Here is a 124,769-nt window from a genome sequence, read left to right as displayed (position 1 = left end):
GACTGCCTGATAGTCACCTATGCCCGCTCTGCCTGTATGCTGCTAACCTGTGGTGTAATGCCTCCTTAAACATGCTATCTACATAGCTCTCTGTCTTGCGGATGTGCCACAGTGACCCCAGCCACTGCACGAGCTCAGTAACCCGGAGCTCAAGCTTCTGCAATTGGTGACACTTCCTGCAGGTGTGTTTGCCTAGAACATATGGCGCATCCATGACTTCCCACATACCGTAAGATGCACATTCCATTCAGCTGAGCTGTCTTGATTTTCTGTAACTTTAAAAACTATTTATTACAATTAGAATAAGTTGAATAACTTACTATTTACTTAACAATCAGCTTCTTACCCTGTAGCAAAGTAAGAGTCGGCTACTGGAGGCTTAAAGTAGAAAAAGAAAGGAACAGCTCCTTCCCTCTTCACTGAACTCCCCTGCTCACCAAACTCCAACTTAATTATTCTAATGCACCCAAAGCAGCACAGTACTGCACCACTCCAACATCATTCAACTGCCCCATTCAGAGCATAATGATCACTTTGTTTTTAAAACCAAAGGGACAAGGATGTGTTCAAAAATTGGACTTTGGTGCGCACCCAACAGCAGTATTCTCCACAGAACACCAATATCACTGAAATGTATAAAACGTTTTAGCAGGCTTGACAGGGTAGAGACTTAGAGGTTGTTTCCACCGGCCAGGGAACCTAAAAGACAGAGGCACAGTCCCAGGATGAGGGGCAAGTCATTTTGGGCTGAAAAAAGAACATTATTCATTCAAAGGTTGGTGAATCTTTGGAATTCTCCACCCCAGGGGGTTGTGACGCTCTATCCGTTAAATACATGTCCGGCTGGGATTGGTAGAGGTTTGATCTTTCAGGGAATTAAACGATACGGGGGGTGGAGTTGAAGCCAGAGATGAGTCATGATCATAATGAATGGTGGAGCAGGGTTGGAATGGGCCGAATGGCTTGCTCCTGCTCTGGGGTTTACCTCAGTCAGGGTGATGCTCCTGTAGTTGAGGTTGGTCACACACTTGTCGAAGCAGCTTTCAGTCATTTTGTTATAAACCAGCAGAAAATCCCGCAGCTAAAACACAGAAGAAGGGAGATTAGTGGAGGAGAAACCCCCAGACAGACCCAGACCCGCCCCTCCTCCTCCTCTCGCAGCCCCCCCCACTCCACCCCCCCCCACCCCATTCCTCCCGCCACCCTTCTCCTCCCGCCCCCATCCTTGTTCCCCCCACCTCGCCCATCCCCCTACTCGCCCCCTCCCTCCTCCTTTTGCCCCCCTCGCCCCTCTCACTCCACCCCTCAACCCCCCTCCTCCTCCCACCCCCCCACCACCTCTCACCCACCACCCCACCTCCTCTCACCCACCCCACTCTATACCCACCCCCCCCTCACCCCCACCCCCCCCTCTCACCCCCACTCTCACCCCCACTCCCACCCCCCCCTCTCACCCCCACTCCCACCCCCCCCTCTCACCCCCACTCCCACCCCCCCCCTCACCCCCACTCCCACCACCCCCCCCCTCACCCCCACTCCCACCACCCCCCTCTCACCCCCACTCCCACCACCCCCCTCTCACCCCCACTCCCACCCCCCCCCTCACCCCCACTCCCACCCCCCCCCTCACCCCCACTCCCACCCCCCCCCTCACCCCCACTCCCACCCCCCCCCTCACCCCCACTCCCACCCCCCCCCTCACCCCCACTCCCACCCCCCCCCTCACCCCCACTCCCACCCCCCCCCTCACCCCCACTCCCACCCCCCCCTCACCCCCACTCCCACCGCCCCCCCTCACCCCCACCCCCCACTCCCACCGCCCCCCCTCACCCCCACCCCCCCCCCCTTACCCCCACCCCCACCCCCCCTCACCCCCACCCCCCCCTCACCCCCACCCCCCCCTCACCCCCACCCTCACCCCCACCCCCCCTCACCCCCACCCCCCCTCTACCCCCACCCCCCCCCCCCACCCCCACCCCCCCTCACCCCCACTCCCACCCCCCCTCACCCCCACCCCACCCCCCCTCACCCCCACCCCCCCCTCACCCCCACCCCCCCCCTCACCCCCACCCCCACCCCCCTCTCACCCTCACCCCCCTCTCACCCCCACCCCCCTCTCACCCCCACCCCCCTCTCACCCCCACCCCCCCCCTCACCCCCACCCCCACCCCCCCCCTCACCCCCACCCCCACCCCCCCCTCACCCCCACCCCCACCCCACCCCCCTCTCACCCCCACCCCACCCCCCTCTCACCCCCACCCCCCTCACCCCCACCCCCCCCTCACCCCCACCCCCCCCTCACCCCCACCCCCACCTCACCCCCACCCCCACCCCCCTCTCACCCCCACCCCCCTCTCACCCCCACCCCCCTCTCACCCCCCTCTCACCCCCACCCCCCCTCACCCCCACCCCCACCTCACCCCCACCCCCACCCCCACCTCACCCCCACCCCCACCTCACCCCCACCCCCACCCCCCTCTCACCCCCACCCCCACCCCCCTCTCACCCCCACCCCCACCCCCCTCTCACCCCCACCCCCACCCCCCTCTCACCCCCACCCCCACCCCCCTCTCACCCCCACCCCCACCCCCCTCTCACCCCCACCCCCACCCCCCTCTCACCCCCACCCCCACCCCCCTCTCACCCCCACCCCCACCCCCCTCTCACCCCCACCCCCACCCCCCTCTCACCCCCACCCCCACCCCCCTCTCACCCCCACCCCCACCCCCCTCTCACCCCCACCCCCACCCCCCTCTCACCCCCACCCCCACCCCCCTCTCACCCCCACCCCCACCCCCCTCTCACCCCCACCCCCACCCCCCTCTCACCCCCACCCCCCTCTCACCCCCACCCCCACCCCCCTCTCACCCCCACCCCCCTCTCACCCCCACCCCCACCCCCCTCTCACCCCCACCCCCCTCTCACCCCCACCCCCCTCTCACCCCCACCCCCACCCCCCTCTCACCCCCACCCCCACCCCCCTCTCACCCCCACCCCCCTCTCACCCCCACCCCCACCCCCCTCTCACCCCCACCCCCACCCCCCTCTCACCCCCACCCCCACCCCCCTCTCACCCCCACCCCCACCCCCCTCTCACCCCCACCCCCACCCCCCTCTCACCCCCACCCCCACCCCCCTCTCACCCCCACCCCCACCCCCCTCTCACCCCCACCCCCACCCCCCTCTCACCCCCACCCCCACCCCCCTCTCACCCCCACCCCCACCCCCCTCTCACCCCCACCCCCACCCCCCTTCTCCCGGGTTTGAATATTTTTCTTTTTCTCTCACGTTCCGAATTTCTCTCGGTTCCGCCATCTTTTCCCGGTGACCTTTGCCCCCAGGTTTCCGGTGACCCGGTCAATGTTGTCGTCATTTCCTGGCGGCGGCCGGTTCGGCTCCGGGACCGAGAAAGAAAACCGGAAACAGTGACCGCCACTGACCGCCCCGGACAGCGGGACTGACCACCCCGGACCGCGGGAGTGACCGCTCCGGACAGCGGCCGGTGAGAGAAAGAGGAGAGGAGAAGGGGAATGTATGGGGGAGGGGGATATGGGGATTGGAATATACAGGGGCAGGGGGCATTTGGCAGGGAGCATATCGGGGGAGGAAGGGGGGGAGGATGAGTGGAGGAAGGGGGGGAGGATGAGTGGAGGAAGGGGGGGGAGGATGAGTGGAGGAAGGTGGGGGAGGATGAGTGGAGGAAGGGGGGGGAGGATGAGTGGAGGAAGGGGGTGGAGGATGAGTGGAGGAGGGGGGGGAGGATGAGTGGAGGAGGGGGGGGAGGATGAGTGGAGGAAGGGGGGGAGGATGAGTGGAGGAAGGGGGGGAGGATGAGTGGAGGAAGGGGGGGAGGATGAGTGGAGGAAGGTGGGGAGGATGAGTGGAGGAAGGGGGGGGAGGATGAGTGGAGGAAGGGGGGGAGGATGAGTGGAGGAAGGGGGGGAGGATGAGTGGAGGAAGGGGGGGGAGGATGAGTGGAGGAAGGGGGGGGGAGGATGAGTGGAGGAAGGGGGGGGGAGGATGAGTGGAGGAAGGGGGGGGAGGATGAGTGGAGGAAGGGGGGGAGGATGAGTGGAGGAAGGGGGGGGGAGGATGAGTGGAGGAAGGGGGGGGAGGATGAGTGGAGGAAGGGGGGGGAGGATGAGTGGAGGAAGGGGGGGGAGGATGAGTGGAGGAAGGGGGGGGAGGATGAGTGGAGGAAGGGGGGGGGAAGGATGAGTGGAGGAAGGGGGGGGGAAGGATGAGTGGAGGAAGGGGGGGGAGGAGGATGAATCAGGCTAAATATAGGAGGACCACAGGGGAAGTGAAGAAACTATTACAAAAAGCAAGGAGCAAGCATGAAAAGAGGCTGGCAGTGAACTTAAAAGGGAATCCCAAGATCTTCTATAAGCATATAAATAATAAAAGTGTGGTAAAAGAAAGAAGGGCCAATTAAGGACAAAAAAAGGGACTTGCATGTGGAGGCTGGAGAAATAGCGGAGGTGTTGAAACGAATACTTTGTATCTGTCTTTACAAAGGAAGAACTTTCTGCCCAGGCTGAATTGAGAGAGGAGGTAACTGGTACACCAGAAGAACTTACAATCGAGAGGAAGGAGGTGTTGGAAAGGCTATCTTTATTTAAAATAGATAAAGTTCCAGGACTGGATGAGATGCATCCAAGGTTACTGAGGGAAGTGAGAGTGGAAACTGCAGAGGCACTAGTGATAATCTTCCAGTCTTCCTTAGACACAGGGGAGGTGCCAGAGGACTGGAGAATTGCAAATGTTACACCCTTGTTCAAAAAGGGGTGCAAGGATAAAGCTGGCAACTACAGACCAGTCAGTTTGACCTCAGTGGTAGGGAAACTTCTGTAAACTATAGTATGGGATAAAATCAATCACTTAGACAAATGCAGGGTATTTAAGGAAAAGAAGCATAGATTCATTAAGGGAAAATCATGTTTAACTAACTTGCTGGAGTTTTTTGAGGAGGTAACAGAGAAGGTTGATCAGGGCAATGTTGTTGATGTGGTGTATATGGTTTTTCAAAAGGTATTTGATATGTTGCCACACAACAGATGTGAGCAAAATTCTAGCTCATGGAATAAAAGGGTAAGGAGGCACTTAGATAAGAAATTGGCTGAGTGACAGGAAACAGAGAGTAGTGATAAATGGTTGTTTTTCAGATCGAAGGAAGGTTTTTAGTGGAGCTCCCCAGGGGTCAGTGTTGGGACCCTTGCTCTTTCTGATATATATTAATGACCTAGACTGTGGTGTGCAGGACATGATTTCAAAACTTGCAGATGATACGAAGATTGGAAATGTTGTCAGCTGTGATGAAGATAGTCTTGAACTTCAAAAGGACATAGACATGTTGGTGGATTAGGCAGACAAATGGCAGATGAAGTTCAATGCAGAGAAGTGTGAGGTGATTCATTTTGGCAGGAAAGATATGGTGATACTGTATAAAATAAAGGGAGAGACTCTAAAGGAGGTGCAGGAACAGAGGGACCTCGGTGTATATGTACGTAAGTCATTGAAGATGGCAGGGCATGTTGAGAGAGCAATTAATAAAGCATATAGTATCTTAGGCTTTATTAATAGGGGCATTGAGTACAAGAGTAAGGAGGTCATGTTGAACTTGTATAAGGCACTAGTTAGTCCTCATCTGGAGAACTGTGTCCACTTCTGGATGCCATAATTGAAGGATGTGACTGCGTTGGAGAGAGTACAGAGGAGGTTCATAAGAATGATTCACAAGATGAAGAACTGTATCTATGAGGATAGATTGGAGAGATTGGGACTGGTTTCTTTGGAGAAAAGAAGGCTGAGAGGAGACTTGATCAAGGTATTCTAGATCCTGAGGGGTATGGATGGGGTAAATAGAGAGAAATTGTTCCCACTCAAGAGAACATCAAGAACTAGAGGGCACAGATTCAAAATAATTGGCAAAAGGAGTAAATGTGATGTGAGGAAAAATGTTTTCACCCAGAGGGTGGTTGGAGCCTGGAACAAACTTCCTGAAAGGGTGGTGGAGGCAGGTTCAATCGAGGTAGTCAAAAGGGAATTGGATTGCTACCTGAAAAGAGAGAATGTGCAAGGTTGCAGGGATAAGGCAGGGGAGTGGGAATAGGTGGAATGTTCTTTCAGAGAGCCAGTGCAGACTCGATTGGCCGAATAGTATCCTTCTGTACTGTTTAGATACATGGAGAATGGCTACTGAGCAGAGTCACAGAAGTCAGCTGATGAACTTTTAACAAAAGAATAAAACATTTATTCTGCAAGAAAAGATGAACTATATTACAATACTCCTTCACCCACAACTATACCTTTATAGATATATACAGATTTGTAAGGATGACAGGTTACAAAAGCTATCTTATACTCTAATGCTAGGTGAGACGGTGGTATTGTCATTGGGCTACTATTCTAGAGACCCAGGGTAATGCTCTGGAGACCTGGGTTCCAATCCCGCCACAGCAGATGGTGAAATTTGAATTCAACAAAAATCTGGAATTAGAAGTCTGATGATGACCATGAATCCATTGTCGATTGTTGTAAAAACCCATCTGGTTCACTAATGTCCTTTAGGGAAGGAAATCTGCTGTCCTTACCTGGTCTGGCCTACATGTGACTCCAGACCCACAGCAATGTAATTGACTCTTAAATGCCCTCTGAACAGGGCAATTAGGGATAGGCAATAAATGCTGGCCTAGACAACGATGCCCACACCCCATGAACAAATTAAAAAAAACAATAAGTACACAGTCCATGAAAACCAATAGGTGACCTGTGGTCAGACACACCACACTCTGAAACCAAGTGACAGATGCCATCCCAGACAGATGCTATGGATCTTTCACAAGCCGTTCTCACTTTAAATCTGCTTCCTGTAGCTTTCTCTCTTCAAGCTTGGAGTCTTTCTCTGCACCTCACTCTTAACTTCGCTTAACAGGACCTTTTCCAGGTTACTACACTTCCTTTGACTAGAAGGTCTTCTTGGGATTTTCTCCTGTTTCTGTCTCTCTTCTTGACTTTGAGACCTTTCTTTAGCTTGGGGCTTGTTACCTGTCCCTACCCAGGTGTTTCTTCCAACTGCTGTTTTTTGTGTGTGGGTGTGTGTGTATGGCGGGGGACGGGGGTCTCCCTCTCTGGACCCCTATTGCTAGGCAACAGCACAATTTAATATTCTACTCTTGTGTTTGCTTTAACTTCTCTTTAGGAGTTGTAAATCTCAGTCGAAATGCAGGCACTCAAACTGCTTTTCGACTTGCTGCCTTCTCTCAAAGATGAAACTAGGTCCCAGGTTTCACCTTTTAGCCCACAAATAGAACAAAATACTAAACTTAAAGATATAGCTTATTCCTAACGCCCAAATACACATATAATTTACTTAAACTATCTCTATTTCCTAACATATGTTAAACATTCCATACAGATCACAAGGCCAATCAAGAGGTGCTTGAAATTGCAAGGACAAAAAGAACTCTTAAGTAGTGACATCCAGAAAATGTCTGTATTTCTGCCATTTTATCAGAGCTGGAACGCTACAGAGATCTCTGCTAGTGGGCAGCAGAAAGAGGGGTCAATCTCATCGTAGCTGGATGATGGAAGTCACAGAGCGGTTGCAGACGAGCAAATGTGGATGTGTGAGGATGGTGTAAGAGTGTGACATACCGTGACAGCAGATGTCCTGGTAGGAGTAGCAGCAGCAGTGAGGATGATGGTGGGACTGTTTCTTGAATTGCTGGTGTGATGAAGGGGTTTCCACTATGGTGGTAGGCTGCTTATTGGCCAGCCCACACTCTGTTTATTTCTCTAGGTCCTTTGCTCTGTAGGTTTCATTAATGAAGCTGCTGAACAAATCCTGTAATTGGTGACTAATTCTGCCCCTGACCATGGCAAGGTCAACCTTGCTCACTGTCTTACCTGAATAAATTGTCTCAAATTGCACATACCTCCAACAGCAATTAGACACACAACAAGCTGAGTGCCTCTTGGATCATGCTGTGTAACAGAAAGCTCCCTCTGTGACATACAAACATCTTGCTACCTGTATTGCATGCTGCCTCACCCCTCCCTGTTTCTGTAACCTCCTCCAGTCATACTCTGCAGTCCCCTAATGCATGCCTCATCCTTCCCTCTTTCACCCACCATTAGTGGCTGTTCCTTTAGCCTCTTGGGCCCCACACGTTGGTATTCCTGCTTGTAACAGTCGTCTGTAGGATTGCGTGTGAAGAACAGGAATGCAGTTTGCCAGTATCAGGCTTTCTCACTGTCTATTCAGGGTAAGGGTCACTCACTGTGTAACTGTACAGACTAGGACCAGGAAACTCTAAAATACTGTATTAAATTTATGGTTTAATTTGCTAAACCATAAAATTTTAATCATTAAGTGAATTAGTATTAAGAATAATAACAGAGCAGTTTGAGAGGCATTGATTAAAATTAATAGTTTAAACAAGATAGTCACTAGATTATGTAAAAGGGAACAGAGATTTTTTTCTTATGTTATGAATGAGCACCTGAGACCTGTTGCTTGTAATTCCTGTGCATGTGGGAACTCCAGGACGCTTCATGTGTGCTGGGGGTCCATGGTATGTAGGAAATGTCTTCAGCTGCTTGAGCTGGGGCTCAGGATTTCTGAGCTTGAGGGGCAGCTGGAATCACTGCAGAGCATCAGGGAGGATGGGAGTTTCCTGGATCGTATGTTCCAGGAGGCGGTCACCCCAAAGGCATTAAAAGGTCAGGATAGTAAGTGGGTAATCGTAGGTGGATGAGTAGGAAGAGACAGGAAGAACAGGGATCTTCAGGGTGTGTGCCACTCTCCAACAGATCCTCAGCTTTTGGAGACTGCCGGGAGTGACAACACCCTGAAGGAGTACAGTTCAGACCAAGGCACCAATGGACATGGGACTGCAGAGGAGGGAACAGCTAAGTGTAGAAATGCAGTCGTTATAGGAAATTCCATAGTTATGGGAATGGACAGGCATTTTTGTAACTGTCATCGTGAGTCCCATATTATGTGTTAGCTCTGTTAGGAAATAGAGATAGTTTAAGTAAATTATATGGTATTTGTATTTTATATTTTTTTCTATTTGTGGGTTAAAAGGTGAAACCTGGGATCTAGTTTCATTTTTGGGGGAGACAGCAAGTTTAAAGTGGTTTGTGTACCTGCATTTCTAATGAGTTTTACGACTCCTGAAGAGAAGTTAAAGCAAACAAAAGAGTAGAAATAAACTGTGCTGTTGCCTAGCAACAAGGGTCGAGAGAGGGAGACCACACTCCCCCTCCACACACACACACACAAACACACAAACACACACACAAAACAGCAGTTTGGGTGCTGTTGGAAGAAGGTGCCAGGACAGGCAGGACATGAAAATGAACAGATAGCAGGTTCCAAACTAAAGAAATTCCCAAAATCCAGGAGAGTGGAACAGGAGAAAGTCCCAAGAAGACCTTCTAGTCAAAGGAAGGACAAGAACCTGAAATAGGTCCTGTTAAGTGAAGATAAGAGCCAGGGGCATGAGGAAGGCTCCAGGCTTCAAGCTTAAAGGAAGAAAAGCTACAGGGAGCAGATTTAAAATGAGGGGCCAAAAGATCCAAAGGGACGGCTGAAGGTCTGTAACTCTTTGCTATGAGGCATAAGAAGCAATGTTGTACTGGTGACGGCTGAGTCAGTGAGAGAGAGTGCGTGGAAGACAGCTTGAACATACATGATGACTTGGGCAAGGAACATCAGAAGGAGAGTTCGAAACCCTGGCGGGTGGACCCTTGCACAAGGCATCTCAGAGAAAAGTTTGGGAGAAGATTCCAAAGCGAGTTGTTGGAGAGTGGAGATTGGAAACCCTCATGTGAAAGATGGAGTTCAGTGAGACCAGTCGGCTCACAGGGTGACAAGTGTCAGGGGGGATTTGATGAGGGATCTATAGCAGCTGGTTGGGGTGGCATCTGTCACTTGGTTTCAGAGTGCGGTGTGTCTGACCACAGGTCACCTATTGGGTACTTACTGTGGACATTAGAGTATGAGTTGCCTTTGTACCTTGTGTTGTCCTTACAAATCTGTATATATCTGTAAAGGTATAGTTGTGGGTGAAGGTATATTGTAATATTATTCATCTTTGAGCTTAATAAATGTTTTATTCTTTTGTTAAAAGTTCAGCGGCTGACTCCTGTGCCTCTGCTCAGTAGCCACTCTCCATGTATCTAAACAAACAATAAAAGTTAGGATCTATCAAGCTGGGCTCCACCTTGGGATCTGACTTGTCCAGGGGTAACCTCAGCTGGGATTGTAACAACTCCCTGATTTCAAGGGTAAAGGACATCCTGGTGAGGGTGCAGAATATTCTGCAGGGGGAAGGGAATCAGCTAGAATGGTTGACTATGTGGGAGGTAGGATTAGTAAGTTTGCAGATGACACAAAGATTGGCCGGGTGGTTAACAGTGAGGTTGAGTGTCTTGGGCTACAGGAAGATATAGACGGGATGGTCAAATGGGCAGATAAGTGGCAGATGGAATTTAACCCTGAAAAGTGTGAGGTGATACACTTTAGAAGGAGTAATTTGACAAGGAAGTATTCCATGAACGGCATGACACTAGGAAGTTCTGAGGAACAAAGGGACCTTGGCGTGTGTGTCCATAGATCTCTGAAGGCAGAGGGGCATGTTAGTGGGGTGGTGAAAAAAGCATATGGGACACTTGCCTTTATCAATCGAGGCATAGATTGCAAAAGTAGGGAGGTCATGTTGGAGTTGTATAGAGCCTTGGTGAGGCCACAGCTGGAGTACTGTGTGCAGTTCTGGTCGCCACATTATAGGAAGGATGTGATTGCACTGGAGGGGGTGCAGAGGAGATTCACCAGGATGTTGCCTGGGATGAAACAGTTAAGTTATGAAGAGAGGTTGGATAGACTTGGGCTGTTTTTGCTGGAGCAGAGAAGACTGAGGGGCAACCTGATCGAGGTGTACAAGATTATGAGGGGCATGGACAGGGCGGATAGGGAGCAGCTGTTCCCCTTAGTTAAAGGGTCAGTCACAAGGAGACACAAGTTCAAGGTGAGGGGCAGGAGGTTTAGGGGGGATGTGAGGAAAAACGTTTTTACCCAGAGGGTGGTGACAGTCTGGAATGCGCTGCCTGGGAGGGTGGTGGAGGCGGGTTGCCTCACATCCTTTAAAAAGTACCTGGATGAGCACTTGGCACGTCGTAACATTTAAGGCTATGGGCCAAGTGCTGGTAAATGGGATTAGGTAGGTAGGTCAAGTGTTTCTCACGTGTCGGTGCAGACTCGATGGGCCGAAGGGCCTCTTCTGCACTGTGAGATTCTGTGATACAGCACCTATACATTCCGTCCTGGTGAAAAAACCCAAAAAGAAAGGTCAGTCAACTGTGACTGACAAAGGAAGTTAAGGATTGTCTAAGATTAAAAGAAAAGGCTTATAAAGTTGCCAGAAAAATTAGTAAATCTTAGGATTGGGAGGTTTTTAGAATACAGCAAAGGAAGATCAAGATACAAGTAAAGAAATGGAGAATAGAATATGAATGCAATCTAGCAAAAAACATAAAAAACGGACTGTGAAAGCTTCTGTAAGTATGTGAAAAGTTTAGCTAAGACAAATGTGGTCCATTATAGGCAGAATCAGGAGAATTCATAATGGGGAATAGAGAAATGATGGAGAAGCTAAATAATTACTTTGTGTCTGTTTTCACTGAGGAAGATACAGGAAATCTCCCAGATTTAGAGATCGAAGGGAGAATGAGGAGTGGAAGGAAATTAGTATAAGTAAGAAGGTTGTATAGGAGAAATTAGTGGGACTGAAAGTTGATAAGTCCCTGGGACCTGATATTCTGCATCCCAGAGTGTTGAAAGAGGTTGTTACAGAGATAGTGGATGCATTGGTGATCATTTTCCAAAATTCTATAGATTCTGGAATCGTTCCTGAAGATTGGAAAGTCGTAAATGTCACCCCACTGTTTAAGATCAGAGGAAGAGAGAAAACAGGGAAAATGCTAGAATCTATTATAAGGGATGTGATAAATGGATACTGGGATAATCATGATCTGAGTTGCGAATGGGAAATCACGTTTGACAAACTTGTTGGAGTTTTTAATGAGGATGTTACTAACAGAATTGATAAAGGAGAGTAGATGGACGTAGTATACTTGGATTTTCAGAAGCCTTTTGATAAAGTCCCCTACAGAAGGTTGATTAGCAAAATAAAAGCACATGGGATAGAAGGTAATATCTTGGCATGGATTAAGGAATGGCGAACCGGCAGAAAACAGTAGGAATAAACGGTCATTCTCGCGTTGACAGGCTGTGGCTCATGGGGTACCACAAAGATCAGTACTTGGGCCCCACCAGCTGTTCACAGTATATATCAATGATTTAGATGTGGGGACCAGATGTAATATTTCCAAGTTTGCGGATGAAGCAAAGCTAGACAGGAATGTGTGTTGTGAGGAAGATGTAAAGCTGCTACAGGAGGATTTGGACAGACTTAGTGAGTGGGCAAGAACACGGCAGATGGAATATAATGGACGTGAATGTACTATAACCAAGTTTGCAGATGACACAAAAATAGGTGGGAAGGCAAGTGGTGAGGATGACACAGAGTCTACAGAGGGACATAGAAAGGTTAAGTGAATGGGCAAAAACTTGGCAAATGGAACATAATGTGGGAAAATATGAGACTATGCACTTTGGTAGGAAGAACAGAGGAGCTGAATATTATTTAAATGGAGAAAGACTGCAGAAAGCTGCAGCACAGAGGGATTTGGGGGTCCTTGTGCATGAATCACAAAAAGCTGCATACAGGTTCAGCAGCTCTTGAATGATATCATTGGTTTGGTCGAGTGGGTAGAGAAGTGGCAAATGGAAATCAATCCAGAAAAGTGTGAGGTGTTGCATTTGGGGAGGGCAAACAAAGCAAGTTACTCAATAAATGGGAAGTTATTGAGAAGGGTTGAGGAAGTGAGAGACCTTGGAGTGCATGTTCACAGGTCCCTGAAGGTGGCAGGACAGAAACATAGGCATCGAACATTGGAGCAGGCGTAGGTCATTTGGCTGTTCGAGCCTGCTCCACATTCATTATGATCATGGCCGATCCTCTATCTCAACACCGTACTCCCGCACTCTCCCCATACCCCTTTAGAGTCCAGAAATCTATTTCCTCCTTAAATATATTCAGTGACTTGACCTCCACAGCCTCTGTGGTGGAGAATTCTATAAGTTCACCACCCTCTGAGTGAAGAAGTTTCTCCTCATCTCTGTCCTAAATGGCCCACCCTGTATCCTGAGACTGTGACCCCTTGTTCTAGACCCCCCCAGCCAGAGGAAACATCATCCCTGCATCCAGTCTGTCCAGCCCTGTCAGAATTTTATATGTTTCAATGAGATCTCCTCTCATTCTCCTAAACTCCAGTGAATACTGGCCTAGTCAGCCCAAACTCACCTCATACGACAATCCTGCCATCCCAGAATCAGCCTGGTGAACCTTCGCTGAACTCCCTCTATGGCAAGTATATTTTTCTTTCTTGGATAAGGAGACCAAAACTGCACACAATACTCCAGGTGTGGTCTCACCAAGGCCCTGTACAGCTGCAGTAAGACATCCTTGCTCCTGTACTCAAGTCCTCTTGCAATGAAGGCCAGCATACTGTTTGCCTTCTTAACTGCTTGCTGTACCTGCATGCTTGCTTTCAGTTAAAAACAAAATACTGCGGATGCTGGAAACCTGAAACAAAAAGAGAAAATGCTGGAAAAACTCAGCAGGTCTGACAGTGTTTGTGGAGAGAGAAACAGAGTTAACATTTCGAGTTCATATGACTCTGAAGAAGGGTCATAGGGACTTGAAACATTAACTCTGTTTCTCTCTTGACAGATGCTGTGAGACCTGCTGAGTTTTTCCAGCATTTTCTGTTTTTGCCTGCTTTCAGTAATTGGTGTACAAGGACACCCAGATCCCTTTGTACATCAACATTTCTCAATCTATCTGCTATTCTGTTTGTCTTACTGAAGTGGATAACTTCACGTTATACTGCATCTGCCATGTATTTGCTTACTCACTTAACCTGTCTTAATCGCCTTGAAGCCCCCTAACACCCTTCTCATTGCTCACATTCCCACAAAGTTTTGTGTCATCAGAAAACTTGGAAATATTACATTTGCTTCCCTCATCGAGATCGTTGATATATAGTGTGAATAGCCTGGGCCCAAACACCGATCCCTGTGGTACCCGACTGATCACCATTCTGAAAAAGACCCATTTGTTCCTACTCTCTGTTACCCAATCCTCGATTTTACACACTAACCTCTTATGTGGGACTTTACCAAAAGCTTTCTGAAAATCCAAATACACCATATCCACTGGTTCTCCCTTATCTATTCTGCTAGTTCCGTCCTCAAAAATCTCCAGTAGGTTTGTCAAACATGATTTTCTTTCCATAAATCCATGTTAACTTTATCTAATCGCTTGGATATTTTCTGAGTGTCCTGTTATCGCATACTTTAACATAGAAACTAGGAGCAGGAGGAGGCCATTCGGCCCCTCGAGCCTGCTCCCCCATTCATTATGATCATGGCTGATCATCCAACTCAATAGCCTGCTCCCGCTTTCTCCCCATATCCTTTGATCCCTTTCGCCCCAAGAGCTATATCTAACTCCTTCTTGAAAACATACAATGTTTTGGCCTCAACTACTTTCTCTGGTAGCGAATTCCACAGGCTCACCACTCTCTGGGTGAAGAAATTTCTCCTCATCTCAGTCCTAAATGGTCTACCCCATATCCTCAGACTGTGACCCCTGGTTCTGGACTCCCCCACCATTGGGAACATCCTTCCTGCATCTACCCTGTCTAGTCCTGTGAGAATTTTATAGATTTCTATGAGATCCCCCCTCATTCTTCTGAACACCAGTGAATATAATCCTAACTGACTCAATCTCCCCAAATATGTCAGTCCCACCATCCCAGGAATCAGACTGATAAACCTTCGCTGCATTCCCTCTATAGCAAGAACATCCTTCCTCAGATAAGGAGACCAAAACTGCACACAATATTCCAGGTGTGGTCTCACCAAGGCCCTGTACAACTGCAGCAAGACATCCCTGTTTCTGTACTCGAATCCTCTCGCTATGAAGGCCAACTTACCATTTGCCGCCTTTACCGCCTGCTGCACCTGCATGCTTACCTTCAGCGACTGGTGTACCAGGACACCCAGGTCTCATTGCACATTCCCCTCTCTCAATTTATAGCCATTCAGATAATAATCTGCCTTCCTGTTTTGCTACCAAAGTGGATAACCTCACATTTATCCACATTATACTGCATCTGCCATGCATTTGCCCACTCACTCAGCTTGTCCAAATCACACTGATGCATCTCTGCATCCTCCTCACGGCTCACCCTCCCACCCAGCTTTGTGTCACCTGCAAATTTGGAGATGTTACATTTAGTTCCCTCATCTAAATCATTAATATATATTGTGAATAGCTGGGGTTCCAGCACCAGTCCCTGCAGTACCCCACTAGTCACTGCCTGCCATTCGGTAAAAGACCCGTTTATTCCAACTCTTTGTTTCCTGTCTGCCAACCAGTTTTCTATCCGTCTTAATAAACTACCCCCAATCCCATGCGCTTTAATTTTACACACTAATCTATTATGTGGGACTTTGTCGAAAGCCTTCTGAAAGTCCAAATAAACCACATCCACTGGCTTCCCCTCATCAACTCTACTAGTTACATCCTCGAAAAATTCCAGTAGATTTGTCAAGCATGATTTTCCTTTCATAAATCCATGCTGACTCTGTCCGTTTCTGCCACTGTTTTCCAAGTGCTCAGCTATTAAATCTTTTATAATGGACTCTAGAATTTTCCCCACTACCGATGTCAGGCTGACTGGTCTATAATTCCCTGTTTTCTCTCTACCTCCCTTTTTAAATAGTGGGGTTACATTAGCTACCCTCCAATCTGTAGGAACTGTTCCAGAGTCTATAGAATCTTGGAAAATGACCTCCAATGCATCCAATATTATAGGGCCACTTCCTTAAGTACTCTGGGGTGTAGACTATCTGGCCCTGGGGATTTATCGGCCTTCAATCCCATCAATTTCTCCAACACCATTTCCTACAAATACTGATTTCTTTCAGTTCCTCCCTCTCACTAAACCCTGTGTTCCCCAACATTTCTGGTATGTTATTTGTGTCCTCCTTTGTGAAGACAACCAAAGTGTGTATTTAGTTGGTCAGCCATTTCTTTGTTCCCCATTATAAATTCCCCTGTTTCTGACTGTAAGGGACCTACATTTGTCTTCACCAATCTTTTTCTCTTCACATACCTATAGAAACTTTTACAGTCAGATTTTATGTTCCCTGCAAGCTTGTTTTTTCTGGCCAATTTGTATGCCTCTTCCTTGGATCTAATACTATCTCTAATTTCCCTTGTAAGCCATGGTTTGGCCACCTTTCCTGTTTTACTTTTGCGCTAGACAGGAATAAACAATTGTTGCAGTTCATCCATGCGCTCTTTGAATGTTTGCCATTGCCTATCCACTGTCATCCCTTTAAGTAATGTTTCCCAATCCATCATAGTCAACTCACGCCTCATACCATCGTAGTTTCCTTTATTAAGATTCCAGACCCTAGTCTCAGAATCAACTACGCCATTCTCCATCTTGATGAAGAATTCTATCATATTATGGTCACTCATCCCTAAGGGACCTTGCACAACTAGATTGCCAATTATTCCTTTCCTTTCTCATTACACAATACCCAGGCTAGGATGGCCTGTTCTCTAGTTGGTTCCTCAACGTATTGGTCCAGAAAACCATCCCGTATACACTCTAGGAATTCCTCCTCTATGGTATTGTTACTAATTTGATTTGCCCAATCTATATGCAGATTAAAGTCACCCATAATTACAGATGTTCCTTTATTGCATGTGTCTCTAATTTCCTGTTTAATGCCATTCTCAACATCACCATGACAGTTTGGGGGTCTAAATACAACCCCCGCTAACGTTTTTTGCCCCTCAAGTGTTTCTCAGCTTTACCCATACAGATTCCACATTGTCGGAGCTAATATCTTTCCTCACTATTGCGTTACTTTCCTCTTTAACCAGCAATGCAACTCCACCGCCTTTCCCTTTTTGTCTGTCCTTCCTAAATACTGAATACCCCTGGATGTTCAGTTCCCATCCCTGGTCACCCTGCAGCCATGTCTCTGTAATCCCGACTATATCATACCTGTTTACATCTATTTGTGCAGTTAATTCATCCACTTTATTGCAAATGCTTCTCGTGTTAAGGCACAAAGCCTTAAGGCTTGTCTCTTTAACATTACTTGTCCTTTTCCCACTATTTTTCACTGAGGCCCTGTTTGATTCTTGTCCTTGATTTCTCTGCCTATCACTTTTCTTATCCCCCTTTCTGTCTTTTGTTCTTGTCCTTGATTCTCCCTCCTCTGACTCCTTGCATAGGTTCCCATCCCCCTGTCATTTTAGTTTAAACCCTCCCCAACCACTCTAGCAAATATTCCCCCCAGAACATCAGTCCTGGTCCTGCCCAGGTGTAACCTGTCCAGTTTGTACTGCTCCCACCTCCCCCAGAACCAGTCCCAATGCCCCAGGAATCTGAAACCCACCCCTTCCCACCATCTCTTCAGCCATGTATTCATCCGATATATCCTGCTATTTCTACTCTGACTGCAAGTGGCACTGGTAGTAATCCTGAGATCACTACCTTTGAGGTCCTACTTTTTAAACTTATTTCCTAACTCCCTATATTCTGCTTTTAGGACCTCATCCCTTTTTTTACCTATGTCGTTTGTACCAATGTGCACCACGATCACTGGCTGTTCACCCTCCCCCTTCAGAATGTCCTGTAGCCGCTCTGAGACATCCTTGACCCTAGCACCAGGGAGGCAACATACCATCCTGGAGTCTCGTTTGCGGCCACAGAAATACCTATCTATTCCCCTCACAATTGAATCCCCGATAACTATTGCATTCCCACACTTTTTACTCCTCCCTGTGCAGCAGAGCCAACCGCGGTGCAACAAATTTGGCTGTTGCTGCTTTCCCCTGAGAGGCCATTCCCCTCAACAGTATCCAAAGCAGTATATCTGTTTTGCAGGGGAATAGCCACAGGATATTCCTGCACTGCCTGCCTAGTCCTCTTGCTCTTCCTGGTGGTCACCCATTCCCTTCCTGCCTGTGGACTCTTAGCCTGCAGTGTGACCACCTCTCTATACGTGCTATCCACGATACTCTCCGCCTTGTGGATGCTCCACAGTGTCCCCAGCCACCGCTCCAGCTCCGAAACCCCGGGCTTCCAGGAGCTGCAGCTACAGACACTTTCAGCACACATGCTGGTCCACTGGAAATGTTCCAGGCTTCCCACATAGAACAGGAGGAGCACAACACAGCTTTGAGCTCTCCTGCCATGACTTACCCCTTTAAATTAAATTAAACCTTTTGGAAGATACTCAATATTAAATAATATCAATTACTCTCAGGCCCTTCTTCCCTGCTCCTCGTTGTTACAGAATATAGCCCTTACAAACGATGAACCACAAAATAAGACCTTAAAAACTATAAGCGATAAAAGTAGTAAATACTTACCCGACCGTACTCATGGTACTCAAAGGATCACCTCGTTCCCTCCTCACCAAACTCCCTCAGTCACCAAACTCCAACTTAAGCACTCTACTGCAACCCAAAGCAGCACTCCAGTGCAGACAAAGTCAGCACTGTAAGATGGCCTGTTTTTATACTCTCTGAAAACCTGTTTAAGCCAGTTATCTAATTAACTAGTAGCTACAAGCAGAGCCTGTATAAACCCTGTTTTGAAACTAGCCTAAAACTCACCTTCTTCCAACCCAAATAGCAACTTTTAGCTAATTACTAAATTAAAGAAAGACTAGACTTTAGATAGAAATTAACCCTTAAATTCCCTCAGTCACCAAACTCCAACTTAAGCACTCTACTGCAGCCCAAAGCAGCACTCCAGTGCAGACTCTATAATAGACTCTTGCTTTTTCCTTACTGAAGTTAGGTTAACCTGTCTGTAATTCATTGTTTTCTCCATTCCTCCTTTTAAAAATAATGGGGTTACATTTGCCACCCTCCAATCTGCCGGGACTGTTCCAGAATCTACAGAATTTTGGAAGATGACAACCAACACATCCACTATTTCCATGGCCACCTCCTTTAATACCCTGGGGTGTAGATTATCAGGCCCTGGGGGTTTATCAGCTTTTGGTCCCATTAATTTCTCTAGCACTATTGTTTTCGTAATACCAATTTCCTTCAATTCCTCCTTCTCACTAGACCCTTGGTTCCCTCGTATTTCTGGGGAGTTATTTGTGTCTTCCTCAGTAAAGACAGAACTAAAGTAGTTGTTTAATTGCTCCATCATTTCCTTGTTTTCTATGATAAATTCTCCCGTTTCAGACTGTAAGGGACCTACATTTGTCTTCACTAATCTTTTTCAGTTTACATACTTATAGAAGCTTTTATAGTCCGCCTTTATACTCGTTGCAAGTTTACTCTGATACTCTGTTTCCCCTCTTAATCAATCTCTTGGTCCTCCTTTGCTGAATTCTAAACTGTTCCCAATCCTCAGGCTTGCTACTTTTTCGAGCAACTTTATACAACTCCTCTTTGGGTCTAATACTATCCTTAATATCTTTTGTTAGCCATGGTTGGGCTGCTTTTCCTGTTGTGTTTTTGCACCAGAAAGGAATGTATAACTGTTGCAATGCATACATTCATTCCTTAAATATTAGCCATTGTCTATCCAACGTCATGCCTTTTAATGAATTCCCCAATTTGTCTTAGCCAACTCACACCTCATTCTAAAGGATGAAGTAGTCCAATCTGAAACGAGGGTCCTAAATCTTAACAAAGGAAACAACAAAGGTTTTTTTTTTAATTCACTCATGGGATGTGGGCTTCGCTGACTGAGCCATTTATTGCCCTTCCCTTCTCAAGGGCAACCAGGGATGGGCAATAAATGCTGGCCCAGCCAGTGAAGCCCACATCCCATGAATGAATTAAAAAAACCTTCGTAGTTTCCTTTGTTAAGATTTAGGACCCTCGTTTCAAATCGGACTAAAACAGAAAATGCTGGAAAAACTCAGCAGGTCCAACAGCATCTTTGGAGAGAAAGACAGAGTTAACATTTCAAGTCTGTATGACTCTTCTTCAGTCATACAGATTCAAAACTTTAACTCTGTCTTTTTCTCCACAGATACTGTTAGACCTGCTGAGTTTTTCCAGCATTTTCTGTTTTTGTTTCAGATTTCCAGCATCCGCTGTATTTTGCTTTTATTTCAGATCTGACTACTTTTCACTTTCCATCCTAATGAAAAATTCTATCATGTTATGGTCACTATTCCCTAAAGGACCCTGCACAACAAGATTATTAATTAAACCCTTCTCATTGCACAAAACCAAATCTAGGATAGCCTGTTCCCCAGTTGTTTCCTCAATACACTGATCTAAATAACCATCTCATACACACTCCAGGAGTTCATCCGCCACAGTATTATTGCTAATTTGGTTTGCCCAGTCTCTATGTAGATTAACATCACCCATGATTACTGTAGCATCCTTGTTACAGGCATCTCTAATTTTCCTGTTTAATTCTGTCCCCTACCTTACCACTGGCATTTGGAGGCCTATAGACAACTCCCACTAAGCCCCTTGTTGCTTCTTAGCTCCACCCAGACTGATTCTACATCTAGATTTTCTGAGCCAATACCCTCTCTCACTATTGCACTGATTTCATTCTTAACTAACAACACAACGCTACCTCCTTTTCCTTTTTGCCTGTCCATCCTAATGAGTACCCTTGGATATTCAGTTCCCAGCCTCGGTCACTCTGCAGCCACGTCTCCTAAATCACAATCATATCTTACCCATTTACATCTATTTGCTCTATTAATTCATCTACCATATTGCGAATGCTCCATGCTTTCTGATGCAGTGTCTTTAGACATGTATTTTTAACATTTTTACACATTTTTTTGTACTATGGCCCTACTTGCTGCCAGCCCTTGTTTCCTCTGCTGTCCACTTTTACTTTCTACTTTTCTGTCTTTCATTCCTATCTCTGTTTCCTCTCTAGTGTCTCTCCTCTCAGGTTCCCATCCCCCTGCCAATCTAGTTTAACCCTCCCCCACAGTATTAGCAAATACCCCTGCGAGGATATTGGTCCAGGTCCTGCTGGGGTGCAACCCGTCCAGCTTGTACAGGTCCCATCTTCCCCAGAACCAGTCCCAATGCCTCAGGAATCTAAATCCCTCCTCGCTACACCATCTCTCCAGCCACACATTCATCTGGTCTATTCTTCTATTCCTGATCTCGCTAGCACGTGGCACTGGGAGTAATCCTGAGGTTACTACCTATGAGGTCCTGCTTTTTAATTTATAGTTTCCTATATTCTGCTTTCAGGACCTCATCCCTCTTTGTACCTATGTCATTGGTGCCGATAGGGACCACAGCCTCTGGCTGTTCACCCTCCTGCTTCAGAATGTCCTGCAGCCACTCCGTGACAATCTTTATCCTGGCACCAGGGAGACAACATACCATCCTGGTGTCACATCTGCAGCTGCAGAAACATCTGACTGTTCCCCTTGCGAGAGAATTCCCGATCGCTATTGTTCTCCCACTCTTTTCCCCCACTCTGTGTAGCTGAGCCACCCATGGTGCCATGGACTTAGTTTCTCAGAGGAATGCATTAAGAGCTAAGTGCCCCAACAGCATCCAAAATGAAACTGTTGGAGAGGGAGATGGACCCAGGGGACTCCTGAACTGCCTGCCTAGTGGTTTTACTCTGTCTGGCAGTCACCTATTCCCTTTCTGCCTGTGCACTCTTTTCCTGCAGTGTGACCACCTCACTATACGTGCTATCCACGAAGATCTCGTCCTTGTGGATGCTCCACAGTGACTCCAGGCTCAGCTCCAGCTCCGAAACATGGATTTCGAGCGGCTGCAGTTGGAGACATTTCCTGCGCACATGGTTGCCCTGGACACTGGAAGTGCCCCTTACTTCCCACATTGCACAGGAGGAGCATTCCACTTGGCTGAGCTGCCCTGCCATGACTTACCCTTAAATTACTCCCTTTACTTTTACTTCCTCTAATTTAGAGGATATTAAGGACAGAAGAAATACTCACCAGTTCCTACTTACCAAGGCTGCTACTCTTCTTACTGAGGAAAGGTCGAATATGAAAGGATCACTTCCCTCCCTCTTCATCAAAATCCCTCTCTGAACAAACCCCAAAGCAGCACTCCAGTGCAGACAGGTGGTCAAGAAAGCAGATGGAATGCTTTCCTTTATTGGACGGGGTATTGAATACAAAAGCAGGGATATAATGATGGAACTGTATAAAACGCTGGTTAGGCTACAACTGGAATTTTGTGTACAGTTCTGGTTCCCACATTACAGGAAGAACATAATTGCTCTGGAGAGAGTGCAGAGGAGGTTTACAAGAATGTTGCCAGGGCTTGAGAATTGCAGCTATGAGGAGAGATTGGATAGGCTGGGGTTGTTTTCCTTAGAACAGAGGAGGCTGAGGGGTGACCTAATTGATGTGTACAGAATTATTAGGGGCCTAGATAGGATAGACAGGAAAGTCTTGTTCCCCTAGCTGAGGGGTCAATTACCAGGGGGCATAGATTTAAGGTGATTGGTAGAAGGATTAGAGGGGACTTGTGGAAAAACTTTTTCACCCAAAGGGTGGTGGGTGTCTGGAATTCACTGCCTAAGTTGATGGTTCGGCTGAACCACTCAACTCATTTAAAAGGCACCTGGATCTGCATCTGAAGCGCTGGAACCTGGAAGGCTACAGACTGGGTGCTGGAAAGTGGGATTAAAATGAGCGGCTAGTTTATTTTTTCTCTTTTTGCCTGGCGCAGACACAATGGGCTGAATGGCCTCTTTCTGCACTGTAACTTTTCTGTGGTTCTACAAGTGACGGATGGAATTTGACACAGAAGTGTGAGGTGATGTATTTTGGCAGAAAGAGTAGAGAGAGGCAATATAAACTTAATGGGACAGATTATATAGGGATAGGGGAACCTGGGGGTTCATGTTTTTTTTTCTTTATTCTTTCATAGGATGTGGGCATCACTAGCAAGGCCAATATTTGTTGTCCATCCTTAATTGCCCTTGGACTGAGTGGCTTGCCACAACATTTCAGGGGGCAGTTAAGAGTCAACCACATTGCTGTGGGTCTGGAGTTACATGTAGGCCAGGCCAGATAAGGACGGCAGATTTCCTTCCCCAAAGGACATTAGTGAACCAGATAGACTTTTTATGACAACCGGCAATGGTTTCATGGTCACCATTACTGAAACTAGCTTTTGATTCCAGATTTTATTAATTGAATTTAAATTCCACCAGCTGCCATGGTGAGATTTGAACCCTTATCTCCAGAACATTAGCCTGGATGTCTGGATTACTAGCCCAGTGACATTACCATGGTGCCCCCAAATAGATCTTTGATGGTGGTAGCACATATCATGAGAGTGGTTCACGAAGCCAAGCATATTTGATCTTAGGCTTCATAAATAAAAACATTGAGTACAAAATAAGGAGAGTTTTGCTGAAGCTTTATAAAACTCTGGTGAGGTCACAGTTAAGATCATGTGAAATATCGAGTCCAGTTCTGATCACCACATGAGGGTCCTTGAGAGGGTGCAGAGGAGATTTACCAGGATGATTCCTGAGATGGGGGATTTTAGTTACAAAGTTAGGTTGGAGAAGCTGGGGTTGTTCTCCATGGAGCAAAGGAGATTGAGGGAAGATTTGATAGAGGTGTACAAGATTAAACTAAATAGTCAATGGCGGGGCAGGGGAGGAGGGGGAAAAAGAGTTCTCATGTAAGGGGAGATTTGGAAAGTTAAAGAGGAAGGACAAGGCAATAGTGCAGGGTAGCAATATGGATAATGATAACCAGAGTGTGACAGAAGGGACAGTATTCAAACAAAAGAGTGCACCAGCAAATATGGTCAACAGGGAAAAATGGCTTTAAACTAATGGGAGGGGGTTAGGTTCGGTAAAGGGAGATTTAGAAATCCAAAGAGAAAAGTTGAGGCAATAGAGAAGTACATTGATGTGGGTAAAGACAAGCTGAGTGGGACAGGTAGCAACAGGAGTTTAGTGCATCAGAGAGTAACGTCCATGCATGGAATAGTATTAAAAAATAAAATTGAAGTCACTTGATCTGAATGCGAGGAGCATCCGCAGTAAGATAGCTGAAGCAGTGGTACAAATAGAGGTAAATGATTTAGATCTAATCACCATAACAGTCACATTCACCAGCAGCTCTCTTCCATCCGAAGTCCCCAGACACGGTCACCACCGACAAGGCGCATGTCTATGAATCCTCTCTCACTTAGGCCATAACAGTCCTGATGGCATAGAATCCCCAGATACTCCTGTCTCCAATGCCTTTAAATAGTCTAGTGAACTCTTTCTGCCTTCAATGTTCTGTCCTTTCCAATTGTACAGCACAGTGGTTACAACATGACCAAAGTTGGAAAATAAATATTCCAGGGTACACAACATTTTTAAAAGACAGACATAATGGAAAAGGAGGAGGGGTAGCCCTGATAATGAAGGATGGCATAAGGACATGAGTGAAGAAAGATCTTGGCTCAGAAGATCATGAAGCAGAATCAGTTTGGTGGAGACTGGGAAAAGCAGGGTTCAGAAAATGCTAGTGGGAGTAGTTTATAGACACCCTAACAGTAGTTATAGCATTAGACAGAGCATTAAATAATCAATTATTGGAACTTGTAACAAAGGCAATGTAATAGTTATGGGGAACTTTAATCTTCATATAGACTGGACCAATCAAATTGCCAGAGGTGTTTTTGAAGATGAGTTTGTAGAATATTTCTGTGACAGTTTTCTGCGACAGAAAGGAAACTGATGGACAAGATTTCACTTTTTAAAACGTGTATTGTAACAAGCCAACTAAAATTGGCATAATTCAAACATTCATTAGCAGGTGAAGGAAATTTCAAATCAAAAAAGGTTAATTTCACTTTACCGCCTCACATACCTACAAGCACTCGCATCACTTCCTATACCAACCTGGGACCACGTGCAACCTCACAGTCTTTCCAATTTAGCCTCCATTTTGTAGGATTTCTCACATCTTCCTATCTAACCGTTTCAACCCTTGAGTCGCATTTACCAGCATCCGTATTCCATCTGAAGTCCATGGACACGGTCGCCACTGAGAAGGTGCATGTCTACGAATCTTCTCACTCGGGTCACAGCAGTCCTGATGGCACAGAATTCCCAGAGACTCCTGACTGCTAGCCCTTTAAATGGTCTGGTGAGCTCTGGCACCGCTTCCACAGCAACATTGGGTCTTGCCAATCTGCAATCCCTTGTTCTTTATGTCTTCTGTGTTCTGTCCTTTCCACATGGAGTAACACAGTCTCTGCTTTATTCTCAAATCTGTTTCAATACCAGGATCTGTTTGAAAACTACCAAACAGAAATTGTTTCATTGAGAGAGAGAACCTTGCTTTGTTCTCTCTTTGTACCAATTCCCAGGGTTCTGAATTGTCTGTCACAGACAGGTTGAAAAAAAAACACTGCAATTAGCTTTTTATGTACCCTTTGCTTCTTAGCTGTTCATTCCCATGGTAACCTCAGGTCACATGGGCATATATTGGCACCTAATGATGTCATAATCAGAAAACCAATTAACCCTTATTCAAAAAATCATCCCAGTCCACTTTGTTCTTAAAGGGATATCACACCAAAAGAAAATACACACTTTTGCCAGACATGGGGTCATCAGAAACAGTGAACTTCAACAAAGTCATAGGTATGAGGGGAGAGCTGGCTAAGGTTGATTGGATAAATAAACTAAAGGCTGATGGTAAATAATCGATGGGAAACATTTTAAAGAAGCTATTCAAAATGTTCAAAAAAAATGCGTTCCATTGAAGGTAGAAAAGATCCATCTGTGGCTCACTAATGAGGTTAAGGATAGTATTAGATTATGTTATGATCCCCCTAGAGATCAATAACCTTTTAAAAAGAAATGAATCCCCACAATGCCAATGGAAAGAAAACTGCTGGAGAAGACTTCACTTTTTAAGACCTTAACTGAACCAACTAAAATCAACATAATTCAAACATTAATTAACAGGTGAAGGATATTTCAAACAAAAAGGTACATTTCACTTTAAACAGTCAATAAAGATAAGCCTCACATTACTTCCTGCACAAATGTGACATCACCTGCCATCTCTCAGTCTTTCCAACTCGGCCTCCGCTATGTAGGGTCTCTCACTTCCCACTCAATCGTTTTGGTCCTTGAGTCGCGCTCACCAGTAGCCATATTCAATCTGAAGTCCCTGGACACAGTTATCACTGACAAGGCACACATCTATGTACCCTTCCTGACTCAGTTCACAACATTCCTGATGGCACAGAATCCCCAGAGACTCCCCCCTCCATTCCTTTTAAACAGCCTAGTGGGCTCTGGTAACACTGAGACAGTGGCACTGGGTCTTGGCTAACCCACAATCCCTTGCTCTTTCTGCCTTCCATGTTCTGACCTTTCCAGTTGTACAACACACAGTAACACAGTCTCTGCTCTATTTGTTGAGATCAGCTTCAATACCAGTATCTGTCAAAGACTACCAAACAGAAAACTGTTCCATCAGACAGAACCTTACTTATTTCCTGTTTGCACAAATTCTGTGTTCTGAACTGCCAAACAGAAAACAGAGGCTGATCCAAACCCACTGCAATTAGCTTTCTATTTACCAGTTGCTTCTTAGCTGTTCGTCCCCAGGACAACCCCAGGTTACGTGGATATTTCTTGATACCTAATGATGTCATAATCAGGAAACCAATTAACCCTCATTCAAAATACTCCCCAGTCCATTTTGTTCTTAAAGGGATCTCACACCCAAAAGAAAATAATCCTTTCCAAAGCACAGCAGCCAAAACAATTAAAAGAAGAGGCGTTTAATATTGCAAAAAATAGTAGCAAGTCAGAGGATTTTGAGTCTTTTAGAAACCAGCAGAGGCCCATCAGAAAGCTGATAAAAAGGGAAAAAATAGGATGAGAGTAAACTAGCCAGGAATAGAAAAACAGATTGTAAGAGCTCTTTCAAGTATACAAAAAGGAAGGGATTAGCTAAAGTAAATGCTGGTCCCTTAGAAACAGAGACACGAGAACTTATCATGGGAATAAGGAAATGGCAAAGATATTGAACAAATATTTTGTGCCTGTCTTCGCAATAGAAGGCACACTTTGCATCCCAGAAATAGAGGGTAACCAAGGGACTAATAAGAGTGAAGATATTACATAAATTAATATCAGCAGAGAAAAAGTACTGGAGAAACTCAAGGGACTAAAATCTGACAAATCCCCAGGACCTGATGGCTTATATCCGAGGGTTCTAAATGAGATAGCTGTAGAGATGGTGGATGCGCTGACTATGATTTTCAAAAATTCCCGGGATTCTGGAAAGGTGTCAGCAGATTGGAAGTTAATAAATGTAACACCGCTATTCAAGAAAGGAGGAAGGGAGAAAACAGGGAATTACAGGCCAGTTTGCCTAACTTTAGTCAGGAAAGTACTGGAATCTATTCTGAAGGAAGCCTTAACAATGCACTTGCAAAAGCAGAGAATAATTATGTGGGAAATAGGAGGTAATATCAGAGACGAATACCAAGGTGCACAGAATACTGGGAGAGACCGTAATAGATTAGAAAATAATAAATTATTAGGTGGGTTCAGAGTAAGGAAGAAAGTAATAAAGTCCAGATTGGGGTTGGTGTTTGTGTATGTGAATGCACGGACAGTGAAGTTTGGTGAATTACAGGCGCAGATTGCCACATGGAACCATGTTGTGATGATAACAGAGACCTGGTGCAAAGAAGGACAGGACTGGGTGTTAAATATTCCTGGATACAAGGTGTTCAGGAAAGATAGGAAGGGAAGGGAAGGGGGAGGGGTGGTGGTATTGGTTAAGGAGAGCAGTGCAGTGCTGGAGAAAGAGGATGTCCCAGAGGGCTCAAGGACAGAATCTATTTGGTTGGAGCTAAGGAATAAAAAAGGCGCAATTACATTTCGGTGTAGTCTATAGACCACCAACTACTGAGAAAGATGTAGAGAAACAAACTTGCAAGGAAATTACAGAGAGGTGAAAAACATTAGAGTAATTATAATGGGGGACTTAAATTATCCAAATATAGACTGGGATAGCATCAGTGTAAAAGACAGGGAGAGGGGAAAGAGTTCTAGATTATGTTCAGGAGAATATCCGACAGCGGTATGTTTCCAATCCAACAAGAAAGGAGGCGCTGCTAGACCTGGTTCTTGGGAAAGAAGTGGGCCCAAGTGGATCAAGTGTCAGTAGAAGAACATTTAGGGGACAGTGACTATTGTGTCACAAGGTTTAGTCTGACTATGGAAAAGAACAATGAACAATCCAGAGTAAGAATAATTAACTGGGGGGAAAGCCAACTTCAATGGGGTAAGTATGGATCTGGGCCGAATAAGTTGGAGTCAAAGGTCGGCAGGAAAAATGATAGTGCTGGAAAAGCTGAGCAGGTCTGGCAGCATTTAAGCAGCGAGAAGGAGAGTTAACGGTTGGAGCCGAATGGACGTGGGGAAGATGTTTCCATTAGTGGGATAGACTAGGACCCGAGGGCACAGCCTCAGAGTAAAGGGAAGACCTTTTAGAACAGAGATGGGGAGAAACTTCTTTAGCCAGAGAGTGGTGAGTCTATGGAATTCATTGCCACAGAAGGCTGTGGAGGCCAGGTCATTGAGTGTATTTAAGACCAAGATAGATAGGTTCTTGATTGGTAAGGGGATCAAAGGTTACGGGAAGAAGGCGGGAGAATGGGGTTGAGAAACTTATCAGCCATGATTGAATGGCGGAGCAGGCTCGATGGGCTGAATGGCCTAATTTCTGCTCCTATGTCTTATGGTCTTATGGAAATCTTCGGAACTGTAAGTTCGCATTGAGAGAAAGTCTTTAATTTTTTTTGATCAATTTTCCCTGCTCTGTCCTTGTTTGCTGTCATATGTTTGAATATGTCTGGCCCTCCCTGGCACAGTCTGGTTATTACCTGCATCACCACCTTGCACTATTGACTTATCCTTTCACTTAACTTTCCAAATCTCCCATTACGAGAATAATCCCCCCACCACTATTTAGCTTAAAGCCCTCTTTGCATTACGGTGCTCTCTAATTATTGACCCTCCGACAGTGCAATGCTTTCTCAGTGCATCTGCTCCGACAGGGCAGCACTCCCTCAGTACTGACTGCCCCCCCTCCCCCCTCCCAACAGGGCAGCACTCCCTTGCTACAGGCCCACCGACAGGACAGCACTCCCTCAGTGCTGACCTTCCAATAATGCAGTGCTCCCTCAGTACTGACCCTCTGACAGTGCAGCACTCCCTCAGTACTGACCCTCTGACAGTGCAGCACTCCCTCAGTACTGACCCTCTGACAGTGCAGCACTCCCTCAGTACTGACTCTCTGCCAATGCAGTTGTCTTTCAATATTGACCCTCTGACAATGCAGCACTCCTCAGTGCTGGCCCATTGACACTGCAGCACACCCTCAGTACTGACCTTCCAATAGTGCAGTGCTCCCTCAGTACTGGCCCTCTGACAGTGCGGCACTCCCTCAGTACTGACCCTCTGACAGTGCAGCACTCCCTCAGTATTGACCCTCTGACAGTGAAGCACTCCCCCAGTACTGACCCTCCGACCGTGCAGCACTCACTCAGTACTGACCCTCCGACAGTGCAGCACTCCCTCAGTACTGACCCTCTGACAGTGCAGCACTCCCTCAGTACTGACCCTCTGACAGTGCAGCACTCCCTCAGTACTGACCCTCTGACAGTGCAGCACTCCCTCGGTACTGACCCTCTGACAGTGCAGCACTCCCTCGGTACTGACCCTCTGACAGTGCAGCACTCCCTCAGTACTGACCCTCTGACAGTGCAGCAGTCCCTCGGTACTGACCCTCTGACAGTGCAGCACTCCCTCAGTACTGACCCTCTGACAGTGCAGCACTCCCTCGGTACTGACCCTCTGACAGTGCAGCACTCCCTCAGTACTGACCCTCTGACAGTGCAGCACTCCCTCAGTACTGACCTTCCAATAGTGCAGTGCTCCCTCAGTACTGACCCTCTGACAGTGCAGCACTCCCTCAGTACTGACCCTCTGACAGTGCAGCACTCCCTCAGTACTGACCCTCCGACCATGCAGGTGTCCCTCAGTAGTGACCCTCTGACAGTGCAGTGCTACCTTGTTACTACTGACCCTCCGACTCATGATAGACCTTATCCGTGACCCAGAACAAAGTATTTGAATATGACAGAATCGGCTTTTTCACTGGTATGTAGAAAGCATGCTGGTCAGTAAACAAGAATAGAAATTTTTTCCGTGCCTCAATTAATTGATGCTATTGTATTGAGTGAACGTGTGGAGCCTGCACCCCACACATTGGAAGCTGGTGTTGTGTCTGCTTGTGTGTCCCTGGCTTTGTTCAGCAAAATCATTTTCCTTTTCCTCCCTCTATACCCATTGATAGACACAGTAAAGCACTGCTACAATGGGCTGAATGGCCTCCATCTTTGCTGTCTCTTCTGATGAAGCCAGTGTGTTCATTGACCACTGAACAAATCCTTTCTAAAAGTATGCAGCTTGTATCTTGACCAATAAATAACACACAATATCCTGAGGAGGTGTTAATCATTAATGACTCAGCCGCAAACTTCCACTCTTGGAATCCACAGGACAGGTGCAGTCGGCAATGCTAGGCATTTTGTGCTGCTGTTCCTTTCATTATGATCTTGCCCTCTCCTGCCTGTGCACCAAGTCTAGTTCACCCCTAAGCCCACCACATTGGCTGGTCGATGTGTAATTTGGTTTGGAGGAGGCTTGCTCCCTGGCTGTTGGGATGTGAGTTTCAGTCATTGTGAGCTCGGGGACAGTGCTGTCTGCAGTGGAGATTTAACAATGTTAGCGTTTGGTTTGAATTCCAAAGTTCAGTGTGTATTGTCCACTCCCCTTAACACCTTTAAAACCACAAACCCTTTGTTCAGTAGTGGCTGTTGCTGCTTTGAGACTGTTAATGCTTAATCAGTACTTCAGGATCTTTCTCTGAGACCACTAACAGGGATCGGTGTGGAGGTGTGGAACCCTGGGATCTCACTGCAGGGATTGGTGTGGAGGGGTGGATCCCTGGGATCTCACTGCAGGGATCGGTGTGGAGGGGTGGAACCCTGGGATCTCACTGTGGAGGGATCAGTGTGGAGGGGTGGATCTCTGGGATCTCACTGTGCAGGGATCAGTGTGGAGGGGTGGATCTCTGGGATATCACTGTAGGGATCTCTGGAGGGTTGGATCTCTGGGATCTCACTGTGCAGGGATCAGTGTGGAGGGGTGGATCTCTGGGATCTCACTGTGCAGGGATCAGTGTGGAGGGTGGGTCTCTGGGATCTCTGCAGGGATCAGTGTGGAGGGGTGGATTTATGGGATCTCACTGCAGCGATTGTTGTGGAGGCTGCTCACTGTGAGTAGGTAAATAGCTTTCTGTGTGTATCACACACGAGAATGATAGTCTGCATTAGAAAGTGCTGACGTTTAACACCTTTATCGATATGACTGAACAGTGGTGTGTAAAACTGGTCTCTTTTATTGAGCAAGCTGTCAACAGCTCCTCCTCCTCCTGTAAGGCTGAGAGTCCTGGCTGGTGACGTGGCTGTGTGTGTGTTTGTGTGTGTGCGTTGGTGTGAGGCCAGGAAATGTGTGTGTGTGGAATGGAGACTGTGTGCGCTTAGGGAAAGAAAAGGCCTTGAATTGATGGGAGTCTGATGTAGCAAACAGTGCAGCTGCAGTAGGAGCTGTGCCTTACAGCAGAGAGAGGTAAGTCTGTATAATGTTTGGAGTGATGCGGGGGGGTGGTGGAGAGGCTTGGGGGTAGTTTTATTCTAAGTGATGCCTCCACAGTAGAATTATAGCTCTGGCCTGAAATTCACATTTTTTACTTTCAAATGATATTGCCACCCACACGCAACACCCTCACACTCAGCCCCCCTACTCACCTAGCACTCCCTTCCCCACTCACCCCCCACCGCACTCCACTCACGTGCCCACTCACCCCAATACCTTTGGCCACCTCACAAAGCAACCTGCTCTAACTCATCCAGCCTCAAATGAAAGAAAGGTCAACTTGCATTTATATAGTAGTGGTGACCTCTGGGTGCTTTGCTACCAATGAAGTAATTTAAGTATCGTCCTCATTGTAACGTAGGAAACACAGCAGCCAATTTCCCGCAGCAATATCCCACAGTATGGTCCAATGAGCGGATAATCTGTTTCTGTGATGTTGCCTGAAGAATAAATATTGGTCAGGACGTTGGGGAGAAATCCCCTGCTCTTTGAACGCGAAAGAAGATACCTCTATCAGTGCAGCACTCCCTCAGTACTGACCCCCTGACAGTGCGGCACTCGCTCAGTACTGACCCTCCGTCAGTGCAGCACTCCCTCAGTACTGACCCTCCAACGGTGCAGCACTCCCTAAGTACTGACCCTCTGACAGTGCAGCACGCCATCGATGCTGACTCTCTGACGATGCAGCACTCCCTCAGTACTGACCCTCTGACAGTGCAGCACTCCATCAATGCTGACCCTCTGACAGTGCAGCGCTCCCTCAGTGCTGACCCTCCGACGATGCAGCACTCCCTCAGAACTGACCCACCAACGGTGCAGCACTCCCTCAATACTGACCCTCTGACAGTGCAGCACTCCCTCAGTACTGACCCTCTGACAGTACAGCACTCCCTCAGTACTGACCCTCTGACAGTGCAGCACTCCCTCAGTACTGACCCTCTGACAGTGCAGCACTCCCTCAATACTGACCCTCTGACAGTGCAGTGCTCCCTCAATACTGACCCTCCAACAGTGCAGCACTCCATCAATGCTGACACACCAACAGTGCAGCACTCCCTCAGTACTGACCCTCTAACAGTGCAGCGCTCCCTCAGTGCTGACCCTTCGACGATGCAGCACTCCCTCAGTACTGACCCTCTGACAGTGCAGGACTCCCTCAGTACTGACCCTCTGACAGTGCAGCACTCCCTCAGTACTGACCCTCTGACAGTGCAGCGCTCCCTCAGTACTGACCCTCTGACAGTGCAGCGCTCCCTCAGTACTGACCCTCTGACAGTGCAGCGCTCCCTCAGTACTGACCCTCTGACAGCGCAGCACTCCCTCAGTACTGACCCTCTGACAGTGCAGCACTCCCTCGGTACTGACCCTCTGACAGTGCAGCGCTCCCTCAGTACTGACCCTCTGACAGTGCAGCACTCCCTCAGTACTGACCCTCTGACAGTGCAGCACTCCCTCAGTACTGACCCTCTGACAGTGCAGCGCTCCCTCAGTACTGACCCTCTGACAGCGCAGCATTCCCTCAAGTTTTGACCCCCTGACAATGCAATGCTTCTTCTGTACTCTCAATTCTGCAGAGTGAGTCTCAAACCCATGACCCCCTGACTCAGTGCTACTGAAGTTGCACATGCTGAGCCTGTCTGCAATCACTTTGACTGGGCTGTACAGTTGCTGAGGCCTGCACTGCATTGGGCCTGGATTAGGTAGATGCTGAGCAGGGATGTGGGAACTGTGAGTGTGACGAAGGATTTACTGATAAAGTAGATTAAAAGCTTTGTGTGAGCAGCAGCCTGATTATATGGCAGGAGCACGTTTTAACCTGTGTCACAAGATCAGGGAACAGTTGCAGTAATTGGAGAATTCCTTGTGCTTAGAGCTTCTCTTAATGGTGGATAATGAGTGTCAGGTTTCACAGGTACAGTCAGGTTTCTGTAGTGCAATTCCTGTTCGAACCAGGGCCTGGGGCCCAGGTATTACTGCAGCTGGTGTGTTAAAATCATTCTTGGGACAGGTTTCTCTTTCAATACTTTGTGGTCCGGAAGGTGAAGACCGAGTGTGGCAGGTAACAGAATATCTAACCCCATGCTGTACCTGTCCTGGGAATGTTTGATGGTGTCGGTGTAGAGGGAGCTTTACTCTGTATGTAACCCCGTGCTGTCCCTGCCCTGGGAGTGTTTGATGGGGACAGTGTAGATGGAGCTTTACTCTGTATCTAAACCCCATGCTGTACCTGTCCTGGGAGTGTTTGATGGGGACAGTGTAGAGGGAGCTTTACTCTGTATCTAAACCCCATGCTGTACCTGTTCTGGGAGTGTTTGATGGGGACAGTGTAGAGGGAGCTTTACTCTGTATCTAATCCCGTGCTGTACCTGTCCTGGGAGTGTTTGATGGGAACCGTGTAGAAGGATATTTACTCTGTATCCAACCCCATGCTAGACCTGTCCTGGGAGTGTTTGATGGGGACAGTGCAGAGGGAGCTTTACTCTGTATCTAACCCCATGCTAGACCTGTCCTGGGAATGTTTGATGGTGTCGGTGTAGAGGGAGCTTTACTCTGTATGTAACCCCGTGCTGTCCCTGCCCTGGGAGTGTTTGATGGGGACAGTGTAGAGGGAGCTTTACTCAGTATCTAACCCCGTGCTGTACCTGTCCTGGGAGTGTTTGATGGGAACCGTGTAGAGGGATATTTACTCTGTATCTAACCCCATGCTAGACCTGTCCTGGGAGTGTTTGATGGGGACAGTGCAGAGGGAGCTTTACTCTGTATCTAACCCCATGCTAGACCTGTCCTGGGAGTGTTTGATAGGGACAGTGTAGAGGGGGCTTTACTCTGTATCTAACCCCTGCTGTACCTGTCCTGGGAGTGTTTGATGGGGACCGTTTAGAGGGACATTTACTCTGTATCTAACCCCATGCTAGACCTGTCCTGGGAGTGTTTGATGGGGACGGTGTAGAGGGAGCTTTACTCTGTATCTAACCCTGTGCTGTACCTGTCGTGGGAGCGTTTGATGTGGACAGTGTAGAGGGAGCTTTACTCTGTATCTAACCCCGTGCTGTACTTATCCTGGGAGTGTTTGATGGGGACAGTGTAGAGGGAGCTTTACTCTGTATCTAGCCCCGTGCTGTACCTGTCCTGGGATTGTTTGATGGGGACAGTGTAGAGGGAGATTTACTCTGTATCTAACCCCGTGCTGTACTTATCCTGGGAGTGTTTGATGGGGACAGTGTAGAGGGAGCTTTACTCTGTATCTAGCCCCGTGCTGTACCTGTCCTGGGAGTGTTTGATGGGGACAGTGTAGAGGGAGCTTTACTCTGTATCTAACCTCGTGCTGCACCTGTCCTGGGAATGTTTGATGGTGTCGGTGTAGAGGGATATTTACTCTGTATCTAACCCCATGCTAGACCTGTCCTGGGAGTGTTTGATGGGGACGGTGTAGAGGAAGCTTTACTCTGTATCTAACCCCGTGCTGTACCTATCGTGGGAGCGTTTGATGGGGACAGTGTAGAGGGAGCTTTACTCTGTATCTAACCTCGTGCTGCACCTGTCCTGGGAATGTTTGATGGTGTCGGTGTAGAGGGAGCTTTACTCTGTATCTAACCCCGTGCTGTACCTATCGTGGGAGCGTTTGATGGGGACAGTGTAGAGGGATCTTTACTCTGTATCTAACCCCGTGCTGGACCTGTCCTGGGAGTGTTTGATGGGGACAGTGTAGAGGGAGCTTTACTCTGTATCTAACCCCGTGTTGTAACTGTCCTGGGAGTGTTTGATGGGAACCGTGTAGAGGGATATTTAGTCTGTATCTAACCCCATGCTAGATCTGTCCTGGGAGTGTTTGATGGGGACGGTGTAGAGGGAGTTTTACTCTGTATCTAACCCTGTGCTGCACCTGTCCTGGGAGTGTTTGATAGGGTCAGTGTAGAGGGAGATTTACTCTGTATCTAACCCCGTGCTGTACCGGTCCTGGGAGTGTTTGATAGGGACAGTGTAGAGGAAGCTTTACTCAGTATCTAACCCCTTGCTGTACCTATCGTGGGAGCGTTTGATGGGGACAGTGTAGAGGGGGCTTTACTCTGTATCTAACCCTGTGCTGTACCTGTCGTGGGAGCGTTTGATGGGGACAGTGTAGAGGGAGTTTTACTCTGTATCTAACCCCGTGCTGTACCTGTCCTGGGAGTGTTTGATGGGGACAGTGTAGAGGGAGCTTTACTCTGTATCTAACCTCGTGCTGCACCTGTCCTGGGAATGTTTGATGGTGTCGGTGTAGAGGGATATTTACTCTGTATCTAACCCCATGCTAGACCTGTCCTGGGAGTGTTTGATGGGGACGGTGTAGAGGAAGCTTTACTCTGTATCTAACCCCGTGCTGTACCTATCGTGGGAGCGTTTGATGGGGACAGTGTAGAGGGAGCTTTACTCTGTATCTAACCTCGTGCTGCACCTGTCCTGGGAATGTTTGATGGTGTCGGTGTAGAGGGAGCTTTACTCTGTATCTAACCCCGTGCTGTACCTATCGTGGGAGCGTTTGATGGGGACAGTGTAGAGGGATCTTTACTCTGTATCTAACCCCGTGCTGGACCTGTCCTGGGAGTGTTTGATGGGGACAGTGTAGAGGGAGCTTTACTCTGTATCTAACCCCGTGTTGTAACTGTCCTGGGAGTGTTTGATGGGAACCGTGTAGAGGGATATTTAGTCTGTATCTAACCCCATGCTAGATCTGTCCTGGGAGTGTTTGATGGGGACGGTGTAGAGGGAGTTTTACTCTGTATCTAACCCTGTGCTGCACCTGTCCTGGGAGTGTTTGATAGGGTCAGTGTAGAGGGAGATTTACTCTGTATCTAACCCCGTGCTGTACCGGTCCTGGGAGTGTTTGATAGGGACAGTGTAGAGGAAGCTTTACTCAGTATCTAACCCCTTGCTGTACCTATCGTGGGAGCGTTTGATGGGGACAGTGTAGAGGGGGCTTTACTCTGTATCTAACCCTGTGCTGTACCTGTCGTGGGAGCGTTTGATGGGGACAGTGTAGAGGGAGTTTTACTCTGTATCTAACCCCGTGCTGTACCTGTCCTGGGAGTGTTTGATGGGGACAGTGTAGAGGGAGCTTTACTCTGTATCTAACCTCGTGCTGCACCTGTCCTGGGAATGTTTGATGGTGTCGGTGTAGATGGAGCTTTACTCTGTATCTAACCCCGTGCTGTACCTGACTTGGGATTATGGTTGAAGAGTGTTCTCGGTCTGCCTTAGGATTGTGAACGAGGTGAGCTATTTTCAATCTTGGGTTATAAATCCCTTTGCTAAACAATGGGATTGGACGTGATGTTTGTTAAAGGAGAGTCCCGGCTGTTGGTAAGATACGTTAAGATACTGACTGACTCCGATGCTAAGTATTGGTGAATGATAAGATACTGTGCCTGGACCCAGCTCGGTTTCCTCCATTTTCTGCACTGGGTCCTTGTTTATTTTATAATGGCCGCCTAATGTATGAAGCAGGCTGCCATCTAATGACCAGATGGATAGCGTGTTGAGTCCCTGGGTAATACGGTTTCTAGTGGTTTCCTCTCTGGAAAGTTAATGAATGGCCCTGACTACTGGGGATGTTTTCAATTCCAGAGTATGAGCAAAGTACACCATTGACTGAGAAGCACCTTGTGATGTCCTGAGGTTGTGTACCCTGTGGATTGTTTAAATGCCACATCCTACAATCAGTAATTAATGACTGGGTAATATCCTTTTGCTGTTGCCAATTGCTTGCCTTTCAAGTAGTGATCGTTTGATCTCTCCACTGGGCCCCTGTAAACATTGTCACTCCCAGGAACCGATATACTCCTGCGGACATTCTTCCCCCCGCCCTCTGTAAATATTGACACACTCCCAGGGACCCCCTGTAGATACTGGCAAAAACCAGGGGACCCCCTGCAATTTCTTTTAAGTTTATTCGTTCAAAGGATGTGGGCTTCGCTGGCTGGGCCAACATTTATTGCCCATCCCTAGTTGCCCTTGAGAAGGTGGTGGTGAGCTGCCTTCTTGAACTGCTGCAGTCCATGTGGTGTAGGTACACCCACAGTGCTGTTAGGGAGGGAGTTCCAGGATTTTGACCAAGTGACACTGAAGGAACGGCGATATATTTCCAAATCAGGATGGTGAGTGGATTGGAGGGGAATTTCCAAGTGGCTGTGTTCCCATCTATCTGCTGCCCTGGTTGTTGGTTTGGAAGGTGCTGTTGAAGGAGCCTTGGTGAGTTGCTGCACTGAATCTTGAATGTGGCACACACTGCTGCCACTGTGCATCGGTGGTGGAGCAAGTGAATGTTTAAGGTGGTGAATGGGCTGCCAAACATGTGCTTTGCTTTGTCCAGGATTGTTTCGAGCTTCTTGAGTGTTGTGGGAGCTGCGCTCATCAAGGCAAGTTAGAGAATTCCATCACACTCCTGACTTGTAGATGGTGGACAGGCTTTGCGGAGTCAGGAGGTGAGTTACTCGTAGCAGGATTCCCAGCCTCTGATCTGCTTTTGTAGCCACAGTATTTATATGGCTAGTCCAGTTCAGTTTCTGGTCAATGGTAACCCCTAGGATGTTGATAGTGGGGGATTCAGTGATGGTAATGCCATTGAGCATCAAGGGGCGATGGTTAGATTGTCTCTTGTTGGAGATGGTCATTGCCTGACACTTGTGTGGCATGAATGTTACCTGCCACTTGTCAGCCCAAGCCTGGGTATTGTCCAGGTCTTGCTGCATTTGGACATGGACTGCTTCAGTGTTTGAGGAGTCATGAATGGTGCTGAACATTGTGCAACCATCAGCGAACATCCCCACTTCTGACCTTATGATGGAAGGAAGGTAATTGATGAAGCAGCTGAAGATGATTGTGCCGAGGACACTACCCTGAGGAACTCCTGCAGTGATGTCCTGGAGCTGAGATGATTGACCTCCAACAATCACAACCATCTTCCTTTGTGCTAGGCATGACCCCGGCCAGTGGAGAGTTTTCACCGATTCCCATTGACTCCAGTTCTGCTAGGGCTCCTTGATGCCACACTCGGTCAACTGCTGCCTTGATGTCAAGGACAGTCACTCTCACCTCACCTCAGGAGTTCAGCTCTTTTATCCATGTTTGGACCAAGGCTGAAATGAGGTCAGGAGCTGAGTGGCCCCGGCAGAACCCAAGCTGAGAGTCAGCGAGCAGGTTATTGCTAAGCAATTGCCACTTGATAGCACTCTTGATGACGCCTTCCATCACTTTGCTGATGATGGAGAGTAGACTGATGGGGCAGTAATTGGCCGTATTAGATTTGTCCTGCTTTTTGTGTACGGGACATACCTGGGCATTGCCGGGTAGATGCCAGTGTTGTAGCTGTACTGGAACAGCTTGGCTAGGGGCGCGGCAAGTTCTGAGGCACAAGTCTTCAGTACTATTGCCGCAATATTGTCAGGGCCCATAGCCTTTGCAGTATCCAGTGCCTTCAGCCATTTCTTGATATCACGTGGAGTGAATGAAATTGGCTGAAGATTTTTCCCTCTTGTTGGTTCCCTCACCACTTGTTGAAGAGGGTTCCTTACCTTGGAGTTATGTCCTTTAGAACTTGACTGGCTCAGTCATTGGTGGTGCCACCGAGCTACTCTCGGTGATGGACATTGAAGTACCCCACTTAGGGTACATTCTGCACACTTGCCACCCTCAGTGCTTCCTCCAAGTGGTGTTCAACGTGGAGGAGCACTGATTTATCCATGAGGGAGGGCGTTAAGTGGTAATCATTGTGAGGTATCCTTGCCCATGTTTGACCTGATTTTTAAAAAAATTATTCTTTCATGGGATGTGGGCATTGCTGGCAAGGCCAGCATTTGTTGCCCATCCCTTATTGCGCTTGAACTGAGTCACTTGCTCGGGTATTTCAGAGGGAAGTTAAGAGTCAACCACATTGCTGTGGGTCTGGAGTCACATGAAGGCCAGACTGGGTAAGGACAGCAGATTTCCTTCCCTAAAAGAAATTAATGAACTAGGTGGATTTTTACAACAAATGATGCTGTTTGCTTGGTCACCGTTACTGAGACTAGCTTTATATTCCAGATTTATTAATTGAATTTAAATTCCACCAGCTGCTGTTGTGGGACTGGAACCCATGTCCCAGAACATTAGCCTGGGCCTCTGAGTCACTAAAACAAAAACAAAAATACCTGGAAAACTCAGCAGGTCTGTCAGCATCTGCGGAGAGGAACACAGTTAACGTTTCGAGTCCATATGACTCTTCAACAGAACTAAGGAAAAATAGAAAAGAGGTGAAATGTAAGCTGGTTTAAAGGGGGGGTGGTGGGACAGGTAGAGCTGGATAGAGGGCCAGAGATAGGTGAAGATTGCCAAAAGATGTCATAGACAAAAGGACAAAGAGGTGTTGAAGGTGGTGATGTTACCTAAGGAATGTGCTAATTAAGGGTAGAAAGCAGGACGAGCAAGGTACAGATAGCCCTAGTGGGGGTGGGGTGGGGGGAAGGGATCGAAATAGGCTAAAAGGTAGAGATAAAACAATGGATGGAAATACATTTAAAAATAATGGAAATAGGTGGGAAAAGAAAAATCTATATAAATTATTGGAAAAAAGGGGGATCGGAAAGGGGGTGGGGATGGAGGATGATCTAAAATTGTTGAACTCAATATTCAGTCCGGAAGGCTGTAAAGTGCCTAGTCGGAAGATGAGGTGCTGTTCCTCCAGTTTGCGTTGAGCTTCACTGGAACATTGCAGCAGGCTAAGGATGGACATGTGGGCATGAGAGCAGGGTGGAGTGTTGAAATGGCAACCGACAGAGAGGTCTGGGTAATGCTTGCGGACAGACCGAAGTGCAAGTGAAATGCTGCTTCACTTGAAAGGAGTGTTTGGGCCCTTGGACAGTGAGGAGGGGGGAAGTAAAGGGGCAGGTGTTGCACCTTCTGCGGTTGCATGGGAAGGTGCCGTGGGAGGGGTTGAGGTGTAGGGGGTGATGGAGGAGTGGACCAGGGTGTCCCAGAGGGAACGATCCCTGTGGAATGCCGCCAGGGGTGGTGAAGGGAAGATGTGTTTGGTGGTGGCATCATGCTGGAGTTGGCGGAAATGGCGGAGGATGATCCTTTGAATGTGGAGGCTGGTGGGGTGATCAGTGAGGACAAGGGGGACCCTATCTTTGTTCTGGGAGGGAGAGGAAGGTGTGAGGGCGGATGTGCGGGAAATGGGCCGGACACGGTTGAGGGCCCTTTCAACCACTGTGGGTGGAAAACCTTGGTTAATGAAGAAGGAGGACATGTCAGAGGAACTATTTTTGAAAGTGGCATCATCAGAACAGATGCGACGGAGGCGAATGAACTGAGAGAATGGGATGGAGTCCTTACAGGAAGCAGGGTGTGAGGAGCTGTAGTCGAGGTAGCTGTGGGAGTCGGTAGGCTTGTAATGGATATTGGTGGACAGTCTATCACCAGAAATTGAGACTGAGAGGTCAAGGAAGGGAAGGGAAGTGTCAGAGATGGACCATGTGAAAATGATGGAGGGGTGGAGATTGGAAGCATAATTAATAAATTTTTCCAGGTTCAGACGAGAGCATGAAGCAGCACCAAAGCAATCATCGATGTACCGGAGAAAGAGTTGTGGGAGGGGGCCGGAGTAGGACTGGAACAAGGAATGTTCCACATACCCCATAAAGAGACAGCATAACTGGGGCCCATGCGGGTACCCATAGCCACACCTTTTATTTGGAGGAAGTGAGAGGAATTTAAGGAGAAATTGTTCAGTGAGTGAACAAATTCAGCCAGATGGAGGAGAGTAGTGGTGGATGGGGATTGTTCGGGCCTCTGTTCGAGGAAGAAGCGGAGAACCCTCAGACCATCCCGGTGGGGGATGGAGGTGCAGAGGGATTGGACGTCCATGGTGAAGAGGAGGCGGTTGGAGCCAGGGAACTGGAAATTGTTGATATGATGTAGGGTGTCAGAGGAATCATGGATGTAGGTGGGAAGGGACTGGACAAGGGGAGAGAGAATGGAGTCAAGATAACGAGAAATGAGTTCTGTGGGGCAGGAACAGGCTGATACGATCGGTCTGCCGGGACAGTCCTGTTTGTGGATTTTGGGTAGGAGGTAGAAGCGGGCCGTCCGAGGTTGGGCGACTATCAGGTTGGAAGCTGTGGAAGGAAGATATCCAGAGGAGATGAGGTCAGTAACAGTCCTGGAAACAATGGCTTGATGTTCAGTGGTGGGGTCATGGTCCAGGGGGAGGTAGGAGGAAGTGTCTGCGAGTTGACGCTCAGCCTCTGCGAGGTAGAGGTCAGTGCGCCAGAAAACAACAGCACCACCCTTGTCAGTGGGTTTGATGACAATGTCAGGGTTGGACCTGAGAGAACGGAGTGCAGCAAGTTGAGAGAGAGACAGGTTAGAGTGGGTGAGAGGAGCAGAGAAATTGAGACGACTGATGTCACACCGACAGTTCTCAGTGAAAAGATCAAGAGAAGGTAAGAATCCAGAGGGAGGGGTCCAGGTGGAGGGAGAATATTGGAGGTGGGTAAAAGGATCCGTTGAACGGGGAGAGGACTCCTGCCCAAAGAAGTGAGCACGGAGACGAAGGCGGCGGAAGAAGAGTTCAGCATCATGCCGACCCTGAAATTCATTGAGATGAGGGCGTAAGGATATGAAACTGAGTCCTTTGCTGAGCACTGAACGTTCAGCATCAGAGAGGGGAAGGTCAGGGGGTATAGTGAATACACGGCTGGGGCTGGGATTGGAAGACGGGATGGGGACAGAGGGACAGGCAGGGGTGGAGGGTCGTGGATGGGTGTTGGTGTCGATGAGTTGTTGGACCTTGCGTTCCTTTGCACCTGAAAGAAAGAGACAAAGTTTCTTGTTGAGGCGTCGGATGGGACGAAGAATAAAATGAAACTGGGGGCACGCGCAGCTTAGAAATAGGGTGCGGCGGAGCTGCTGGAGGGAGAGGTCGAGTGTGTTCATATGGATTACTAGTCCAGTAACACTCCACTGCCTCCCCTTCAGACCAACACATACCCCGAACACCCATGTAATTACTGACACACATTGCGCGAAGCCCCTATAAATACAGACGCACGTGTATCATGGCCCTGTAAATATTGACGCAGTCGCCGGGACTACCTGTAAAGTTACAATGCTACATTTGCCATCCTCCCTTAGCAGTACCAACTGATGATTGAGTTTTGCCCTTGGTGCTGTCATTGTTGTCACTGAGAGCTCTGAGAGGGGCAGGGATTCTAATCGAGTACCACCTATGTGAGTGAGTCAGAGCCTCACAGTGCTTGGGAGCAGAGTTAATGCTTGGATTGGGGCTAGGTGGTTATAATTGGATCTGTGTAAAACTGTACTTGACAAGTCTCAGCAACAAGCAAGAGCTGAATGCATCTGTGATAAGTACTTCAGTCATGCCACCAGCTACTGTCTGTCTCTGTCTGTGTGGATCTCAGTCCCTGCCGATACATTCACCTCCCTCCCATAGTCTACGGGCTTGTAAAACTTAAACTGTAATTCCCTCACACTCTCCCTCTCCTAACCTCCTCTCTTCTCCTCCACATACCCCTCTTGATCCCCCATATTAATCATTTTTTCACAAGATTTTTGAATACAAGTGAGTGGCTTGCTAGGCTATTTCAGAGGGCATTTAAGAGTTAACCACATTGCTGTGGGTCTGGAGTCACGTGTAGGCCAGGCCAGGTAAGGACAGCAGATTTCATTCCCTAAAGGACATTAGTGTACCAGGTGGGTTTTTAATAACAATTGGGCAACCTCCGGCTGACTGACCCCAGCGACTTCAGGCAGACTGACCCCAGCGGCTTCAGGCGGCCTGACCCCGGCGGCTTCAGGCGGCCTGACCCCGGCGGACTGACCCCAGCGGCTTCGGGCGGCCTGACCCCGGCGGCTTCGGGCGGCCTGACCCCGGCGGACTGACCCCAGCGGCTTCAGGCGGACTGACCCCGGCGGCTTCGGGCGGCCTGACCCCGGCGGCTTCGGGCGGCCTGACCCCGGCGGCTTCGGGCGGCCTGACCCCGGCGGCTTCGGGCGGCCTAACCCCGGCGGCTTCGGGCGGCCTGACCCCGGCGGCTTCGGGCGGCCTGAACCCAGCGGCTTCGGGCGGCCTGACCCCGGCGGCTTCGGGCGGCCTGGCCCCGGCGGCTTCGGGCGGCCTGACCCTGGGCTGCTTGCCTGTCCCATGTGAGTGAGGGAGGGAGCCAATTAACTGAAAGTGCTGCAGTTGTTTGCAGCTTGTCTCAGAGAGTGAGTGATTGTATCATTATACAGCATCACAAATATCTTGCCCACTGCACTCAATTACTTATGTTGGCAAATGTGGCAGCTGTTTTGTGCATAGTGTGATCCCATAAATGGTAATTAAGTGTAAGTCTCATTAGGCAGTGATTGGTGGTTTGGGTTGAGGGAGGGAGGGAGGTTGGCCAGGTCCTGGGGGGAACTCCATGTACTGAGGGATCTTTAACCTTTAACCTGCATGTTTATTTTGTGTGTTCTCCAACAGACCTGAACAATGACAGACGGGATCATGGGAAAGGCAGCCACAATGGAAATTGCCATAAACAGTAATGGAGACACGGCCGGTTTACCAGAGGATGATAGTTTGGAGCAGGTAATGTCCCTTCCCAACATACTGAACAGGTAATGTCCCTTCCCAGCATACTGAACAGGTAATGTCCCTTCCCAGCATACTGAACAGGTAATGTCCCTTCCCAACATACTGAATAGGTAATGTCCCTTCCCAACATACTGAATAGGTAATGTCCCTTCCCAACATACTGAACAGGTAATGTCCCTTCCCAACACACTGAACAGGTAATGTCCCTTCCCAACATACTGAACAGGTAATGTCCCTTCCCAACATACTGAACAGGTAATGTCCCTTCCCAACACACTGAACAGGTAATGTCCCTTCCCAACATACTGAACAGGTAATGTCCCTTCCCAACATACTGAACAGGTAATGTCCCTTCCCAGCATACTGAACAGGTAATGTCCCTTCCCAGCATACTGAACAGGTAATGTCCCTTCCCAACATACTGAATAGGTAATGTCCCTTCCCAACATACTGAACAGGTAATGTCCCTTCCCAACATACTGAACAGGTAATGTCCCTTCCCAACACACTGAACAGGTAATGTCCCTTCCCAACACACTGAACAGGTAATGTCCCTTCCCAACACACTGAACAGGTAATGTCCTTTCCCAGCATACTGAACAGGTAATGTCCTTTCCCAGCATACTGAACAGGTAATGTCCTTTCCCAGCATACTGAACAGGTAATGTCCTTTCCCAACATACTGAACAGGTAATGTCCCTTCCCAACATACTGAACAGGTAATGTCCCTTCCCAACATGCTGAACTGGGAACAGCCAGGAATTAATGTAAATCAGACTCTGGGGATTTGAGTGTCAAGGAGAACGTGGTTCACAAAGTGTTTCACTAACTGATACAAAGCATTCTCCACACCAACAATTCCCAACACCCAGGGTCAACTCTGATGCCTCTCTGTCAGGCAGTGTTACCCTTCGTATGCATGGACACAGGAAATCTACTTACCTCTTACAGTGATTTGAACATTGGAGAGTTTATCCTGTACAGGATCTGAGCTTCGCTGAAACCTGAATGAGAGCCTTTTCCTTAAATGAGAGGTGCCTGCCCAAGTATACTTATTGTACATTACCTTCACTCACAACAGATTCGCACAACCTCCGTGCTCTCGCTCACTCTTTGCACACTATCTCCTGGATTTGCTCTGATATCAGAGTAGACACCCTGTGAGTCAGGAGACAGCACTGGGCGAGATGGGAGTGGGGAGTGAGTGCACCATTTGGCTGAGTTCTGATTATAAACGGTAAATGCATAGTCAATTGTTTCTGTTCGTTTCGAGCCGTGTTGTGTGCTGCGCTGTAAACTCTTCCTTTCTCTGTGCCTAGGACCTTCAGCAAGTGATGGTTTCAGGCCCGAATCTAAATGAAACTAGTATTGTGTCAGGTGGCTACGGAGGAACAGCAGAAGCGATAATCGCCACAGGTACAATCAAAGGTGAGTGAGTGGTGCTGGGTGTGGGAGGGTTAGGAAGGGTAACTTTCAAAGGGAAAGGAAGGGTAGGGGAGGATTGAGGGGGTTATTTCATCATAAGGGTATATTTGAGGAGTGAGTTTTCCATGGAAAATGGGAGAGGGGTTTAGGGTGCGGTGAGGTGGAGTTGTCTGGTCCGTAGGTTGGTGCTGGTGAAGGAAGCCAAACTGAATGTTAAATACTGACTGTCTCAGTGCCAGTGGTGCACAGGGTGCCCTGTGTTAGTACATGGGGTAACCAGGCACAGTGACTGTGTCAGTGTAGCACAGACCCTCAGCAATCACAATGTCCAAATAGCATGTCACTGTTTCTCATTTCTCTTCTTCTAAATTGCAGGCAAGCTAGAGGAAGTGCAGCACCCATGGAAGGACAGGGCGATAGGCAGCAGTCAGGAAGGAAAGTCTGTGTTCAATCTGGTGCCGAAAGTCAGGATTTATAAACCTAGTACGCAGTAATTTACTCAACTAGATTGTTCAAAGTTACAATTTTGCTGAAATGATGTTTATAATCCCTGTTTGGTTCCATGTTTGAAAGAAATCCACACACAGACCCCCAAGGCCAAGTGTTCAATCCCAGGCCCCACTGGTACAGGGCGTGAAGGAGGACTCAAGACCCAAGGTGTTGGGGAGGGGAGATAAGTGAAGTTTCAGCGGAGCTGCTGGAGGGTTTGTCACCTCCAGCTGGAGCTGGCAATGTTACTCATGCTCGCTCGGTATCACTCCTGGCTGGGGAACCATGGTGAAGAATGAGGAGCTGTGGCTTTCACAGATCTCTGCATCCAGTAAACGCTCAGTGCTGTCATTATCCCATTTTCCCACACACCTCATTCCTGCACTGACACATTGCTAACCTCTTGCGCATGCAACACACTCCTTCACTCAGGGATGACAGACTTCAGACTAATGTGGAGAGACTGGAGAAGCTGGGATTGTTTTCCTTAGAGCAGAGAAGGTTAAGGGGAGATTTAATAGAGGTGTTCAAAATATAATAAATAAGGAGAAACTGTTTCCAGTGGCCACAGGGTCGTAACCAGAGGGACACAGACTGAAGTTGATTGGCAAAAGGGGCTTTTGGTTTATGCCGCGAGTTGTTGTGATCTGGAGTGTGCTGCCTGAAAGGGCGGTGAAATTCAATGATAACTTTCAAAAGGGAATTGGATAAAAACTCGAAGGAGAAAAATTTACAGGCCTATGGGGAAAGAGCAGGGGGAGTGGGATTAATTGGATTGCTCTTTCAAAGAGCCAGCAAAGGCATGATGGGCCGAATGACCTCCTTGTATGCTGTATCGCTCTCTGGCTCTATCAGTGCTGGCTGTGATTGTTACTTAACACCGATCCCATTCTCACTGATCTGTGCTCTTCACAGTTGGAAATTTAAAACTGGTTTTGTTACTGCTTATTCAAATATACAGCTTAGGGAGTGATCCTTGAGGCTGATGGAGGACTGAGGGAGAAATTGTTACCGACTCTGGCGTATCATCAACTGATGCAAAATAGGCCAATCAGTGGGTGAACAACTGGAAGCAGCCGGGTCTGTCCATGCTGTTACAATGACTGCCAGTTGGTTCCTCCTCGAAACCATTTGGCGAGTGCTTTTTTGTTTGAGCACTCTGAGGGCACACATGGCAGGCATGTGGAAGACAGCAGGGATCCAGAGGCAGGCATGGACTCGATTAGCTGTGAGTATGTGTTTGGTTGTTTAGTGAGTTGTTTAGTGATATTGGTTAAGGGAGGAACATTGACCTGAACATCAGGAGACCCCTCTCATCCTTTCCACACACAGCCATGGAATCTTCAACATCTTCAGGGGACAAGGTTTAAAGTTTCAGGAAAGATATGCAAGGAGGAACTTTTTGACACAGCGAGCGGTAATGACAGGGAACTCGCTGCCTAGGAGGCTGGTGCAAGCGGAGATGATCAATGATTTCAAACGGAAATTGGATGGCGTTTGAGGGAAATAAATTGACGGGGCTATGGGGATAGAATAGGGAGAATGGGACAGACTAGGTTGATCTATAGAAAGATGGCATGGACTGAATGGCCTCCTTCTGTGCCATAATGACTCTGATTCTCTATAACTCACCAGAAATTGTAGAAGCGCCTCAACTTATGTCTCATCTGAAGGATGGCAGCTCTGACAGTGCAGCACACCCTCAGTACTGACCCACTGACAGTGCAGCACCCCCTCAGTACTGACCCTCTGACAGTGCTGCACCCCCTCAGTACTGACCCTCTGACAGTGCAGCACTCCCTCAGTACTGAACCTCTGACAATGCAGCACTCCCTCAGTACTGACCCTCTGACAATGCAGCACTCCCTCAGTACTGACCCTCCGACAGTGCAGCACTTCCTCAGTACTGACCCTCCGAGAATGCAGCACTCCCTCAGTACTGACCCTCTGACAGTGTAGCACTCCCTCAGTACTGACCCTCTGACAGTGCAGGGCTCCCTCAGTACTGACCCTCCGACAGTGCAGCACTCTCTCAGTACTGACCCTCTGACAGTGCGGCACTCCCTCAGTACTGACCCTCTGACAGTGCAGCACTCCCTCAGTACTGATCCTCTGACAGTGCAGCACTCCCTCAGTACTGACCCTCCGACAGTGCAGCACTCCCTCAGTACTGACCCTCTGACAGTGCAGCACTCCCTCAGTACTGACCCTCTGACAGTGCAGCACTCCCTCAGTACTGACCCTCTGACAGTGCAGTGCTCCCTCAGTAAGACCATAAGACGTAGGAGCAGAATTGGCCGTTCAGCCCATCAAAGCTGCTCCGCCATTCAATGAGATCATGGCTGATCTGATAATCCTCAACTCCACTTTCCTGCCTTTTCCCCATAACCCTTGATTCCCTTACTGATTAAAAATCTGTCTATCTCAGCCTTGAATATACTTAACGACCCAGCCTCAACAGCCCTCTGCAGTCAGCGTTGACCCTCCGACAGTGCAGCACTCCCTCAGCACTGACCCTCCGACAGTGCAGCACTCCCTCAGTACTGACCCTCCGAAAGTGCAGCTCTCCCTCAGTACTGACCCTCCAACAGTGCAACACTCCCTCAGCACCGACCCTCCAAAAGCGCAGCACTCCCTCAGTACTGACCCTCTGACAGTGCAGCACTCCCTCAGTACTGATCCTCTGACAGTGCAGCACTCCCTCAGTACTGACCCTCCGACAGTGCAGCACTCCCTCAGTACTGACCCTCTGACAGTGCAGCACTCCCTCAGTACTGACCCTCTGACAGTGTAGCACTCCCTCAATACTGACCCTCTGACAGTGCAGCGCTCCCTCAGTATTGACACTCTAACAGTGCAGCGCTCCCTCAGTACTGACCCTCTGACAGTGCAGCGCTCCTTCAGTATTGACCCTCCGACAGTGCAGCACTCACTCAGTACTGACCCTCTGACAGTGCAGTGCTCCCTCAGTACTGACCCTCTGACAGTGCAGCACTCCCTCAGTACTGACCCTCCGACAGTGCAGCACTCCCTCAGCACTGACCCTCTGACAGTGCAGCACTCCCTCAGCACTGACCCTCTGACAGTGCAGCGCTCCCTCAGTACTGACCCACCGACAGTGTAGCAAATTAAAGGAAAATCCAAAGGCGTTTTATAAGTATGTTCGGGGCAAGAGGATAACCAGGGAAAGAGGGCCAATTAGGGACCAAAATGCCAATCTGTGTGAGGAACTGGAAGACATAGGAGAGGTTTTAAAAGAGTACTTTGCATCAATATTCACCATAGAGAAGGACGATGTAGGTAGAGAAATCAGGAGAACTGTGATATAGTTGAACAAATTTGCATTGCGAGGGAGGAGTTTTAGCGGGCTTAATAGTGGATAAATCCCCAGGCTCAGATGAGATGTAACCCAGGCTGCTGTGGGAGGCAATGGAGGAGATTGCAGGGGCCCTGACACTAATTTTCAATACCTCTCTGGCCATAGAAGTGCCAGAGGACTGGAGGACAATGAATGTGGTACCATTATTCAAGAAGGGTAGTAGGGATAAATCAGGGAACTATAGGCCAGTGAGTCTAACATCAGTGGTAGGGAAACTTTTGGAAAAAACTCTGAGGGACAGAATTAATCTCCACTTAGAGAGGCAGGGATTAATCAAGGATATTCAGCATGGCTTTGTCAAGGGGAGATCATGTCTAACAAATTGATTGCATTTTTCGAGGACGTAACTAGGTGTGTAGATGAAGGTAGTGCAGTTGATGTAGCCTAGATCCATAGAACCATAGAAAAGTTACAGCACAGATGGAGGCCATTCGGCCCATCTTGTCCATGCCAGCCCAAGGACACCCAGGTGCCCTTTCTAATCCCACCTTCCTGCACCCGGCCCATAGTCCTGCAGCTTACAGCACTTAAGGTGCAGATCCAGGTACTTTTTAAAGGAGTTTAGAGTTTCTGCCTCTACCACCAACTTGGGCAGCGAATTCCAGACATCCACTACCCTCTGTGTAAAAAAGTTCTTCCTCATGTGCCCCCTACACCTTCTGCCACTTATCTTGAATCTATGTCCCCTGGTTCTAGAATTCTCCACCAAGGGAAACAATTTTATCCTGTCCACTCTATCTATTCCCCTCATAGTCTTGTACACCTCCATCAAGTCACCTCTCAGCCTTCTTTGTTCTAAGGAAAATAACCCCAACCTATCCAATCTCTCCTCGTAGCTACACTTTTCTAACCCTGGCAACATTCTTGTAAACCTCCTCTGCACTCTCTCCAGAGCTATTACGTCCTTCCTGTGATGTGGTGACCAGAACTGCACACAATACTCCAGTTGTGGCCTCACCGGTGTTTTATACAATTCCAACATTATATCCTTACTTTTATATTCTATACCTCTGCCAATGAAGGAGAGCATTCCATATGCCTTCTTTACAACCTTGTCTACTTGAACTGCAGCCTTCAGTGACCTGTGTACTTGTACGCCAAGATCTCTCACTTCATCTACCTCTCTTAGTATATTCCCATTTATTGTGTAATCCCTGTAATTGTTTGACCTCCCTAAATGTATGACCTCACACTTCTCTATGTTAAAATCCATCTGCCACTTTACCGCCCACTCCACCAACCCATCTATATCGTTTTGGAGATTATGACTATCCTCTACACTATCCACTACTCGGCCAATCTTTGTGTCATCTGCAAATTTCCCAATCGTGCCCCCCACATTCACGTCCAAATCGTTAATATATAACACAAACAGCAAGGATCCCAACACCGAGCCCTGTGGAACACCACTTGAGACAACTTTCCATTTGCAAGGGCATCCATCGACCATTACCCTACATGGACTTCTGTGAGGCTTTTGACAATGTCTCGCTTGGGAGACTGGTCAAGAAGGTAAGAGCCCATGGGATCCAGGGCAATTTGGCAAATTGGATCCAAAATTGACTTAGTGGCAGGAGACAGAGGGTGATGATTGAAGGTTGTTTTTGTGACTGGAAGCCTGTGTACAGTGACGTACCGCAGGGTTCGGTGCTGGACCTCTTGCTGTTTGTAATGTACGTTAATGATCTAGGCATGAATGTAGGAGGTATGATCAGTAAGTTCGCAAATGACACAAAAATTAGTGGTGTTGTAAATAGTGAGGAGGAAAGCCTTAGACAATATAGCCGGGCTGGTAAGATGGACAGAACAGTGGCAAATGGAATTTAATCCTGAAAAGTGTGAGGTGATGCATTTTGGGAGGACCAGCAAGGCAGGGAATACACGATGAATGGTAGGACCCTAGGAAATACAGAGGATCAGAGGGACCTTGGTGTACATGTCCATAGATCCCTGAAGGCAACAGGACAGGTAGATAAGGTGGATAAGAAGGCAGATGGGATATTTGCCTTTATTAGTCGAGGCACTGAATACAAGAGCAGGAGGTTATGATGGAGCTGTATAAAACATTAGTTTGGCCACAGCTGGAGTACTGTGTGCAGTTCTGGTCACCACACTAAATGAAGGATGTGATTGCACTGGAGGGGGTGCAGAGGAGATTCACCAGGATGTTGCCTGGGCTGGAGTGTTTCAGCTATGAAGAAAGACTGGATAGGCTGGGGCTGTTTTCCTTAGAGCAGAGAAGGCTGAGGGGGGACCTGATAGAGGTATACAAAATTGTGAGGGGCATAGATAGGGTAGATAGGAAGAAACTTTTCCCTTAGGGAGGTGTCAATAACCAGGGGGCATAGACTTAGGGTAAGAGGCAGGAGGTTTAGAGGGGATTTGAGGAAATCTTTTTTCACCCAGAGGGTGGTTGGAATCTGGAACTCACTGCCTGAGGGGGTGGTAGAGGCAGAAACCCTCACAACATTTAAGAAGTATTTAGATGAGCACTTGAAACACCTCAGCACACAGGGCTACAGGCCAAGTGCTGGGAAATGGGATTAGAATAGATAGGGGCTTGATGGCCAGCACAGACACGATGGGCCGAAGGGCCTGTTTCTGTGCTGTGAGGCTCTATGACTCTATGTTGAATTATGTGCTGTGATCTCTGGATGAGTCTTGAACCCATGACTTGACTGGGGAAGCTGCCTCCTCTGAGCCTATCTGCTTGTTTTGTTGCCCATTGCTACCCCTCAGCATTATTACTGTGTGTGTGCTACATTCTGATGTGTTGGTATCTTTTATTCCTCCCCCTCACCTTTTTCCTCCATCTCTCCATTTCCCCTCTCGATGTTTCCAGGCAGTCGTGTGAAAGCCCCAACACAATGGGGTGTGCTCATCTCACCCAGCAGATCAGCAGCCAGCAGGATAGCCAGTCAGGGCAACACCTCGCCAGGTACATGCTGTGCCCACACTAGCTTCCCTGCCCCTAATCCCCCCCCCCATCCCTCCCAAAATATAGGAAAATGCCCTTAGCCCTCTCCCCCACCCCTCCCCCGCTCCCCATTGCTCAGCGTTGCTGAGTAAACCTCTCCAGAATGGTCATTGTTCCCTGAAACCCGCTATTTTCCAATCCAGACTGGGTACCCCCTCACCCCGGCCCTGTAAACTGTGCATAGCCCCCACGCCTCCCCATCACCCCACGTTTCCCTTCCACACCCCTCAGACTGTGCAGAACCCCCACCTTCCTCCCTCACCCCACCCCCTCAGACTGTGCCTAACCCCCACCTTCGTCCCTCACCCCATCCCCTCAGACTGTGCCTAACCCCCACGCTCCTCCCTCACCCCATCCCCTCAGACTGTGCCTAACCCCCACGCTCCTCCCTCACCCCATCCCCCTCCCTCACCCCACCCCCTCAGACTGTGCCTAACCCCCACCTTCCTCCCTCACCCCATCCCCTCAGACTGTGCCTAACCCCCACGCTCCTCCCTCACCCCACCCCCCTCCCTCACCCCACCCCCTCAGACTGTGCCTAACCCCCACCCCACTCCCTCACCCCATCCCCTCAGACTGTGCCTAACCCCCACGTGCCTCCCTCACCCCATCCCCTCAGACTGTGCCTAACCCCCACGCTCCTCCCTTTCTTCCCTTTCTCTGACCTTTTATGCTCCATTTGTTTTTGTGAAGTGTTTGAGTGCCTTGGCATTCAAATCCCAGATACAAATCAGCAAATAAAGTGATTGTGACCCCCCCACCTCCCTTTACAAGTGGAATCTGAGTCCAATATGGAGTATCTGTCTTCCTCTGATTCTCTCAATCCCACAACATCTCTCTCTGTCGTTCTGCCTCTCTTCCCCCCTCACACTCTTCCCCTCTCACACTCTTCCCCCCTCACACTCTTCCCCCCTCACACTCTTCCCCCCTCACACTCTTCCCCTCACACTCTTCCCCCTCACACTCTTCCCCCTCACACTCTTCCCCCTCACACTCTTCCCCCTCACACTCTTCCCCCTCACACTCTTCCCCCCACACTCTTCCCCCTCACACTCTTTCCCCTCACACTCTTCCCCCCACACTCTTCCCCCCCACACTCTTCCCCCCACACTCTTCCCCCTCACACTCTTCCCCCCCACATTCTTCCCTCTCACGCTCTTCCCCCTCATGCTCTTCCCCCTCACGCTCTTCCCCCTCACGCTCTTCCCCCTCACGCTCTTCGCCCCTCACACTCTTCCCCCTCACGCTCTTTCTCGCCCCTCACGCTCTTTCTCGCCCCTCACGCTCTTTCTCGCCCCTCACGCTCTTTCTCGCCCCTCACGCTCTTTCTCGCCCCTCACGCTCTTTCTCGGCCCTCACGCTCTTTCTCGCCCCTCACGCTCTTTCTCGCCCCTCACGCTCTTTCTCGCCCCTCACGCTCTTTCTCGCCCCTCACGCTCTTTCTCGCCCCTCACGCTCTTTCTCGGCCCTCACGCTCTTTCTCGGCCCTCACGCTCTTTCTCGCCCCTCACGCTCTTTCTCGCCCCTCACGCTCTTTCTCGCCCCTCACGCTCTTTCTCACCCCTCACGCTCTTTCTCGCCCCTCACGCTCTTTCTCGCCCCTCACGCTCTTTCTCGCCCCTCACACTCTTTCTCGCCCCTCACGCTCTTTCTCTCCCCATTTCACACTCATTGTCTCTCTCTCTCTCTGCCTCTGTCTTTCTCAACCAATCACACAGGTAGAATTCCTGTCTGTCCTGCCTCGCACACTTTCCATTACAGGACACTGGCTGATTTTTCCCACTCTCTCGAACTTAGGGGTCATTTGACAGTCGTTAGGAGCTGGAACGTTGGATGATTGCCTTACCTGGTGATTGCAATCAATTATATACCCCCCCCCCCCCCCCCCCCGCCTTGCACTGCAGCAACTGAACTCTGTTCTTTCGTGGGACGTGGGCATTGCTGGCACCCCTAATTGTTGCCCATCTCTAAATGCCCTTAAGCTGAGTGGCTTGCTGGGACATTTCGGAGGGCAGTTAAAAGTCAACCACATTACTGTGGGTCTGGACTCACATGTGGGCCAGACTGGGTAAGGGTGGAGATTTCCTCCCCTAAAGGACATTAGTGAATCACCATTACTGAGACTAGCTTTCAATTCCAGATTTTATTAATTAAATTTAGATTCCAGTGGCTGCTGTGGTCGGATTTAAACCCTTGATCCCAGAGTATTAGCCTGGATAGTTCAGGGACATTACCACAATGTCACTGTATATTGGCAGATCCCCACACTCCCCTTCACCTCTCATTACCCACAGCTCTCCTGGCTCTGATTAAATGGGAAACCACATCTACCCGGCTATGTGGAAAATTGCCCAGGTTTGTCCTTTTCACAAAAAGCAGAACAAATCCAATCCGGCCAATTACTGCCCCATCAGTCCACTCTTGATCATCAGTAAAGTAATGAAAGGGATCATTTACAATGTTATCAAGCAGCACTTACTAAACAATAACCTGCTCACTGACGCCAGAGTCACTCAGCTCCTGACCTCTATACAGCCTTAGTCCAAACATGGGCAGGAGAGCTGAGCTCCCGAGCTGAGGTGAGAGTGACTGCCCTTGACATCAAGGCAGCATTTGACCGAGTGAGACATCAAGGAGCCCTAGCAAAACTGGAGTCAATGAGAATCGCAGAATCTTTTCCTTTACAGTGCAGAAGGAGGCCATTCGGCCCATTGAGTCAGCACTGGCTCTCTGAAAGAGCATTCTACCTCGTCCCACTCCCCTGCCTTATCACCGTAACTTGCACATTCTTTCTTTTCAGATAGCAACCCTTTTGAATAGATTGACCAAACCTGCCTCCACCAGCCTCTCCGGAGGTTTCTGTGTAGAAACATTTCTCCTCCCATCACTTTTACTCCTTTTGCCAATTATTTTGAACCTGTGCCCTCTAGTTCTTGATGCTCTCTCGAGTGGGAACGATTTCTTATTGTTTACCCTGTACAGAACTCCTCAGGATCTTGACTATCTCTCTATCAAGTTGCCTCTCAACTTTTCTTCCTCATAGCTGCAGTTCTTTATCACTGGAATCATTCTTGTGAATGTTCTCTGTACTCTCTCCAATGCCTTCACATCCTTCCTTAAGTATGGGGCCCAGAACTGGACCCAGTACTCCAGGTGAGGCCTAACTAGTGTCTTATACAAGTTCAACATGACTTCCTTACTCTTTTACTCAGTGCCCCTATTAATAAAGCCTAAGATACTATATGCTTAATTAACTGCATCTCAATGTGCCCTACTATCTTCAATGACTGATGTACATATACACCAAGGTCCCTCTGTTCCTGCACCTCCTTTACAGTTTCTCCCTTTACTTTATACTGTCTCTCCATATTCTTTCTGCCAAAATGAATCACTTCACACTTCTCTGTATTGAAGTTCATCTGCCATTTGTCTGCTCAATCCACCAACATGTCTATGTCCTTTTGAAGTTCGAGACTATCCCCATCACAGTTGACAACATTTCCAATCTTCATATCATCTGCAAATTTTGAAATCATGCCCAGCACACCACAGTCTAGGTCATTAATATATACCAGGAATAGCAAGGATTCCATCAGGGGAAAACTCTCCACTGGCTGGGGTCATACCTAGCACAAAGGAAGAAGGTTGTGGTTGTTGGAGGTCAGTCATCTCAGCTCCAGGACATCACTGCAGCAGTTCCTCAGGGTAGTGTCCTCGGCCCAACCATCTTCAGTTGCTTCATCAATGACCTTCCTTCCATCATAAGGTCAGAAGTGGGGATGTTCGTTGATGATTGTACAATGTTCAGCACCATTCGCGACACCTCAGATACTGAAGCAGTCCATGTCCAAATGCAGCAAGACCTGGACAATATCCAGGCTTGGGCTGACAAGGGGAAAGTAACATTCGCGCTGCATAAGTGCCAGGCAATGACTATCTCCAACAAGAGAGAATCTAACCATCAACCGTTGACATTCAATGGCATTACCATCACTGAATCCCCCACTATAAACATCCTGGGGATTGCCATTGACCAGAACCTGAACTGGACTAGCCATATAAATACTGTGGCTACAAGAGCAGGCCTGAGGCTGGGAATTCTGTGGAGAGTAACTCACCTCCTGACTCCCCAAAGCCTGTCCACCATCTACAAGGCACAAGTCAGGAGTGTGATGGAATACTCTCCATTTGCCTGGATGAATGCAGCTCCCACAACACTCAGGAAGCTTGACACCATCCAGGACAAAGCAGTTGGCTTGATTGGCACAAAATCCATAAACATTCACTCCCTCCACCACCGACGCAGAGTGGCAGCAGTGTGTACCATCTACAAGATGCAATGTAGGAATTCACCAAGGCTTCTTAGACAGAACCTTCAAAACCCACGACCACTACCATCTAGAAGGACAAGGGCAGCAGATAGGTGGGAACGCCACCACCTGGCAGTTCCCCTCCAAGCCACTCACCATCCTGACTTGGAAATATATCACCGTTCCTTCACTGTCGCTGGGTCAAAACCCTGGAACTCTCTCCCTAACAGCGCTGTGGGTGTACCTACACCACATGGACTGCAGCGGCTCAAGAAGGCAGCTCACCACCACCTTCTCAAGGGGCAACTAGGGATGGGCAATAAATGCTGGCCCAGCCAATGATGCCTGCATCCCATAAACGAATTAATAAAAAAACACACACACACATGTATCTCTAACCAACTTCCCAGTTGCCATTCACAGGGACCCAATCCTGTCTGTTTAATCCATTGACCACGGTCACTCTGATATTGGGGTATGTGCCTGCCTGTCTGGTAAACTTTCTTCCAACTGCCCCTCCATAAGGAAACATGCCCAACCTGCCTGTGCTCATTTTCTACTTTGTGCCTCTTCTGTCAACTTTATCTCTGCTTGTTCACCTCGACCAAACCTGGTAGTGACAGGAGAATAATGACATGTTTTGTCTGAATGTCAGTCTGCTAGCCTGGAGTTCTCCGTCCTCCTGCAGTCCAACTGCTTAAACTCCTCACGTTTGAAGAAATGTTTTTGTGAGGGACAGTGGTGGTTCCTTAAGGGTTAATCCTCCCGTGCAGTGTGTGGGAAAACATTTGTGTCTTATTTCTCAGTCTGAAATGGATCATCCTCTCCAGGATTCTCTAAGGCAGAGCTGAGCAGCAACGCAGCTGAGTCGAAGGCCCGATTGCCTGACTCGCTGCTCTGATCCTCTATTGCTGTGTGTTACATTCCAGGATCCAGTAACATTCACCAGTCCCAGAGTGGCCCAGTAATGAGCGGTGAGGAACCTGCCCGTGGGATTGCTGGGGAGAAGTTCGACATTGTGAAAAAGTGGGGAATCAACACCTACAAGGTTAGTGCGAGGTGGGGAGCAACCCCATTTTATATTATACCTCCGTGTTAAACACAGAGCTGTACACAACCCCCTCCCTGTGTTAAACACAGAGCTGTACACAACCCCCTCCCTGTGTTAAACACAGAGCTGTACCCAACCCCTTCCCTGTGTTAAACACAGAGCTGTACCCAACCCCTTCCCTGTGTTAAACACAGAGCTGTACACAACCCCCTCCCTGTGTTAAACACAGAGCTGTACCCAACCCCCCTCCCTGTGTTAAACACAGAGCTGTACCCAACCCCCCTCCCTGTGTTAAACACAGAGCTGTACCCAACCCCTTCCCTGTGTTAAACACAGAGCTGTACACAACCCCCTCCCTGTGTTAAACACAGAGCTGTATCCAACCCCCTCCCTGTGTTAAACACAGAGCTGTACACAACTCCCTCCCTGTGTTAGACACAGAGCTGTATCCAACCCCCTCCCTGTGTTAAACACAGAGCTGTACCCAACCCCCTCCCTGTGTTAGACACAGAGCTGTACCCAACCCCCTCCCTGTGTTAAACACAGAGCTGTATCCAACCCCCTCCCTGTGTTAAACACAGAGCTGTACCCAACCCCCCCTCCCTCTGTTAAACACAGAGCTGTACCCAACCCCCTCCCTGTGTTAGACACAGAGCTGTATCCAACCCCCTCCCTGTGTTAGACACAGAGCTGTATCCAACCCCCTCCCTGTGTTAAACACAGAGCTGTACCCAACCCCCCCTCCCTCTGTTAAACACAGAGCTGTACCCAACCCCCCCTCCCTCTGTTAAACACAGAGCTGTACACAACCCCCTCCCTGTGTTAAACACAGAGCTGTATCCAACCCCCTTACTGTGTTAAACACAGAGCTGTACACAACCCCTCCCTGTGTTAAACACAGAGCTGTACACAACCCCTCCCTGTGTTAAACACAGAGCTGTACACAACCCCCTCCCTGTGTTAAACACAGAGCTGTACACAACCCCTCCCTGTGTTAAACACAGAGCTGTACACAACCCCCTCCCTGTGTTAAACACAGAGCTGTACCCAACCCCTCCCTGTGTTAAACACAGAGCTGTACACAACCCCCTCCCTGTGTTAAACACAGAGCTGTATCCAACCCCCTCCCTGTGTTAAACACAGAGCTGTACACAACCCCTCCCTGTGTTAAACACAGAGCTGTACACAACCCCTCCCTGTGTTAAACACAGAGCTGTACACAACCCCCTCCCTGTGTTAAACACAGAGCTGTACACAACCCCTCCCTGTGTTAAACACAGAGCTGTACACAACCCCCTCCCTGTGTTAAACACAGAGCTGTACCCAACCCCTCCCTGTGTTAAACACAGAGCTGTACACAACCCCCTCCCTGTGTTAAACACAGAGCTGTACACAACCCCCTCCCTGTGTTAAACACAGAGCTGTACACAACCCCTCCCTGTGTTAAACACAGAGCTGTACACAACCCCCTCCCTGTGTTAAACACAGAGCTGTACACAACCCCTCCCTGTGTTAAACACAGAGCTGTACACAACCCCCTCCCTGTGTTAAACACAGAGCTGTACACAACCCCCTCCCTGTGTTAAACACAGAGCTGTACACAACCCCTCCCTGTGTTAAACACAGAGCTGTACCCAACCCCCCCTCCCTGTGTTAAACACAGAGCTGTACACAACCCCTCTCCCTGTGTTAAACACAGAGCTGTACCCAACCCCCTCCCTGTGTTAAACACAGAGCTGTATCCAACCCCCTCCCTGTGTTAGACACAGAGCTGTACACAACCCCTCCCTGTGTTAAACACAGAGCTGTACACAACCCCCTCCCTGTGTTAAACACAGAGCTGTACCCAACCCCCTCCCTGTGTTAAACACAGAGCTGTACCCAACCCCCTCCCTGTGTTAAACACAGAGCTGTACCCAACCCCCCTCCCTGTGTTAAACACAGAGCTGTACCCAACCCCTCCCTGTGTTAAACACAGAGCTGTACCCAACCCCTCCCTGTGTTAAACACAGAGCTGTACACAACCCCTCCCTGTGTTAAACACAGAGCTGTACACAACCCCTCCCTGTGTTAAACACAGAGCTGTACCCAACCCCCCTCCCTGTGTTAAACACAGAGCTGTACACAACCCCCCTCCCTGTGTTAAACACAGAGCTGTACCCAACCCCCCTCCTTGTGTTAGACACAGAGCTGTACACAACCCCCCTCCCTGTGTTACACACAGACCTGAACCCCCTTGCCCCTCCCAGCGTTACACACGGACGCCTGTGCCCACCAGTACTGTATCCAGTGTTACACACAGACCCCTGTGCCCACCAGTACTGTACCCAGTGTTACACTCGGACCCCTGTGCCCACCAGTACTGTACCCAGTGTTACACACAGACCCCTGTGCCCACCAGTACTGTGCCCAGTGTTACACACAGACCCCTGTGCCCACCAGTACTGTACCCAGTGTTACACACAGACCCCTGTGCCCACCAGTACTGTACCCAGTGTTATACACAGACCCCTGTGCCCACCAGTACTGTACCCAGTGTTACACACGGACTCCTGTGCCCACCAGTACTGTACCCAGTGTTACACACAGACCCCTGTGCCCACCAGTACTGTGCCCAGTGTTACACACAGACCCCTGTGCCCACCAGTACTGTACCCAGTGTTACACACAGACCCCTGTGCCCACCAGTACTGTACCCAGTGTTACACACGGACCCCTGTGCCCACCAGTACTGTACCCAGTGTTACACACGGACCCCTGTGCCCACCAGTACTGTACCCAGTGTTACACACAGACCCCTGTGCCCACCAGTACTGTACCCAGTGTTATGTCGCTGAAAATGTTTTCTGGGATACGTTTGGAAGAATAGATTCTCGGTATTTTCACAGTTGAAGGAGTGTCAGTGTGAACACTCCATCCTGACTTGGAAATATATCACCGTTCTTTCACTGTCGCTGGGTCAAAACCCTGGAACTCCCTCCCTAACGGCACTGTGGGTGTACCTACACCACATGGACTGCAGCGGTTCAAGAAGGCAGCTCACCCCCACCACCTTCTCAACGCCCAGCCAGCGAAGCCCACATCCCGTGAGTAAATTAGAAACCCCGGTCCCACTCAAACCCCAGTGCTGATGCTGAGCAGCAGTATAACTTCATTCTTGTGGTACCATCAATGACCTTGAGGTCAATGGTTGAGATTCCTGAGACTGGGAATACTCATTGCCTGTGCGATACATTGTCGCAGGATTGGGTAGATGTTCAGTTCTGGAAGTTTCACTTTCTGCATTGTAACCTGTGTATGAAGGTATGAGCTGATATTCAGTGTGTGAGGCTGAGCTAGTGGAAACACTTCAGTTTTACAGACACTATCATTGCTGTGTCTGCAGTGCACAAAGCAGATGATCTCGGAGAGATTTGGTCGCGGGTCCCGGACAGTGGACCTCGAGTTGGAAGCACAGATTGAACTCCTGCGGGACACAAAGAGGAAATATGAGAATGTCCTGCGTCTTGCTCGTGCCCTCACCAATCATTTCTACAACATGGTGCAGACACAACGGGCCCTGGGCGAGTCTTTCTCTGATCTCAGCCAGAAATCACCAGAACTCCAGGTAGGCATTGAACACGGTGAGGTGGGTGTGAGAGCGCGGCGTGAATGTGGGCAAGAGTTTCACCTCCTCCAGCTGTTGGTGGGAGATGTCTGACCCTGGGGAGTGTCTGTGTAGCTGTGTTGACCCTGGGGGTGTCTGTGTAGCTGTGTTGACCCTGGGGGTGTCTGTGTACTCTGCACTGACCCTGGGGGTGTCTGTGCACTCTGCGCTGACCCTGGGGAATGCCTCTGTATGCCATGCTGACCCTGGGGGTGTCTGTGTACTCCGTGCTGACCCTGGGGGTGTCTGTGTACTCCGTGCTGACCCTGGGGGTGTCTGTGCACTCTGTGCTGACCCTGGGGAATGCCTCTGTATGTCATGTTGACCCTGGGGAGTGTCTCTGTATGCCATGTTGACCCTGGGGAGTGTCTCTGTACCCTGTGTTGACCCTGGGGAGTGTCTCTGTATGCCATGTTGACCCTGGGGAGTGTCTCTGTACCCTGTGTTGACCCTGCGGAGTGTCTCTGTATGCCATGTTGACCCTGGGGAGTGTCTCTGTACCCTGTGTTGACCCTGGGGAGTGTCTCTGTATGCCATGTTGACTCTGGGGAGTGTCTCTGTACCCTGTGTTGACCCTGGGGAGTGTCTCTGTACCCTGTGTTGACCCTGGGGAGTGTCTCTGTATGCTGTGTTGACCCTGGGGTTGCCTCTGTGTCCTCTCCTCACACAGGAAGAGTTTGGATACAATGCTGACACTCAGAAGCTGCTGTGTAAGAATGGGGAGACGTTACTTGGAGCCATCAACTTCTTCGTATCCAGCATCAATACTCTCGTCAATAAGACCATGGAGGACACACTCCTCACCATCAAACTGTTTGAGAATGCCAGGTGAGACAAGCACAGGTAACAATCCCTTCAGAGGAATTGATACAGGAGCCAAACGGATTAAATTAAGAGGACGTGTTGCACAGACTAGGTGTCTATTCCTAGGGAGAGAAACCGAGTTAACATTTCAAGTCTGTGTGACCCTTCTTCAGACCCCTTCAAGGGTCATATGGACCCAAAATGTTAACCCTGTTTCTCTCTCCACAGACGCTGTCAGACCTGCTGAGTTTTACCAGCATTTTCTGTTTTTATTTCAGATTTTCAGCATCCGCAGTATTTTGCTTTTGTCTATTCCTAGAGTCTAACAGGTTAAGGGGTGATCTAGTTGAGGTGTTTAAGATGATTAAAGGATTTGAGAAGGTCAATAGAGATAAACTATTTGCCCTGGTGATTGTGGGGAGGATGGTAGATGGTGGGAGGGAGTCGAGTCTAGAACAAGGGGGCAGAACCTTAAAATTCGAGCCAGGAGTGATGTCAAGAGGCACTACTTCACACAGAGGGGCGTGAAAATCTACAACTCTCTCTGCCCTGAAAAGCTAGTTGATGCTGGGGATAAATTGAAGTTTTCAATACTGATTAATAGATATTTGTTGGCTGAGGATTGTTAAGGATTATGGAGCCAATGCAAGTAAATGGAGCCATCATACAGATCAGCCATGACAGAATTAAATAGCAGAAGAGGCTGAATGGCCTCCTCCTGTTACTATAAGACAACCAAGGTAGGAAGGAGCTCATATCTTCCTGTCTAGGGCTACAGGAAGATATAGACGGGATGGTCAAATGGGCAGATAAGTGGTAGATGGAATTTAACCCTGAAAAGTGTGAGGTGATACACTTTGGAAGGAGTAATTTGACAAGGAAGTATTCAATGAACGGCATGGCACTAGGAAGTTCTGAAGAACAAAGGGACCTTGGCGTGTGTGTCCATAGATCTCTGAAGGCGGAGGGGCATGTTAGTGGGGTGGTGAAAAAGGCATATGGGACACTTGCCTTTATCAATCGAGCATAGATTACAAAAGTAGGGAGGTGATGTTGGAGTTGTATAGAACCTTGGTGAGGCCACAGCTGGAGTACTGTGTGCAGTTCTGGTTGCCTCATTATAGGAAGGATGTGATTGCACTGGAGGGAGTGCAGAGGAGATTCACCAGGATGTTGCCTGGGATGAAACATTTAAGTTATGAAGAGAGGTTGGATAGACTTGGGTTGTTTTCGTTGGAGCAGAGAAGACTGAGGGGCGACCTGATCGAGGTGTACAAGATTATGAGGGGCATGGACAGGGTGGATAGGGAGCAGCTGTTCCCCTTAGTTGAAGGGGCAGTCACGAGGGGGCATAAGTTCAAGGTGAGGGGCAGGAGGTTTAGGGGGGATGTGAGGAAAAGCTTTTTTACCCAGAGGGTGGTGACGGTCTGGAATGCACTGCCTGGGAGGGTGGTGGAGGCGGGTTACCTCACATCCTTTAAAAAGTACCTGGATGAGCACTTGGCATGTCATAACATTCAAGGCTATGGGCCAAGTGCTGGAAAATGGGATTGGGTAGGTAGGTCAGGTGTTTCTCACGTGTCGGTGCAGACTCAATGGGTCGAAGGGCCTCTTCTGCACTGTGTGATTCTGTGATTACTCTAGTCACTAGCAATCAAGGGGCTGGATTGGGATAGGAGAGATTTTCTGTTCAATAAGTTGACCATGACTACCTGATTTTGTGTGTGTGCTGCCAGAGAGCTCAGTGTTCACTATATTAATAACAGTTCTGGGATTCACCTCTGGGACCTGGTTCTCCTGCATTGGGCTCATGGCATCACATGAAATATTGGGACAATCTCAGCCTCACTGAGGCTCACTGCTCAAACCACTGACCCCACAGCTGGTGAGGAGAATGGGTCAGTGGGAACGGGGAAGCCCCCTGGAGTATGAAGTGGAGCAGAATAATTGAACAACCAAAAGTTGCAGGTTAGAGGGAATTTTATTCTGCATCTAACCCCGTGCTGTACCTGTCCTGGGAGTGTTTGATGGGGACAGTGTAGAAGGAGATTTACTCTGTATCTAACCCCGTGCTGTACCTGTCCTGGGAGTGTTTGATGGGGACAGTGTGGAGGGAGCTTTACTCTGTATATAACCCCGTGCTGTACCTGTCCTGGGAGTGTTTGATGGGGACAGTGTAGAGGGAGCTTTACTCTGTATCTAACCCCGTGCTGTACCTGTCCTGGGAGTGTTTGATGGGGACAGTGTGGAGGGAGCTTTACTCTGTATATAACCCCGTGCTGTACCTGTCCTGGGAGTGTTTGATGGGGACAGTGTAGAGGGTATTTTACTCTGTATCTAACCCTGTGCTGTACCTGTCCTGGGAGTGTTTGATGGGGACAGTTTAGAGGGAGTTTTACTCTGTATCTAACCCCGTGCTGTACCTGTCCTGGGAGTGGTTGATGGGGACAGTGTAGAGGGACCTTTACTCTGTATCTAACCCTGTGCTGTACCTGTCCTGGGAGTGTTTGATGGGGGCGGCGTAGAGGGAGATTTACTCTGTATCCAACCCTGTGCTGTGGAGGGAATTTTACTCTATCTAACCTGTGCTGCTTATTGTAGATTGGAATACGATGCATATCGCACAGACCTTGAGGAGCTGAATCTGGGACCCCGTGATTCTATCACACTGCCGAAGATCGATTTGGCACAGCAGCTGTATCTATTACATAAGGAGAAGTACGAGAGATTACGCAGTGATGTCACCATCAAGCTGAAATTCCTGGAGGAGAACAAGGTGCTGATTGGCTGTCAGGGCGTTGTCGTGCTTCATATATATCGTTATGGGGGTGTTCAGACACTGGGCCGGATAGTGCGGGATGACGGGAAGGTGCGGGATGACGGGAAGGTGCGGGATGACAGGAAGGTTACGGATGACGGGAAGGTGACGGATGACGGGAAGGTGCGGGAGGACGGGAAGGTGCGGATGACGGGAAGGTACGGGTGGACGGGAAGGTGCGGGATGACGGGAAGGTGCGGGATGACGGGAAGGTGCGGGAGGACGGGAAGGTGCGGGAGGACGGGAAGGTGCGGATGACGGGAAGGTGCGGGATGACGGGAAGGTGCGGATGACGGGAAGGTGCGGGATAACGGGAAGGTGCAGATGACGGGAAGGTGCAGATGACGGGAAGGTGCGGGAGGGCGGGAAGGTGCGGGAGGACGGGAAGGTGCGGGAGGACGGGAAGGTGCGGATGACGGGAAGGTGCGGGATGACGGGAAGGTGCGGATGACGGGAAGGTGCGGATGACGGGAAGGTGCGGGATAACGGGAAGGTGCAGATGACGGGAAGGTGCAGATGACGGGAAGGTGCGGGAGGGCGGGAAGGTGCGGGAGGACGGGAAGGTGCGGGAGGACGGGAAGGTGCGGGAGGACGGGATGGTGCGGGATGACGGGAAGGTGCGGGATGACGGGAAGGTGCGGGAGGACGGGAAGGTGCGGGAGGACGGGAAGGTGCGGGAGGACGGGAAGGTGCGGGGGGACCGGAATGGTGCGGGAGGACGGGATGACGGGAAGGTGTGGATGACGGGAAGGTGCGGGATAACGGGATGGTGCGGGATGACGGGAAGGTGTGGATGACGGGAAGGTGCGGGATGACGGGAAGGTGCGGGATGACGGGAAGGTGCGGATGACGGGAAGGTGCGGGTTGACGGGAAGGTGCGGGTTGACGGGAAGGTGCGGGATAACGGGAAGGTGCGGGAGGACGGGAAGGTGCGGGAGGACGGGAAGGTGCGGGATAACGGGATGGTGCGGGATGACGGGACGGGATCCTGTTATCTGGCACCAGCCGATTATCCAGCACCCAGAGCTCCGCTGGACCCGCTCTGCTGCCTTTTCCACTTTGCCCTGAAAATTTTTTCTTTTTGAATAATTATCCAATTCCCTTTTGAAAGTCCTGATTAAATCTACGTCCACCACACTCTCAGGCAGGGCATTCCAGATCCTAACTACTCACCCATGTCGCCCTTGTTTCTTTCGTCAAATAACTTAAGTATGTTTCTCGATCCTTCCATCAGTGGCAAGTTTCTCCATATCTACCCTATCCAGACCCTTTATAATTTTGAATACCTCTATCAAATCATGACAGGGGTATACAGTCGGGAGGGAGGTGCCCTGGGAGTCCTCAACATCGACTCCGGACCCAATGAAGTCTCATGGCATCAGGTCAAACATGGGCAAGGAAACCTCCTGCTGATTACCACGTACCGCCCTCCCTCAGCTGATGAATCAGTGCCCCTCCATGTTGAACACCACTTGGAGGAAGCACTGAGGGTGGCAAGGGCACAGAATGTACTCTGGGTGGGGACTTCAATGTCCATCACCAAGAGTGGCTCGGTAGCACCACTACTGACCGAGCTGGCCGAGTCCTAAAGGACATAGCTGCTAGACTGGGTCTGCGGCAGGTGGTGAGGGAACCAACAAGAGGGAAAAACATACTTGACCTCACCCTCACCAACCTGCCTGCCACAGATGCATCTGTCTATGACAGTATCGGTAGGAGTGACCACCGCACAGTCTTTGTGGAATGAAATCCTGTCTTCACATTGAGGATACCCTCCATCGTGTTGTGTGGCACTACCACCCTGCTAAATTGGATAGATTTCAAACAAATCTAGCAACTCAAGACATGAGGCGCTGTGGGCCAACAGCAGCAGCAGAATTGTACTCAAACACAATCTGTAACCTCATGGCCCGGCATATATCCCACTCTACCATTACCACCAAGCCAGGGGATCAACCCTGGTTCAATGAAAAGTGCAGGAGGACATGCCAGGAGCAGCACCAGACATACCTAAAAATGAGGTGTAAACATGGTGAAGCTACAACACAGGACTACTTGTGTGCCAAACAGCATAAGGCAAATGATAGACAGAACTATGCAATTCCATAACCAATGGATCAGATCTAAGCTCTGCAGTCCTGCCACATTCAGTAGTGAATGATGGTGGACAATTAAACCCACTGGAGGAGGAGGCTCCACAAATATCCCCATTCTCAATGCTGGAGGAGCCCAGCACGTCAGTGCAAAAGATAAGGCTGAAGCATTTGCTACAATCTTCAGCCAGAAGTGCCGAGTGGATGATCCATCTCAGCCTCCTCTGGAGGTCCCCAGCATCACAGATGCCAGTCTTCAGCCAATTCGATTCGCTCCACGTGATATCAAGAAACGGCTGAAGGCACTGGACACTGCAAAGGCTATGGACCCTGACAATATTCCAGCAATAGTACTGAAGACTTGTGCTCCAGAACTTGCCGCACCCCTAGCCAAGCTGGGCTTGTTTTCACTGGAGTTTAGAAGAGTGAGGGGACATCCCATGTCCCCATCCCACATTCCTTGAATGAATAAAAAAAAGTGCTTTATTAACCATTTTCTCAATCTGTCCTGGCACCTTGAATGATTTATGCACATGTACATCCAGCTCCCTCTGCTCCTGCACCCTCTTTACAATTGTCCTTTTTATTTTATACTGTCTCTCCTTGTACTTCTTACCAAAATGAATCACTTCACACTTCTTTGCATTAAATTTCATCTACCAATTGTCCACCCATTGCACTAACCCATCCATGTTCTTTTGAAGTTTATCACGAACATCCTCACAGCTCACAATACTTCTGAATTTTGAAATTGTCCCCTGTACACCAAGGGCCAGGTCATTAATATACATCAGGAAAAGCAAGGGTCCCAATACTGACCCCTGGGGAACTCCACTACAAACCTTCCTCCAGCCCGAAAAACATCCATTAACCACTACTCTCTGTTCCCTGTCACTCAGCCAATTCCATATCCATGTTGCTAATGTCCCTTTTACTCCATGAGCTGTAACTTTGTTCATGTTGTCTCGTTTTCTCACAGGCCTGTTGTGTGGCACTGTATCAAATGCATTTTGGAAGTCCATGTTCACCACATCAACAGCATTACCCTCATCGACCCTCTGTTTCCTTGTCAAAAAGCTCCAGAAAGTTAGTCACACATCATTTTCCCTTAACCAATCCGTGCTGGATTTTCCTTAATTAACCCGCATTTGTCCATGTGACTGTTGATCTTGCACTGCCGTATTATTTCTAGAAGCTTCCCCAACATTGAGGTTAAACTGGCCTTTTTCAAACATGGGTGTAACATTTGTGACTGTCCAGTCGCCTGGCACCAGCCCCTGTATCTAAGCGGAGAATTCCCAGCCCCCTCTGTCCTCTTGGCTGAAACAGCAGCAGCTGGAATTGGCCCGACTTTCGAGAAAATCAGCTGTGGTTCCTGATCTGGAGGCGGGCGGGGTGGGGTTGGCTGACCCAGGGGAAGATTGGGGGCTGATCTGGGGGCGGGGTGGGGTTGGCTGACCCAGGGGAAGATTGGGGGCTGATCTGGGGGCGGGGTGGGGTTGGCTGACCCAGGGGAAGATTGGGGGCTGATCTGGGGGCGGGGTGGGGTGCTGACCCCGAGTTGGGGGGGGTGGTGGGATTCTGACCTGTGTGGGAAGGGGCGCTCTGAGCCGGTGTGCAGGGGGAGTTGTGTGGGGAGGGGGAGTTGTGTGGGGAGGGGGAGTTGTGTGGGGAGGGGGGAGCTCTGAGCCGGTGTGCAGGGGGAGTTGTGTGGCTGTTGGGCAGTGCTGACCTGTGTGTGGTTTTGCTCGGTAGGTGAAGGTGATGCACAAGCAGCTGCTGCTGTTCCATAACGCTATCTCAGCGTACTTCGCCGGGAACCAGCAGCAGCTGGAGCAAACACTCAAACAGTTTAACGTGAAGATGAAGGTGTCTGGCTCTGAAAAACCATCCTGGCTCGAGGAACAGTGACAACAACTGGATTTGGAACAGAACCTTCCAGAGGGGCAGAGTCGAGAGCAATGAGGAAGCTGCATTAAACACAAAAAAACACAAAAAATATCATTTGAAGTCCGTGTGTTCCAAACAAACTCTCAGACGTGTTAGAATTTTAGGGGAATTTCCTGGTTGCTTAAAGTCAAATCATTTTCCGATTTCTTGGCTTCATATTCTTATACAAATCAAACACTAAGGTACGATGGGACTGCGTGTGTCAGAGCTCGGAGCACACTCCTAGTTTGTATATATTCCTTCTGTGGACCACACAGGCTGTATGGGTACCCGGGGGTCACCCTTCTTGGAACTCCCCCCACCCCCACCCCAGGACCCCAACAGCTTTGAGCTCTGGTCCTGAGGGGCTGCTCTGGTTAATAGGGAACAGGCTGTTTTAAAGGGGACCTTGTTTTTAATTTGCACCTCTCACAGGGGTATTGGTGGTGGTCGGGGTGGAGGGTTCTGGAGACATTCTGGTGATTCTGGTACCGATTGGTGGATGGATGGATGGGACCCTGGACCAGACGTCTTCACCAAGAGAGGCTCCGCAAACCCCCAGCTGCTGCGGTGAGCGAGGGGAGGGCAGGGGAGGGGAGCCCTGAAAGAGCAGCGAGGACAAAGATTGTCCCTTGGGTTTACCCTGTTTATCTGAATATGGGAGCAAGGGAACATTCCAGACCCAGAGTATTTATTAAACCTTTTTGAGTTTGTGGAGGAGAGGAGTTTAACTATTGTATGATGTCAGTGAGAGGCTGTTAGACCATCCACAGTGTTTCCACTTTGAGGGGAATGGCCAGTATTGGAAATGTTTGCAGAGTGTGAGTTCTGTGGTGTATTAAAGACTATATCTTCTTTAACTCGGCATTATCTGTACCGTGCTGTTTGTGGTGTTTAAATTAATTAATATAAAAAAAAACAAAAGAAGGTAAACAGCCAAAGTCAGAAACAGTAGGCAATTCTGGAGATATATAGGCAGCGGAAGCGGGAGGGTGGTGCTGGGTGGGGGGTGGAAATCGGGCAGCAACATTCCCTGTGCCCCCTCCCCTCCTTGTATCTACCCATCCCCCCGCCCCCCCCAGAGCCTGCACCAACCCCCCTCCCTCCCCCCCCCCCCCCCCAAGTGTCTACACCAACCCCCCTCCCACACCCCCTAGTGCCTGCACCAACCCCCCTCCCTCCCCCCCCCCCCGTGTCTACACCAACCCCCTCCCCCCCCCCAGAGCCTGCACCAACCCCCCTCCCTCCCCCCCCACCAAGTGCCTGCACCAACCCCCCTCCCTCCCCCACCCCCCCGTGCCTACACCAACCCCCCTCCCTCCCCCCCCCAGTGCCTACACCAACCCCCCTCCCTTCCCCCCAGTGCCTACACCAACCCCCCTCCCCCCCCCCCCCAGTGCCTACACCAACCCCCCTCCCCTCTCCCCCCCAGTGCCTACACCAACCCCTCCCCCCCCCCAAGTGCCTACACCAACCCCCCTCCCTCCCCCCCCTAGTGCCTACACCAACCCCCCCCTCCCCCCCCTAGTGCCTGCACCAACCCCCCTCTCCCCCCCCCAGTGCCTACACCAACCCCTCCCCCCCCCCCCAAGTGCCTGCACCAACCCCCCTCTCCCCCCCCCCCCTCCCCCCCAGTGCCTACACCAATCCCCTCCCTCCCCCACCAGTGCCTACACACGCCGCTCTCTCCCCTTCCTTTGCCTGTCCCCCTCCATCCCCTCTGCAAACCACAGCCCCTCCCTCCCTGCACCTACACCCCTCTCCCCTCCTCCCTGTGTCTAATCCCTTCCCCACACCTCTTGTTCCCCTCCCCTGCACTGGAACTCCCTTCTCCTCTGCAGGCCACAGCCCCTCCTCCCTGCACATACATACCTCCCATCTCCTCTCTGTGCCTAAACCCACCCCCCCTCTCCCCAAGCCCCTCTCCCCCCCTCAGAGCCTGCTGTGTGTTTCTAGAACTTTCTGATTTATACTGGTGATTTTATAAAAAATTCAATCCATCTCATTTTTTGAATATTAAACTGTCCAGTTTTGCTGAATTTAATTTGTGTATTTTTATTCTCGGCTGGTTGAGGTCCAGGTTGAGGCTGGTTCCTGTTGTTTTGAGAGGCAGCCTTTTGGCTGGTGCAGCAACTGGACCTCAGCCAGAGGCAGTGAGGCCTGGGCTGGACCTCAGCCAGAGGCAGTGAAGCCTGGGCTGGACCTCAGCCAGAGGCAGTGAGGCCTGGGCTGGACCTCAGCCAGAGGCAGTGAGGCCTGGGCTGGACCTTGGGGAGGCCAGGGTGATGTGATGAGTTTGTCAGGAAGTAAGGGATTAATTTCTGGGTTGGGGTATGTGTGAGATAACAATGTTTAAAATAGCAAGATGTCACATTGGTGATTGAAACTTAGAATTTAAAACTTTGGCTACACCAGAACATCATTGTCGGCTGCCCCTTGATTCGAGGATGACATTGACTCAGGATCATGAGTTTCTGCCCTGGATCCCCATGTGACTGAACCAGCCACTTCTCCACTCACAGAACTTTGGGCACATGGGGCAGGATGCCACACAAGGCAGCGGGATCCAGAGTTCAGGATTCACTCACTTTCCTTCTCCAGTGCCGCTATGCCTTATCGTTAAGGTGTTGGGACTCAATGTGATGCAGCTTGAAGGACCAACTTTTCCCATTCAGAATAATTGAGGGGTGAGGGAGGGATGGGCAAACGATGATGGGAGAAGGAAGGGAGATGGGAGGAAGGAGCCATATCTTGGAACTGTTCCGAAGGAGAGTCATAGGGCCTCGAAATATTAACTCTATTTCTCTCTCCACAGATGCTGCGAGACCTGTTGAGTTTTTCCAGCACTTTATTTTACAATACAAGTCATGTTCTCCAGGAATTTGTACTGGGGCCTCAGCTTTTCACCATATCTATTAATGACTTGAATGAACATACGAAATAAGAGCAGGAGTAGACCATTCGGCCCATCGAGCCTGCTCTGCCATTCAATACAATCATGGCTGATCTTGGGCTTTAACTCCATTATCCCACTCACTCCCCATATCCCTTAATTCCCTGAGATACCAAAAATCTGTCGATCCCAGCCTTAAATATATTCAATGATGGAGCATCCACAACCCTCTGGGGTAGAGAATTCCAAAGATTTACAACCCTTTGAGCGAAGTAATTTCTCCTCATCCCAGTCCTAAGTGATCGGCCCCTCATCCTGAGTCTGTGCCCCTGTGTTTTAGATTCCCTGACCAGTGGAAACAATCTCTGTGTCCACCCTATCAAACCCCTTCAAATTTTGTAGGTTTTAATGAGATCACCTCTCATTCTCCAAAACTGCAGAGAATATAAATCCAATTTACTCAGCCTCTCATCATAGGACAACATCTTCATCCCAAGGACCAAACTAGTGAACCTTTGCTGTACCACCTCCAATGCAAGAATATCCTTTCTTAAATGTGGAGACCAAAACTGCACACACTATTCCAGATGTGGTCTCACCAAAACCCTGTACAATTGTAGCAAGACGTCTTTATTCCTGTACTCCAATCCCCTTGTAATAAAGGCCAACGTGCCATTTGCCTTCCTAATCACTTGCTGCACCTACATGCTAACATTGTGCTCCTTGTATGAACACACCAAAGTCTCTTTGAACATCAACACTTACTAGTTTCCCATCTTTTAAAATATATTCTGCTTTTCCCTTCTAACGACCAAAGTCAATAACTTCACACTTTCCCACATTATACTCCATCTGATATCTTATTGCCCACTCACTTAACCTGTCTGTATCACTTTGCAGCCTCTGTGTCCTCCCCACAGCTTACCTTCCCACCTAGCTTGGTATCACCAGCAAACTTTGATACATTACTCTCTGTCTCTTCATCTAAATCACTAATAGAGATTGTAAATAGCTGAGGCCCCAGCACTGATCCTTGCGACACTACACTATTCACTACCTGCCAATTGAAAAATCCCCTTTTATGCACATTTTCTGTTTTCTACCCATTAACCAACCCTCTATGCATATTAAAATATTACCGCCAAATCCAGGAGCCCATATCTTACCTATTAACCTTTTGTGTGGGAGTTTATCGCATGTCTTTTGAAAATCCACATATACTACATCTACTAGATCCCCTTTATCTACACCACTAGTTACACCCTCAAAAAAATGCCAATAAATTTGCCAAACAGCATTTCCTTTCAGTAAAATCCCTGTTACGACCGGGATGGGGGGGAGTGCAGGAATTATCAAGTCCCGCTACTCCACAGGCTGTACCATTAATTTAAATGTTTAATTTTCTCACCGAAACGGCCAATTGTTTACCTATACCTCTAGTACCCAGAAGCAAAGAGACTCTGACCAGGCTCCTTTCAAAAACTCAGAATGATTCATTTATTTTAAAACAAAACTTCTTTTAACAAGTTGCAAGTACTGGTTAACATACAGTTGTAATCGGGAAATAAAACTAATTTATCTCTTCCTGAAGAATTCACCAGCACACACGCACATACACACACAAACAAACATGCACGTACACACACAGACGGACAAACAGATAGAGTCTCTCTGCAGAGATGGGTTTTGGAGGGTGGGCGATATAGAATAAAGGATAAAGTCCGTAGGGTCTCGATGCTGTTGACCTGGACTTCCCTCCTGTGAAGATGGGCCCCTGGTCCTGGTGGATGTCTGGAAGTTCTCACCACTGGTCTCAGCTTTGCAGGTCCAAATGCAGACTGGTTACAATCAGATGAGGGTTCTCTGGGTACAGGTTGACAACCCCACACAGTTTTAGGTAAGGTAGAGAGAGGGGAGCCAGTCAAGGCTGCACTTCTTTCCTCAGCTTGTTCCCCAAAAAGACATCCTTTCAAATCAGCAGGTTCACAACTCAGGGGTTTTCCCTCTGAAATTTGACGGCCTTTTTGTCTCCCAGCTTTTCATTAATTAAAGAGCTTTGCAGTTCAACACAAACAAACAACTCCTCCTCAGGTACCATAAAGATGAGGTGATTTCTTGGAAGAGGCCTGCTTGCTGACAGTTCCAAGGTGAGCTTATGTCCTTCTTTAAAAAAAATCCTAGGTTAACATCCCCATGTCCAGATCATGCTGAATCCCTCCAAATTGTAAAAGAAAAATTCACTCTTAAGAGGCATGATTCTAACATGCCTCCGGCATTAAGAGATGAAACACCATTTCCAAATGTGTTTCATGGCAAGGCATACAGAAGAAGGTATGTATAAATATAAACAATTCAAACATGCACTCACTCAGTTATTTGCCCTTCATACAGAATCTGTAAGAGGACTTAAAGCTTCTATAAGTATGTAAGAAGAAAAAGATTAGTGAAGACAAATGTAGGTCTCTTACAGACCAAAACAGGAGAATTTATAACAGAGAATAGGTTGAGGGGAGGCAATGGCGTAGTGGTATTGTGATTCATAATCCAGAGACCCAGGGTAATGCTCTGGGGACCCGGGTTTGAAACCCGCACTCAGCAGATGGTGGAATTTGAATCCAATAAAAATGAGGAATTAAAAGTCTAATGATGACCATGAAACCATTGTCGACTGTTGTAAAAACCCATCTGGTTCGCTAATGTCTTTTAGGGAAGGATATCTTCCATTTTACCTGGTCTGGCCTACATGTGACTCCAGACCCACAGCAATGTGGTTGACTCTGAAATGGCCGAGCCAGACACTCAGCTGTATCAAACCGCTACAAAGTCACAAAAAAGGAATGAAACCGGACAGACAACCCGGCATCGACCTAGGCACCGGAAATGACAATGGCAATCTCAGCCCTGTCGACCCTGCAACGTCCTCCTTACTAACATCTGGGGGCTAGTGCCAAAATTGGGAGAGCTGTCTCACAGACTAGTCAAGCAACAGCCTGACGTAGTCATCCTCACGGAATCATACCTGACAGATAATGTCCCAGACTCCACCATCACCATCCCTGGGTGTGTCCTGTCCCACCGGCAGGACAGACCCAGCAGAGGTGGCAGCACAGTGGTATATAGTCGGGAGGGAGTTGCCCTGGGAGTCCTCAACATCGACTCGGGACCCCATGAAGTCTCATGGCATCAGGTCAAACATGGGCAAGGAAACTCCTGCTGATTCCCACATACCGCCCTCCCTCAGCTGATGAATCAGTGCTCCTCCATGTTGAACACCACTTGGAGGAATCACTGAGGGTGGTAAGGGTGCAGAATGTACTCTGGGTGGGGGACTTCAATGTCCATCACCAAGAGTGGCTCGGTAGCACCACTACTGACCGAGCTGGCCGAGTCCTAAAGGACATAGCTGCTAGACTAGGTCTGCGGCAGGTGGTGAGGGAACCAACAAGAGGAAAAAACATATTGACCTCATCCTCACCAACCTGCCTACCACAGATGAGTCTGTCTATGACAGTATCAGTAGGAGTCTTCACCGCACAGTCATTGTGGAGACGAAGTCCCGCCTTCACATTGAGGATACCCTCCAACGTGTTGTGTGACACTACCACCGTGCTAAATGGGATAGATTTCGAACAGATCTAACAACTCAAGACTGGGCATCCATGAGGTGCTGTGGGCCATCAGCAGCAGCAGAATTGTACTCGAACACAATCTGTAACCTCATGGCCCAGCATATCCCCCACTCTACCATTACCATCAAGCCAGGGGATCAACCCTGGTTCAATGAAGAGTGCAGGAGGACATGCCAGGAGCAGCACCAGGCACACCTAAAAATGAGGTGTCAACCTGGTGAAGGTATAACACAGGACTACTTGTGTGCCAAACAGCATAAGCAGCAAATGATAGAGAGAGCTAAGCGATCCCATAACCAATGGATCAGATCTAAGCTCTGCAGTCCTGCCACATCCAGTCGGTGAATATGGTGGGCAGTTTAACAGCACATCACTGCAAAAGATAAGGCTGCAGCATTTGCTACAATCTTCAACCAGAAGTGCCAAGTGGATGATCCATCTCGGCCTCCTTCGGAGGTCCCCAGCATCACAGATGCCAGTCTTCAGCCAATTCAGTTCACTTCACGTGATATCAAGAAACGGCTGAAGGCACTGGATACTGCAAAGGATATGGGCCCTGACAATATTCTGGCAATAGTACTGAAGACTTGTGCTTCAGAACTTGCTGCGCCCCTAGCCAAGCTGTTCCAGTACAGCTACAACACTGGCATCTACCCAGCTATGTGAAAAATTGGCCAGGTATGTCCTGTACACAAAAAGCAGGACAAATCCAACCTGCCCAATTACCACCCCATCAGTCTACACACCATCATCAGTAAAGTAATGGAAAGGGTCATCAACAGTGCTATCAAGTGGCACTTGCTTAGCAATAACCTGCTCACTGATGCCCAGTTTGGGTTCTGCCGGGGCCACTCAGCTCCTGACCTCATTACAGCCATGGTTCAAACATGGACACAAGAGCTGAACTCTCGAGGTGAGGTGAGTGTGACTGCCCTTGACATCAAGGCAGCATTTGACCGAGTGTGACATCAAGGAGCCCTAACAAAACTGGAGTCAATGGGAATCGGGGGGGAAACTCTCCGCTGGTTGGGGTCATACCTAGCACAAAGGAAGATAGTTGTAGTTGTTGGAGGTCAATCATCTCAGCTCCAGGACATCACTGCAGGAGTTCCTCAGGGTAGTGTCCTCGACCCAACCATCTTCAACTGCTTCATCAATGACCTTTCTTCCATCATAAGGTCAGAAGTGGGGATGTTCGCTGATGATTGCACAATGTTCAGCACCATTCACAACTCCTCAGATACTGAAGCAGTCCATGTCCAAATGCAGCAAGACCTGGATAATATCCAGGCTTGGGCTGACAAGTGGCAAGTAACATTCATGCCACACAAGTGTCAGGCAATGACCATCTCCAACAAGAGGGAATCTAACCATCACCACTTGATGTTCAATGGCATTACCATCATTGAATCCCCCATTATCAACATCCTGGGGGTTACCATTGACCAGAAACTGAACTGGACTAGCCATATAAATACTGTGGCTACAAGAGCAGGTCAGAGTCTAGGAATCCTGTGACGAGTTACTCACCTCCTGACTCCCCAAAGCCTGTCCACCATCTACAAGGCACAAATCAGGAGTGTGATGGAATACTCCTCACTTGCCTGGATGAGTGCAGCTCCCACAATGTTCAAGAAGCTTGACACTGTCCATGACAAAGCAGCCCGCTTGATTGGCACCACATCCACAAACATTCACTCCCTCCACCACCGACGCACAGTAGCAGCAGTGTGTACCACCTACAAGATGCACTGCAGGAACTCACCAAGGCTCTTCCGACAGCACCTTCCAAACCCACGACCACTACCATCTCGAAAGGCAGCAGATAGATGGGAAAACCATCAACTGGAAGTTTCCCTCCAAGTCACTCACCATCCTGACTTGGAAATATATCACCGTTCCTTCACTGTCACTGGGCCAAAATCCTGGAACTCCCTCCCTAACAGCACTGTGGGTGTACCTACACCACATGGACTGCAGCGGTTCAAGAAGGCAGCTCACCACCACCTTCTCAAGGGCAACTAGGGATGGGCAAGAAATGCTGGCCCAGCCAGCGAAGACCACATCCTATGAATGAAAAAATAGGCAAGGCAATTAAAGAATTACTTTAGTTCTGTCCTTACTGAGGAAGACACAAATAACTTCCCAGAAATACTAGGGAACCAAGGGTCTAGTGAGAAGGAGGAATTGAAGGAAATTAGTATTACTAAAACAATAGTGCTGGAGAAATTAATGGGACTGAAAGCTGATAAACCCCCAGGGCCTGATAATCTACATCCCAGGGTATTAAAGGAGGTGGCAATGGAAATAATGGATGTGTTGGTTGTCATCTTCCAAAATTCTGTAGATTCTGGAACTGTCCTGGCAGGTTGGAGGGTGACAAATGTAACCCCCCTATTTAAAAAAGGAGGGAGAGGGGGAGGTAGGAAACAGTAAATTACAGACTGGTTCGCCTAACATCAGTAGTAGGGAAAACGCTAGAGGCTATTATAAAGGATGTGATAACAGGACAGTTAGAAAATATCAACGAGAATAGACAAAGGACTAAGTGCAGTAGCGGGTGGGTAAAACGACAGGCCAGCAGGTCTTCACGCCAGATCGTCCTAAACCCACCACATTATTTATGCATTCCCTGGAAAAACATCATTTCCATGGTGAGTGGGCTCCCATTTGCCCGCCTGTCATCACCTCGCTGCTTCATCACACCAGGCACCGTGTTTAACATCCAGCCATGTGCAGACATCTCAGTGCTTCCAGCCCAGGACCTGCTGCAAAGAAGATGTCCACGAAAGGCAAGAAGTCTGCAGTCCCCAGGTTTAGCGACACACCACTGGAACGCCTTTTGGATACCGTGGAGTCACGCTGCGATGTCCTCTACCCCAACCGATACTACGATTGCAAACTGGCCTCTCGCTGTCATAAAACCAATCGTACCATATTGTCCGCTCACATCACCGAACACGGCCAACCCCGACAGGCAGGGAAAATTCCACCCAAAGTCAACATGGATTTATGAAGGGAAATCATGTTTGACAAATCTACTGGAGTTTTTGAGGAAGTAACGAGCAGAATAGATAAGGGAGAACCAGTGGATGTTGTGTATTTGGATTTTCAGAAAGTTTTTGATGAAGTCCCACATTAGAGGTTAATTTGTAAAATTAAAGCACATGGGATTGGGGTAATATATTGGCATGGATTGAGAATTGGTTAACAGACAGGAAACAGAGAGTACGAATAAATGGGTATTTTTCAGAGCGGTGGGTGGTGACTAGTGGGGTACCACAGGGATCAGTGCTTGGGCCCAGCTATTCACAATATATATTAATGATTTGGGTGAGGGAACCGAATGTAATATTTCCAAATTTGCTGACAACATGAAACTTGGTGGGAATGTGAGCGATGAGGAGGAGGTTAAGTGGCTTCAAGGTTGAGATTTAGACAGGTTGAGTGAGTGGGCAAATACATGGCAGATGCAGTGTAACGTGGGTAAGTGTGAAGTTATCCACTTTGGTAGGTAAAACAGAATGGCAGAGTATTATTTAAATGGTGATAGATTGGGAAATGTTGATGTACAAAGGGACCTGGGTGTCCTTGTACACCAATCACTGAAAGCAAGCATGCAGGTGCATCAAGCAGTTAATGCAAATGGTATGTTGGCCTTCATTGCGAGAGGACTTGAGTACAGGAGCTAGAATGTCTTACTGCAGCTGTACAGGGCATTGGTGAAACCACACCTGGAGTATTGTGTGCAGTTTTGGTCTCATCTAAGAAAGGATATACTTGCCATAGAGAGAGTGCAGCAAAGGTTCACCAGACTGATTCCTGGGATGGCAGGATTGTTGTATGAGGAGAGATTGGGCTGACTAGGCCTGTATTCATTGGAGTTTAGGAGAATGAGGGGAGATCTCATTGAAACATATAAAATTCTGACAGGGCTGGACAGGCTGGGTGCAGGGATGATGTTTCCTCTGGCTGGGGGTGTCTAGAACAAGAGGTCACTGTCTCAGGATACAGGGTGGACCATTTAGGACAGAGATGACGAGAAACTTCTCCACACAGAGGGTGATGAACCTATGGAATTCTCTACCACAGAGGCTGTGGAGGCCAAGTCACTGAATATATTTAAGAAGGAAATAGATTTCTAGATCCTAAAGGCGTCAAGGGGTTTGGGGAGAGAGCGGGAGTATCGCATTGAGATAGAGGATCAGCCATGATCATATTGAATGATGGAGCAGGCTCGAGGGGCTGAATGACCTACTCCTGATCCTATTTTTTATGTTTCTATGTTTCAGTACTGAGAGAGTGCTGCACTGTCAGAGAGTCAGTACTGAGGGAGTGCTGCACTGTCAGAGGGTCAGTACTGAGGGAGTGCTGCACTGTCAGAGGGTCAGTACTGAGAGAGTGCTGCACTGTCGGAGGGTCAGTACTGAGGGAGTGCTGCACTGTCAGAGCGTCAGTACTGAGAGAGTGCTGCACTGTCGGAGGGTCAGTACTGAGGGAGTGCTGCACTGTCAGAGGGTCAGTACTGAGGGAGTGCTGCACTGTCAGAGGGTCAGTACTGAGAGAGTGCTGCACTGTCGGAGGGTCAGTACTGAGGGAGTGCTGCACTGTCAGAGGGTCAGTACTGAGAGAGTGCTGCACTGTCGGAGGGTCAGTACTGAGAGAGTGCTGCACTGTCAGAGCGTCAGTACTGAGGGAGTGCTGCACTGTCAGAGGGTCAGTACTGAGGGAGTGCTGCACTGTCAGAGGGTCAGTACTGAGGGAGTGCTGCACTGTCAGAGGGTCAGTACTGAGGGAGTGCTGCACTGTCAGAGGGTCAGTACTGAGGGAGTGCTGCACTGTCAGAGGGTCAGTACTGAGGGAGTGCTGCACTGTCAGAGGGTCAGTACTGAGGGAGTGCTGCACTGTGAGAGAGACAGTACTGAGGGAGTGCTGCACTGTCAGAGGGTCAGTACTGAGGGAGTGCTGCACTGTGAGAGAGACAGTACTGAGGGAGTGCTGCACTGTCAGAGGGTCAGTACTGAGGGAGTGCTGCACTGTCAGAGGGACAGTACTGAGGGAGTGCTGCACTGTCAGAGGGTCAGTACTGAGGGAGTGCTGCACTGTCAGAGGGTCAGTACTGAGGGAGTGCTGCACTGTCAGAGGGACAGTACTGAGGGAGTGCTGCACTGTCAGAGGGTCAGTACTGAGGGAATGCTGCACTGTCAGAGGGACAGTACTGAGGGAGTGCTGCACTGTCAGAGGGTCAGTACTGAGGGAGTGCTGCACTGTTAGAGCTTCTATTTTTTTAGATGAGACATTAAATCAAGGCCCCTTTTGTCTGCTTGTGTGGATGTAAAAGATCCAATAACATTAATTTATGGAAAGGCAGCGGAGTTTCTCTCTGCTGTTCTGCCCAATAATGATCCCTCCATCCACACCATGTGTGTGGGAGTTTCCTGAGTGCAAGTGGCTGCTGTGTCCCTGTCAGTGTCGGTGAGGAGCGGTCAGTTCTCTGCTGTGTCTCTGTCAGTGTCGGTGAGGAGCGGTCAGTTCTCTGCTGTGTCTCGGTCAGTGTCCGTGGGGAGCGGTCAGTTCTCTGCTGTGTCTCTGTCAGTGTCGGTGAGGAGCGGTCAGTTCTCTGCTGTGTCCCTGTCAGTGTCGGTGAGGAGCGGTCAGTTCTCTGCTGTGTCTCTGTCAGTGTCGGTGAGGAGCGGTCAGTTCTCTGCTGTGTCTCTGTCAGTGTCCGTGGGGAGCGGTCAGTTCTCTGCTGTGTCTCTGTCAGTGTCGGTGAGGAGCGGTCAGTTCTCTGCTGTGTCTCTGTCAGTGTCGGTGAGGTGCGGTCAGTTCTCTGCTGTGTCTCGGTCAGTGTCGGTGAGGAGCGGTCAGTTCTCTGCTGTGTCTCGGTCAGTGTCGGTGAGGAGTGGTCAGTTCTCTGCTGTGTCCCTGTCAGTGTCGGTGAGGAGCGGTCAGTTCTCTGCTGTGTCCCTGTCAGTGTCCGTGGGGAGCGGTCAGTTCTCTGCTGTGTGTCTGTCAGTGTCGGTGAGGAGCGGTCAGTTGTCTGCTGTGTCCCTGTCAGTGTCGGTGAGGAGCGGTCAGTTCTCTGCTGTGTCTCTGTCAGTGTCGGTGAGGAGCGGTCAGTTCTCTGCTGTGTCTCTGTCAGTGTCGGTGAGGAGCGGTCAGTTCTCTGCTGTGTCTCTGTCAGTGTCGGTGAGGAGCGGTCAGTTCTCTGCTGTGTCCCTGTCAGTGTCGGTGAGGAGCGGTCAGTTCTCTGCTGTGTCTCTGTCAGTGTCGGTGAGGTGCGGTCAGTTCTCTGCTGTGTCTCTGTCAGTGTCGGTGAGGAGCGGTCAGTTCTCTGCTGTGTCTCGGTCAGTGTCGGTGAGGAGCGGTCAGTTCTCTGCTGTGTCCCTGTCAGTGTCCGTGGGGAGCGGTCAGTTCTCTGCTGTGTGTCTGTCAGTGTCGGTGAGGAGCGGTCAGTTGTCTGCTGTGTCCCTGTCAGTGTCGGTGAGGAGCGGTCAGTTCTCTGCTGTGTCTCGGTCAGTGTCGGTGAGGAGCGGTCAGTTCTCTGCTGTGTCCCTGTCAGTGTCCGTGGGGAGCGGTCAGTTCTCTGCTGTGTGTCTGTCAGTGTCGGTGAGGAGCGGTCAGTTGTCTGCTGTGTCCCTGTCAGTGTCGGTGAGGAGCGGTCAGTTCTCTGCTGTGTCTCTGTCAGTGTCGGTGAGGAGCGGTCAGTTCTCTGCTGTGTCCCTGTCAGTGTCGGTGAGGAGCGGTCAGTTGTCTGCTGTGTCTCTGTCAGTGTCGGTGAGGAGCGGTCAGTTCTCTGCTGTGTCTCGGTCAGTGTCGGTGAGGAGCGGTCAGTTCTCTGCTGTGTCCCTGTCAGTGTCCGTGGGGAGCGGTCAGTTCTCTGCTGTGTGTCTGTCAGTGTCGGTGAGGAGCGGTCAGTTGTCTGCTGTGTCCCTGTCAGTGTCGGTGAGGAGCGGTCAGTTCTCTGCTGTGTCTCTGTCAGTGTCGGTGAGGAGCGGTCAGTTCTCTGCTGTGTCTCGGTCAGTGTCGGTGAGGAGCGGTCAGTTCTCTGCTGTGTCCCTGTCAGTGTCGGTGAGGAGCGGTCAGTTCTCTGCTGTGTCTCTGTCAGTGTCGGTGAGGAGCGGTCAGTTCTCTGCTGTGTCTCTGTCAGTGTCGGTGAGGAGCGGTCAGTTCTCTGCTGTGTCTCGGTCAGTGTCGGTGAGGAGCGGTCAGTTCTCTGCTGTGTCTCTGTCAGTGTCGGTGAGGAGCGGTCAGTTCTCTGCTGTGTCTCGGTCAGTGTCGGTGAGGAGCGGTCAGTTCTCTGCTGTGTCTCGGTCAGTGTCGGTGGAGTGAGAAACAGGGTTAAAGATCAGAACAGCCTTTTTAATGTCCGCGTGGCCGGGATGCCTCCTATAGGAGGGACGCTGAAGGTTGGGGAACTACCCCCAAAATACCCCTCAGACAGGAGATGACCCATAAAACCCCCAATAATCTCAATCCCCACACAGGCCTCAAACCCCCTGCCCAAAGACCCCCAGTCTGAACACCCCATCCTGAACCCCCCAAGCCTGAACCCCCCCATCCTGAACCCCACCATCCTGAACCCCCCAGCCTGAACCCCCCCATCCTGAACCCACCCCCCCATCCTGAACCCCCCCATCCTGAACCCCCCATCTTGAACCCCCCCCCCCCATCCTGAACCCCCCCATCCTGAACCCCCCATCTTGAACCCACCCCCCAGCCTGAACCCCCCATCCTGATCCCACCCCCCCAGCCTGAACCCCCCCCATCCTGAACCCCCCCACCCTGAACACCCCTCTCCCCGAACCCCCCCCATCCTGAACCCCCCATCCTGAACCCCCCATCTTGAACCCCCCCCATCCTGAACCCCCCATCCTGATCCCACCCCCCCAGCCTGAACCCCCCCATCCTGAACCCCCCATCCTGAACCCCCCCCCATCCTGATCCCACCCCCCCATCCTGAACCCCCCCCATCCTGAACCCCCCCACCCTGAACACCCCTCTCCCCGAACCCCCCCCATCCTGAACCCCCCATCCTGAACCCCCCATCTTGAACCCCCCCCATCCTGAACCCCCCATCCTGATCCCACCCCCCCAGCCTGAACCCCTCCATCCTGAACCCCCCATCTTGAACCCCCCCATCCTGAACTCTTCCATCCTGAACTCCCCATCTTGAACCCACCCCCCAGCCTGAACCCCCCCATCCTGATCCCACCCCCCCAGCCTGAACCCCCCCCATCCTGAACCCCCCCACCCTGAACACCCCTCTCCCCGAACCCCCCCCATCCTGAACCCCCCATCCTGAACCCCCTCTTCCTGAACCCCCCATCCTGAACACCCCCAGCCTGAACCCCACCCCCAGCCTGAACCCCCCATCCTGAACACACCCATCCTGATCCCACCCCCCCAGCCTGAACCCCTCCATCCTGAACCCCCCATCTTGAACCCACCCCCCCAGCCTGAACCCCCCCCATCCTGAACCCCCCCATCCTGAACCCCCCATCCTGAACCCCACCCAGCCTGAACCCCCCCCATCCTGATCCCACCCCCCCAGCCTGAACCCCCCCATCCTGAATCGCCATCCTGAACCCACCCCCCATCCTGAACCCCCCCAGCCTGAACCCCCCATCCTGAACACACCCATCCTGATCCCACCCCCCCAGCCTGAACCCCTCCATCCTGAACCCCCCATCTTGAACCCACCCCCCCAGCCTGAACCCCCCCATCCTGAACCCCCCCATCCCTGAACCCCCCATCCTGAACCCCACCCAGCCTGAACCCCCCCCATCCTGATCCCACCCCCCAGCCTGAACCCCCCCATCCTGAATCGCCATCCTGAACCCACCCCCCATCCTGAACCCCCCCAGCCTGAACCCCCCATCCTGAACCCACTCCCCCAGCCCTGAACCCCCCCATCCTGAACCCACTCCCCCATCCTGAATCCCCCCATCCTGAACACCCCATCCTGAACCCCCCTCCCCGCATCACCACGACCCCCATCTCCAAACACCTCCTCACTGCACCACCATGACCCCTCCTCCTCAAACACACTCCCTGAATCTTCCATCCTGAACCACCATCCCCCCACCACTGCACTCCTCATACCACCCCACCCAAACTGCTGCTCCCCAAAACCCCCTTTCCCTCAACCATCTCCCAAAAACCCCTCCCCAAAACCCCACCCTGAACCCCAGCTTCAACCCACCTCCCTGACCCCAGAGTCTGGACCTGGAATTGGGCTCCCAGCCCTGAAGTGCTCAGCCTAGACCCCCATCCCCCTCAGTCTGGAGGCAGTGGGGTACTGGTATTGTCACTGGGCTAGTAATCCAGAGACCCAGGGTAATGTTCTGGGACCCGGGTTCCAATCCCACCAAGGCAGATGGTGAAACTTGAATTCAATAAAAATCTGGAATTAAGAGTCTGATGATGACCATGAAGCCATTGTCGATTGTTGTAAAAACTCATCTGGTTCACTAATGTCCTTTAGGGAAGGAAATCTGCCGTCATTACCTGGTCTGGCCTACATGTGACTCCAGACCCACAGCAATGTGGTTGACTCTTAAATGCCCTCTGAACAAGGACAATGAGGGTTGGGCAATAAATGCTGGTCTGGCCAGTGAGACCCACATCCCACGAATGAATAAAAAACCCCCTCAGAGCCTCCTCCCCAGAACTGATGGTGAACCCCCTGTGTCCTGAATCCTGAGCCCCAGTTGCTGTGGGACTCGGGAGAGACTCTGGAACAGGAATTGGTTTCCTCTCCCAGCCAGTGTCAGACAGTCAGGCGGGTGCAGCTATTCAGAGGGTGGGGACACTGACTTGCCCAAGCCTGTTTGCATTCCTTTTGTGCTGCAATAATACAGAGGTTGTTTAATCTGTGCCTGTTAAACATTTAGAACAGCAGGAGGCCATTCAGTCACTCAAACCCATTATGTCATTTGATTATTTCATGTCTGATCTCGAACTCCTTTCACTGAAACATCAGAAGCATGTCTTACAGAATGTGGAGTTGCTAAATGGTAAGTGGAGGAGATACAAGAACTTGCGTTTGGTTAAGGGCTGCACAGACCCAAATATGGCAATGTGAACTTCACTGTTAGTCTGTGTCAAGCCAAAATGTTTGTTTTAATACAGCAGCTGGCAGTGAGAGCGACACTGAGTGACACAGAGCATGTGCAGGAAAGGCTTCTCCTCCTGCTGACACATCCCCATTACTCTCTTTACAAGATAAAGGAAAACCAGCATTGACAGAGCATTCATGGGTCCTTTCACAACCAGACAACCTTCCAAGCACTTTATTGACAAGGAAATATTTTAGTCACTGTGTTAACGTACGCAACAGGTCAACCAAATTGAGCACAGCTACATCCCATCAACAGCAATCCTAATAATCCACACACACTGACCCTCACTGGGGGACGGGTCCCACACACACTGACTCTCACTGGGGGACGGGTCCCACACACACTGACCCTCACTGGGGTACGGGTCCCACACACACTGACTCTCACTGGTGTACGGGTCCCACACACACTGACTCTCACTGGGGTACGGGTCCCACACACACTGACTCTCACTGGGGTACGGGTCCCACACACACTGACCCTCACTGGGGTACAGGTCCCACACACTGACTCTCACTGGGGGACGGGTCCCACACACACTGACCCTCACTGGGGTACGGGTCCCACACACTGACTCTCACTGGGGTACGGGTCCCACACACACTTACTCTCACTGGGGTACAGGTCCCACACACACTGACTCTCACTGGGGTACGGGTTCCACACACACTGACTCTCACTGGGGTACGGGTCCCACACACACTGACTCTCACTGGGGTACGGGTTCCACACACACTGACTCTCACTGGTGTACGGGTCCCACACACACTGACTCTCACTGGGGTACGGGTCCCACACACACTGACTCTCACTGGTGTACGGGTCCCACACAACACTGACTCTCACTGGGGTACGGGTCCCACACACACTGACTCTCACTGGGGTATGGGTCCCACACACACTGACCCTCACTGGGGTACAGGTCCCACACACTGACTCTCACTGGGGTACAGGTCCCACACACACTGACTCTCACTGGGGTATGGGTTCCACACACACTGACTCTCACTGGGGTACGGGTCCCACACACACTGACTCTCACTGGGGTACGGGTCCCACACACACTGACTCTCACTGGGAGCCGGGTCCCACACACACTGACTCTCACTGGGGTACTGGTCCCACACACACTGACTCTCACTGGGGTACGGGTCCAACACACACTGACTCTCACTGGGGGACGGGTCCCACACACACTGACTCTCACTGGGGAACGGGTCCAACACACACTGACTCTCACTGGGGTACCGTTCTACACACACTGACTCTCACTGGGGTACCGTTCTACACACACTGACTCTCACTGGGGTACGGGTCCCACACACACACTGAACCTCACTGGGGTACAGTTCAGCTGACACCTACCTGGTCTCACGTCCATGTGACCCCGTGTGAAACTCCTCAGATACTCAAGCAGTCCGTGTCCAAATGCAGCATGACCTGGACAATATCCAGGCTTGAGCTGACAACTGGCAAATAATATTCGCGCCACACAAGTGTCAGGCAATGACCATCCCCAACAAGAGAGAATCTAACCATCGCCCCTTGACATTCAGTGGTATTACCATCACTGAATCCCCCACTATCAACATCCTGGGGGTTACCATTGACCAGAAACTGAACTGGACTAGCCATATAAATACTGTGGCTACAAGAGCAGGTCAGAAGGTGTGGAAACCATGCATGAGGAATAGGGTTAACAGCAGTTGTGCTGTTGAATCTGAGTGATTTGATGGATTTTTTGGGGGGCAATGCAGAACCCAGAGGGTTATGGATGCTCCTCTGTTGAATATATTTAAGGTTGGGATAGGCAGGCACTTGGTCTCATGGCGAATTAAGGGATATGTGGAGCGGGTGGGAAAATGGAGTTGAACCCAAGATCAGCCATGATGGTATTGAATGTCTCGATGGGCTGAGTGGCCTACTCTCCTGCTCCTGCTTCTTATGTTCGTGTGATTTACCTTAATGGCAGAACAGGCTCAAGGGGATGAATGGCCTTGCCCTGTTCCTACTATTGCTACTGGACCAGGCTGCCCGATGTGAGTTCCTATTTTGTCAGGCTGCTGGATTTGGGTTCCTGCTGGGTTTGGGTTCCTGCTGGATTTTGATTCCTGCTGGATTCTGGTTCCTGCTGGGTTTGGGTTCCTGCTGGGTTTGGGTTCCTGCTGGGTTTGGGTTCCTGCTGGGTTTGGGTTCCTGCTGGATTTGAGTTCCTGCTGGATTTTGATTCCTGCTGGATTCTGGTTCCTGCTGGGTTTGGGTTCCTGCTGGGTTTGGGTTCCTGCTGGATTTGGGTTCCTTCTGGGATTGGGGTCCTGCTGGGTTTGGGTTCCTGCTGGGTTTGGGTTCCTGCTGGGTTTGGGTTCCTGCTGGGTTTGGGTTCCTGCTGGGTTTGGGGTCCTGCTGGGTTTGGGTTCCTGCTGGATTTGGGTTCCTGCTGGATTTGGGTTCCTGCTGGGTTTGGGTTCCTGCTGGATTTGGGTTCCTGCTGGATTTGGGTTCCTGCTGGGATTGGGGTCCTGCTGGATTTGAGTTCCTGCTGGGTTTAGGTTCCTGCTGGATTTGGGTTCCTGCTGGATTTGGGTTCCTGCTGGATTCTGGTTCTTGCTGGGTTTGGGTTCCTGCTGGGTTTGTGTTCCTGCTGGGTTTAGGTTCCTGTTGGATTTGGGTTCCTGTTGAGTTTGGGTTCCTGCTGGATTTGGGTTCCTGCTGGATTCTGGTTCCTGCTGGGTTTGGGTTCCTGCTGGATTCTGGTTCCTGTTGGGTTTGGGTTCCTGCTGGATTCTGGTTCCTGCTGGGTTTGGGTTCCTGCTGGGTTCGGGTTCCTGCTGGATTCTGCTTCCTGTTGGGTTTGTGTTCCTGCTGGGTTTGGGTTCCTGCTGGGTTTGGGTTCCTGTTGGGTTTGGGTTCCTGCTGGATGTGGGTTCCTGCTGGATTCTGGTTCTTGCTGGATTTGGGTTCCTGCTGGGTTTGGGTTCCTGTTGGGTTTGAGTTCCTGTTGGGTTTGGGTTCCTGCTGGATTCTGGTTCCTGCTGGGTTTGGGTTCCTGCTGGATTTGGGTTCCTGTTGGGTTTGGGTTCCTGCTGGGTTTGGGTTCCTGCTGGGTTTAGGTTCCTGTTGGGTTTGGGTTCCTGCTGCGTTTGGGGTCCTGCTGGATTCTGGTTCCTGCTGGGTTTGGGTTCCTGTCGGGGTTGGGTTCCTGCTGGGTTTGGGTTCCTGTTGGATTTCGTTCCTGCTGGATCTGGGTTCCTGCTGGGTTTGGGTTCCTGCTGGGTTTGGGTTCCTGTTGGGGTTGGGTTCCTGCTGGGTTTGGGTCCTGTTGGATTTCGGTTCCTGCTGGGTTTGGGTTCCTGCTGGGTTTGGGTTCCTGTTGTATTTCGGTTCCTGCTGGGTTTGGGTTCCTGTTGGATTTCGGTTCCTGCTGGGTTTGGGTTCCTGTTGGGGTTGGGTTCCTGCTGGGTTTGGGTTCCTGCTGGGTTTGGGTTCCTGTTAGATTTCGGTTCCTGCTGGGTTTGGGTTCATGCTGGGTTTGTGTTCCTGCTGGGTTTGGGTTCCTGTTGGATTTGGGTTCCTGCTGGGTTTGGGTTCCTGTTGGGGTTGGGTTCCTGCTGGGTTTGGGTTCCTGCTGGATTCTGGTTCTTGCTGGGTTTGGGTTCCTGCTGGGTTTGGGTTCCTGCTGGGTTTGGGTTCCTGTTGGATTTGGGTTCCTGCTGGGTTTGGGTTCCTGCTGGGTTTGGGTTCCTGCTGGATTCTGGTTCTTGCTGGGTTTGGGTTCCTGTTGGGGTTGGGTTCCTGCTGGGTTTGGGTTCCTGCTGGGTTGGGCTGCTGACTGTGGGCTGTACAAGTCGCTGGGATTCTCTGGTTTTCTGAGGGAGGGGCTGATGCACATTGACCTCCTGATCAGGAAATTTCAGGTGAAGTTGAAAAATGTTTCAATCCAGAACTGGAAGAAGGAGAAGGAGCTTCTGGGATTAATCAGGTTTAACTGAGATTAACCAGCAATAACAGGGTTTAATTAGGAGTAATTGCGATTAACTGGAGTAGGATTGGGAGAAGGCGGGGGCAGGGGTGAGTCTGGAATCAGGTTTAAACTCAATGAGAGAAGAGAACATAAGAAATAGGAACAGGAGTAGGCCATTCGGCCCCTCGAGCCTGTTCTGCCATTCAATAAGATCATGGCTGATCTGTTTGTGTTTCCATTTCCACATTCCCATCTACCCCAATAACCTTTGATTCCCTTGCCTAACAAGAATCTATCTACCTCTGCCTTAAAAATATTCAATGACCCCGCCTCCACCACCTTCTGAGGCAGAGAGATCCAAAGTCACACAACCCTCTGAGAGAAAAAAATTCTCCTCATCTCTGTCCTAAAAGGGCGACCCCTAATTTTAAAACACTGCCCCCTAGTTCTGGACTCACCCACAAGAGGAAACATCCTTTCCACATCCACCCTGTCAAGGCCGTTCAGGATCTTGTAACTTCAATCAAATCACCCCTCACTCTTCTAAACTCCAGTGGAAACAAGCCCAGTCTGTCCAACCTTTCCTCATAAGACAACCCACTCATTCCAGGTGTCAATCTAGTAAACCTCCTCTGAACCGCCTCCAATGCATTTACATCCTTCCTTAAATAAGGAGATCAAAACTGCACACAGTATTCGAGGTGCAGTCTCCCCAATGCCCAGTATAACTGAAGTATAACATCCTTACTTTTATGTTCAATTCCTCTCGTAATAATGGATAACATTCCATTAACTGCCTTAAAACCACTAGAGGGGGGAATAGCTGATCCCAGGATCGGAAGGGGGTCAGTCTCTGTACCTGGAGTCGGGGGGGTCAGTCTCTGTACCTGGGGTCGGGGGGTCAGTCCCTGTACCGGGGTTGGGGGGTCAGTCTCTGTACCCGGGGTCGGGGGGTCAGTCTCTGTACCCGGGGTTGGGGGGGGGGTCAGTCCCTGTACCCGGGGCCGGGGGGTCAGTCTCTGTACCTGGGGTCGGCGGGGTCAATCCCTGTACCTGGGGTCGGGAGGTCAGTCTCTGTACCCGGGGTTGGGGGGGGGGGTCAGTCCCTGTACCCGGGGTCGGGGGGTCAGTCCCTGTACCGGGGTTGGGGGGTCAGTCTCTGTACCCGGGGTCGGGGGGTCAGTCTCTGTACCTGGGGTCAGCGGGGTCAATCCCTGTACCTGGGGTCGGGGGGTCAGTCTCTGTACCCGGGGTTGGGGGGGGGGGGTCAGTCCCTGTACCCGGGGTCGGGGGGTCAGTCCCTGTACCCGGGGTCGGGGGGTCAGTCCCTGTACCCGGGGTCGGGGGGTCAGTCTCTGTACCCGGGGTCGGGGCATCAGTCCCTGTACCTGGGGTCGGGGGGGTCAGTATCTGTACCTGGGGTCGGGGGTCAGTCCCTGTACCTGGGGTCGGGGGGGTCAGTATCTGTACCTGGGGTCGGGGGGTCAGTCCCTGTACCTGGGGTCGGGGGGGTCAGTATCTGTACCTGGGGTCGGGGGTCAGTCCCTGTACCCGGGGTCGGGGGGTCAGTCCCTGTACCCGGAGTCGGGGGGGTCAGTCTCTGTACCTGGGGTCGGGGGGTCAGTCCCTGTACCCGGAGTCGGGGGGGTCAGTCTCTGTACCTGGGGTCGGGGGGGTCAATCCCTGTACCTGGGGTTGGGGGGTCAGTCTCTGTACCCGGGGTCGGGGGGGGGTCAGTCCCTGTACCCGGGGTCGGGGGGTCAGTCCCCGTACCTGGGGTCGGGGGGGTCAGTCTCTGTACCTGGGGTCAGGGTTCAGTCCCTGTACCCGGGGTCGGGGGGTCAGTCCCTGTACCTGGGGTCGGGGGGGGTCAGTCTCTGTACCCGGGGTCGGGGGGTCAGTCTCTGTACCTGGGGTCAGGGTTCAGTCCCTGTACCCGGGGTTGGGGGGTCAGTCTCTGTACCTGGGGTCGGGGGGTCAGTCCCTGTACCCGGGGTCGGGGGGTCAGTCTCTGTACCTGGAGTCGGGGGGGTCAGTCTCTGTACCCGGGGTTGGGGGGTCAGTCTCTGTACCTGGGGTCGGGGGGTCAGTCCCTGTACCCGGGGTCGGGGGGTCAGTCTCTGTACCTGGGGTCGGGGTTCAGTCCCTGTACCCGGGGTCGGGGGGTCAGTCTCTGTACCTGGGGTCGGGGGTTCAGTCTCTGTACCTGGGTTCGGGGTTCAGTCCCTGTACCCGGGGTCGGGGGGTCAGTCTCTGTACCTGGGGTCGGGGGTTCAGTCTCTGTATCCGGGGTCGGGGGGGTCAGTCTCTGTACCTGGGGTCGGGGGTTCAGTCTCTGTATCCGGGGTCGGGGGGTCAGTCCCTGCACCTGGGGTCGTGGGGGGGGGTCAGTCTCTGTACCCGGGGTCGGGGTGTCAGTACCTGTACCCGGGGTTGGGGGGTCAGTCTCTGTACCTGGGGTCAGGGGGGTCAGTCTCTGTACCCGGGGTCGGGGGGTCAGTCCCTGTATCTGGGGTCAGGGGGGTCAGTCTCTGTACCCGGGGTCGTTGGGTCAGTCCCTGTACCTGGGGTCGGGGGGTCAGTCTCTGAACCTGGGGTCAGGGGGGTCAGCCTCTGTACCCAGGGTCGGTGGGTCAGTCCCTGTACCTGGGGACGGGGGGTCAGTCTCTGTACCCGGGGTCGGGGGTCAGTCCCTGTACCTGGGGTCGGGGCATCAGTCCCTGTACCCGGGGTCGGGGGGGTCAGTCTCTGTACCTGGTGTTGAGGGGTCAGTCTCTGTACCTGGGGTCGGGTGGGTCAGTCTCTGTACCTGGGGTCGGTGGGGTCAGTCCCTGTACCCTGGGTCGGGGGGTCAGTACCTGTACCCGGGGTCAGGTGGTCAGTCCCTGTACCTGGGGTCGGGGGGTAAGTCTCTGTACCCGGGGTCGGGGGGTCAGTCTCAGCCTCTTTGATGATGGTTATAATTCAGTTTCACTCCGATTTTTAAACTGGCTATGTGAGTCTTTGAGGGTTTTGACAGAACTCCCCATCTCCTCTGACTGAGATACCGCCTTCTCCTTCCAAGCTGCTGTGAAATTGTGGCATTGAAAGGTCTGCCTGTCCCTTTAAGTGACCGGGGCTGGTGTGAAGCTGAAATAGTTTCCCTGGTGGAAGTGGGTGTGGAGCCCTCAGGGAGAGACTCTTGCTCATTGCTCTGTATACGTGACAGCCTCTGACGCCTTCCTCTCAGTCCCAGCTCATGCTCAAGCTGTTTCTACCTGTTTCACATCAACGCATCTGAAATATCCACCCTGAAACCACCCCAATTCCTGCTACAATCCAGGCGCTCTCCTCTCTGACAGGCCGGAGAGGGAGAATCTCAGGGAGGATCTGTGACAGGGAGAGTCAGATGGGCTGTGGGATGAAGGTAGAGATTGTTTCTCTATTTCTGCTGCGGGAAGATATTATTTCTGATTCTCTTGATTTCTTTTCAGTAATCCCTGAATTTAATCATTCCCCCGTTAGAATTCCCCCCTCAAACCTCACCTCCCTCCTTTAAAACACTTCTTAAAACCTTTCACCAAACTTTTGGTCACCTGTCCCAGTCTCTCTGTATGTAGCTCGGTCTTATCTTTCGTTTTATAAATTGCTGCTGTGACACGGTTTGGCTTCTTAAAGGCGTGAGCAGAATATACTTGTTTTATGAGGAGAGGTTGGACAGGTTAAGCTTATATCTACTGGAGTTTATGAGAGGTGACTTGATTGAAACCTCTAAGATCCTGAGGGGTCTTGACAGGGTGGATGTGGAGAGGATGTTTCCTCTTGTGGGAGAATCTAGAACGAGGGGTCACTGTTTAAAAATAAGGGGTCGCTCATTTTAAACGGAGATGAGGAGAAATTTTTTCTTTGGTCAAAGAGGGTGGTGAGTCTTTGGAACTCTCTTCCTCAAAGGCGGTGGAAGCAGAGTCTTTGAATATATTTAAGGCAGAGCTGGATAGATTCTTGACTAACAAGGGGGTGAAAGGTTATCGGGGGTAGGTAGGAATGTGGAGTTGAGGTCACATTCAGATCAGCCATGATCATATTGAATGGTGGAGCAGGCCTGAGGGGCCGAGTGGCCTCCTCCTGCTCCTGATTCATATGTTTGTGTGTAAGTTGTTGTTGTCGTTGACCTTGTTGACGTGTTTCCTCTTCCAGGGCCGATAGGGCAGTTGGTTTGAAGTTTCCTCATTCCAGTCCTGTCAGCGTTAAACTCTTCGACATTCCTGGAAAGATGCCGTCTCCACCCTAGACGTGATCGGGATTAATTATCTTTATTGGTTTGTTGTTGGAATCGCTCATACTAGAACATGGAAAGGACCCTTGTAACCATGGTAACAGCAACCGATGTGGGCCTCACACTTCCCCTTCCGTCTGATTCACCTGGAAAATCAGCAGCAGCTCCACCCCCTCCCCCCAAACCCGGTAACCAAGGGCAACCACCCCCTCCCCCCAAACCCGGTAACCACGGGCAACCACCCCCTCCCCCCCAACCCAGTAACCACGGGCAACCACCCCCTCCCCCCAAACCCGGTAACCACGGGCAACCACCCCCTCCCCCCAAACCCGGTAACCGCGGGCAACCACCCCCTCCCCCCAAACCCGGTAACCATGGGCAACCACCCCCTCCCCCCAAACCCGGTAACCGCGGGCAACCACCCCCTCCCCCCAAACCCGGTAACCGCGGGCAACCACCCCCTCCCCCCAAACCCGGTAACCGCGGGCAACCACTCCCTCCCCCCCAACCTGGTAACCAAGGGCAACCACCCCCTCCCCACCAACCCAGTAACCACGGGCAACCACCCCCTCCCCCCCAACCCAGTAACCATGGGCAACCACCCCCTCCCCCACAACCCGGTAACCAAGGGCAACCACCCCCTCCCCCCCAACCCAGTAACCACGGGCAACCACTCCCTCCCCCCCAACCCAGTAACCATGGGCAACCACCCCCTCCCCCCCAACCCGGTAACCAAGGGCAACCACCCCCTCCCCCCCAACCCAGTAACCACGGGCAACCACCCCCTCCCCCCCAACTTGGTAACCAAGGGCAACCAAGCCCTCCTCCCCAACCCAGTAACCAAGGGCAACCACCCCCTCCCCCCCAACCCGGTAACCACGGGCAACCACCCCCTCCCGCCCAACCCAGTAACAGCGGGCAACCACCCCCTCCCCCGCAACCCGGTAACCATGGGCAACCAACCCTTCCCTCCCAACCCAGTAACCATGGGCAACCACCCCCTCCCCCCCAACTTGGTAACCAAGGGCAACCAAGCCCTCCTCCCCAACCCAGTAACCAAGGGCAACCACCCCCTCCCCCCCAACCCGGTAACCACGGGCAACCACCCCCTCCCCCCAAACCCGGTAACCGCGGGCAACCACCCCCTCCCCCCAAACCCGGTAACCGCGGGCAACCACCCCCTCCCCCCCAACCTGGTAACCAAGGGCAACCACCCCCTCCCCACCAACCCGGTAACCACGGGCAACCACCCCCTCCCCCCCAACCCGGTAACCATGGGCAACCACCCCCTCCCCCACAACCCGGTAACCAAGGGCAACCACCCCCTCCCCCCCAACCCAGTAACCACGGGCAACCAGCCCCTCCCCCCCAACCCAGTAACCATGGGCAACCACCCCCTCCCCCCCAACCCGGTAACCAAGGGCAACCACCCCCTCCCCCCCAACCCAGTAACCACGGGCAACCACCCCCTCCCCCCCAACCCGGTAACCAAGGGCAACCACCCCCTCCCCCCCAACTTGGTAACCAAGGGCAACCAAGCCCTCCTCCCCAACCCAGTAACCAAGGGCAACCACCCCCTCCCCCCCAACCCGGTAACCACGGGCAACCACCCCCTCCCGCCCAACCCAGTAACAGCGGGCAACCACCCCCTCCCCCGCAACCCGGTAACCATGGGCAACCACCCCTTCCCTCCCAACCCAGTAACCATGGGCAACCACCCCCTTCCCCCCAACTTGGTAACCAAGGGCAACCAAGACCTCCTCCCCAACCCAGTAACCAAGGGCAACCACCCCCTCCACCCCAACCCGGTAACCACGGGCAACCACCCCCTCCCGCCCAACCCGGTAACCAAGGGCAACCACTCCCTCCCCCCCAACCCGGTAACCAAGGGCAACCACCCCCTCCCCCCCAACCCAGTAACCAAGGGCAACCACACCCTCCCCCCCAACCCGGTAACCAAGGGCAACCACCCCCTCCCCCCCAACCCGGTAACCAAGGGCAACCACCCCCTCCCCCCCAACCTGGTAACCAAGGGCAACCACCCCCTCCCCCCCAACCCGGTAACCAAGGGCAACCATCCCCTCCCCCCCAACCCGGTAACCAAGGGCAATCAAGTCTTCCCCTCAAGCCTGGTAACCAAGGGCAATTGCCTCCTCCCTCCCAGCCCACTGGACTCTGGCCCCCACCCCCACCTCCCCCTCCCCCTCCCCCTCCTCCTCCTCCTCCACCGCCTCCCGGTGGGTCTGGCCCCCCACCCCCTCCTCCTCCCTTGGGAGGGTTCCAGAGATTTGGAGTGACTCGCCGATCCACACTAAGGAAATTTAACTGGGATGCTCTTCCCCAGCACCGTGTGGTTGGGAAGCAGAACATCTGGACGGTTGATAAATGTCCCGAGCATTTCGACATCGACACCAAGAGAATGGAAGAGCTGTTTGGCCGCAAAGATGACCAGAAGCGACTCAGTGTTCGCAGGAGCTTCCGAGCAAAATCTCCTCTGAGAAATGGCGAGGAACAGGTGAGCTAAACTTGACTGGATCATCAGCTTGATCACATCCTGACTGAGACACAACTCAGTGTGGAGGGAGGGAGTGTGGGAGAGCAGAAGGGAGAGGGAGAGCGGGAGAGAGGGAACATCATCCTCGGTGGGTAACGATTGGTCCCTGACATCGGTGAGGGGTGGATATCTTACCAGATCAGAGTGAGCAGGGGGCACAGGGCAAGATCCTAGTGATGGGCGACTGTGCTGTTCAACTGCCCCCCAGGCAACAGCGTCAGGAAAAGGATCCTTGGTGTGAACTCCCCTTACTCTGCCTGTTGGGCTCAGATCTCGGGTTCACTACCACATGGCTGGACACCTCTTGGGGGGCAGAACAATGGGGGAGTTTTTGTCAGTTCAGTTACATGGAGAAAGGGAGCGTGAGCAATGATTCTTTTTTTTTTAATTGGTTCATGTGATGTGGGTGTCGGTGGCTAAGCCACAAATACCCATCTCTAATTGGCCTTGTTCAGAGGGCATTTAAGAGTCAACCACATTGCTGTGGGTCTGGAGTCACATGTAGGCCAGACCAGGTAAGGTCGGCAGCACATTAGTGAACCTGATGGGTTTTTGCAATAATTGACATTTCAATGTCATCATCAGACTTTAATTCCAGATTTTTAATTGATTGGGATTCGAACCCAGGTCCCCAGAGCATTACCCTAGGCCTCCGGTAGCCCAGTGACAATACCTCTAGGCCACTGCCTCCCCTCGAGTAATGATTCTGACACTAATTGTTCCAGGTTTAACTCAGGAGATAGCGAGATTGAACAAAAGCAAAATAAACTGTCAGTTGGTAGTACAGAAATTGCTGAAAAGAGAGACATGTTGCCGAAGTTTTTCACCTTACACTCATCAGGACAAACACAAGAATACCAAATTTCAAACAATCACAACAATTTATACTACGGGAGAAAAGGGTGCTAATTGGTTGGCAAGTTGACTCTGATTGGTCGAGACATTGCCATGGAGAAAGCAATGGGGAACTGTAGGCTGCCCAAGCTCCTGAGCTTTTAAAAAAAGGCACAACATTGAGCACATTCCTTTTGTTGGCAGAGAATGGGTCTCTGCATCTGAAGACATGTCAGTTGAGCCACATGATAAGCTCGATTGATTCGATTGCAGATTTGGAAGGTGGTGTCGAAGGAGCCTTGGTGAATTCCTGCAGTGCATCTTGTAGATGGGACACACACTGCTGCTATAGTGCGTCGGTGCCGGAGGGAGTGAATGTTTGTGGATGTGGTGCCAATCAAGTGAGGCTGCTTTGTCTTGGACGGTGTCAAGCTTCCTGAGTGTTGTGGAAGCTGCACTCATCCAGGCAAGTGGGGAATATTCCATCACACTCCTGACTTGAGCCTTATAGATGGTGGACAGGCTTTGGGGAGTCAGGAGGTGAGTTATTTGCTGCAGGATTCCTAGTCTCTGACCTGCTCTTGTAGCCACAGTATTTATATGGCTAGTCCAGTTCAGTTTCTGGTCAATGGTAATCCCCAGGATGTTGATAGTGGGGAATTCAGTGATGGTAATGCCATTGAATGTCTAGGGGCGATGGATAGATTCTCTCTTGTTGGAGATGGTCATTGCCTGGCACTTGTGTGGCGCGAATGTTACTTGCCACTTTCAGGGAAGGATTGCTTCTGTATCTGAGGAGCCGCAAATGAAACATAGAAACATAGAAACTAGGAGCAGGAGTAGCCATTCAGCCCTTCAAGCCTGCACCAGCATTCAATATGATCATGGGATCATGGCTGATCCTCTCTCTCAACGTCATGTTCCCGATTTCTCCCCACACCCCTTGATGCCCTCAACATCCAAACATTTATCAATTTCTTTCTTGAATATACTCAGTGACCCGGCCTCCACAGCCTCTGTGGTAGAGAATTCCACAGGTTCATCACCCTCTGAGTGAAGAAACTTCTCCTTATCTCAGTCCTAAATGGCCTGTCCCGTATCCTGAGACTGTGGCCCCTGGTTCTAGACTCGCCACCCAGGGGAAACATCCTCCCTGCATCCAGTCTGTCTGGCCCTGTTAGAATTTTATACGTGTCAATCAGATCCCCTCTCATTCTTCTAAACTCTAGTGAATGCAGGCCCAGTCGAACCAATCTCTCCTCATATGGCCAGTCCCACCATCCCCGGTATCAGTTTAGTGAACCTTCGCTGCACTCCCTCTATGGCAAGTATATCCTTTCTTAGGTAGGGAGACCAAAACTGCACACAATACTCCAGGTGTGGTCTCACCAAGGCCCTGTATAACTGCAGTAAGACATCCCTACTTCTGAACTCAAATCCTTTTGCAATGAAGGCCAACATACCATTTGCCTTCCTAATTGTTTGCTGCACCTGCCTGTTTACTTTCATTGACTGGTGTACAAGGACACCCAGATCCCTTTGTACATCCATCTTTCCCAATATATCACCATTTAAATAATACTCTGCCTTTCTGTTTTTCACACTGAGGCGTGTAACTTCACATTTATCCACGTTATACTGCATCTGTCATGTGTTTACCCACACACACAACTTGTTTAATTCGCCCTGAAGCCTCCTTGCAACCGCCTCACAACTCACAACCCCACCCAGTTTTGTGTCATAAGCAAACATGGAAATATTGCATTTGGTTCCCTCATCCAAGCCATTTATATATGAGTTGGATGAGGAATGGTGTTTAGAATGGTGTTGAACATTGTGCAATCATCAGCAAACACCCCTCGATCCTGTCCATGACAGTATCGGTAGGAGTGACCATCACAGTCGTTGTGGGCACAAAGTCCCATCTTCACATTGAGGATACTCTCCAGCACATTGTGTGGCACTAGCATCTTACTAAATGTGGTAGATTTCGAACAGACCTAGCAAATCAAAAGCGGGCATCCATGAGGCGCTGTGGGCCATCAGCAGCAGCAGAATTGTACTCGAACACAATCTGTAACCTCTTGGCCCGGCATAACCCCCACTCTACCATTACCATCAAGCCAGGGGATCCACCCTGGTTCAATGAAGAGTGCAGGAGGGCATGCGAGGAGCAGCACCAGGCAAACCAAACATGAGATGTCAACCTGGTGAAGCTACAACACAGGACTACTTGTGTGCCAAACAGCATAAGCAGCAAGTGATAGACAGAGCTAAGCGATCCCACAACCAATGGATCAGATCTAAGCTCTGCAGTCCTGCCACATCCAGTTGTGAATGATGGTGGAAAATTCACAGAATCATAGAATTGTTAACGGCAGAAAAGGAGGCCATTCAGCCCATCGTGTCTTCACCGGCTCTCCGAATGAACATTATGACTCCATGCCATTCTCCTGCCTTTTCCCCATTCCCCTGCAGATTGTTTCTATTGAAATAATCATCTAATGTCCTCTTGAATGCCTCGATTGAACCTGCCTCCACCACACTTCCAGGCCGTGCATTCCAGACCTGAACCACTCGCTGTGTGAGAAAGTTTTTTCTCACGTCACATTTGTTTCTTTTGCAAATCATTTTAAATCTGTGCCCTCTTGTTCTTGATCCTTTTACGAGTGGGAACAGTTTCTCCCTATCTACTCTGTCCAGCCCCCTCATGATTTTGAACATCTCGATCAAATCTCCTCTCAGCTTCTTCTCTCCAAGGAGAACAGTCCCAACCTCTCCAATCTATCCTCATAGCTGAAGTTTCTCATCCCTGGAACCATTCTTGTAAACCTCTTCTGCACTCTCTCCAATGTGTTCACATCCCTCCTATAATATGGTGCCCAGAACTGTACACAATACTCCAGCTGAAGTCTAACGAGTGTCTTATATAAATTCAGCATAACCTCCCTGCTCTTGTACTCTGTGCCCCTATTAATAAAGCCCAGGATACTATATGCTTTATTAACTGCTCTCTCCACCTGTCCTGCCACCTTCAATGATCTATGCACATATACACCCAGTTCCCTCTGCTCCTGCACACCCTTAAGAATTGTACCCTTCATTTTATATTCTCTCTATACTCACTGGAGGAGGAAGCTCCACAAATATCCTCATCCTCAATGATGGAGGAGCCCAGCACATCAGTGTAAAAGATAAGGCTGAAGCACTTACTACAATCTTCAGCCAGAAGTGCCGAGTGGATGATCCATCTCAGCCTCCTCTGGAGGTCCCCAGCATCACAGATGCCAGTCTTCAGCCAATTCGATTCACTCCACGTGATACCAGGAAACGGCTGAATGCACTGGATACTGCAAAGGCTATGGTCCCTGACAATATTCCGGCAATAGTGCTGAAGACTTGTGATCCAGAACTTGCCGCACCCCTAGCCAAGCTGTTCCAGTACAGCTACAACACTGGCATCTACCCGGCTATGTGGAAAATTGCCCAGGTATGTCCTGTACACAAAAAGCAGACAAATCCAACTCAGCCAATTACTGCCCCATCAGTCTACTCTTGATAATCGATAAATTAATGGAAAGGGTCATCAACAGTGCTATCAAATGGTATTTGCTTAGCAATAACCTGCTCACTGATGCTCAGTTTGGGTTCTGCCAGGTTCACTCAGCTCCTGACCTCATTACAGCCTTGATTCAAACATGGACACAAGAGCTGAACTTCCAAGTCACAGAATCACAGAATTGTTACAGTGCAGAAGGAGGCCATTCAGCCCATCGTTTCTGCACCGGCTCTCCGAATGAGCAACTCAGCGAGTTCCATTCTCCCACCTCCTCCCCATAACCCTGCACATTCTGCCTTTTCAGATAACAGTCTAATTCCCTTTTGAAAGCCTCGATTGAACCTGCCTCCCCCACAATTCTCAGGCAGTGCATTCCAGACACAAACCACTCGCTGTGTTAAAAAGTTTTCCTTATATCACTTTTGCTTCTTTCACTAACTACTTTAAATCTGTAATCTCTCGTTCTCAATTTGGAAACAGTTTCTCTCTATCTACACTGTCCAGATCCCTCATGATTTTGAAAACCCCTATCAAATCTGCCTGGCCTTATTTTCTCCAAGGGGAACAGTCCCAAACTCTCCAATCTAATGTCATAGCTGAAGTTCCTCGTTCTTGGAAACATTCTTGTGAATCTTTTCTGCTCCCTCTCCATATCTTCACATCCTTCCTAAAGTCTGGATCCCAGAACTGGATGCAATATCCCAGCTGAGGCTGAACCAGTGATTTATACAAGTTCAACATAACTTCCTTGCTCTTGTACTCTGTGCCCCAATTAATAAAGCCTAGAGTATATGCTTTAGTAACCGCTCTCTCAACCAGTTCTGCTACCTTCAATGACTTGTGCACATATGCACCCAGGTCCCTCTGTTCCGGCACCCACTTTAGAGTTGTGCCCTTTATTTTATATTGTGTCTTCCTGTTCTTCCTACCAAAATGAATCACTTCACATTTCTCCGCATTGAACTTCATCTGGCACTTGTCCACCCACTTCACTAACTTGTCTATGTCCTTTTGAAGTTCTACACTATCCTCCTCACAGTTCACAATGCTTCCAAATTTCATATCATCCACAAACTTTGAAATTGTGCCCTGTACACATAGGAACATAGGAGGAGTTGGCGACCATATCGGGGACAGTGATCACAATTCAGTTAGATTTAGCATTACCATAGAAAAGGACAGAGATAAGGCTGGAGTAAAAGTCTTCAACTGGGGGAAGGCAAATTTTGCAGAAATGAGAAGGGACTTGGCTGGGGTGGACTGGACAGCACTGCTGGAGGATAAAACAGTGGAAAACCAGTGGGAAGCACGAAAAAGCGAGATCCTAATTGTTCAAAGTAGACATGTCCCCTACAAAAATAAGAGTGGTACTGCCAAATCTAGACCCCCCTGGTTGTCTAGAGGAATACAGGGGAAGATCAAACAGAAGAAAGCGTACGATAGGCACAAAGAACTAAGCACTGCAGATAGCCTAGACAAATATAGGAAGTGCAGGGATGAAGTAAAAAAGGAAATAAGGAAATCAAAGAGAGGGCATGAAAAAAAGATTAGCAAGTAAAGTTAAAGACAACCCAAAGATGTTTTACCAAGACATTAATGCTAAAAGGTTAGTTAAGGAAAAAGTGGGACCTATCAGAGATGAAGATGGAAAGTTGTGTGTAGATGCAAAGGCTGTGGGAAGGGTTTTGAATGAATATTTTATCTCTGTGTTTACAAAGGAAAGGGAGGATGTAGGTATAGTAGTCCAGGAGGAACACTGCGAGATATTGGACGGGATAGTCATAACGAGAGAGGAAGTACTCGAAGGGTTGAAATCCCTGAAAGTTGATAAGTCACCAGGGCCAGATGGATTGTTCCCGAGGCTGCTGAAGGAAGTCAGGGAGGAGATAGCAGATGCTCTGAGGATGATTTTCCAAACTTCACTAGATACAGGGGAGGTACCAGAGGACTGGAGAAATGCAAACGTAGTTCCATTGTTTAAAAAGGGATCAAAGGAAATGCCAAACAATTATAGGCCAGTTAGTCTTACATCGGTGGTGAGCAAATTAGTAGAATCAATCCTGAGAGATAGGATTAACTGTCATGTGGAAAGGCATGGACTAGTCAGGGATGGTCAGCATGGATTTGTTAAAGGAAGGTCTTGTCTCACAAATTTGATTGAATTCGTTGAGGAAGTGAGAAGAAGGGTTGATGAAGGTAGTGCAGTGGATGTTGTGTACATGGATTTTAGCAAGGCATTTGACAAGGTCCCACATGGCAGATTGGTCAGGAAAGTAAAAGCCCATGGGATTCAGGGTAATCTAGCAAACTGGATAAAAGGTTGGCTTTGTAACAGGAAACAAAGGGTAATGGTCGATGGATGCCCTTGTGAATGGAAAGTTGTCTCAAGTGGTGTTCCACAGGGCTCGGTGTTGGGACCCTTGCTGTTTGTGTTATATATTAACGATTTGGATGTGAACATGGGGGGCACGATTGGGAAATTTGCAGATGACACAAAGATTGGCCGAGTAGTGGATAGTGTAGAGAATAGTCATAATCTCCAAAACGATATAGATGGATTGGTGGAGTGGGTGGTAAAGTGGCAGATGGATTTTAACATAGAGAAGTGTGAGGTCATACATTTAGGGATGTCAAACAGTTACAGGGATTACACAATAAATGGGAATATACTAAGAGAGGTAGATGAAGTGAGAGATCTTGGCGTACAAGTACACAGGTCCCTGAAGGCAGCAGTTCAAGTAGACAAGGTTGTAAAGAAGGCATATGGAATGCTCTCCTTCACTGGCAGAGGTATAGAATAGAAAAGTAAGGATATAATGTTGGAATTGTATAAAACACTGGTGAAGCCACAACTGGAGTATTGTGTGCAGTTCTGGTCACCACATTACAGGAAGGACGTAATAGCTCTGGAGAGAGTGCAGAGGAGGTTTACAAGAATGTTGCCAGGGTTAGAAAAGTATAGCTACGAGGAGAGATTGAATAGTTTGGGGTTATTTTCCTTAGAACAAAGAAGGCTGAGAGGTGACTTGATTGAGGGGTACAAAATTATGAGGGGAATGGATAGAGTGAACAGGATCAAATTGTTTCCCTCGATGGAGAATTCTAGAACCAGGGGACATAGATTCAAGATAAGTGGCAGAAGGTGTAGGGGGGACATGAGGAAGAACTTTTTTACACAGAGGGTAGTGGGTGTCTAGAAGTCGCTGCCCAAGTTGGTGGTAGAGGCAGAAATTCTAAACTCTTTTAAAAAGTACCTGGATCTGCACCTTAAGTGCTGTAAGCTGCAGGGATATGGGCCGGGTGCAGAAAGGTGGGATTAGAAAGGGCACCGGTGTCCTCGGGCTGGCATGGATAAGATGGGCCGAATGGCCTCCTTCTGTGCTGTAACTTTTCTATGGTTCTATGGAGTAGAGTGAAGTTTAGGAATATAGGAGGATAGGCCATTCGGCCCTTCGAGCCTGCTCCACCATTCAATATGATCATGGCTAATCTAGTTGTGGTCTCAACTCTACTTTTTGTCTGCCTCCCCACAACTCTCGACTCCCTTGCCTAACAAAAATCTGTCTAACTCCGCCTTGAATAAATTCAAACACGCAGTCTTCACTCCTTTCTGGGGAAGGGAATTCCCCACACTACCCACCCTCTGGGAGAAAAAAATTCTCCTCATCTGTCTCTTAAAAGCAAGACCTCTTATTTTTAAACGCTGTCCTCTGGTTTTAATCTCCCCCACAAGAGGAAACATCCTCTGGGTATCCACCCTGTCAAGTCCCCTCAGGATCTTATATGTTTCAATAAGATCACCTCTCATTCTTCTAAACTCCAGTGGGTAAAAGCTCAACCTTTCTTCATGAAACACCCCCTTCATCCCAGGAGTGAGTCCAGTGAACCTTCTCTGAGCATCTTCTGAAGCAATTTTATTGCTTTTAAATAAAGAGACCAAAGACACCCAGGAGATCCATGCAATACTCCAGATGCAGTCTCATCAAGGCCCTGTACAATTTCAGTAAAACACCCTTATATTTATATTCCATTCCTCTTGCAATAAACAGCAACATTCCATTTGCCTTCTTAATTGTTTGGGTTTTGAAATGTAATCATTGCTACATGTCCAATCTGGCTTGCCATAGTCATGTGACCTCTGCCTAATTTGTATGAGGGACTCCCTGCAGGCAGTCAGCTTAAATTCAGTTCAATAAAGACATTACACTAGAAAGACTGTAGTCTTTGAGCTCGTAACATAGAGTCAGGAGTGGAGCTGAGATTGAGTTTTGAAAAGTTGAAAGAGGAATGCTGAAATGTTCCAACCTGCTGAACACTGTGAAAGAAAAACAAAGACAAGGAAAAGCTAACACAAGCTGAAAGCTTCAAGTAAAATATTGGATGAGTCAAAAATGGCTGTAAATCTTCCAACCTTAGCTCCTGTCAAAATGAAAGGTGATGTGTGGCAGAACTGGCAGCTTTTCCACTTGCAATGAAAGAACTACGAGATTGAAACAGATGTAATTAACAAGCTGCGGCCAAAATGAATTGCAATACTTTTAGCACTGCTGGGGAGAGACTGCTACAAATTGTATTCGACCCAAACTCTCTCTGAAGAACAAATAAAAACATATGACAGAGATTTTGAAAGCCTTGCAGACATATTTTGAACCCCAAGTGAATGTAACTTATGAGCGATATGTGTTGAACATTAGGACTCATGGTGACAAAGAGTCTATTGATCAGTATGTGACTGCAGTAACACAGTTCACAGAATCATGCGAATTCAGGCAACTGAAAATGATTTCATTAAAGATAGAATCAACTTAGGGATAAGAGATCCTGTAGTGAGAGCAAGTCTACTGGGAGAGGAGAAACTTACTCTTCAGAAAGTGATAGAAGTTTTGCAGAAGCCCAGAGGTTGTAAAACATCAGCTGGGCCACAAGAATAGCAGAACGGACCAGGAGATACATTACACTGAGAGATATTCCCGGCTGAAAGAGCAGAACATTCCGGACAAAGGGCAGGATGCAAATACTGCGGAGGACAGTATACAAAGGAAAAGAAGGATTGTCCAGTGTGGGGAAAGCAGTGTTTTAACTACAAGAAGCAGAATCATTTCACACACAAGTGTTTGGCTAGAAAGAAGGAAAACAAACCGATACAGATGGTCACTGGAGAGATATCAGGGGAAGGTTCTGATGAAGCTCTATACACCGTACTACAGGCTGGTTCTGTCAAGTCTATAGATGAGAAATGGTTTGTGAGTGTCACCATGACGACTGCAGAGGGAGAGCATCAAGTGAACATGAAATGTCAGATAGACACTGGTGCATCATCTTGGTGCAACATCACAACCTTTATGGACCTGTGTGAAGTGGCTCAACATGGTGATCCGAAAATGAGGCCCTTTAAGTAAAGTTGAGGCTACATGATGGCACAATACTCATTCCGAGAGGGAAAATTAGTTTGAGAGTCCAATGCAAAGGCAATTCCCCACCGTATTAGCAAATACCCCTGCGAGGATATTGGTCCCATTCCTGCTGGGGTTCAACCCGTCCAGCTTGTACAGGTCCCATCTTCCCCAGAATCGGTCCCTCCGAAATCCTTCCTTCCTACACCATCTCTCCAGCCACGCATTCATCTGGTCTATTCTCCTATTCCTGATCTTGCTAGCACGTGGCACTGGGAGTAATCCTGAGATTATTACCTTTCAGGTCCTGCTTTTTAATTTATTTCCTAGTTTCCTGTATTCTGCTTTCAGGACCTCATCCCTCTTTTTACCTATGTCATTGATACCGATATGGACCACAGCCTCTGGCTGTTCACCCTCCTGCTTCAGAATGTCCTGCAGCCGCTCAGTGACAATCTTTATCCTGGCACCAGGGAGACAACATCCCATCCTGGTGTCACATCTGTGGCCGCAGAAACGTCTCTCTGTTCCCCTTACGATAGAATCCCCCATCACTATTGCTCTCCCACTCTTTCTTCCCCACTCTGTGCAGCTGAGCCACTCGTGGTGCCACAGACTTGGCTCTTGCTGCATTTCCCTGAAAAACCATCTCCCCTAGCAGTATCCAAAATGGAAAATCTGTTAGAGAGGGAGATGGAGAGAGGAGACTCCTGCAATACCTGCCTAGTGCTTTTATTCTGTCTGGTGGTCACCCATTCCCTTTCCGCCTGTGCACTCTTTGCCTGCAGTGTGACCACCTCACTGTACGTGCTATCCACAAAGATCTCAGCCTTGTGGGTGCTGCATAGTGACTCCAGGCACAGCTCCAGCTCTGAAACATGGATTTCCAGTAGCTGCAGCTGGAGACATTTCCTGCAACCATGGTCACCCTGGACACCTGGAAGTGTCCCTGACTTCCCACATCGCACAGGAGGAGCATTCCACTTGGCTGATCTGCACTGCTAAGAGAAATTATCCCTTCACTTTTACTTCTTCTAGTTCAGAGGATATTAAGGACAGAAGAAATACTTAACCAGGTCCTACTTACCAAGGCCACTGCTCTTCTTACTGAGGAAAGGTAGAAGATGAAAGGATCACCTTCTTCACTCTTCACAGAACTCTCTCTCTCACCAAACTCCAACTCCAACGAGCCGAAGATTCTGCCCCAGATTTTAGGGAGTTTGAAAGGGAATTAAAAAGCAGGACCTCAAAAGCAGTAATCTCAGGATTACTCCCAGTGCCATGTGCTAGTGAACATCACAATAGGAAGATTGAGCAGTTCAACATGTGGCTGGAGAAATGGAGTAGGAGGGAGGGCTTTAGATTTCTGAGGCATTGGGATCGGTTCTAGGGCAGGTGGGACCTGTACAAGCTGGACGGGTTACATCTTAACAGGACTGGGACTAATGTCCTCGTGAGGAGGTTTGCTAGTGCAGTCGGGGAGGGTTTAAACTAGGTTGGCAGGGGGATGGGAACCTGAGGAGCAATTCAGAGTGCAGAGGAGAAAAATTGGTTGTGGGAAGCAGAGAAGTATTAACTGATAAGGAGGATATATCAGAGAGTATTATCAAGGTAAATAGAATACTTGGGAGAGTTTGATAAAACTAGAGCAGGCAATAAGTCATTAGATGGGGTTAGAGTAAGGGGGAAAGTAAAGCCTACATCAGGGTTAATGTGCGTGTATGTGAATGCATGGAGTGTGCTTAATAAGGTTGGTGAACTACAGGCACAGGTTGACAAATGGAATTATGATATTATTGCCATGGCAGAGACCTGGTTCAAAGAAGGGCAGGACTGGGCAATAAATATTCCTGGGTACAAGGTGTTTAAGAGAGACAGGAAAGGAAGAAAAGGGAGAGGTGGGGGTGATGGGGAAAGTGTGCCAGTATTGATTAAAGATGGCATTGCAGTACTGGAGAGAGAGGGTGTTCCAGAGGGGTCAAGGATAGAATCTCTCTGGCTACAGGTAAGGGATGAAAAAGGCGCAATAACATTGATTGGTGTAATATACAGGCCATCAACTAGTGGAAGGGAGGTGAAATTACAGAGAGGTGCAAGAATTATGGAGCAATTATAATGGGGGACTTCAATTATCCAAATATAGACTGGGATAGGAATAGTGCAAAGGGACCATAAGACTTAGGAGCAGAAATAGGCCATTTGGCGCATCAAGTCTGCTCCGCAGACAAGAGGGGTGAGAATTCACAGAATCACACAATTCTTAGGACACAGAAAGAGGCCATTCAGCCCATCTTGTCTGCACCAACTCTCCAAATGAGCATTACAACCTAGTGCCATTGCCCTGCCTTTTCCCTGTACCCCTGCACATTGTTTCTATTCAAATAATCATCCAATGTCCTCTTGAATGCCTCGATTGAACCTGCCTCCACCACACTTCCAGGCCGTGCATTCCAGACCCGAACCACTCGCTGTGTGAAAAAGTTTTTTTTCACATCACATTTGCTTCTTTTGCAAATCACTTTAAATCTGTGCCCTCTTGTTCTTGATCCTTTTATGAGTGGGAACAGCTTCTCCATATCTACACTGTTAAGCCCCCTCATGATTTTGAACATCTCTATCAAATCTCTCAGCTTCCCCTCTCCAAGGAGAACAGTCCCAAACTCTCCAATCTATCCTCATAGCTGAAGTTTCTCATCCCTGGAACCATTCTTGTCAACCTCTTCTGCACTCTCTCCAATGTGTTCACATCCTTCCTATAGTGTGCTGCCCAGAACTGTACACAATACTCCAGCTGAGGTTTAGCGAGCGTCTTATATAAATTCAGCATAACCTCCCTGCTCTTGTACTCTATGCCCCTATTAATAAAGTCCAGGATACTATATGCTTTATAACTACTCTCTCCACCTGTCCTGCCACCTTCAATGATTTATGCACATATATCCCCAGGTCTTTCTGCTCCTGCACCCACTTCAAAATTTCACCCCTTATTTTATATTGTCTGTCCATGTTCTTCCTGCCAAAATGCACCATCTCACACTTCTCCGCATTGAACTTCATCTGCCACCGATCTGCCCACTCCACCAACTTGTCTATGTCCTCTTGAAGTTCCACACCGTCCTCCTCACAGTTCACAACACTCCCAAATTTTGCATCATCCACAAACTTTGAAATTGTCCCCTGCACACCAAGATCTAGATCATTAACATATATCAGGAAAAGCCAGGGTTCCTGGAATGTGTTTTTTGATATCGAATAGGTTCTATTTAATAAACGTTAAGTAGCCATGACTTGATGGTAATAAGGTGAACAGGTGCTGGGTGTTAATTTGCTGATGATGCTCACTTGTATATAAGAACTTCCCTTCAAGAGTCGTAAGACCATAATAGAATGCAGGCAGTGAAACTAAAACTCAAGTTCCCCCTTTCTTAACACTCAAATACAGAAATACAAATTAAACTTAAACTTAAAGATATACCTTATTCTGAACACACAGTTACACACACATACAGAAACAGATACACACACATACACACATAGATACACACACACACAGAAATACAACCCACCTAGATATCTCTAGTTCCTAACAAAGGGATCACAGAATCAGAATCACAGATTCACACAGTGCAGAAGAGGCCCTTCAGCCCATCGAATCTGCACCGACACGTGAAAAACACCTGACCTACCGACCTAATCCCATTTACCAGCACTTGGCCCATAGCCTTGAATGTTATGACTTGCCAAGTGCTGGGATAAAGCCGGCAACTACACACCAGTCAGTTTGACTTCAGTGATAGGGAAATTTCTGGAAACTATAGTTTGGAACAAAATCAACACTCACTTAGACAAGTGCAGGGTAATTAAGGAAAGCCAGCATGGATTCATTAAGGGAAAATCATGTTTAACTAACTTGCTGGAGTTTTTTTAGGTGGTAACATAGAAGGTTGATAAAGGCAATGCAGTTGATGTGATATATTGATGTGATATATATGGCATTTGATCCAGTGCCACACAACAGATGCGAGCAAAATTCTAGCTCATGGAATAAAAGGGAAAGGAAGCACTTGGATAAGAAATTGGCTGAGTGACAGTAAACAGAGAGTAGTGATAAATGGTTGATTTTCAGATTGGAGGAAGGTCTGTAGTGGAGTTCCCCAGGGGACAGTTTTGGGACCCTTGCTCTTCCTGATATATATATTAATGATCTAGGCTGCGGTGTTCAGGGCATGATTTCAAAATTTGCAGGTGATAGGAAGATTGGAAGCATTGTCAACTGTGGCGTGGATAGTCTTGAACTTCAAAAGGGCATAGACATGTTGGTGAGTTGGGCAGACAAGTGGCAGATAAAGTTCAATGCAGAGAAGTGTGAAGTGATTCATTTTGACAGGAAAAATATGGTGATACAGTATAAAATAAAGGGAGAAACTCTAAAGGAGGTGCAGGAACAGAGGGACCTCAGTGTATATGTACATAAGTCATTGAAGATGGCAGGGCATGTTGAGAGCAGTTAATAAAGCATATAGTATCTTAGGCTTTTTTATTAGGTGCATAGAGTACAAGAGTAAGGAGGTCATGTTGAACTTGTACAAGACACTAGTTAGACCTCTTCCGTAGTACTGCGTCCAGTTCTGGACCCCATGCTTGAGGAAGGATGTGACGGCGTTGGAGAGGGTACAGAGGAGATTCACAAGAATGATTCCAGAGATAAAGAACTGCAGCTATGAGGATAGACAGGGGAGTTTGGGACTGTTTTCCTTTGAGAAAAGAAGGCTGAGAGGAGACTTGATAGAGGTATTCAAGATATTGAGAGGTATGGACACGGTAAATAGTGAGAAACTGTTTCCACTAAAGAGACCATCAAGAACTAGAGGGCACAGATTCAAAATAATTGGTAAAAGAAGTAAAAGTGATGTGGGGAGAAAATATTTCACCCAGAGGTTGAATGGAGTCTGGAATTAACTTCCTGACAAGGTGTTGGAGGTAGGTTCAATCAAGGTATTCAAAAAGGAATTGGATTGGTGAAAGGAGAGAATGTGTAGGGTTACGGGGATAATGCAGGGGAGTGAGACGAAGTAGAATGATCTTTCAGAGAGCCAGTGCAGACTCAATGGGCTGAATGGCCTCCTTCTGCACTTTAAAGATTCTGTGATGAAATAGTTGTGGTATAGTGGGTAACATGGGTAACTCACAGTTACACATGAGAGTGCATGGAAATTTGTCTGCTTGTTATGAAAAGGGTGATGTTTGGGTGTTGAAATGCAATCGTTTACTGCATGTCCTATCTGGCTTACCATAGTCATGTGAACTCTGCCACAGGGGACTCCCTACAGGAAGCCATTTATTTTCAGTTCATTAAAGACACTACATTAAAAGACTGGAGCCTTTGATCTTGTAACACTAATCACTTGATGTACCTGCATGTAAACTTTACGTGAGAGATTGTAGAGCTTTGAGGTGCAGAGGGATCTGGGTGTCCTAGTGCATGAATTACAAAAAGTCTAGTATACAGGTACAGCAAGTAATTAGGAAAGCTAATAGAATATTATCATATATTGTGAGGGGAATTGAATACAATAAAAGGGAGGTTATGCTTCGGTTGTACAGGGCACTGGTAAGACCACATCTGGAGTACTGTGTACAGTACTGGTCTCCTTATTTAAGGAAGGATGTAAATGCATTGGAAGCAGTTCAGAGAGGGTTTATCAGACTAATACCTGGAATGGGCGGGTTGTCTTATGAGGAAAAGTTGGACAGGCTAGGCTTGTATCCACTGGAGTTTAGAAGAGAGAGAGAGGTGAAAGCATAAAAGCAAAATACTGCGGGTGCTGGAAATCTGAAACAAAAACAAAAATTGCTGGAAAAACTCAGCAGGTCTGACAGCATCTACGGAGAGAGAGACAGAGTTAACGTTTCGAGTCCGTGTGACTCTTCTTCAGAATTAAAGAGGAATAGAAATGTGGTGAAATATAAGCTGTTTAAGAGGGGTGGGACAGGTGGAGCTGGAGTTAGTTAGAGTAAGAGGCAACTTAATTGAAACATGTAAGATTCTGAGGGGTCTTGACAGGGTGGATGTGGAGAGGATGTTTCCTCATGTGGGAGAATCTAGAACCAGGGGTCAAGGTTTAAAACTAAGGGTCACCCATTTAAGACAGGGACGGGGAGAATTTTTTTCTCTCAGAGGGTCGTGAGTCTTTGGAACTCTTTTCCTGAAAATGTGGTGGAAGCAGAGTCTTTGAATATTTTTTAGGCAGAGCGAGATAGTTTCTTGGTAAGCAAGGGGGTGAAAGGGGTAGGTGGGAATGTGGAGTTGAGATTATAATCTTATGATCATGTTCTTATTGAATAGCAGAACAGGCTCAAAGGGCTGAGTGGCCTAATCCTGCTCCTAATTCATATGTTTGTATGTGATTCATGTACCAGGACACCCTGATCCCTCTGTACCACCAGGATTTGCAATCTCTCTCCATTTAAAATGTATGCTGTTTTTCTATTCTTCCTGCCAAAGCCAACAAGTTCACATTTTCCATATTATTCTCCATCTACCAAATTTTGGCCCATTCACTTAACCTGTCTATATCCCTTTGCAGACTCCCTATCTCCTCTTGACAATTTACTTTCCTATGCATCTTGGCACCATCAGCAAATTTAGCTACATTCAGTCCCTTCATCCAAGTCATTGATGTAGATTGTAAATAGTTGAGACCCCAGCACTGATCCCTCCACTAGTTATAGCTTGCCAACCCAAAAAAGACCCATTTATTCCTACTCTCTGCTTCCTGTTAGCTAACCAATCCTTTACCCATGCTGATATGTTACCCCCTACACCATGAGCTCTTACCTTATGTTGTAACCTTTCATGTAGCACCTTATTGAATGCCTTTTGGAAATCTAAGTACATCACATCTACAGGTTCCCCTTTATCCATCATGAATGTTACTTTGTCAAAAAACTCTAACAGATTAGTTTAACATGATTTCCCTTTCAGAAGCCCATGTTGACTCAGTCTGATCACACTGTGATTTTCTAAGTATCCTGCTATAGCCTCCTTAATAATTGGTTCTAGAAATTTCCCTGTGACAGATGTTAGGTTAACTGGCCTGTAGTTCCCTGCTTTCTGCCTCCCTCCTTTCTTGAGTAAAGGTGTTACATTGGCTATTTTCCAATCCACTAGAACCTTTCCAGAACTTTCTTTTAGGAACCTCTTGATTTTCAAGAATCTTTGGAAAGTTTTCTAAGTCCTCTACCATGAAGGCAGACACAAAATACCCGTCCAATGTTTTCACCATTTCTTTGTATTTACCAAGGTCCAGGTCATTAATATATATCAGGAAGAGTAAGGGTCCCAACACTGACCTCTGTGGAACTCCACTACAAACCTTCCTCCAGCCTGAAAAACATCCATTAACCACTACTCTCTGTTTCCTGTCACTCAGCCAATTCCATATCTATGTTGCTACTGTCCCTTTTATTCGATGAGCCCTAATTTTTACCACAGGTCTGTTATGCAGCACTTTATCAAATGCCATTTGGAAGCCCATGTACCCCATCAACAGCATTACCCTCATCAACCCTCTCTGCTACATTGTCAAAAAACTCCAGCAAGTTAGTTAAACATGATTTTCCCTTAAGGAATCCATGCTGGCTTTCCTTAATTAACCTGTATTTGTCCATGTGACTATTAATTTTGTCCCAAATTATTGTTTCTAGATGTTTCCCCACCATCAAGGTTAAGTCCAGAGGTGAGGTGAGAGTGACTGCCCTTGACATCAAGGCAGCTTTTCACTGAGTGTGGCATCAAGGAGCCCTAGCAAAACTGGAGTCAATGGGAATCAGGGGGAAAACTCTCCACTGGTTGGGGTCATAACTAGCACAAAGGAAGATGGTTGTGGTTGTTGGAGGTCAGTCATCTCAGTTCTAGGACATCACTGCAGGAGTTCCTCAGGGTAGTGTCCTCGGCGCAACCATCTTCAGCTGCTTCATCAATGACCTTCCTTCCATCATAAGGTTAGAAGTGGGATGTTCGCTGATGATTGTACAATGTTCAGCACCATTCCTGACACCTCAGATACTGAAGCAGTCCATGTCCAAATGCAGCAAGACCTGGGTAATATCCAGGCTTGGGCTGACAAGTGGCAAGTAACATTTGTGCCACACAAGTGCCAGGCAATGACCATCTCCAACAAGAGAGAATCCAACCATCGCCCCTTGACATTCAATGGCATTACCATCACTGAATCCCTCACTATCAACATCCTGGGGATTACCATTGACCAGAAACTGAACTGGACTAGCCATATAAATACTGTGGCTACAAGAGCAGGTCAGAGGCTAGGAATCCTGCGGTGAGTAACTCACCTCCTGACTCCCCAAAGCTTGTCCATCATCTACAAGGCGCAAGTCAGGAGTGTGATGGAATACTCCCCACTTGTCTGGATGAGTGCAGCTCCCACAACACTCAAGAAGCTGGACACCATCTGGGACAAAGCAGCCCCGCTTGATTGGCACCACATCCACAAACATTCACTCCCTCCACCACCGACACACAGTAACAGCAGTGTGTACCATCTACAAGATGCACTACAACAACTCACCAAGCCTCCTTAGACAACACCTTCCAAACCCACGATCTCTACCATCTAGAAGGACAAGGGCAGCAGATAGATGGGAACACCACCTCCTGGAAGTTCCCCTCCAAGTCACTCACCATCCTGACTTGGAAATATATCACCGTTCCTTCACTGTCGCTGGGTCAAAATCCTGGAACTCCCTTCCTAACAGCACTGTGGGTGTACCTACACCACATGGACTGCAGCGGCTCAAGAAGGCAGCTCACCACCACATTCTCAAGGGCAACTAGGGATGGGCAAGAAATGCTGGTCCAGCCAGTGAAGCCCACATCCCATGAATGAATGAATAAAACAAAGAAGCCATGCTGGTCCACTCCTTAGTCACCAGGAACTTCTTATCCCTTCCCTTTCGTAACTTTCTGTACAAACGGAGATGTAACCCCTCCGCCTTTCACCTCCTCTTTCCACACACGATCCAAGGCCTCAAACAACCCTTTCAGGTGAAGCAGTGATTTACTTGTACTCCTTTCAATTTGGAGTACTGTAGTTGCAGTTCTCGATGTGGTCTCCTCTGTTGGGGAGACCACATACAGATTGGGTGACCCCCCTCTTTTCACTCTGCAAGCATGACCCTGAACTTCTGACTATCCGCCTTTTTACTTCTCCATCTTGCTCGCAGTTTGGCCTCTCTGTCCTTGGCCCGGCTATAGTGTTCCAATGAAGCTCAACGCAGACTCCAGGAATAGTACCTCATCTTTTGACTCAGCACTCCACAGCCTTCTGGACTCAACACTGAGTTCAACAATTTCAGATCGTAACCTCTGCCTCCACCTTGTTTGTGTTCTTCTTGTTGGTCTGTTTCTGTCTCCACCGATGCTGCCTGATCTGCTGAGTATTTACTGACAGACTGAATCTGTTCTAGAAGATTCTGTAACAATCAAAAGCACGTTTCTGTAATTAAATAAAGCCTCGACTGAACCAGTCATTAAACATGTCAACAAAGATCAGGACAGTTCCCAACACAGAAGCCATTAGGTTAAAGGTTTCTCCTGTGTTGTGAGTGAAGTGGGATGTGGGTGTTACTGACATGGCTGCATTTATCACACTTGGTTCATTCCAGCCAGTGTGACTGGAGTCACGTGGAAGTGAGATTGGCTGGAGTCAGTGTTGGTGAAGGATGTGCGATTTAATCAGGAGGTTAGCTTGACCACAAATGACCTGATTTATTGAATTGAATTGCAAAATAATAACATAAGAAATGGGAACAGGAGGAAGCCATTCGGCCCCTCGTCTGCCTTGCCATTCAATCCATCATCAGCAGAGACAGGGGGATTTATAATGGAGAATAAGGCATTGCCAGGGAAACTAAACAAATACTGTGGCCTTGAGTTTTGAGACCGGAAATTCCCATTGGAAATCAACAGGCCTTAGGCTGATCCGTCAAGTTTTCCATCTTGCTCACAATTATTCTCGCTTTGGGCAGTACCGGAAAATCCTGGCCTTTGTATTTCTCTTCACCGAGGAAGATGCAAAATGACGTCCGAGGAATACGACAGAACCAAAGACCGAGTGAGAATGAAATTATTATTAGTAAAAAAGCACTACTGGAGAAATGAATCAGACTGAAAGTCGATAAATCCTCTGAACCTGATGATCTACATCCCAGAGTGTTGAATGAGGTGGCTGTAGAGATAGTAGATGCATTGGTGGTTATCTTTCAAAATTCGATAGATTTTGGAATGGTTCCTGCAGACTGGAAGGTGGTAAATGTAACCCCACTGTTTAAGGAGAGAGAGAGAGAAAATGGAGAACTACAGACCTGTTAGCTTGACGTCAGCAGGAGGGAAAATGCTAGAATCTATAATAAAGGATGTGATAACAGGACACTTGGAAAAGATTGGTGAGATTGGGCAGTCAACATGGATTTATGAAAGGGAAATCATATTTGACAAACTTGTTGGAGTTATTTTGAGGATGTTACTTGTAGCATAGATAAAGGAGAACCAGTGGATGTGGTGTATTTGGATTTTTAGAAGGCTTTTGATAAGGTCCCACACAGGAGGTTAGTTAGGGATAGGAGTAAGATACTGGTATGGATTGAGAATTAGTTAACAGACAGAAAACAGAGTAGGAATAAATGGGCCATTCTCAGTTTGGCAGGCTGTGACTAATGGGGTGCTGCAAGGATCAGTACTTGGGCCCCAGCTATTCAGAATCTACATCAATGATGTGGATGTGGGGATTAAATGCATTATTTCCAAGTTTGCGGTTGACACAGAACTAGCTGGGAATCTGGGTTGTGAGGAGGATGCAGAGAGGCTTCAAGGGGATTTAGATGGGCCAAGTGATTAGACAAGAACATGGCAGATGGAATATAATGTGGCAAAATATGAAACTATCCACTTTGGTAGGAAAAGCAGAAAGGCAGAGTATTTCTTAAATGGTGAGATGTTTGGAAGTGTTGGTATCCAAAGAGACCTGGGTGTCCTTGTTCATGAGCCACTAAAAGCTAGCATCCAGGTGCAGCAAACAATTAGGAAGGTAAATGGTATGTTGGCCTTCATCACAAGGGGATTTGAGTACAGGAGTAAAGGTGTCTTGCTGCAGTTGTATAGAGCCTTGGTGAGATCTCACTCGGAGTATTGTGCACAGTTTTGGTCTCTTTACCTAAAGAAGGAGAAACTTACCATAGAGAGAGTGCAATGGAGGTTCACCAGATTAATCCCTGGGATGGCAGGATTGTCCTATAAGGAGAGATTGAGGAGACTGGGCCCCTCGGTCTGTATTCTCTAGAGTTTCAAAAAATGAGAGGTGATTTCATTGAAACTTATAAAATTCTTACAGGGTGTGACAGGGGAGATGCAGGAAGTAACATGTGTTGTGGATAAAGGGGAACCGGTGGATGTACTGTACTTAGATTTCCAGAAGGCATTTGCTAAAGTGTCATATCAAAGTTATTGTGGAAAACAAAAGCTCGTGGTATAGGAGGGTAACATATTGGCATGGATAGAAGTTTGGCTGGCTAAAAAGAAGAAGAGAGTAGGCATAAATGAGTCTTTTTCAGGTTGGCAGGATGTAATGAGTGGTGTGCCACAGGGATCAGTGCTGGGACATCAACTGTTTACAATTTATATAAATGACTTGGATAAAGAGATGGATGGGATGGTTGCTAAATTGCCTGATGACGCAAAGATAGGAAAGTAAGTTGTGAAGGGAACATAAGGAGGCTACAAATAAATATAGACAGGTTAAGTGAGTGGGAAAAGATCTGGAAAATGGAGTATAATGTGGGAAAATGTGAAATTGTCCATTTTGGTAGGAAGAATAAACATGAAGCATATTATCTAAATGGTGAGAGTTTCCAGAGCTCTGAGACCCAGAGGGATCTGGGTGTCTTAGTGCATGAATCACAAAAGGCTGGTGTTATGACCAGTGCAGTTGGTGAAGTGGAGTTATGTAACATTCCCAGAGGGAAACTTTAAACAACTGTCATAACCTATAATTTTAAGTGGTATATTTGAGATGCGACTCTAAATTCAGGAATCAGACCACCAGTTATTGAGGTTTTACATGAAGCTAATTGAAACATTTTATTAATTGCACAGGTTAAAATATATATACACATGGCTACAAATTACTACTATCTTAACTGTTAACAAATTCCCAAACTAATCTCCATTAACTCATAGACTTAACCAAACACCAGGCAAAGCATTTTCACCTTACAGATTCAAAATGAGGTTCTTTTCACTGTGAAGCCAGTTGGAGGTTTGCAGCTGCCTTTTGATCTCACATTGCCTCTGCCCTGCACACCCGAAAACTACTGAAGTTATACCTACCACCACTGATTGAATTCAAATTCTCATGTCTCACCAGCCTCTTTGAACTTCACCTTTTAACAATGAAACCCCTTTCATTGTACCAATTTTATTAGTAATATAAACATGTGGCTTGGTGGCTGCTAGAAAGGTGTCAGTTTTCACCCCACTTCTTGAATGTTCTATTCAAAAAATGCAAATGCAGCCAACTCTCTTACACATCAAAACTAATGCATATCAAAGCACCCAGACTAGCTGGTTTTAATCCAATTAAGACACACCCACAGACTAAACAGCTATTTTAAAAGAAAAATATTTTCCAAAATATTATATACATTAATAGCTTCCTGACATCTCCCTCCTTATCAGAAAATGAACCGTCATAATTCTAGAACACAGCTTCATTTTAATAACCCATCTCACACTATCTCCTATACTTATTACACTATTACATTACCAGATGCATACATAAACATAACTATATATATATACACGAGTCCTTGGTATCAACAGAGATCACTCCAGTTCAGTGTCCAGGTTTTTTTCTAAATGTCCCAATTTCCTTTAAGCTTCAAACTCTTGATAATGCCTCTGTGAACAGACTTTCTCTTCCAGCAATATATATAATCCATTGATTAAATGATTATAATAACAGACTTCATCTGAAAAGCCTTGCACTTTTGTCTCGAACTTTGTCCAAAAACTTAAAGGATTGTGCTCTGTATAAACAATTGTTTCTGATGAATTGTTTGTAACATAAATTTCAAAATGCTGCAATGCTAACACCAAATGCAAAATCTCCTTTTCAATCATTGAATATCTTCTCTGTTGTACATTCAGCTTCCGTGAAAAATACCCTATCGGTTTTTCAATTCGCGCGTCATCTTCTTGTAACAGTACAGCCCCAATGCCTATATCGCTTGCGTCAATGGCCAACTTGAACTGCTTGGCATAATTGGGTACTGCCAAAACTGGTGTTGTAGTTAATACAGTTTTCAAACTATCAAATTACTTCTGACACTCCAGTGTCCATTCAAACTTCTTGTTCCTTTTTAATAGTTCAGTCGGCGGAGCAACCACTTGGCTAAAATTTGGTACAAATTTCCAGTAAAACCCACTCATGCCCAGAAATCCCAAAACTTCTCATTTTGTTGTAGGCACTGGGAAATCCACAATAGTCTTGACTTTCGCATCTCTTGGAGCCACCTTACCCTGTCCAATGGTGTGGCCTAGATACGTAACTTACGCTTTTGCAAAATCACCTAGAGCCAAGTTCATCACCAAATTAGTTTCTTGTAGTCCGTAAATAATTCTTCCAGATGCTGTAAATGCTCCTCCCACATCTGACTGAAAACTATTAGATCATCAATATAAACAGCACAATTGCTTAGACCCACAATTACTTTGTCTGTCAGTATTTGAAATGTCGCAGGTGCATTCTTCATACCAAATGGCATCACTTTAAACTGATATAGTCCACTTGGTGTTACAGAAGCTGATATCTCCTTTGCCCTCTCCGACAATGGTACCTGCCAATATCCTTTTAGCAAGTCAACCTTGGTGATAAATTTCGATCGTCCCACTTTCTCAATACAATCCTCTATCCGTGGTATAGGATATAAATCCGCTTTCTTCAGGAGCGTCTCTAATAGCAAATAACAAGAACAGAATTCCCATATCCCAATCCTGTGGATAATCCTGACAGTTTGCTCTCATCATAGGTTTTAAAGTTTGATGCCATCTTTCCAAAGCTCCTTGTGACTCCGGATGATAAGCTGTTGATTTAAACTGTTTTATTCCCAAACTGTTCATTACTTCCTTAAACAGCTGTGACATGAAATTTGATCCCTGATCTGATTGTATTTCTTTAGGTAAACTATATCTTGTAAAAAATTGAATTAACTCCTCCACAATCTTCTTAGTTATAATATTTCTTAAAGGTATCACTTCGGGAAACTTGGTAGACACATCCATTGTCAGTAAGTACTGATTTCCACTTTTAGTCTTAGGGACGGGTCCTACACGATCAGTCATGACCCTGGTAAAAGGTTCATCAAATGCTGGTATTGGGATTCAAGGCGCCAGCTTAATCACTGCTTGTGGGTTTCCTGTTATTTGACATGTATGACAGGTTCTACAGAATTTGACTACATCCCTTTGCAATCCTGGCCAAAAAAAACCTCTGTATCTTTTCCTGTGTTTTCCTAATTCCTAAATGTCCCCCTATTGGAATTTCATGAGCAATCCTCAGAATCTCATTTCTATACCCTAATGGGATAACAATCTGATGTACCTCCCTCCAGCTTTCATTTGCTGAGACATGATCCAACCACCATTTTCTCATTAGTATATTCCCTCAAAGGAAATAACATACTGGAATACATTTTGCTTTGGTTTCTGATGAGCTTTCTGATATAACTGCTTAAATTGCAAATCATTTTTCTGTAACTCCACTAACCTCTTTGAGTTAAACACCAGCTGAATTGTACTGTATTCCTTCCTCCTGAACACTGCTATTAAACACAGTGCCAGCTAATTGGATTTCAACACCTTCTTGCCTTTGAACTGCCTGCTTATCTTGTTTATTTTGTTCTTCCCAATGGGCTTTTGATCTCATTATAACATAATCAGGAAACAATCCAGGATGTTCCTTGAAAACACTGCTACAGGCTGCTCAACTACCACAGGCATCACCCACATTTGCGATCCAGCTATACCATTACTGAATAAACTGAACCCCTGCAATGGGCAATTTTCCACCTCTCCAACTATAACTTCACCTGTCTTCCATCTGCTCTTTAAATTTACCTTCCACAATGGAATAGATTTGGCATCTCCATGAACCCCACTTATTATTACCTGCTCCTGCAATACTCCCTTTGAACAATAAATATTGCTATCCCACAACATTAAAGATTGACTAGCCCCTGTGTCTCTTAAAATTTTATCATCTTTACATACTCCGCCCTATACACATGGAAAGACTTTCCCTTCACATACAAAGTCTTTAAACATTTCTGCAACCTGCTCCTCAGAATTCTCTTGAGTAAACTGTGAACACAATCCCATTTCTTTACCTTTCACTGATTCTCCCTGTTTCACCTGTACACAAACCATCAGTTTCCCCTGAGCCTGAACCTCAGAACCCACAGCACTTTTACTTTCAGAGCTTTTCTGTGCCCCAATAATTCCTACAGATTTTTCCTGCAATTTCCAACACACTGACTTCTTGTGTCCCACTTTATTACAATGAAAACACCTCAATTTTCAAATGTCACTTCTACCTCAGCACCTTCTTTTTTATTCTGAGAAAAGCTTCCTGGGAACTTCCAGCTGCTCTTTCTCTTCCCTGACTTCCTACCTTCCTTTCACCTTCCCACTTTTTATCCTTTTCCAATTTGAAAGGGTGACGAAAGAAAGGTTCAGCTCTCTGAACTAACTCAGAATAATCAGCTATCTCTGCTGCTTGTCTTACAGAATCAACCCTCTGTTCCTCCACATGAGTTCTCACTATCAAAGGGATTGAACCTTTAAATTCTTCCAAAAGAATGGCTTCCCTAAGAGCTGCATAGGTTGTCTCTATTTTTACCGCCCGTATCCACTGGTCAAAATTAACTTTGTTTTACTCTTTCAAGCTCAGTATAAGTTTGCCCAGGCTGTTTTCTCATATTTCTAAATTTCTACCTGTATGATTCAGGAACCAACTCATATGCACTCAAAATAGCCTTTTTCACCATATCATAATTCACCAACATTTCTTCTGAAAGCGAAGCATAAACCTCAAGCCCCCTACCTAACAACTTAAACTGTAATAATAATGTCCAGTTTTCTGTGGCCATTTCATCTGTTTAGCTAGTTTCTCAACTGAAATAAAGAATGCTTCAATATCTTTTTCCTTAAACTTTGGAAAGGCTTGTACAAATTTAAACATCTCCTCACTGGGTTCTACTCTGGAGATAAATCCTTCCTCACCGACTGACATCTCTTTTCTAACTGCCAACATTTTCAGTTGTAATTCTCTCTCTCCCCCTCTTTCCCTTTCCTTCTTCTCCATCTTCGCAATTTCTAATTCCTTTTTAAAAACCATTTCTCTGTCCTTTGCTTCTAATTCAAGATTTTTTTCAGTTCCTTTGCTTGTTCAAATTCTAATGTCTTCATTTGTAACTGAAGTCTCACTGTCTCCAGCTGTGACTCACTAGTGTCAGGTTTCACTTCCAACTGGAGATGCTGTGCTGTACTTTTAACTATATCTGATTTCCCAGCTCCCGCAGGTAACCCCAATTGTAACTTATTCGCCAACTCTGTTAACTTACTTTGGGTTATTCCCTCCAACCCAATCAGAGTTACCTCTTCTACTCCCAGACAAGTCTTAACAATTGCCAAAGCCACCTTTCAGTCTTCCCACTTCTAAAATACCTCACCAACTCCTGAATTCAAAGAGCCTCTCGTACTCATAAGCTTAAAATTCACCAATTCCTAACCAATCAAGGAACTAGAAATATAATTTATCCCAGCACAGACCCCAATTGTTATGACCGATGCAGTTGGTAAAGCTGAATTATTTAAAAATCCCAGAGGGAAACTTTAAACAACTGTCATAACCTATAGTTTTAAGTGTTATATTTGAGATGCGACTCTAAATTCAGGAATCAGACCCCCAGTTCTTGAGGTTTTACATAAAATTAAGTGAAACCTTTTATTAATTTATACAGGTTAGAATATATATACACATGGCTACAAATTACTACTATCATAACTGTTAACAAATTCCCAAACTAATCTCCATTAAGGCAACAGCAACCCATAGATTTAACCAGACACCAGGCAAAGCATTTTCACCTTACAAATTCAAAATGAGGTTCTTTCCCTGTGGAGCCAGTTGGAGGCTTCCAGCTGCCTTTTGCTCTCACATTGCCTCTGCCCTGCACACCCGAAAACTACTGAAGTTATACCTACCACCACTGATTGAATTAAAAATTCTCATTGTCTCACCAGCCTGTTTGAACTTTATCTTTTAACAATGAAATCCCTTTCATTGTACCAATTTTATTAGTAATATAAACATGTGGCTTGGTAGCTGCTAGAAAGGTGTCAGTTTTCACCCCACTTCTTGAATGCTCTATTCAAAAAAATGCAAATGCAGCCGACTCTCTTACATATCAAAACTAATACATATGAAAGCACCCAGACTAGCTGGCTTTAATCCAATTAAGACACACCCACAGACTAAATCTCTGTTTTAAAAGAAAAATATTTTCCGAAATATTATATACATTAATAGCTTCATGATAGCTAATATGCAGGTACAGCAGTTAATTAGGAAAGTTAATAGAATGTTATCATTTATTGTGAGGGGAATTAAATGCAAAAGTAGGGAGGTTATGCTTCAGTTGTACAGGGCACTAGTGAGACCACATTTGGAGTACTGTGTACAGTATTGGTCACCTTATTTAAGGAAGGAAACCTTCAGAGAAGGTTCACTAGACTAATACCCGGAATAGGCAGGTTTTCTCATGGGGAAAGGTTGGACAGGTTAGGCTTGTATCCATTGGAGTTTAGAAGAGTAAGAGGCGACTTGATTGAAACATATAAGATCCTGAGGGATCTTGACAGGGTGGGTGTGGAGAGGATGTTTCGGAATCAGAAAATCACACAGTGCAAAAGAGGGCCTTCGGCCCATCGAGTCTGACCCTATTACGAGTGGGAA

General features: G+C 48.7%; 2 protein-coding genes across 8 annotated transcripts in view; both read left to right on the top strand.

Annotated features, from left to right (window-relative positions):
* The first annotated feature begins 3,355 nt into the window (after window positions 1-3,355).
* Window positions 3,356-70,335, top strand: LOC144682524 (arfaptin-2-like). 7 transcript variants are annotated; one of them, XM_078544916.1, is made up of 9 exons: window positions 3,361-3,502; window positions 44,441-44,548; window positions 45,874-45,982; window positions 46,355-46,462; window positions 58,064-58,182; window positions 61,571-61,792; window positions 62,502-62,659; window positions 65,237-65,411; window positions 69,302-70,335. In XM_078544916.1, the coding sequence occupies exons 2-9, from the start codon at window positions 44,450-44,452 to the stop codon at window positions 69,455-69,457; spliced, it is 1,146 nt and encodes a 381-aa protein (XP_078401042.1). In that variant the 5' UTR covers window positions 3,361-3,502; window positions 44,441-44,449; the 3' UTR covers window positions 69,458-70,335. The 7 variants fall into 7 exon arrangements, with proteins under 7 accessions (XP_078401046.1, XP_078401042.1, XP_078401043.1 ...); XM_078544917.1 differs by lacking the exon at window positions 3,361-3,502 and adding an exon at window positions 31,757-31,914; XM_078544918.1 differs by lacking the exon at window positions 3,361-3,502 and adding an exon at window positions 33,831-33,853.
* Window positions 70,336-93,328: 22,993 nt separating this feature from the next.
* The window catches only part of LOC144682516 (FH2 domain-containing protein 1-like), a 97,584-nt gene continuing 66,143 nt past the window's right edge, over window positions 93,329-124,769 (top strand). The window contains exons 1-3 of the mRNA XM_078544905.1: window positions 93,329-93,488; window positions 94,259-94,434; window positions 96,682-96,852. Of these exons, the coding sequence (XP_078401031.1) occupies window positions 94,411-94,434; window positions 96,682-96,852 (195 nt within the window). The 5' untranslated portion in view covers window positions 93,329-93,488; window positions 94,259-94,410. The remainder of the gene's footprint in view (window positions 93,489-94,258; window positions 94,435-96,681; window positions 96,853-124,769) is intronic.

This window comes from Cetorhinus maximus, chromosome 7 (assembly GCF_964194155.1).
Source record: "Cetorhinus maximus chromosome 7, sCetMax3.hap1.1, whole genome shotgun sequence".
Lineage (NCBI taxonomy): Eukaryota > Metazoa > Chordata > Chondrichthyes > Lamniformes > Cetorhinidae > Cetorhinus > Cetorhinus maximus.
This window is presented reverse-complemented; position numbering and strand designations above follow the sequence as displayed.

Bases quoted from the DNA above. Each gene is read 5' to 3' on its own strand.
- LOC144682524 (XM_078544916.1), top strand. From the start codon at position 44,450: ATGACAGACGGGATCATGGGAAAGGCAGCCACAATGGAAATTGCCATA. The intron at 46,463-58,063 runs GTACGCAGTAAT...GTTACATTCCAG, and splicing joins AGTCAGGATTTATAAACCTA to GATCCAGTAACATTCACCAG. The intron at 62,660-65,236 runs GTGAGACAAGCA...TGCTTATTGTAG, and splicing joins AAACTGTTTGAGAATGCCAG to ATTGGAATACGATGCATATC.